The 128,048-nt window shown below is 33.7% G+C and overlaps 10 protein-coding genes and 1 long non-coding RNA gene across 12 annotated transcripts; 5 read left to right on the forward strand and 6 right to left on the reverse strand.

The window, feature by feature from the left end:
• Positions 1-24,687: 24,687 nt before the first annotated feature.
• Positions 24,688-25,671, reverse strand: LOC121216136 (uncharacterized). The gene has a single exon (XM_041091444.1). The coding sequence runs from the start codon at positions 25,669-25,671 to the stop codon at positions 24,688-24,690; it is 984 nt and encodes a 327-aa protein (XP_040947378.1).
• Positions 25,672-36,496: 10,825 nt separating this feature from the next.
• On the reverse strand, positions 36,497-37,529 carry LOC107898787 (protein PELPK1). Its single transcript, XM_016824329.2, has one exon. The coding sequence runs from the start codon at positions 37,459-37,461 to the stop codon at positions 36,694-36,696; it is 768 nt and encodes a 255-aa protein (XP_016679818.1). The 5' UTR covers positions 37,462-37,529; the 3' UTR covers positions 36,497-36,693.
• A 9,560-nt stretch (positions 37,530-47,089) lies between these two features.
• LOC107898783 (protein PELPK1) lies at positions 47,090-48,475 on the reverse strand. The gene has a single exon (XM_016824323.2). It carries the CDS (start codon positions 48,409-48,411, stop codon positions 47,344-47,346), a length of 1,068 nt encoding a protein of 355 aa, XP_016679812.1. The 5' UTR covers positions 48,412-48,475; the 3' UTR covers positions 47,090-47,343.
• A 4,488-nt stretch (positions 48,476-52,963) lies between these two features.
• Positions 52,964-54,402, reverse strand: LOC107898060 (protein PELPK1). Its single transcript, XM_041090916.1, has one exon. It carries the CDS (start codon positions 54,337-54,339, stop codon positions 53,221-53,223), a length of 1,119 nt encoding a protein of 372 aa, XP_040946850.1. The 5' UTR covers positions 54,340-54,402; the 3' UTR covers positions 52,964-53,220.
• Positions 54,403-57,658: 3,256 nt separating this feature from the next.
• LOC107898782 (uncharacterized) lies at positions 57,659-60,658 on the reverse strand. Its single transcript, XM_016824322.2, has 2 exons — positions 58,182-60,658; positions 57,659-58,001 (listed from the first exon to the last, which is right to left on the reverse strand). Exon 1 carries the CDS (start codon positions 60,340-60,342, stop codon positions 58,186-58,188), a length of 2,157 nt encoding a protein of 718 aa, XP_016679811.1. The 5' UTR covers positions 60,343-60,658; the 3' UTR covers positions 57,659-58,001; positions 58,182-58,185.
• A 7,767-nt stretch (positions 60,659-68,425) lies between these two features.
• Positions 68,426-72,213, forward strand: LOC107898345 (guanosine nucleotide diphosphate dissociation inhibitor At5g09550). The gene is made up of 13 exons (XM_016823856.2): positions 68,426-68,666; positions 68,974-69,036; positions 69,128-69,211; positions 69,321-69,428; positions 69,521-69,693; positions 69,800-69,911; positions 69,983-70,063; positions 70,147-70,209; positions 70,423-70,524; positions 70,622-70,746; positions 70,901-71,111; positions 71,248-71,322; positions 71,851-72,213. The coding sequence occupies exons 1-13, from the start codon at positions 68,499-68,501 to the stop codon at positions 71,899-71,901; spliced, it is 1,416 nt and encodes a 471-aa protein (XP_016679345.1). The 5' UTR covers positions 68,426-68,498; the 3' UTR covers positions 71,902-72,213.
• Positions 72,214-73,430: 1,217 nt separating this feature from the next.
• LOC107898781 (probable ubiquitin-like-specific protease 2B) lies at positions 73,431-81,675 on the forward strand. Of its 2 annotated transcripts, XM_041090918.1 has the most exons (20): positions 73,431-73,641; positions 73,999-74,049; positions 74,172-74,246; positions 74,919-74,984; positions 75,056-75,225; positions 75,401-75,491; positions 75,597-75,646; positions 76,097-76,294; positions 76,393-76,468; positions 77,155-77,263; positions 77,595-77,660; positions 78,269-78,400; positions 78,894-79,094; positions 79,204-79,259; positions 79,348-79,441; positions 79,678-79,768; positions 79,892-80,011; positions 80,140-80,526; positions 80,792-80,905; positions 80,991-81,281. In XM_041090918.1, the coding sequence occupies exons 1-20, from the start codon at positions 73,473-73,475 to the stop codon at positions 81,003-81,005; spliced, it is 2,331 nt and encodes a 776-aa protein (XP_040946852.1). In that variant the 5' UTR covers positions 73,431-73,472; the 3' UTR covers positions 81,006-81,281. The 2 variants fall into 2 exon arrangements, with proteins under 2 accessions (XP_040946852.1, XP_040946851.1); XM_041090917.1 differs by having other exon boundaries at positions 80,792-81,675.
• Positions 81,676-82,833: 1,158 nt separating this feature from the next.
• LOC107898780 (protein EXECUTER 1, chloroplastic) lies at positions 82,834-87,499 on the forward strand. The gene is made up of 12 exons (XM_016824319.2): positions 82,834-83,393; positions 83,481-83,597; positions 83,704-83,769; positions 83,895-84,001; positions 84,203-84,284; positions 84,513-85,235; positions 85,323-85,446; positions 85,571-85,740; positions 85,873-85,947; positions 86,072-86,164; positions 86,262-86,407; positions 87,056-87,499. Exons 1-11 carry the CDS (start codon positions 82,998-83,000, stop codon positions 86,352-86,354), a joined length of 2,046 nt encoding a protein of 681 aa, XP_016679808.1. The 5' UTR covers positions 82,834-82,997; the 3' UTR covers positions 86,355-86,407; positions 87,056-87,499.
• A 4,452-nt stretch (positions 87,500-91,951) lies between these two features.
• On the forward strand, positions 91,952-94,239 carry LOC107898778 (L-type lectin-domain containing receptor kinase IX.1). Its single transcript, XM_016824318.2, has one exon. It carries the CDS (start codon positions 92,026-92,028, stop codon positions 94,078-94,080), a length of 2,055 nt encoding a protein of 684 aa, XP_016679807.1. The 5' UTR covers positions 91,952-92,025; the 3' UTR covers positions 94,081-94,239.
• A 3,880-nt stretch (positions 94,240-98,119) lies between these two features.
• LOC107898779 (uncharacterized) lies at positions 98,120-103,252 on the reverse strand. The gene is made up of 4 exons (XR_001684488.2): positions 103,002-103,252; positions 100,897-100,972; positions 98,993-99,074; positions 98,120-98,874 (listed from the first exon to the last, which is right to left on the reverse strand). It is a non-coding gene; the product is annotated as an uncharacterized lncRNA (long non-coding RNA).
• A 3,087-nt stretch (positions 103,253-106,339) lies between these two features.
• On the forward strand, positions 106,340-113,319 carry LOC107898058 (L-type lectin-domain containing receptor kinase IX.1). The gene is made up of 3 exons (XM_041091445.1): positions 106,340-108,431; positions 112,818-113,047; positions 113,164-113,319. The coding sequence occupies exons 1-3, from the start codon at positions 106,340-106,342 to the stop codon at positions 113,317-113,319; spliced, it is 2,478 nt and encodes an 825-aa protein (XP_040947379.1).
• The last annotated feature ends 14,729 nt before the right edge of the window (positions 113,320-128,048 follow it).

Below are 128,048 nucleotides of genomic sequence, written 5' to 3' on the forward strand. Positions count from 1 at the left end.
AATAATTTTGTCCCTCTCTTAACAAAAAATACAAAATAATTTTTAAAAATTCTAAAATTTATATATTTTCTAAAAGAATATAATTTTTTTAAAAAAATTCTAAAGAATATATAAAGAAAATTAAAATTTTAAAAATTTTCTAAAACAATAATTTTGGGACCTAAATAAGTTAATTAATTATTCAAATGTATTGTATCTTTTCTTTTTCTTATTTTGCTTTGAAAACTTTATATCTTTTTTAAAAGCATATAAAATTCTTTTAAAAAATTCTAAAGAATATATAAAGAAAATTAAAATTTTAAAAATTTTCTAAAATAATAATTTTGGGACCTTAATAAGTTAATTAATTATTCAAATGTATTGTATCTTTTTTTTTTCTTATTTTGCTTTGAAAAATTTTTCAGATATATATTGTGTAATAGGCCAATTTAGCCCGGGCTCACAAAAAAATAATAAACCCAAAATAATAAAACAAAGTCCAAGTACAGTACAAAATTATATCATTTGGCCCGATCGGAATGACCCATTACTTGAAAAGGTTGAAGGTCTATCTACAAGCTTATGGAAACATAATCTTCAAGGATATGCAATCTTACATATGATATGCAATCTTAGATATGATTTATGCAATCTTAGATATGATATACAATCTTAGAAGATATGATTTTGTAATCTTAGAGATTTAATTTGTAGATACCCTTTAATCTTAGCCGTTGATGTAATTGATCTATACCGTTAGATTTGGGGAGGCTCAACTATAAATAGAGGCCTATCTCTTCATTGTAAAGGACTTGAGTTGAGAGTAATAATAATTCTTAAAAATATTCACTAAAATTTCTCTCTCTCTTGCGTTCTTATTTTCTGTGGCTTGTTCTTATTTTGTTGATTTGTTTATAATTTATTTATTGATTTGTATATTGTTGATTTCAAATCTTTTTTTCCCTTATTATTCATTTTCAAATTCATTATTTTCAAATTTGTTTACATTTTATTTTGCCTTATATATTTTTTTTACTCTTTATTTTAAATCCATTGGTCTTTTATCATTGATGCTATTTAATCCTCTATTTGTTATTTTAGTTTTTTTATTAAATTAATTATTTTAATATTATTAATACTATTATGTGGCATCATTAATCTTGTATCATTATTATTTACTTTTTATGCCTTTAAATTTCAAATTTTGTTATATATATATATGCATGTATACATACATACGTTTTATAATATATACATATACATACACATTTTTTAATTTTTATAAATATATATACACATGCTTTTATATATTTTCTATGTTTCATAATTTTATATACATACTTATATTTTTTTACATATTAAAATATGTATATTTATATATATATGTTTTTTTTTATAATTCACATACATATATATTTTTCTTATATGTACATATATATATTTTTATATTTTATAATTTTTATCTATTTTCTTTGTTATTATTATTGCTTTACTTGATGTTTATTTATTTATTTATTCACATGACCATTATTATCATTATTATATTCTTTAAATGTTTCAGTTTTATTTGTTTATTTACTTGATAGTGTGTATACATGATTGATTTTTTTTATTATTTATCTTTTCATTATTATTATTATTATTATTATTGTTCTTGATCATGCTATTTATATTTACATTATCACAATTGTTACTCCATTATATAAAATTTACCCAAATTCGTATAAAGAGAAAATTTTGAAAAATAAAGGCAATACTAGGTATTTGGAATCTTCGAGAAGGATTGAGCCCTAACGTATTGCGTTCCAACTCTTTCGTTGAATATGAATAATCGAGAATGCTCTTTAATCAAAACATAAATAAAAAGCTCATTATCGAGAATTCAATATGTTGTGTCCTAACGCATTGGATATGACACGTTGTTTTCTCGAGATGAGGATTTTTTTCTTAAAATAATAAAGGTAATATTCAATATTTAGAATTTTGAGAAATTGTGCCCTAACGTATTGGGCTATGATTTCTTCATTTGACTTAAACAATTGAATATCCTTTTAAATTTTATTGCACGAGTTTTTTTGGACAAGCTCGTTTTTGAGGAAGTGAAATATCATGCCCTAACTCATTGGGTGTGACATTTTCTCTTTTCGAAATGAGAAGGTCTTATCGAGTAACTTGTTTTATATAAGTTTTTTTAAAAAAAAAACAAAAGATCGTATTTTAAATCTCTTCAAAGTTTTTAATTTTCGACATTAAGACATTAATTAATTAACTAGATACCAATTTTTAGGCGTTATGAGGGTGCTAATCCTTCCTCGTACGTAACCGACTCCCGAATCCATTTTTCTGAATTTCGTGAACCAAAATCGTTGTTTTAATAAAGTCAAATTGCTTATTAAAAATAACCACTTTTTGAGGTGACCCGATCACACCTAAATAAAAAGGATCGGTGGCGACTCCCATTTTCATTTTTTTTCAAAATCCAAGTCGACCCCGTTTTTTAAAATAAAAATAGTTTTGACAGCTTGGTGATTCCACTGGGGAAAAACACGAGAGTCAAGCCACAAGTTGATTACTTTTTGTCTTTTTGTCGAAAATCAAAAACTTGGTTTAAATATATGATCCTTTCGTTGCATTTTCATTCGTCTTTATTACGATTTTTATCATTGTGATTTATAATCGCTGTGTTAGTTTAAGTTTGGATATATTTCTGCGCATTGCATTGGATGACCACTCGGTCATACCCTTTTAAGTGGGAGTGAGAAATTACGCCTTCATGAGGTCTTCACCTCCACATGGGATAGTGGATCACTTTCGGGATACATCTGTACCTATGTCTTCGTGAAATTTTTATCTCCGCATGGCCACAGGGAAATGTATTCCCCTGAACCGAACTTGGTCCGTATGAACCTATAATGAGTGAGGATCGAGGAATCTGCTGGTTCAAGAACCTTTGCCCTAGAAGCCAAACCACATATAGTGAACTTTAGGAACTTGCCCTAGATAGAACTATGCCAAACCTCTAGAGGTCACCCGAGTAGGTACTCTATTTATTCTCTTGTTTGCTTTTAATTTGTACTAACTTGTTTATGTTTTGTTTTATTATTGCATTGCATTTGCATATTAGAAAAGAGGTGTTGATTCAAGTTTGATTACTAAATTAGAAAGCTTGTCATGGAAAACAAATTTCTTGATAAAGTGGACAATAATACAGTTGCCCGAATATATTCTGAGAAATACAAGAAGGGTGATCGAAGAGTTCATGACTTTACTTCGTGGTCTGAGGATTCAAGATGATTATCTAAGAGCCTTCGACCTTCCAACTTCCTTAAAGAAGCTGATAAGCATTATGAGGATAGACAGACAATGGATCGCGACCAAGATCAAGCAAAAGGGGCTAGTAATGGCATCCATTGGAAATTTGCGAGATTTATCTTTAACATACGGATGAAGAAAAGGATCGATGTTATCTCTTGGAATATGAAGGCGAAGCTGTACATGCATTCGTTTTATGTAAAGAAGTTTGTTTTCTAGTGAAGTTTTCTAAATATAATTAAATCAAAATCAATATCTCTTTAGGCATTCATTTCATGCATTTGCATTACATGACATCATATGCATTAAAGATTATTAAAAAGCCCTAATTGGTTAAAATTATTCTTCAGCTAATTTGGAAAACCAATCAACCAAGCACCCTTACGGTACCCGTACAAAATCAAGAAACATGGATCAAAGATTAGAAAAGCTCGAATAGTACTAGAAGGAAATGCAAGACCGATTTCAACTACAAGTGCAGGAGCGGTTAGACAAAATTCAACAGGATATGTCAAAGAAGATGTTGGAAGCCCAAAAGGATATGATGGCTAAGTTGACCCAACTATTGACTTGGGGAGGTGATAAGGGAAAGGGCCCTATGGCTAATGTTGAAGAAGAAAATGATGATGAACTTCTCTATCCTCCAGGCTTTACTCCTCCACATGTACAGACCTAGGCTGAAATATATCCGCGCAAATCTTCTGTCACAATCGAGCCTCAATAGTTTTAGGCCGGTGCCCCAATGCCAACGAACTTTCAAGCCAGATCAAGCTCTAACCTCGAAAACAACCTTGTTAATCCTGCCATTCCTGACTTCGATGAAGTGGCTGAAAAAGAAAATAAAGGAAGAATTGCCAAAATAGCTAGAGGAAAGGTACAAATGGCTCGAAAAAAATTTTAAGGCAATGAAAGTTACTGAAAACTATCGTGGGATTGATGCTAAACATTTGAGCTTAGTCCTAGATTTGGTACTCCCTCACAAGTTTAAAATGCTAGAATTCGAAAAGTACAATGGGACCAGTTGCCCTGAAGCTCATATCACCATATTTTACAGGCGGATGGCTGGGTATGTTAACAATGACTAGTTACTAATTCATTGCTTCCAAGATAGCCTCGCAGGGGGCAGCATCTAAATGGTACAATCAATTGAGCCGTACCATGATAGGTTTATGGAGGGATTTAGCACAAGCATTCATGAAACAGTACAGTCATGTAACAGACATGGTTCCTAATAGAATCACCCTTCAAAATATGGAAAAGAAGTCGAACGAGAGCTTTAGGCAATATGCACAAAGGTGGAAGGAAGTTGACGTTCAAGTTTAGCCGTCACTATTGGAAAAAGAAACAATAATGCTCTTTATCAACACGTTGAAAGCCCCGTTCATCACACACATGTTGGGAAATGCCACAAAAAGTTTTTCAAATATAATTATGAATGGCGAAATAATTAAGCATGCCATCAGAAGTGGAAGAATAGATAGAGGAGAGAGTAACAAGAAGTCAGCCTCAGGGAGAAAAGAAAATGAGGTGAATAACACAGGTTACTCAAGATCAGTTACTGTAAGTCAACCAGGAAAGGTGGTTTGTAATCAACAAAATTCATCAAGGCAAGATTCCAGCATGAAGACAGAGAAGTTCCAGTTTACACCAATCTCAATAGTGTATGGGGAACTGTATCAAAATTTATTTGATGTACATGTTGTTCCCCTTTTCATGTGAAGCCTCTACAACCTCCGTATCCCAAATGGTATGATGCAAACACACAATGTGACTACCATGTGGGAATTACGGGGCACTCAACAGAGAATTGCACTACATTCAAAAAGCTAGTTGAAAGACTCATCAACATGGGTGTTGTCAAGTTTGATGAATCATCTAGTGCAGAAAGTCCACTACCCAATCATGATTGATAATGGATTGAATGCAATGTATGAAGAAGTGGTGGGAAACGTTCACAGCAATGCCATATATGAAGACACACTTGAAAAGGGACCTTGTTAGATATCCATCCTTATAAACTTGAGAGTGTTCTAAATGATTGGATTGTAGAAGAAATCTCTGTAGCATTTAGAACTTACTTAGAGTAATGTTCAGAACACACTTGTTGCTTTTAGCCTAGAGGCAATAAGAATTCCTTTATGAAATAGGCTCATGTCTGAACATCGTTATTCTTTACATTCATTTTTGAGCCAATATTCTTTCATTCTTTTCGAATAATTATTCTTTCATTCTTTTGGATTTTCTTCCACATTATTCCTTTATTCATTCATAATCACATTGTACAAATAATTATTCATAAATTCATACATTCTTTTATTTCTTTGGTACTTACTTTAGGTCCCTAGATATCAATGACATGAGTGATGCTGCTACAGACTCAGAATTTTATTTTGAGCGAGGCATATGTTTAGAGGGATCTCATGACTTTGAAATTGACATAGATTGTAGCCTATCTCCGGACTTGTTGAGGATGGTAGAGCAGGAAGGAAATTTTACCTCCTGATGAGACAATGGAGATTGTGACCTTAAGGGAACATGCATAATCGAAGAAGCAAAGTAAGACCTTGTTAAGATTGCCTCAAGAATTCAAAGATATTTTCACACGATCATATCAAGGTATGTCTGGCTTACTACAAACTATGGATGTTATTAAGGCTAAAAGGTCCATAAGTGTATCAGAAGGACACATACTAATGGTTTTACGATAGCCAAGTTAATCACGAGGTTTCAGTACTGCTGGTCCACCATAGAAGGGGATTACATCAGTTATATCGTAAATACCAATTTGAGGAAGATAAAATCTATTTTCCTATTCCATTTCTTCAAATTTTCTATATGTGGGGCATGGATGTGATGGAGCTTATCTCGTCAAAAGTTTTTAGTTAAGATCGATTCATCTTTGTGGTCGTCGATTATTTTACTAAGAGGGTGAAAATAGCTTCATATGCCAATGTTACAAGGTCAAAGTCATTAAATTTTAATTTGTTTTTAAAAAAAAGAGAGAGATTCGACGCAGATAAAGAATACAAAAAAGGACAATGTCAGAAGTTTGTAATCTATTCAAAGATCAGACATCATAGGCAACCAAAAAATAAAATAAAACAAGGATTGTGATTGAAACTTACAAGGACTGGCATGAGAAGTTACCATTCGCTCTTCTTGCTTACCGAACATCTATCCGAACTTCTACCGGGGCAACACCTTTTTCTTTGGTTTATGAGATGGAGGCAGTTTTACCCATTGAAGTTGAAATCCCTTCTCTCCGGGTATTAACTGAGTTAAAGTTGGATGAGGCCGACTGGATCCAATCTCGGTATGATCAGTTGAACCTGATAGAAGAGAAAAGACTAAAAGCTTGTTCGTCACGGTCAAATGTACCAGAAATGAATGATGCGAGCTTATAACAAGAAGGTTCGTCCCAGAGAATTTCATGAGGGGGACTTGGTGTTGAAAAAGATCCTCCCTTTACAAAAGGATTTTATAGGGAAATGAATGCCAAATTGGGAAGGACCTTATGTAGTAAAAAAAGCTTTTTTTCTGGAGGAGTTTTTGTTTTGAGTGAGATGAATGGTAAAAATTTACCGAATCCTGTAAATTCGGATTCAGTCAAGAAATATTTCACTTGAAGAAAAAAAAGGGATCAAAGTGAAAACCCGCAAAGGGCGCTTTGAATCATAAAAAAAGGAGAGGCCAAGGTGAAAACCCGCAAAGGGCGCCTTGAGACCAAATGAGATTTGAGTTGAAAACCCGAAAAGGGCGGCTCAAATATTGATCAGAATGGGACATGAAGTGATTAGAGCAGCTCAAATATTGATCTGATTGGGGCATGTGGTGATCTTGTTATACTTGAATTAGCATGAAAAGGTAGGCGACATCTTGGGGCATCGACAGAGTATTGTAGATCTCCTAAACACATGTCAAACTTAGAATGATCTTCAGAAAGTTTGTACAGAGAAGTTCAAGCTGCGATATCTGGGGCACCTAGTCTTCATATTATTTATATTGAATTTGTTGTTCTTGGAATACTTCATTATTTTCCAAGATATGTGTTCTCAAGTAATTTCTTTGTTATCTATCTTTACTATTTTTGATAATTTCGGATCCATGCTCTAAATCAATTCTATTCTTACCCATTGTTATGATCTCTTGCAAGCATGTTGCATTGGAATAATGATTAATAGACTAATAAAACTTTCACAAGGGAAGTTTTACATATTACTCTAGAAGTTTCTAAATAATACAGGAATCTGAAATAAGACTATTGTTTAGAACGCACCAAACTTAAAGGTTGGAAATTTGAGAAGGAAGAGTCTAAATTAAGTCTTTCTCTTTAGATTTTGTTGTCAAAAATATTGATTGAACAAAATGGCAAGATGTCAGGTTTGTGAAAAAGCTTAAATGAACAAGTAAGCAATGATCACCAAGTAATAGGAGGAGGTTTCCTTGGAGAAGAAAACTCTTCATTTGTGCATGAGCATTTGGTATGACACCCTAGGAATGGTGTAAGAGACCAAAGAGTTTCACATTCTGTATCCTTGAATTGTGATAGCAGTGGATTGAGAAAAGGCCAGATCTTTTTACCCTTGGGTTACAACGGGAGAAAGATGGTACAAATTTTGTATCCCAGTAGATCAAACTTGGAGGTTTACAGTGGGGGGCAATCAGATCAAGTGTTTCTTTGAAGATGCCAGCTGAGTAAAAAGGCGTTGTAGCACGTCAGTAACAAAACCTTAATAAACTTTGAGTAATGATAACCTAAGCGATAAAGAATGATCATTCTCGAAAAAATGACATTATACATTCATTCAAATGTCATTCATACATGTCTAGTTTGGAGCGTTTGATTCATTTTGATCATGTCATCCTAATCACTAGGCATAATTAGGTTCATAAAATGGATTATACAAGTCATGTTCCCCAGAGAACAGATCAGTGAAAACAGCAGATCTTGTCTTCCTATATTGGTAGCGAAGTAGATCGAAGATAACAGATCTTATCTTCTTGTATTGGCAGTAAAGTAGATCAAATATAGCAGATCTTGTCTTCTTATATTGGTAGCGAAGTAGATCAAAGATAACAGATCTTATCTTCTTGTATTGGCAGTGAAGTAGATCAAAGTTAACAGATCTTGACTTCCTGTACTGGCAGCGAAGTAGATCAAAGATAGCAGATCTTGTCTTCCTATATTGGTAGCCAAGTAGATCGAAGATAACAGATCTTGTCTTTCTGTATCGGCAGCGAAGTAGATCAAAGATAACATATCTAGGCTTCCTATATTGGTAGTGAAGTAGATCAAAGATCACGGATCTTGCCTTCCTGTATTGGCAGAGAAGTAGATCGAAAACAGTAGATCTTATCTTCCTTTATTGGCAGCGAAGTAGATCGAAGACAGAAGTAACCAATCCTATCTCCCTGAAGTTGCAGTAGAGCGAGTTAAAATCATAGATCTTATCCCTCTGAAGTTGCAGTAAAGCAGACCGCCTCCAGTCTCATCTCTCCGAGGTTGCAGTGGAGCAGATTGAATAAGCCAACCTTATCTCCCTGAGGTTGCAGTAGAACAGATTGAAGAAACTAATCCTATCTCCCTAAAGTAGCAGTGGAGTGGATCAGAATGATGGATCTCATATCTCTAAAGCTGTAGTAGAGCAGATCGCATCAGACTTATTTTTAAAGTTGCAGCGGAACAAGTTGAGGCTACAAGTCTTATCTTCCTGAAGTTGCAGTGGAGCAGACTAAAGATAGCAAATTTTGTTCTTTTGAGAAGCTACAAGGTACAAATCCTATCTCCCTGACGTTGCAGTGGAGTGGATTGAAGCATCAATTCATATACCTCTGAAGAGGCAGTGGACTGGAATAAGCTACTTGAAGAAGACGAGCACTCAAAGAAGTCAGAACCCAGCAAGACCGAGCAAAATTGGCCCTTTTATAGTCTTTGATCTATTCTCGTTACACGACAATTAGCAAAGAGGGGCAGCTGTAATAGGCCAATTTAGCCCGGGCTCACAAAAAAATATTAAACCCAAAATAATAAAACAAAGTCCAAGCCCAGTACAAAATTATATCAATTGGCCCGATCGGAATGACCCATTACTTGAAAAGGTTGAAGGTCCATCTACAAGCTTATGGAAACATAATCTTCAAGGATATGCAATCTTAGATATGATATGCAATCTTAGAAGATATGATTTGTAATATTAGAGATTTAATTTGTAGATACCCTTTAATCTTAGCCGTTGATGTAATTGATCTGTACCGTTGGATTTGGGGAGGTTCAACTATAAATAGAGGCCTATCCCTTCATTGTAAAGGACTTGAGTTGAGAGTAATAATAATTTTTAAAAGTATTCACTCAAATTTGTCTCTCTCTTGCGTTCTTATTTTCTGTGGCTTGTTCTTATTTTGTTGATTTGTGTATAATTTATTTATTGATTTGTATTTTGCTGATTTCAAATCTCTTTTCCCCTTATTATTCATTTTCAAATTCATTATTTTCAAATTTGTTTACATTTTATTTTGCCTTATATATTTTTTTATACTCTTTATTTTAAATTCATTGGTCTTTTATTATTGATGCTATTTAATCCTCTATTTGTTATTTTAGTGTTTTTTATTAAATTAATTATTTTAATATTATTTGTAATACCAATTATTTGCCCGGGCCCACATGTAAAAAATAACAACCCAAAATCCAAATTACCCTAGCCCAACAGACCCAAGCCATTAACCTTGTACAGCCTAAAAACAGGAAACCCTAAGCAGTGGCAGCAAACTGGTGCCGCAACTGCTGCCCCATTGCGCGCCTCCGTCTGCACGCACACCTCCGTGAACATCGCGCACGTCACACCTGCAGCAACGAACAGAAACAAACAGCAAAAAAGAATGTATATACAAATGCAACAATAACAGAAAATAAGGATGCTTTTCGTATTTTGCGGGATTTTTATTTTTTATCTTTCTTTGTTTTCGGGTATAAAACCGATGGAAAAGATCTGTAAAAGGGAGGGTAAAAGACAGGAAAAGAAACAAAGAGAGAAAGAAATTGAAAGAAATTTTGAAAAGGTGTTTTTCTATTCTGTTCGGTGTCAATTTTTTTTAGATTATTTGTTTTTTCTTTTTTACTTTTGCTCAAAATATAAAGGAAAGAAAATGGACAGACCTACCTTTTCGCCAAGATCGTTAAGTTGGTGATCCTCTCCATCGTGATTGGAGATCGGGGCGTCGACAGAGGCCAAAGGTCGGCCTAGCGGCGGCGACAATAGGAAAATTGAAAAACCCTAGCAGAGAAGGCTAGGGTTGTTTGATGTTTTAATATAAACTGTTTTTTTATTTTTTATTTTTGGGTTTTATAACAGACCAAACGACGCCGTTTTGAAAGGGGCCAGACCCGCGCGTCGACCCGACCCGCAACAGGGTCCGCGTGTTCTGGCCCTAAATGGGGAATTTATGCATTTGGTCCCCCATTTTTTTATTTGATTTTAATACAGTTATTTCATGTATTTTCAATTCAGCAACGAAATTTCTTTCCTGCTTCAATTTGGTCCAGAGGCCATGTGCCTGCAACCACTAGAACGGCGCCGTTTGGCCAGCGCAGAGATATTTATTTCTCTGGTCCTTCCCCTTTCAGGCGCAATTTAATTTTGATTTAGTCCCCATTTGTTGTTGTTATTATTATTATTATTACTACTATATATACATACGCATGCATATATACTATATAATATGTACTTTATATATTAAATGTTTTAATGCATATACATATATATATTTTGATATATTTCGTTATTGTTTTATTCTCATAGTTTTATATACATATATATATACATTTATATTTTATAATGTTCATATATTTTCCATATTTTATAATTCGTACGTATATATACATTTAAAAAAAAACATTTTTTACTGTTCTATATATATTCTATTATTTTATACATATTGTACATATGTAAATATTTTAATATACATATACGTATTTTCATAATTTACCAATACATACACTTATACATTTTTTATTTTGTAAATATATACACATATACATTTTTTTATCTTTATTTTATTTTCATGATTTTCATATACATATATACATGCATTTTTTTTACTAGTTTTTTTGGTTAGATGAATTTCATTCTTTCTTTTTGTTTGTAAATTTACTTGTAAATTGTACTTGTATATATATTTGTAAATATTTATTCATATATGTTTGAAATTAAAGTTGTGTTTCATATTATACATTAACTTTTAACATACCTTTCGGGAAATATATTTTGGTTTTATCGAAGCATTAAAATCATCATATGTTTACAAATTTCCAAAATATTTGGCATTCATGATTCTCGGGAAAGATTGTGTCCTAACTTACTGGATTACGATTATTTTTCGATGAATTTAGAAAGTCAAGTATTTGTTTTGCAATAAATTCGCAAATTTTAAATAAAAGCTTGTCGAAACCGTTTTTTTGAAAACAAAAATTTAGTTGTCGACTTTTTTAAAAACAAAACTGGAGTCGCCACCGATCCTTTATTTAGGTGTGACCGGCCCACCCTAAAAATTGTTTTGGTCTGCGAATTTTGAAAACAGGTTCGGGAGTCAGTTACGCACGAGGAAGGGTTAGCACCCTCGTAACGCCAAAAAATCGGTACCAAATTGACTATTTAATGTCTTAGTGTCGAAAGTTAAAAAAGATTTTAAAATAAGCTTGAATGATGAAATTTGCAAAAGGATAATCAATTGTTCAAGTCATGTAAATAAATCGAGTCCCAATACGTTAGGGTACAATTCCTTATAATCCCCAAACTTGAATATCACTTTTATTTTATACGAAAAATCTTCATTTCGAGAAAGTAACATGCCACACCCAATACGTTAGGGCACAACAAGTTAAGTTCCCAAAAATGATTTTTATGCATCTTGAATAAAAAATATTCTCGGTCATTTAAGATTGACAAAGAAAATCGGAACCCAATACGTTAGGGCTCAATTTCCCTCGAAAATCCCAAACTTCCAATAATGCTTTTATTCAAAAAAAACCTTTAAGTCAAGAAGATAACTTTGATGAATGCTAAAAACCAAAATATATTTTCAAAAAGGGTATGTTAAAAAAAATGATGTACAATATGATACAAAAACTTTAATGTAAAACACATATGAGTACATATTTACAAAATGTATATACAAGTACAATATACAAGCAAATTCGAAAATACGAGTGGGTACATACTTAGCATACAAATATAAGTGTACATATAAAAAGGGTAAGTGAAGAAATACATACAACAAATTTATAATAATTTCTAAAAATATGCATGTATATATGTAATGACAATAAAATAAGAGTATAAGAACATGCAGATGTGTATACATTTTCAAAAAATAAGAAAAATGTATTAGCATATACATATAAAATATAGAGTATATAAAAGTAGAAAATAAAAAAAATGAAAACGTATGCATATGCGTATATATTTACAAGAAAAGAACAAAATATATATATAAATATAATATATAAATAAACTATGGGAAAATATATATATGTAAAAATCTGTATGTATATAATATAAAGAAAATGTATGAATTATAAAATGGAAAAAAAATGTATATGTATTATAAAACGTATGTATGTTATAAAAAAATAATAATAAGATCATGATAAAATAGTATAACATAATTTAGAAAAAAACAATAAAACGGTTTAAAAAAAAAGGGTTAAACTGAACTAAAAAGGAAAAAATGGGTAAATTCAGAGTAAAAAAAGACCACGTTGAATGCGCGCGCAAGAGTGGAGGACCAAAAGGGAAATTATCCCCTCCTTCCAAAACGCTGCGCAACAAGGGACTAAATTGAAACAGACATCAAATATGCGGCCCAATTTAAAACAAAATAAAACTGGTTTAATTGAAACACGTTGCAAAAAGGGGGACCAAATGCGCAATTTCCCCATTAGCCAGAACACGCGGATCCTCCCCTCCGGGTCAGGTCACCGCGCGGGTCGCACCTGGCTAAAACGGCGCCGTTTTGAATGTTATTTAAAACAATTTTTTCTTTCAAAACCATTTACAACCGACTAAAAATATATATATATAAAAATATATAAAAAAAACAATACTTCTCTGGTGCTCTGCTAGGGTTTAATCGCTAGCGTCCTAGCGTCACCCCTCGCCCCGCGCCACGCCCGATCGCCGTCTCGGCCTCCGACCACGAGGGAGGGGGAGCCGATTCGATGGTTCGGCGAAGCAGGTAAGTCGTCTCTTCCTTTACCTCTTTTTATTATTTCTTTTTTCCTTTAAAAAATGAAAATAAACAGAGTAGAAAAACGCGAGAAGAAAAAAAAGGAATCCAATTTCACCTTTAAAAAAAAATCCTTGTATTTCTCAGTATTTTTTCTCAATTTTCTTTTGTGTATTTTCCCCTCCCCTATTTACATGTTTTGATAGGCCTTTTATAGGCTGAAAAAAAATGAAAATACAATTATTCTGCTTGTTTTTTCCTTTCGGACTCTTTGAGTCCGTATTCGCAGGTGAAAGAGGAGCAAACGACGCTCGTGGGGTGGTCGATTCCGAGACGTGCGGCGCTTGGGAACTACTGGAGGTGGAGTTGGGCAGACATGCGGCTGGTATTAGGTTTTTCGTTTTGGCTAAAAATTTGTTAGGCTTTGGGCTGCTTATTGGGCTAGGGTTTAGGTCATGTATTTTGGGCTTGCTTATTTGGTTTTAGTGGCCCGAGCAATTTGGGCTTGTACAGTTGCCCCTTTTTGCTCATTGACGTGTAACGGGAATAGAGCAAAGACTAAGAAAGACCAATCTAGCCCGGTCATGCTGGACTTCGACTTCTTCACTGCTTCTCTCCTTTAAGTAGCTTCATTCCTTCCTACTGCATCTTCAGAGGTATAGGAACTAGCACTTCAATCCGCTCCCCTGCAATATCAGGGAGATAGGATTAACTTTGTACCTTCTCAAAAGAACAAAATTTGCCATCTTTGATCTACTCCACTGCAACTTCAGGGAGATAAGTCTTATAGCTTCAACTTATTCTGCTACAATTTAAGGGTAAATCTGATGTGATCTGCTCTACTGCAACTTCAGAGAGATGAGATATGCAGTTTTAATCCACTTCGTTGCAACTTCAAGGAGATAGGATTGGTTACTTTTGTCTGCTACACTGCAACTTCAGGGAGATAAGACTTGTATCTTCGATCTACTTCACCACCAATATGGGAAGATAAGATCTGCTTTTTTCGATTTACTTCACACAAATACATGAAGACAAGATCTGCTTTCTTCGATCGATTCCACTGCTGCCCAGGGAGATAGAATTACTGGCTTCAATGTACTGCACTATAACTCAGGGAGGTAAAATCCGCCATCTTCGATCTGCTCCACTACTGCTTAGGGTGATAAGATCTGAAATTTTCAATTTGTTTAACTGCAATGTCGGGGAAACCAGATCCACCGTCGTAGCTTCAATCTGTTCTACCGCACCGTCAAGGAAGTAAGATCTGTCGTTGTGGCTTCAATCTTTTTAATTGTAATATCAGGGAAACCAGATTCACCGTCGTAGCTTCAATCTGTTCTACTGCACTTCTAAGGAAGTAAGATCCGCCGTTGTGGCTTCAATTTTTTTAATTGCAATATCCGGGAAACCAGATCCGCCGTCGTAGCTTCAATCTGTTCCATTGCACTGCTAAGGAAGTAAGATCCGCCGTTGTGGCTTCAATCTTTTTAATTGCAATATCAGGGAAACCAGATCCGCCATCGTAGCTTCAATCTGTTCCATTGCACTGCCAAGGAAGTAAGATCCGCCGTTGTGGCTTTAATTTTTTTAACTGCAATATCAGGGAAACCAGATCCGCTGTCGTAGCTTCAATCTATTCCGCTGCACTGCTAAGGAAGTAAGATCCGCTGTTGTGGCTTCAATCTTTTTAATTGCAATATCAGGGAAACCAGATCTGCTGTCGTAGCTTAAATCTATTCCGCTGCACTACTAAGGAAGTAAGATCCGCCGTTGTGGCTTCAATCTTTTTAATTGCAATATCAGGGAAACCAGATCCGCCGTCGTAGCTTCAATCTATTCCGCTGCACTGCTAAGGAAGTAAGATCTGCCGTTGTGGCTTCAATCTTTTTAATTGCAATATCAGAGAAACCAGATCCGCTATCGTAGCTTCAATCTTTTTACTTTTCAACCCGCTCCATTGTTACTCAGGGAGACAAGGCTTTATGATTTCACCGATCTGCTCTCTGTGGAACATGACCTGTATGACTCACTTTATGAGCCTAATTATGCCTAATGATCAGGATGTTATGATCAAAATGAATCAAATGCTCCTAACTAGGCGTGTATGAATGACATTTGGATGTTAAAAAAATGAATATTGAATGTTTAAAGTCATTATTGCTCATTAAGGCTTCCTTCGTGACAACAACGCTTCGTCAAAACTTGAAAATTTTAATCTTGACTCTTGACTCTTAGATATCTCTGACCTTTTAACCCGGTGAAAGTCTAAACAATAGTCCTGTTTCAGGTTCCTGAGCTGTTTAAATATTTCTAGAGTAATATGAAAAACTTCCCTTGTGAAAGTTTTACTAGTCCATTAATCGTCATTCTAATGCAACATGCTTGCGAAAAGATTATAACGATGGATAAAACAAAATTAGTTTGGGAGGATAGCTTGCAATGGATTGTCAATGATAGAGGAATTGTCTAGGGACATTTATATTGACAAAGAATGAAATATTTTAACAACGAATTCAATACAAATACTATGAATAGGTGCCCCTGATATCTCTGCTTGAATTTCTCTATACAGCTTTTCGAGGACCCTTCTGAATTCAACATGTGTTTAGGAGATTCACAGTATTTGTTGATGCCCCAAGATGTCGTTTATTCCTTTCTGCCGAATTAGGTACAACAAGACTACCACGTGACAATCAAAATTTGAGCCACCCTTTTCAGGTTTTCAACTCAAATCCCCTTTGGTCTTAAGGTGCCCTTTGTGGGTTTTCACCTTAGCCTCTCCCTTTTTTTTTGGAATCAAAGCGCCATTTGTGGGTTTTCACCTTGGTTCCTTCCCTTCTTCAAGTAAAGTATCTCTTGACCAAATCTGAATTCACTAGATTAGGCAAGTTTCTTCCATCCATTTCAGCCAGGATCAGGGCTCCTTCCGAAAATGCCTTTTTTACAACATAAGGACCCTCCCAATTCGGCATCCATTTCCCCCTAAAATCCTTTTGTAGAGGAAGAATTTTTCTCAACACCAGGTCCCCATCGTGAAATTCTCTGGGTCGGACTTTCTTGTTGTAGGCTCGCATCATTCTTTTCTAGTACATCTGACCATGCTGAATAGCCTTTAGCCTCTTTCCCTCTATCAAGTTCAACTGATCGTATCGAGATTGAACCCATTCTACTTCATCCAATTATAGCTCAGTCAAAACCCGAAGAGAAGGGATTTCAACTTCGATGGGCAAGACTACCTCCATGCCATAAACTAAGGAGAAATGAGTTACCCCGATGGAGGTCCTGATTGACGTTCGATAAGCAAGGAGGGCAAACGATAATTTCTCGTGCCAGTCTCTGTAAGTTTCAGTCATCTTCCCCACAATCTTCTTTATATTTTTATTAGCCGCTTCCACTGCACCATTTATTTTTGAGCGATACGACAATGAATTATGATGTCTGATCTTGAATTGACTGCAGACTTCTGCTATTGAGCTGTTGTTCAGGTTCAGCGCATTGTCGGATATGATTCTTTCAGGCATTCCATATCGACATATGATCTCCCTTTTCAAGAACTTACTGACTGATGACTTTGTAACGTTGGCATACGAAGCAGCTTCTACCCATTTGGTGAAGTAGTCAATAACCACGAATATGAAATGATGCCCGTTTGAAGCCTTCGGCGATATTGGCCCGATGACATCCATACCCCACATGGAGAAAGGCCATGGAGAAGTCATGACATGAAGAGGTGAAGGAGGTGCATGCATTTTATCACCATAGATTTGACATTTATGGCACTTTTTGGAGTAATTGATGCAATCCCCTTCCATGGTGGACCAGTAATACCCGAATCTCATAATCTGCCTAGCCATTGTGAACCCACTGGCATGCGTTCCGCAGATGCCCTCATGGACTTCCTCCAGAATTTCTTTGCTTCCACGGCGTCCACACATCTTAGCAGTACCTGATCTTTTCCCCTCATGTACAAGATCTCCCCATCTAAGACGTAATCAATGGCTAGTCTTCTCAGAGTTCTCTTTTCATTCTCCGTTGCCTGGCCAGGATACTCACGATTTTTTACATACCGTAGTATATCTTGGTACCAAGGACTATCATCGATTTCCCCTTCTTCAATATTGTAACAATGAGCCGGGTCTTCGTAGATACTCATTTGGATTGGCTTCATATCCCCATGTCCGTTCACCTTGATCATAGAGGCTAAAGTAGCTAGTGCATCAGCCATCTGGTTCTCATCTCGTGGGAGATAGCAAAAAGTGATGTCCTCAAACTCCTTAATCAATTCGAGGACCAATTTTCGATAACTGATTAATTTGGGATCTCTCGTTTCCCATTCACCCCTAAGCTGATATATCACCAATGCTGAATCTCCGTAGACCTCTAGCACTTTGATTCATCGCTCTATAGCTGCACGAATACCCATGATGCATGCTTCATAATCTGCCATGTTATTTGTACAATCAAAATCCAATTTGCAAGTGAAAGGATAACGATCACCATTCGGGGACACTAGGACTGCCCCAATTCCATTGCCCATAGCGTTCGAGGCTCCATCAAAGTTTAGCTTCCAACCGTGACCTTCTTGGAGACTTTCTTCAGTAGCGGCTACATACAACAAGTCTTCATTCGGAAAATCAAAACTTAACGGTTCGTAGTCCTCCAAAGCTCTACTAGCTAGAAAATCAGCAATTGCACTCCCTTTCACAGCCTTTTGGCTCACATAGATAATGTCAAATTTAGATAGTAAAATCTGCCATCGGGCCATCCTCCCATTCAAAGCAGTTGACTCCATCATATACTTTAACGGGTCTAACTTTGAGATTAGCCAGGTCGTGTGGTATAACATGTACTGCCTTAATCTTCGGGTTGCCCAAACCAAGGCACAACATAACTTCTCAATCGGCGAATATCTCATTTCACAGTCAATGAATTTCTTGCTGAGATAATATATCGCCCTTTCTTTTCTCCCTGTTTCATCATGTTGGCCTAGCACACACCCCATGGAATTATCAAATACTGTCAGATACAATATCAGCGGCCTATCCGGGCCAGGTGGTGACAGCACTAGAGTGTTAGACAAATACTGCTTCACCTTGTTAAAAGCTTCTTCGCATTCTTCGTCCCAAGTACCAGGATTATGTTTCTTAAGAAGACGAAATATAGGGTCACATTTCTCAGTTAATTGTGAAATGAACCTAGCGATGTAATTCAGTCTTCCGAGGAAACCTCAAACTTCTTTCTGAGTGCGAGGTAGAGGTAAATCTAGTATTGCCTTGACTTTGTCTGGGTCAATCTCGATTCCCTTTTTACTGACTATGAAGCCTAGCAACTTTCCTGACCTGGCCCTAAAAGTGCACTTCGCTGGATTAAGCTTGAGCTGGAACTTTCTCAATCTTAAGAATAACTTTCTCAAGACCCGCACATGTTCGCTCTCCGTTCTAGATTTCGCGATCATATCATCAACGTAAACCTCGATTTTCCTGTGCATCATGTCATGGAACAAGGTTACCATGGCTCTTTGGTATGTCGCTCATGCATTCTTCAATCCAAACGGCATCACTTTATAACAAAACGTCCCCCATAACGTAATGAACGTAGTCTTTCTCATGTCTTCAGGATGCATCTTTATCTGATTATACCCAGAAAAACCATCCATGAAGGAAAATAGTAAAAAGCCCGCAGTATTGTCTACCAATGTGTCGATGTGGGGCAATGGGAAATTATCATTTGGACTAGCCTTATTCAAATCCCGATAATCCACACACATTTGTACTTTTCCATCTTTCTTTGGAACTGGTACGATGTTAGCCACCCACTCAGAATACTTGACTTCTTGCAGAAATCCGGCATCAAACTGCTTTTGGACCTCCTCCTTTATCTTCAACACGATATCAGGCCTCATCCTTCTGAGCTTTTGCTGCACTGGCTTGCAATCTTCTCTTATAGGGAGTCGATGGACTACAATGTTGGTACTCAACCCCGGCATATCTTGGTATGACCATGCAAACACGTCCTTGAACTCTCGGAGTAATTCGATGAGGTTCTGTCTTGTCCTTGTAGAGATATCCGATCCGATCTTCACCTCTTTACCCTCCTCTAAGCTCACAATTTCTATTGATTCCCTATTAGGTAGGATTTGCTTCTCAGCCCTTTCTACCATCTTCAACAAGTCAGGAGACAAACCACAGTCTTCGTCATCCTCGAAATCATGCGATCCCTCTAAACACATATTTCGTTCAAAAGGAGACTCTAAATTTGTAAGAGTGACATTCGTATCATTGATATCGTATGACCTGTTATAAAAACAATATGGATTCAGGAATTTGTTTGGTGCAATATGGTCATGAATGAAATGCAAGTGTAGTTTGGGAAAAATTCAAAATAACTGCTCTTATGCAAAGAAAGATTTGCTCCAAAAATGACGGCAAACATGAACTTTATTAAAATAACAATTTTTAGACATGAGCCTATTTCACAAAGGAATCCTTATCACTTCTAGGATAAAAGAAATAAGGGTGTTCTGGACATTACTCTGAGGAAATCCTAAAAACTACAGGTATTTCTTCTGCAGTCCAGTTGTTTAGCGTCCTTCCCAGCTCGTAAGACAAATATCCGGCAAAGTTCTTCTTCCCGTCACTTCTTCGTACACGGCATGAATACTCTCTAACTCCATGTTAATACTTTTGACTCCTAGCATTCCTTGATAGACGAATCCTCCCGATACAAAAGTCTTAGATAGGTGTGGAAAGGTCATGGGTTCCCATTTGACTTCATCACCTGTCAAACGAGCCTTTCTTCTCTCTTGCTTCTTTTCCTGCTCTATCATCTTCTGCCTAGCATCTGGCTTGTATCCTAAGCCGAAACGGTCCTGCTTGTCTTTCAACACTGGAGTCTCAACTCGGCCCTGAAGATACTTCCCCAATCCTCTTCTCGGCAAAGCTCCCTTTCCAACAGTCAACTGCAGACCCATTTCTGTGGTCCTTGATATTCTCGGCATCAGGATCTTATTTCCCTCACGGATGAATGTTGTATTTACGAACTCCAAGGAACGGAAAGAGCATTCAATTGCATCATCGCTCGTTTCTAGATAAGGCGCATCGTTGGTCACAGATGCAATGATATCTTCTTCAGCATCTATCGTCACAACCCTACCTTCTGACACCAACTTTAGTTTTTGATGTAACGATGATGGTACCGCACCTACTGAATGAATCTATGGCCTTCCTAATAGGCAACTGTAAGAAGGCTTGATGTCTATAACTAAGAAGTCCACCTCATAAATAGTTGGACCAATTAACAAGGGAATGTCAATTCTTCCCATGACCCTCCTCTCAGTACCATCAAATGCTCGAACCACGTTCTGACGCGATTTCATATGCGAACTATCCATAGGTAGCCTGTTGAGCGTGGATAAGGGTAATACATTTAATGCTGATCCATTGTCTACCAGAACCCCCGGTAATATGCACCCTTTACACCTTGCAGTGATGTGTAAAGCTCTAGTAGATCCCATACCCCCAAGTGGTATTTCGTCATCGCTGAAAGAAATGAAGTTATCAGCGCTTATATTGCCGATCAGTCGATCCAACTTGTTAATAGAGATATCGTCGACCACATAAGTTTCATTTAGCACCTTCAGTAGTGCATTCCGATGTCCCTCCGAGTTCAGGAGTAAAGCTAGCACAGATATGCGAGCTGGTTGTTTGTGCAGCTGTTCCACAACGCTATACTCCCTATGCTTTATGAACTTCAAGAACTTTCTAGCTTCCTCCTCTTTGATTGGTTCATTGACCAACAATTCGGGTTCAACCACATTCTTCTTCTTTTCAATAGAAGTTTCTTCTCTTATTGGCTCTACTTGTGCTTTCATCTATTCGTGGTGCCTTCCTTCATCCTGTTCCTCTTTATTGACTACATCCTCCTTCCCCGGGATTATCACATTACAATCGTAATTCTAAGAAACCCTCCTGTTATCCTTATATGCAAACACAGCCGGTTTTTGAATGATTACTTTTGGTGTTATTCGTGCCCCAATCTCACTATTCTGAGGTCGCGAGATGATGACCACAGGACGGTTAGCCTTCAGGACTCCCAATGCCAACTCTGATGCGCATACATAACTCTCCTCTTGAACTCCTTCACAGAATTCCACCTCCCTATTATCCATCATACCTTATATCAGGGCTCTGAACCCCATACACTCCTGGATTTCATGCCCCACTTCATGGTGGAACTTACAGTAGTTCTCCCTCTTTTCACAACTTTCTTCTGAGACGATTAGTCCCCTTTTCACCATCTCTATCCAGACCCATCTCAAAGGAGTTTTTACATCTGCAATGTCTGCCTTGATTCTTCTGTCTTCACCCACCATATTTACCCCACCATCAGTGTGATTCGGTAATGGGTTTTCTACTTTGGTCGAGTCATCAAACTTAACGATACCCATACCAATGAGCTTTTCAACCAACTTTTTAAAGGCCGTACAGTTTTCTATAGAATGCCCTGTTATTCCCGTATGATAGTCGCACTGTGCATTTGCATCGTACCATTTGGGATACGGGGGTTGCAAGGGCTTCAGATAGAAAGGGGAAACTACGTGTGCGTCGAATAAATTTCGGTATAGTTCCCTGTACGACATAGAAATTGGTGTGAATTGGGGCCTCTCAGTATTTCACCTTGTACCGACCTCCTGTCTCGACGAGCTTTGCTGATTAGCAGCCACCTTTCCTCGCTGACTCACTGTTACTGACTTCGAGTAACCCTTGTTGTACATGCCCGCGTTGTTCACCTCGTTTTCCTTCCTCTTCGAGGTTGGTCTTCTGTTACTCTCTCCCGTATCAATCTTCCCACTCCTGATGGCGTTCTCAATCATCTCACCATTCATGACTATGTCAGGAAAGCTTTTTGTGGCACTTCCTAACATATATGTAATGAACGGTGCCTTCAGGGTGTTAATGAACAACATGGTCATTTCTTTTTCCAAGAGCGGCGGCTGAACCTAGACCGCAACCTCCCTCCATCTCTGTGCGTACTGCCTGAAGCTTTCACTTGGCTTCTTCTCTATGTTTTGAAGGGTGATTCTATCAGGAGCCATGTCTGTCACATGACTATATTGTTTCATGAACGATTGTGCCAGGTCCCTCCATGAACCAATCGTGGCACGACTCAACTGAGTGTACAATTTGGATGCTGCCCCTACAAGGCTGTCTTGGAAATAGTGTATCAGGAGTTGGTCGTTGTTAACATATCCCGCCATTCGTCTACAGAACATGGTGATGTGAGCATCTGGGCAGCTTGTCCCATTGTACTTTTCGAATTCAGGCATCTTAAACTTATGAGGGAGTACTAAATCTGGCACTAAACTCAGCTCTTTTGCGTCAATGCCTCGACAACTCTCAGTGACCTCCATCGCCTTGAACTTCTCCTCAAGCCACTTGCATCTTTCCTCTAACTGTCTCGGTAACTCCTCCTTCACTCTTTCCTTCTCAACCACTTCATCGAAGTCAGGAATGGCAGAGTTAATAGAATTATTTTCGGGATTAGAACCCGGCCCAGTTTGGAGGTTCGAAATACCAGCCCGAAGCTGCTGAGGCATGATAGTGACAGTAGATTTGCGCGGGTACTCAGCTTGGGCTCGCATATGTGGAGGAGTGAAACCTGGAGGGTAAAAAATTTCATCATCAGTTCCCTCATCGACATTTGCCATGGGGCCTTTTCCTTTATCACCTCCCTTAGTTATCAGTTGGGTTAACTTTGCCACTATATCTTCTTGGGATTCTCGCATCTTCTCAGACATCTCTTGTTTCATCTTGTCTAACCGCTCCTGCATTTGTAGCTAAAGTCGGTCTTGCATCTCCTTCTGGTACTGTTCGAGCTTTTCTAATCTCTGATCCATATCTTTTGTCTTTGCTCGAGTTCCGTATCGGTGTCGGGTTGGTTGGTTGGTTTCCAGGTTAACTGAGCAATGATTTTAACTTATTAGGATTTAATAAAGGTCTTTAATGCATATGATGCGATGCTAATGCATATGATGCGATGCATGAGGTGAATGCAAAAAAGGCGTTAATTATAATTCAATTCCACTCAGAAAACTTTACTAGAGAAAAAATTTCTTTACATAAAATGGCTATAAATAAGGCCTTGCCCTAATACTTAGAACTTTAATCTCCCTAAGTAATGATGCCAACTTCTGCCCCTGATCTGATTCCGATTCGTACTTCACACTTAGTATATCAGCCTGTATTGCCAAAGTCTGCCGGTGCTCAGCTACCCCTTGAATCTAAACCACAACTTCTCCCATAATGTGATCCCTTCTTGCAACTTGACCCTGGAGATAGTGACGCTGTTCACTTTGATGATCTTCGTTTGCTTCCAGATGCTCAATCCTGGCTTCATAATTCTGCGATGCTGTCTCTAATTCCTCTATAGTTTTCTTCATTTGCTCGATCCTACTTAAACATGCTTGCAGTTCTGCCACTGAATTTTGATTTCGGTATTGATAAACAATCTTCTCGAGTTTGGCCACTCTAGCCCTTAGTTTATCTCTTTCATTCTGGCTTTCTGACAAACTCCTCTCAAATGACTTATTTTGCTTTTGAGCCTCCTGAAATCTCTTTTCCCACCTATCAGCCTTGGCCTTTTCTTCTTGAACCTCTTGACGCCACTGCTCTGAGGTTTTTCCCAACCTAGCAGTTCTCATTGACAAACATAATCTCTTATAATCCGTCTTCAAGCTGTTCAGGTCTTCCTCGACTTTGCGCTTCCCTTTTCTCAGGCCTTCGGTTTCCAGTTTCTGAACATCTATGTCCAGCCTTAAATTCATCTTCTCCTCTTCCATTTACTCTATCTTCTTCTCAAGCTCAGAATTTCTTCTTTCAAAATCTTGCTTTATAATTTCTAGCTCAGAAGGGACCATATGTACATGCTTTTCCACAAATTGTCCGTCTCCTTGACCTGGTACAGGTATGTTATCATTAATCCTTCTATTAAGCCACTCGATATATTCAGGCGTCATTGATGGACCTACTGCCAACCTCTTCAATCGGTGAGTCTGCCTCCAAGCATTAGTCATTTCTCATATCTTCTTCTTGTAACCATCACGCTTATACGAGAATTCACACTGAGCTAATCCATGGGTTGTTGGTACGAACTGCCTTAACCTATACTATCTCAGTACCAATAACGGTGCATAGCCAATAGCCCCCCAAATCCCAAGTAAAGGGACCCAGTCAAAATCTCCACACCTATATAAGATCTCATCTGACAGCATCCAAAGTGCTCTCCATTCAATATCCCCTCTTGAAGATTCTGAAAAGTTGCCATCCATTTTTCCTCCGAGATATCATCCTGCCTCGGTAATGCCACTATTTCCTTCAAGGGCGAATAATTTTCAAAAAAAACTCGATAGGAAACCTTATCCACCTTCCAAAAGTGACTGCGAAACCATGCTAAAAGGAGGTGCGTGCATCCAATGAATCTACCCTCACCTACTCTTCGACATTCATTCAGAGATCTGAAGGTTTCTGCCAGAATTGCTGGGACCGGTGTAACCCCATTGTCAAGACGGTCAAAAAGGTCAGTGACTGTTTCATCAATATGTCCCAAAGCTTTAGGAAAGATAATTAAACCGTAAATACCCAAGGAAAAGACATCAACCCTCTTCCTCATATCTGGGTGTGCCAAAATTAAATCTTTCAGGTTCCTCCAAGGAATGCACTTACTATCTCCCTTTTGTTTGATTCGTGCTGCGACCCATTGCTCACTCATCCCTGTAATATTCATCAGTTTCTTCAAAAAGGTTGGAACATTAGCAGCTCTTGAATAAGCTTTGTCCACTTGAATTTTTGAACAATGAAGCAATGTCGTGTATTCCTCCACTATAGACACTAAATCAACACTTCCAAAGGTGAAACAGCTATAAGAAGGGTTCCAAAATTGGGCTAAGGCACGGAACAGGTGCTTATCCACCTTTACTTCGAGCAAGTAAGGTAGGTCTCCATAGCTAGAGTAGAAAAGCTGCTTAATCTCATCATTCCACCGGTCCCAAATTTCTTTTAATTCCTGTAAGTTATTCTGAGTCACGCTAACACGAGTGAAGTCCCATAACTCTGACACATATCCCTCGGCCAAACTATCGCCTTTCTCTTGCTGCATTGTCTCAGACCAAGTTTGGACAGCCGCATTATCTTCCACCTTATCAAGAAACCCTTTTTCCATGATAAGCTTTCTATTTAGCAACCGAATATGAACTAACGCCCTTTTAGGATGAAATGCTATGCAATAATGATGTCATGCAATCAAAATAAAAGAAACCCAAGTCAGTATCACATATAGAAATATAATCACATACAAACATGAAATAGCAAGAAACACTTAATCAGGAATCCACTAGGGTTTTGGGATAGTTCTACCTAGGTCAAGTTCCTAAAGCTCACTATATGAGGCTTGGTTTCTAGAGTAAGGGTACCCGAACCAGCAGATTCCTCGATCCTCACCCATTATAGGCTCATGTGGATCGAGTTTGGTTCAGGAGGACACATTTCTCTATGGCTGCACGGAGATGAAAATCTCACGAAGACATAGGTACGGATGTATCCCGGAAGCAGTCCACTACCCTGCACAGAGGTGAAAACCTCACGAAGGACTAGTTTCTCGCTCCCACTTAAAGGGTAAAATGCAAAATGCAAATGCAAAGTTGACAACATCAAAATGAAAAAAAACGATGAATGCGAAGGGAACTTGTGAATTTTTAAAACTTTTGATTTTCGACACAAAGACAAACATAATCAGTTTATGGCTCGACTCTCAAAGTCCCCAGCGGAGTCGCCAAGCTGTCGAAACTTTGAAAAAAAAATTTAGTTGTCGACTTTTTTAAAAACAAAACTGGAGTCGCCACCGATCCTTTATTTAGGTGTGACCGGCCCACCCTAAAAATTGTTTTGGTCTGCGAATTTTGAAACAAGTTCAGGAGTCAGTTACGCACGATGAAGGGTTAGCACCCTCGTAACGCCCAAAAGTCGGTACTGAATTGACTATTTAATGTCTTAGTGTCAAAAGTTAAAAAAGATTTTAAAATAAGCTTGAATGATGAAATTTGCAAAAGGATAATCAATTGTTCAAGTCATTTAAAGAAATCGAGTCCCAATACGTTAGGGTACAATTCCTCATAATCCCCAAACTTGAATATCACTTTTATTTTATACGAAAAATCTTCATTTCGAGAAAGTAACATGCCACACCCAATACGTTAGGGCACAACAAGTTAAGTTCCCAAAAATGATTTTTATGCATCTTGAATAAAAATATTCTCGGTCATTTAAGATTGACAAAGAAAATCGGAACCCAATACGTTAGGGCTCAATTTCCCTCGAAAATCCCAAACTTCCAATAATGCTTTTATTCAAAAAAAACCTTTAAGTCAAGAAGATAACTTTGATGAATGGTAAAAACCAAAATATATTTTCAAAAATGGTATGTTAAAAAAAATGATGTACAATATGATACAAAAACTTTAATGTAAAACACATATGAGTACATATTTACAAAATGTATATACAAGTACAATCTACAAGCAAATTCAAAAATACGAGTGGATACATACTTAGCATACAAATATAAGTGTACATATAAAAAGGGTAAGTGAAGAAATACATACAACAAATTTATAATAAGTTCTAAAAATATGCATGTATATATGTAATGACAATAAAATAAGAGTATAAGAACATGCAGATGTGTATACATTTTCAAAAAATAAGAAAAATGTATTAGCATATACATATAAAATATAGAGTATATAAAAGTAGAAAATAAAAAAATGAAAACGTATGCATATGCGTATATATTTACAAGAAAAGAACAAAATATATATAAATATAATATATAAATAAACTATGGGAAAATATATATATGTGAAAATCTGTATGTATATAATATAAAGAAAATGTATGAATTATAAAATGGAAAAAAATGTATATGTATAATAAAACGTATGTATGTTATAAAAAAATAATAATAAGATCATGATAAAATAGTATAACATAATTTAGAAAGAAAACAATAAAACAGTTTTAAAAAAAGGGTTAAACTGAACTAAAAGGGAAAAAATGGGTAAATTCAGAGTAAAAAAAGACCACATTGAATGCGCGTGCAAGAGTGGAGGACCAAAAGGGAAATTATCCCCTCCTTCCAAAACGCTGCGCAGCAAGGGACTAAATTGAAACAGACATCAAATATGCGGCCCAATTTAAAACAAAATAAAACTGGTTTAATTGAAGCACGTTGCAAAAAGGGGGACCAAATGCGCAATTTCCCCATTAGCCAGAACGCGCGGATCCTCCCCTCCGGGTCGGGTCACCGCGCGGGTCGCACCTGGCTAAAACAGCGCCGTTTTGAATGTTATTTAAAACAATTTTTTCTTTCAAAACCATTTACAACCGAATAAAATATATATATATAAATATATATAAAAACAATGCTTCTCTGGTGCTCTGCTAGGGTTTAATCCCTAGCGTCCTAGTGTCACCCCTCGCCCCGCGCCACGGCCCGATTGTCGTCCCGGCCTCCGACCACGAGGGAGGGGGAGCCGATTCGATGGTTCGGCGAAGCAGGTAAGTCGTCTCTTCCTTTACCTCTTTTTATTATTTCTTTTTTCCTTTAAAAATGAAAATAAACAGAGTAGAAAAACGCGAGAAGAAAAAAAAGGAATCCGATTTCACCTTTGAAAAAAAATCCTTGTATTTCTCAGTATTTTTTCTCAATTTTATTTTGTGTATTTTCCCCTCCCCTATTTACATGTTTTGATAGGCCTTTTATAGGTTGAAAAAAAAAACGAAAATACAATTATTCTGCTTGTTTTTTTCCTTTCGGACTCTTTGAGTCCGTATTCGCAGGTGAAAGAGGAGCAAACGACGCTCGTGGGGTGGTCGATTCCGAGACGTACGGCGCTTGGGAACTACTGGAGGCGGAGTTGGGCAGACATACGGCTGGTATTAGGTTTTTCGTTTTGGCTAAAAATTTGTTAGGCTTTGGGCTGCTTATTGGGCTAGGGTTTAGGTCATGTATTTTGGGCTTGCTTATTTGGTTTTAGTGGCCCGGACAATTTGGGCTTGTACAAAGCTTATTCTCGGGAATTCAAAATGTTGGGTCCTAACTTACTGGTCATGACATTTTCTTCTCGAAATAAGAATTTTCAAAAGCAAAAGGCAATATTCGGGTATTTTGAAGATTTAAAAACATTATGCCCTAACTCACTGGGTGTGGTGTTTTATTTCTTTGAAATAAGAATGTCTTATTGTTTTAATTCGTTCATGAAATAAAAAGTTTCATTTTAAAATATTTTCAAATTTTTGACACCAAGGCATTAAAAAATCAATTTGGTACCAATTTTGGGCGTTACGAGGTGCTAATCCTTCCTCGTGCGTAACTGACTCCCGAACCTGTTTTCTCAAATTTCGCAGACCAAAATTATTTTTAAGGTGGGCCGATCACACCTTAATAAAGGATCGGTAGCGACTCCAGTTTTGTTTTTAAAGTCGACAACTGAAATTTTTGTTTTCAAAAAAACGATTTCGACATTATTAATACTATTATGTGGCATCATTAATCTTGTATCATTATTATTTACTTTTTTATGCCTTTAAATTTCAAATTTTGTTATATATATGCATGTATACATACATACATACATACATACATACGTTTATATGTACACATTTTTTAATTTTTATAAATATATATATACACATACTTTTATATATTTTCTATGTTTCATAATTTTATATACATACTTATATTTTTTTTACATATTAAAATATGTATATTTATATATATATGTTTTTTTTGTTTTTTTTATTTTTTATAATTCACATACATATATATTTTTCTTATATGTACATATATATATTTTTATATTTTATAATTTTTATCTATTTTCTTTGTTATTATTATTTCTTTACTTGATGTTTATTTATTTATTTATTCACATGACCAATATTATCATTATTATATTCCTTAAATGTTTCGGTTTTATTTGTTTATTTACTTGATATTGTGTATACATGATTGATTTGTTTTTTATTTATCTTATTATTATTATTATTATTATTATTATTATTGTTGTTGTTGTTGTTGTTGTTGTTGTTGTTGTTGTTGTTGTTCTTGATCATGCTATTTATATTTACATTATCACAATTGTTACTCCATTATATAAAATTTACCCAAATTCGTATAAAGAGAAAATTTTGAAAAATAAAGGCAATACTAGGTATTTGGAATCTTCAAGAAGGATTGAGCCCTAACGTATTGCGTTCCAACTCTTTCATTGAATCTGAATAATCGAGAATGCTCTTTAATCAAAACATAAATAAAAAGCTCATTATCGAGAATTCAATACGTTGTGTCCTAACGCATTGGATATGACACGTTGTTTTCTTGAGATGAGGATTTTTTTCTAAAAATAATAAAGGTAATATTCAATATTTAGAATTTTGAGAAATTGTGCCTTAACGTATTGGGCTACGATTTCTTCATCTGACTTAAATAATTGAATATCCTTTTAAATTTTATTGCACGAGTTTTTTTTGGACAAGCTCGTTTTTGAGGAAGTGAAATATCATGCCCTAACTCATTGGGTGTGACATTTTCTCTTTTCGAAATGAGAGGTTCTTATCGAGTAACTTGTTTTATATAAGTTTTTTTTTAAAAAACAAAGATCGTATTTTAAATCTCTTCAGAGTTTTCAATTTTCGACATTAAGACATTAATTAATTAACTAGGTACCAATTTTTGGGCGTTACGAGGGTGTTAATCCTTCCTCGTACATAACCGACTCCCGAATCTATTTTTCTGAATTTCGTGGGCCAAAATCGTTGTTTTAATAAAGTCAAATTGCTTATTAAAAATAACTACTTTTTGAGGTGACCCGATCACACCTAAATAAAAAGGATCGGTGCCGACTCCCATTTTCATTTTTTTTTCAAAATCCAAGTTGACCCCGTTTTTCAAAATAAAAATGGTTTCGACATATTGTTTCAAATTTATGAGCTCTAATATGGAATTGGTTATACTATAATAAGATTTTAATTTGACATGTTTAATTTTTTTAATGTAATTCGAATAATTTCACTCAATTTGACTCGACTTGAATTTCATTTCACTCAACTCAATTCGAAAAAAAATTCAAATTGAGTTAGGATTATAAAATATGACTTGTCAAGTCGATTGATTTGAATGACTTGTCAACTCGATTAACTTGAAATTTTTCACTCAATTTGATTTAACTCAATTCAATCGAATGTTCACTCTTATTTTTTGTTATTTCGTTTTTAAAAAAAAATTCTAATGAGAGTTCTTTTAAAATCCTAATTAAGCCTAAAAACCCAACGAGTCGCACACTAAGCATAGCAATTATGTTAAATGACTATAGCACTAATAATCATTATATCAAATGACTATGGCACAGATAAACTTTTGTTTGATTTTCTTTGAATGTTACATGAATTAAAAAAATTAAATTTCACTATTAGTATTTATATTATGTATAAGTTGCAGATTTAGGCTATATATTTTAATTTGGTTAATATTAGTATTGTACTTTTCAAATTTTCAAATTCCAGTTCTTATTTAAATCATAAAAATTAAATTTATTAGGTCGAGTTTTGCTATTAGTCTTTTACTATGAGTAAGTTGTGGATTTAGTATTTATTTTTCAATTTGATTGTTTTAAATTAATATAATTTTAAAATTTCAATAATGCCTCAAATGGTAGTCATTAAATCTATTAACAAAAATAAAGTGGTTTTTTTGTAAGTATTATGTGAAAATAGGAAACGGACATAGCATTACACATGTAAGTATTATGTGAAAATAGGAAACGGACGTAGCATTACACATGTGATGCGATTAAAATGTTACAACATGTTAACATAAATTACTAAAACGTAACATTTCAAACATAAGTGACTAAAATGTAACATGAGTAAAACAAAAGTGACTATTTTAATAGTTTATCTTATAAATTAATAAATAACATAACAATTTCCAAAATTCCCGCTAGTGAACTAGAAAAATATCATTTTCATTTTGTGGATAAAAACCATAAACAAGGTTGAAGTCATCTTAGAGGACAAAACTGCAAATCTATATGTGCTAGCCAATACTGAAACGAGTTCTTCATTTTAGAAAATTCTTTTATGATATATATTCGATTAATTATAATGTAGAATCAAATTAATATAACGGATGAAGAATCATAAAAGCTTGGACGAAAACTAAAAAGAACTAGACAAAACCCACAGCCATGGCGTACACACATGTTGAGACTTAAGATCCACACATCGCAATTACGAATAATGAAATTCAAATTAGATACTCAAAGACCCAAGATCTCCATCTTGATCAACAATACCAAGGTCTAATTTGTTGAATATCAATACCAACTTGTTGGAAAATATGTTTTGTTAGTGTTTATTGTTGTATGAAGTTTAGCTTTTGTCTTTAGTTTTTGGGTACTATGTTTAGTTTAAGAATTTTGTTAGTAGGTGAATAAATCCCACATTATTTAGGAACAAAAGGCAAAGGGTTATGAGTTTATATAAAATCTCATATCTTACTTTGCTTCGAAAAACAATGATAGTGGGACCTTGGGTCTATATAATGATGACCTATTTTGTAAGTATTATTCACACCATTTGTTTTTTTCTAATTCCTCATTGTTTCTTATTTTGGAGTGTTGGAGAGGTGTAGCTAAATATTAGTTTAGCGGCATTGTAGTCGTCAGTGTTCTATAATTGGCATTAGAGCTTGGTTGGAAGAGTGAAATTTTTCTTAGTATGCTTTGTGGTTGCAACATTTGTCTAATCTTCCACATCAAAAAAGGAATTTTTATAGCTACTTGAAGATTGTCCTTGGCTACTTAGTTTTTGGTACATAAGAGTGTCCGTTGTAACCCACATTTCTTTCATGGGAACTACTTGACACATTGTAAAAATCATCTGTTGATATGATGACGGGGTTGCAAGTTGTCAGCGGAATGAAGAAGCTTAATAACAACTATAATACATGGTCAACTTGCATAATGTCTTATATGCAAGGACAAGACCTTTGGGAGGTTGCCAACAGTAATGAAGTGACGCAACCAGAAACCGAGGATGCAAGTGGCACGCTAAGAAAATGGAAAATAAAGTCCAATAAGGTAATGTTTGCCTTAAAGACAATGGTTGAGGAGGATGTTTGAACGGAGCATTCATAAAGAGGGAGGTTTGAAAAACCACGACAATAATAAAAAAGTCATACCCCAAATTGCTTTAAAAAACAAGAGTAGTGAGACCTCATGTCTATATAAAGACCTATATTGTAAGTATTATTTGTATCAAACTAAATATTGAATTTTCTATTTGGTTTCTTGCAATGCCCCAAAGCTTGTATATTTGTTTACGTGTATTTATGACACAACTATGTATCCGTTTCAGTGGTTAAGTACTCTGGGTGTGTGTGTGTGATATTAAGTTCAAACCTTGTCTTCGGAAAATTTTTGTATTTTTTTGAACAAAGCCCTATCACTAGTTAGTAGGCTTATAATTATATGTTGGTAAAATATGTCAGAATGGGCCTGTTGGTTTGGTGGTTAAGTGGAGAGCAAAGGAGTAGGAGGTCTGAAGTTTGAACCCTTGTTTGTGCAAATGAAATTTATTTTGCTACTTGTGCCGTGTTTTGGTTTAGCCAAAATGTTGAAGTGTTTGAGTGGAATTTAAATTTGGTAGTTGAGAGGAAGTGGTGGACGGTTTTGGAAGGTGTTGGAGTGATTTCAGGAGAAAAATAAGGGATAGAGGAGTTTTAAATTATCCCAATTAGGTAATGGAAGTTTGATGGAGGGAATTAAGGGATTTTGGGGTTATCAGGATTCTTATCGAATAATTCTGTTCATATATTTTTTCCCTTTTCTTTGCCTCAAAAATCAAATTTTTGGTTTTCTCTTCTCCTTTTCTCCCTTTTGCTGCCGTTTTCCTTGTTCATTATTTTTTCTTGCTGCCGAAATTCCTTTGCTCTCCCATTCTTTTTCTCCTCAACTTCTTTCCATTCGGTCTTGTGTTGTCCCTCGATTAACTGCCATCATTCGGTAAGTACTCATCTTTTTTACGTTGTTTCTCTTCAAAAACTCTGCCGATTCTCCTTTGGGATTTTTTCTCTCTTTTGCCGAAACCTACCATTCTCTTCCTATTTTTCTTTCGATTCTGCTTTCATTTCGATTGCTATTGCACTTTTGTTCCTTATTTTGGCGTTTCGTGAACAACTTTGGTAAGTGATTTTATGTGGTTAATAGTTGAGAATGTTAAGTTTCTGACTAGGGGTTATTCTGTTGTTTGGGTAGCATCTTTTCGCTTGGATCAAGACTCTTCTGGTACTACCTCGTAAGCAAACCGATTTGAAACGTTGGGGGTAAGTTTCAATCGCTCAATAGTTGAGTAACCTATTTGGGTTGGTTTTAATTCATTGGTTAAGTGATTAACTAAGTAGTATTTTAGTTAGTTATAGGTTCGGGATTGCTTGGAGTTGCTTTTGCGTCAAAAATGTTACAGGTGTGTAACCGCAACATTATAAACGAAAATCAACAAAAAGCCAAAAAGTGAGGCTGAGACGCCACACAGGCGTGCGATCGACGAGGCTGGCTGTGTGCGATACACGAGCCGGACTGAATTGGGCCGTGTGGACCACACGAGTAAATTATACGGGCGTGTGAGATTTTTGGGCCAGGCCGTGTGAGCTACACGACCAGGGCCAATTTGGGCCATGTGGGCCACACGGGCGAACATCATGAGCTTGTAGGCTCATTTTCACTGTTTGATTGCTAAGGTTGCACGGGTCGTCCGAGTCGACTGTGGACCTACTATAGGGTCGGTAAGCTTACCTAGACCCTTAATTGACTGAAATAACTGTATGACTAATATGATTAAGCATGATAATATCCCAATAATTTGATACTGTATGCCGATTTACATGCATGATATTATGTATAGCATGTCATATTTGTATATTGCATTGCATTGGGTTAGGGGTTGGTATTGTTTGGAGGAAGTGTACTGAAAGGCCTCAGGCTTAATTGACTGACAGCTCAGCTACAAACCACTGTTTAATGCCACATTCGGTACTTTTTGGAGTGTAGGGATGGGTGGGTTGATTATATCCCCACATGGAGTGTAGGGTTGGACGGAGATGGTGTGAAGAGGCTAGCTGGGTAGGATTTTGCGACAGTATTTCTGTTACTGTACTGATTACTGTTACTGTAATGGGCCAAGGCCCTAATGCATGACTACTTCTGTATTGAATTGGGCTAAGGCCCTAACTGAAACGGAATCTGGTACTGAAAGGGCTTAAGCCTAGACTGTGATTGCATTTTGTCTGCTTGCTCTATATGGGGATTACACACTGAGTTTTCGTAAACTCACCCTTTTGATTTATCTGTACAGATAATCCCTAGGCTTGGGCGGATCGGTGCGGCAGAGGACTCAGCGGTGGCCACACAACCTTATTTGTCTCTGTTTCGTACCTAATTATGAATTTAAACTTTATTTGGGAATTTTATTGTAAATATGGCCTCTAAGGTTTTTTCTTAAATTTGGGATTTTCAATTTATAGCTACTAGTTTTAGGAAAACTCGAGTTTTCAAAAGAACCAAACATTTTAACAAGGTACGCACGATTACGCAATCTGTTTTAAAAGCTTCCGCATAGATTAAACGTTTTGGAAGCTTTGGAATGATTAATTAACACGATATTAGAATTAATAAATAATAATGAAAGAACTCTAAACGGAAAATGTATTTAGCAAAGTTATGGTTTTCCAATACAAGCTACGATTTTCAAACACACTACCATGTGACATCGCCAGATTCGGCTATAACGTCCAGGCCGGGTTTGGGGTGTTACAATTCTTCTAATTCTTTTTGTATCTTATTTTGGTGTATTGGGAAGTGTTCTACATAATTGGCATATTAATTTATGTTAAGAGTTAATTTGTGTATGTCATTTTGCTTTTATATGTGTTTAAATATTTTTTTTATTTCAAGTGAAATATTAATTTATGTTAAGAGTTTATTGAAGTGTAATTTAGAAGTCAGACTTATTTAGATAAAAATTAAAAGCTAAAAAAATTTTTCTTTCTTTATATATATTGTTCATATTTATTTTACAATTCATATTTGTTTTATGTTCTATATGTTTGGAGGAGTTAAAAATGATAAATTCACGCTTTCCAAACAATCATAGCAATTGAATTCCCAAAAAGCTGCACTTGGGTGGGTAGGGGAATGTTGGATATTTATGAAGTTGACATCAAGGGCTTTTATCTCTTAATATTATCATAGTATATTAACAAATTGGACCCCCTACAACCCTAACATTCGTTTAACAAATTTGCTTTTTTCTATCTACCAAATGATGGAACTTAGAAGACAATTAAACTATTAAAGTTTGTTTACTCACAATGGACATAAGAAATGAATTAGTATTCCAAAATTAAATTATTTAAAATAATCATTTTAATGTCTTATTTAATTTTGGAAAGATTTTTTTTGTTTAATGTATCATAATTTAAAATTAAATTAAATTAATTATTAAACGCAAGTAAAAAAATAATTTTAATGTATTTTTTTGTATAAATAACAATTTTTTATATTATACGATAAAAAGCACCCTAAACGTTTTTTTGAAAGCCACGTGGAAATTATATGACTAATACATTATATATGATAAACATTGATTTAACGATTGCATCATTCGTCCGTTAATGATTTAATAATTCGATGACTTAAATCATAAAAAATGTCAGCTACCGGATGTTGCAATAAAAGATGATGCTTGTAATAAGACAAGGAACATCAATTCAATTCCCAATAGATGAAATGGGATGGGTAGGGGAATGCTAGATATTTTCTTTAATGGATTCTTCGCATTTAAAAAAAATGCATACCAAATCCTAAATAAATAAATAAGGCAAACTTTGTATAGAACTATAAATTTATTTTGAAAGTTTACATGTATAATATATAGATGATAACAATAAAATCACACAAAGCAACTTTTATAAATAATATGGTCTACAAGTGATTCATGAAATGAATTTAAATATGCTAATCAACACATGATTCAAGATTTTGGCATGGTAGGCAACTCAGGCAACTTAGGGCAGTTCTTGTTTAGGTGTTTCCGGCTTTGGTAGGTTGGGTAATTTAGGTATTTCTGGTTTGGGTAACTCAGGAACTTTGGGCAATTCTGGTTTCGGCACTTCAGGAATTTTAGGCAATTCTGGTTTTGTTAATTCGGGAATTTTCGGTAATTCAGGAGCTTTTGGCAATTCTGGCTTAGGCACCTCAGGAACTTTTGGCAACTCGGGAGCCTTGGGCAACTCTGGCTTGGGCACCTCGGGAACTTTAGGCAACTCTGGCTTTGGTAACCCGGGAACTTTTGGTGCTTCAGATTTTGACAATTTAGGAGCTTTGGGCATCTCAGGAACTTTAGGTAATTCTGGAACTTTGACTTCTTCAGGTTTTTTCAACTCGGGAACCTTAGGAAATTCAGGCTTTGGCAACTCTGGCACTTTTGGAAACTCAGGAACCTTAGGTAGTTCAGGTTTTGGCAATTCTGGCACTTTCGGAAACTCGGGAACCTTAGGCAATTCAGGTTTTGGCAACTCCGGAACTTTAGGCAATTCGGGCTTTGGCAACTCAGGCATTTTAGGTATTTCGGGTTTTGGGATTTCCGGTAATTCAGGCTTTGGAAGTTCAACCTTTGGGAAGGACGGTATCTTAGGCAACTCCGGTTTAGGAATCTCCGGCACAGATGTCTCCAAAAGACGCCAAGCACCAACCAAGACTGTGTTGCTGCTCATCAATGACAAAGTGACGAATAAAAAAGGTAGCACAAAGAAAGGCAAACGATGGGAAGCCATGATTAAGAAAAATCAGAGGGGAGATGACAACAAGTGCTTCAAAATGAATACTTGAAGTGTGCTTGTTTATGCAATTGAAAGAGATGATGAGCCTTTTATAGGTATTGGGAAGTAGAGATTATGTGGGTGTTTGGTGAGAAATTCTACATTTTGTTAGTTCAACTTCTCACCTATTCATTTCTAAAGATTATATCAAATATATTATGACACATACATTTGACTCCCATCCTATATAATTAGTTGTAAAGTAAATTTATTAAGTTGTCATCACTTTAATCAATGGCTTTCATTTGAATAAGCAATTAATATACTCATGTTATCATATAATTCATGTTTATTTTCTTCAAATATTGCTGGGGATTTTATCTTAAAACATGCACTACACAATAATTTTTGTTAATGTTGATTACGATACGATTATTTAAAATAATTACATATAATATTAAGAAAATAATATAAATATAATAAATATATGAACGTAATAAAATTTATATAATATTTTAAATACAATCATAGTATAAAAATAATATAAATATAATAAATATATGCCACCCAGGAGGTTTCTTTGCTACTTTTGGTTTGTTCAACCATCTACCACCAACTTGCTTTTGCAACTATGATTATGTCTTTATCTTTATTATTTATTTTTAAAAAAATTAATAGACGTAGAAGAAAAATTAAAATATTAAAGTTTGGTTACTACGGTGGACATGATAAATGACTTTTTCTGGAAATTTTGAACAGTGTCGATAGTATCAATAGGAATGATGACAAAGTAATAAGAAATAAAAAATAAGAACATGTAGATTTTACATGAAAATTCTTTATAGGGAAAAATCACAGATAAAGGATGAAAAGTTTACTAATGTTGAAAAATAACAATGCAAGAGGTTTGCAACTATGCGCAGTTTTTAAGGGTTAAACAACTTGTCTAATAGAAAAGTATAATTCTATACGGATTCCCCAATTTTGCCTCTCTATTTTGTTTTTTTAATAAGTGAGTTGCATCTCGAACCTTTTAGACCGAATCAAATGGGATTCGGGTCACACAACTCTAACAGTTTTTAACAAGTGAGTTGCACTTCGAACTTTTCAGACCGAATCAAACGAGATTCGAGTCACACAACTCTAACAATTTATAAGAAAATATTTTAGTGGGGTTAAAGGGCAAAATAAATAATTGAAATTTCTACCAATATTTTCAAAATGAAACAATTGAATTCATAGTTTTCAAATTAGGGTTAGAGGAAAACCATTGGGTGGAATAAAATAGGGTTATAAGGGGGAAATTACAATAAAAAAAGTTAAAAGGGAAAATTGTAATTTCATTTACACCTAAATAAATACTTTTTATTTGTACCTCCCTTGTTTTGAAGTGAAATTTTTAAGGGTTTATTTAAGAATAACTTAAAATGCTAGAACATATTTATGTATAAATTAAAAATTAATTTCTTATTAAGTATAAATTAAAAGGTAAAAACATATTTTATGTCCTTTTCAATTTCGATATTAAGTAAATTGGTCTCAGTCAGAAAAATTGAAACAATTTAATCCCTGTTAATTTTGAAAGGGAGCAACAAATGACAAGTAATCACAGTGTTAATATTTTTAATCAATTGTACATAATTTGATTGGTATAACAACAAACTTAGCCCTCAATGCTTATACATTTACATGAATATTGACAGAATATGCAAATATCGTGGGCTAAATTTGCTAAATCAAAACCAAATTGATAGAATGTGTAAAGTTTGAGGATTAAATTTGTTATTACACCAATAAAAATATTGAGTTGAGTTTCAAAAAATATGATAAAACATATGACAAATGCACTCCTTTGTTGCTTGCAAGGGTCCAATAAATAATAATGCAGAAACATTAATAAATCCTCATAATTTTAGTATTTTTAAATTTTTTTATATATTTATAATTTTCCATACTTCTTCATATCTTTTTATATATCCTAATATTTTTTTTATTTTTTTCAAAATTTTGGGTATAATTTAGAAATGAAAATTTCATACTAGCTAATATAATTTTGGAGTAAAATAATATTATTTATAAATATTAAAAAATTTTAATGGGTTGTATAATGGAAAAGAAAAAATTGTAATTTTAAATTATTATATTTTAAACAAAATTTGGTAAGGAAAAAATTATATTACATATATGTTTTTAAAAATATGAATAATTAAATAAATTAAACAAGTTTACTAAGATGAACCAAAATTGGTATCCCATCATAATTTTTTTGTCTTATCTCATTTTTTTTTGTGGTATTTCGTATTTCTTCATAATTTTTTTGTATTCTCTCGAAATTTTTAGTACTCTCTCATAATTTATGGTGTTTCCTGGCATTTGTTTTGAAAAATAATTTGGTACGAAATATAATTTTGGAGTTAAATATTAAGAACTTTCAATTAGAATTTTTAACCAAAAATTTGTAATTGTTAAATTATAACTTTTAATGCTAAAAATTGGTACTGAAAAAAAAATCATGATAATTTAAAAAAAAAAATTAAGACGAACCAAAAATTGGCCGTATCCCCCATTGCCTTGGTTTTCTCTCATAATTTTTACACTTCCTATCTTTTTAATATTCTCTCATAAACTTTTGTATATCTTCATATTTTTTGGTACTTCCTCGGAATTTTTGGTACTTCCTCAAAATTTTTTGTATTCGTTTATAATTTGGTACTTCCTCGTATTTTTTTAGTTTTCTCTCATAATTTTTGGAATTTTTTTAAAAAGATGATTTGATTTTGGAGTAAATAAAAAATAATAATTTTAAATATTAAGAAATTCTAAGTGGGTGGTAGTTAAAAAAATTATATTTCATGATAATTTTTTAAAAATATGAAAAATTAAATAAATGAAAATTTTTACTAAGATAAACCAAAAATTAGTATCCCTTATAATTTTTGGATCCCCTCATATTTTTTTGGCACTCCCTCTTTTTTTTTTCTATATTTCCTCAAAATTTTTTGTATTTCCTCATAATTTTTAGTACTTATTCATAATTTTTATTATTCTCTTATAATTTTTGGTTTTTCTTAGTTTTTTTTGTATTCCCTCATATTTTTTTGTACTTCCTTGTATTTTCCGGTAGTCCTTTATAACTGTAAATTTGGAGTAAAAAAATTATGACAGAATGCTAAAAATGATAAAGGAATACCAAAAAAAATATAAGTGGGTGACAACAGAGGCATGTGCCAAAAAAATAAGTACCAAAAATTATGAGAAAGAAACAAAAATTTTAAGTGATTACCAAAAATTATGATAGGCTACCAATATTAGTTCGTCTTATAAAATTTATTTAATTTATCTAGTGTCTTTTTATTTAAAAACGAAAATGGAGTTGACACTAATCACTTTTAGGAGGTGTGATTGGGTCACCTCGTAATTTAATCGTTTTAATAAGATGTTTAATTTATTAAAACAATGTTTTTCGGTCTACAAAAATCCAGAAAATGGGTTCGGGAGTCGGTTACACACGAGGAAGGACTAACACCCTCGTTACGCCCAAAATTGGTACCTAATTGATTACTTGATGTCTTTAGTGTCGAAAATTGAAAATTTGAAGAGATTTTAGAATGCGACCCCACTTTGCATAACGTTATTCTTTGATTAAAACCGATTGAATAAATCAAAACGAATATAAAAGGTTCTCTTATCTCGAGGTAAAAAAGGTCACATCCGTAAGTTAGGACACGACTACCCGAATCTTCAAAAATAAGCTTACTCTTTATTTTAATTACTATTTAAATCTCATGTGTTTAAATTTTAAAAGGAATGTTCGGTTATCTTGGTTCAAAGAGAAAGTCAAACCCCGTAAGTTAGGGCACGACCTTTCGAATCTCCAAATACGGAACATTATCTTAATTTTAAAAAATTTCCTTTTATGCATCGAGTAAAAATTGACGTAATACTTAAAATAGTATATATTTAGTTTATTCGGGTATGGTACAAAAACAGACCAATATGTTTAAATGTAACACTTGGCACAAATATTAACACAATATATAATAACGGGTAAAAAACAGATAACATAACAAGTGGATAAATCAATAAAACGAAAATACTACGCTAGTGAATGATGATAATACACTATAATGATGATATAAAAAAATAACAATTTAATAATAATAGCAATAGTTATACTAGTAACCATCATAATATTAAAAGAAATAATAATAATAATAATAATAATAATAATAATAATAATAATAAAAGAAGAATAATGTGAAACACGATGAAAATATAAACATCATGAAAATAAAATAAGGGAAAAGAAATAATAATTAAAGAAATAAAATAATAAAATTGAAAATTTGAAATGAAATAAATAAAGGATTAAATTAGAAATAAAATGAAATTAAGGGCATAAATTGTAAAATATAAGTAAATAGATAAATACGAAAATAAATAATATAGAAATTATAAAAGATTGAAATTAAATGGACTGAGGACTAAATCAGGATTAGAGTGAACTTAAAAGCATAAATTTAAATAAGATAATTAAGTAAATAAAATACTAAAATAAAAATGCAAAAGTATTAAAAAAAGGGACTAAATGGGCGATTATTCCAAGTTTTATTATGTGCTCCATTTCCAAGAGACTAAATGGTCAAAGGACCAAAAAAAAACTTAGATGGATAAATTAAAAAAGAAAAAGGCTGGAATTAGGACCAAAATAAAACACACGTAAAGGAGGAGGGACTAACTGGGAAATTATTCCCTGTCTCAAAACGTGTCGTTCCTTAAGGGACCAAATTGAAACAAAATCAAAATCATAGGGTAGAAATTAAAGAACAAAAAAGGACTGAATTAAAAATAATAAAAAAGCAGAAGGACTAAAGGTGCAATTAGACCCTCTTAAAAAACACGCTGATCCTAGGCCGGGTGGTTCGGGTTGGATCGGGTCAACCAAAATGACGCCGTTTTGGGCGTCTGAGGCCAATTCCAAAACGGCACCGTTTTAGGGGCCTATAAAAGTAAACAATTTCAAAAAAAAAAGTCATTCCAACTCTGTTTTAAAAAAATTCCTTTTCTTCATTTTTTCTCTGAAACACGCCCCAAGTCCTGCCATGGAGCCGTCATGAGCCCGTCGTGGGCCACCGGTCTTCAGTGACATCGGTCATCACCACCGGTGGCAGGAGAGAGAAAAAAAGCCTTTTCAACCTTCGCCTTTTTAAATCTCTTTTTTAAAACCCTTTAACCCCCTTTTTTAAAAACCGAGTTGAAACAAAATGCCGAAACCCTAGAAAATTTAAGAAACCTTTCGATTTCCAGTCACCCCGACGAGGTTTTCGGCAAACCACCAAGGGTCCGGCCACCTTCTAAGCCAGAGAAGTCTCCGGTGACGGCGATAAAGGTAAAAAAAATTTTATTATATATATACACGATATGTTTAAGAAAATATAAATATGTAAAAGCAAAAATACCCTTCCTAAAAACTATTGTGAGATTTTTTATATTTCTTCCCCTCCTCTGTAAAACACATTGGATTTGGCTTTTATAGCCGTTCATACATATTTTATCTACTATTTTTGACTATTATTCCTTGTTGTTTTTGTTTCTATCGTTTTTCATCTTTTTTGCAGGTTTGGCGCCCGGTCAACGGAGGAGAGAAAGTCCCTTTGTTGTTTTGGTGAAATGGCGGTAAGAAGGGTGCGTCAGGCTTCGGGAAGAGGTACCTCGGGTGACATGCGTGCGAAAGGGGAGAGGTGCGGCATTAGAAGCTAGGGTTTTCTTTTTTTCTGACAATAGTTTAGGTCATTGAGCCTTAGGGTTTGTGTCATTTGGGCTTGTATTGGGCCACATTTGTTTAAAATGGACTTTGTACTGTTAATTTTATATTTTATTTTTGATTCGTGTTTTGGTTAGGCCCGGATAGAAATGGTCTGTTACATTTAGTTTTTCAAAAAAATTAAATTTATTAGTATATATAACAAATCTTTTAAGTATGCAAAAAAATTTATATCAAACTTTGATTTTTCATGTCAAAATTTAATTTTGAAAGTATATAAAAAATTATGAGAGATTACCAATAATTATGGAGTACTAAATATTATAAGAAAGTATAAAAAAATTACGAGAAAATGTAAAGAAAAAAAATGGGAGCTTATAAGAAGCTCACCTAGAATTCCCCATCAACATGAGACAACCTTAACCCCTCAAACACTTCTAACCCTAGAATCAAGAAGCATGTCATATGACCTTGCTTGTCATGTCATGTCTTCTTAGACTAAAAGTGAGTTGCGAATACCAGTATGCAGTATGCTCAACTTTGGTTAAAGCTTTTTCCTTGTATTCAGAGGGTAATATCTTCATACCATTGTCCCGACATGCACCGAGGGACAAAAGTCGAAACAACATACATTGGAACATTTAAAATGTGCAACTGACCTAGATTTAATGATTAGAATAACTTGTTGGGCTGTTCAACATTTAATCAAAAAGTTAGATTCTCTCTCCACGAATGTTGCAATAAAAATATGATGCATGTAATAAGTGAAGGAAATTAAACACACAACAATTCAATCCCCAAAAAAGAAATAGCTGCACATGGGTGAACAGGGGAATGTTGATTCCTTCAAACACCTTTTAAATATATTTTTATATCCGACATTCACACTCGAATCTAATAGGGTAATACTAATTACCAATTATTAATATAGCGAGTCCTTAAATGAGGGCATAGAGTTTATCATACAACATTGCCATGGGTTTTTCACAATTGGCATGGTAAGCTAATGGCTAAGATTATTAACATACTAGCAAGTCTGCATTTCGCTACAACTAGAAGATAAAACTGCATACTTAAATAGAGTCGTACAATTTCGATTGTAATTCATTTGTTTCAAGTTAAGTACTTATAATCTTATGTGAGCTTGTTTTAATTGATTCAAGTGCTATATTTACCAACATCACTACATGCATTGAAACATTCAAGGGCATTATGCTTGATAATATTCCCACGGCTAAGGAATTTAGGATCGACATTGAAAAGAGATTTGTCAAGAACAAAAAGGTAGAAATTGATACATTCTTAGCAAATCTAACTTCAATGAGGTATATAAGAAAATAAGGAAGTTGCATATACTACATTACAAAAGAAACAACAAAAGGAGTTAACTAAAGATGGTTGTTTGTCTTGTGGTGTGACAATGCTCTTCTTCATTTTCTTTGTTTGAGGTTAATTTGATTTCGGTACCTAGACGCATTTAGTGGATAAATTCTAGTGCAACAACTCACATTAGTGTGTTTATGCAAGACTGTCAGAATTATTGAAAGTCTAATAATGGTGGAAGATACATCTATGCAGGCTACAATAATTCGGTAAAAGTTGAAGCAATAAGGACTTTTAGATTATTATTAATAATTAGATTTTATTTGGATTCAAAACTTTGTCAATAAGATGCAAAATAGTATTATATATTATTTTATATATAATAATATATATTATATGAAAGAGAAACACTTATATTATAAAAATGTATCAAGTTCTTTAACTATTCACATAATTCTTAAGATTTTGGAAGAAATTAATGGGAGAACTTATAGTTTAAAGTTATTTATGTATAATAATATTATATTGTTATTTAATATTTATATTATAATATATATAATTTATATATTAGTATATTATATCATATATATTATATATTACAAGGTTCTGGTTAATTAAGGAAATAAATACAATGTTCACAATATATATTTTTTAAGATATATGTTAGGTCCAAAAATATCAAGAAGGGAATAAATTGGTATTTTAAAATTTTTTTCAAACTTTTCTAAATGATAAGAAAATGGAAGAAAAGTTTGGATAATTCGATTTATAGTGATTCGGCCCCGATTGCCTACTTCCACTACCTTGATATACCTTAACAAAGGATTTTCCAATTCACTATACTTGAATACTTTTCTCTTGATCTTGATGCTGAATAACGCTCTCTTGAGTCTTGAAGTGTTCTTGAAGCATATTTATACTAAGAAACAAAATTTTCAATGTTTATGGCCATAGGGGATGAAATCTAGTCGTTTAAAGTGTTAATTTTGGGCTTAAAAACTATCCCTGCACATCATGTCTCTAGACCTAGCAAGATGTCTTGAAACAAGGTTGAAAAATAGTCGTTATATAACTGTTGGCAGGCCATGTCTCGAGACAATCTGCTAATTGTCTCTAGACATACTACACAATGTTTCAAGACAGGCAACTCCTGAAGCAGATTTTTACTTCGAAGTTTTCATGTCTTTAGACGTATAATCGTATGTCTCGGGACTTGCATGATAAAACCCCTTAAAAATATTTTAAACACCTTAGAACACTTTGGTATTAATCCAAAAACATTTAGATAAATTAAAACACATTTAAAATATGTTTTTGAGTATTTTGCAAGTCTTTAAAAATACGTTGAAAATGTTTGATACAATTTTCAATCATATTTTCACTAGATGATTTAGGACATAATATATATATAAAATTTATCTTAAATGTTATTATATTAAAAGCTTGGGACATCAAAGCTAATAATATAGTAGTCTCCATCTCAAGCACTTATATTATCAATCTCACATTGACTATAAAACACTTTCATATCTTGTCCTTACACTATAAGTTTCTTCACAATTTACATAATTTATTTAAAAAATTTTCATTTGAAGAAATTCATAAATTAAGCTTATAATTTGAATTTATTCATATATTTTTATTTAGTATTTATATTATATTATAAAAACATTAGTTCAAGCCCACTTAACTGACTCATGTATGGTTTTCTTGGTCTTTCCGGAGACATTCATGTCGATAAGTCACAACAGATATTTCCATGATTTCACCTTACTTTCAGCTTTTCGACCTCATTGGTGCTCCTCTTTAGTTTTTCGACGTCCCTCTAATGACGGTGACTAATGTAAGTAGCTAGGGTTTGGTTATTTTTTATATTTGTTTCTAGGGTTTGTGTTTGCTGAGGTTGAGCTAAGTGTGAGTATTTGATTCGAATCCTATTTTAGCAACCGAACTCAATTTAAAATTTTTTCGAATCGAGTTGAATCGAGTTGAGTGACTGAATCCTATTATTGACACTCAATGTTGCATTTATATGGACCGATTATTTAACTAGTGGAGGAAGTACAAGATTATTTAACTACATCAACAATATAATAGTTTCACTTTTTAACTTAATGGGTAAACATTTATCAAAACGGCGTAGTTTTGTCTTTTAATTGAATGGTTTTAACTTTTAACTTTAGGAAAGGTAAACATTTATCAAAACGACATGGTTTTGCCTTTTCTTATTCGAATTTTCTACAAAATTCAATTATGTAATTCATATTCGAGTTAAATTGAAAATTTTGATTTTTTATTCGAGTTGATCCGAATAACTCGAATAACTCGAACAACTCAAACTATTTAATTTAAATTTTTAATTTTTTTCTCAAATTTTTAAAATCGAATTAAATTTTAGTCTCCCATAAGTTGAGCTATTGTCCATTTCAAGCCTTTCAACTTCTTATTTTGTTTTTTGAGGGCTTTTTGTAGGCCTTTTTTATGTCTGTATATGTTCTTTTCTTTAATGAAATCTTTGTATTGAACAAGAAAAAGAGCATGCCAAATCCCAAGAAAAAAAAATAAAACTTTGTGTATAACTATAAATTTATTTAGAAAGTATACAAGTATAATATATAGATGATAACAATAAAATCACTCAAAACAAACATATATAAATAATCTGGTCTACAAGTGATACATGAAATGAATTTAAATATGCTAATCAACACACTCTTATAAGAAGAATATCCAAAAATCATATGTTTATTGTCGAGGGAAAACATATTACCATGATTCAAGGTTTTAGCACGGTAGGCAAATCAGGCAACTTAAGGCAATTCTTGTTTAGGTGTTTCCGGCTTTGGTAGATTGGGTAACTTAGGTAGTTCTGGTTTGGGTAGCTCTGGAACTTTGGGTTCTTCGGGTTTCGGCATGTTAGGCAATTCAGGAACTTTAGGTAATTCAGGTTTTGGCAGCTCAGGAGTTTTGGGCAATTCTGGTTTCGGTACCTCTGGAACTTTAGGCAATTCTGGTTTTGTTAACTCGGGAATTTTAGGTAATTGAGGTTTTGGTAATTCAGGAGCTTTTGGCAATTCTGGCTTAGGCACCTCAGGAACTTTTGGTAATTCAGGTTTTGGCAACTCAGTCGCTTTGGGCAATTCTGGTTTTGGTACCTCAGGAATTTTTGGCAATTCAGGAGCTTTGGGCAATTCCGGCTTAGGCACCTCATGAACTTTAGGCAATTCTGATTTTGGTAACTCAGGAACTTTTGGTGATTCAAGTTTTGGCAACTCGGGAGCTTTGGGTAATTCAGGCTTGGGCAATTCTGGCTTAGGTAACTCAGGAACTTTAGGCAATTCTGGCTTTGGTAACTCAGGAACTTTTGGTGATTCAGGTTTTGGCAACTCGGGAGCTTTGAGTAATTCAGGCTTAGGCACTTCAGGAACTTTAGGAAATTCTGGCTTTGGTAACTCCAGAACTTTTGGTGCTTCAGATTTTGACAATTTAGAAGCATTGGGCATCTCTGGAACTTTGACTTCTTCGGGTTTTTTCAACTCGGGAATCTTAGGAAATTCAGGCTTTGGCAACTCTGGAACTTTCGGAAAGTCGGGGACCTCAGGCAATTCGGGCTTTGGCAACTCCGGAACTTTAGGCAATTCAGGTTTTGGCAACTCGGGCATTTTAGGTATTTCAGGTTTCGGGATTTCTGGCAATTCAGGCATTGGAAGTTCAACCTTTGGGAAGGACGGCATGGCAGGCAACTCGGGTTTAGGAATCTCCGGCACAGATGTCTCCAAAAGACGCCGAGCACCAACCAAGACTATGTTGCTACTCATCGATGACAAAGTGATTAATAAAAAGGGTAACACAAAAAAAGGCAAACGATGATAAGCCATGATTAAGAAAATCAGATGAGAGATGACAACAAGTGCTTCAAAATGAATACTTGAAGGGTGCTTGTTTATGCAATTGCATGAAATGACGAGGCTTTTATAGGTAACAGGAAGTGGAGAACAAGAAGGTTTTGTGGATGTTTGGTGAGAAATTCTAGATTTTGTTAGCTCAACTTCTCACCTGTTCTTTACTGAAAAACTATATCAAACTATGACACATACATTTGACCACCATTATGAAGTTGTCATCACCCTAATCAAGCCTTTGGTCTTTATATTGGATTGAATAAGCAATTAATGTACTCATACTATCATACTAAACTAACATTTGTTTAACCCCTTAATTCTGCTTTATTTTCTTCAAACATAAGCTGGGATTTTTTTTAAATTTTGATTACGACACGATTATATAAAATAACTAGATATAACATTAAGAAAATAATAATATATGAACTAAATAAAATTTATATAAAAAATAATGTAAAATTTTATTTGCTACGTTTGGTTTGTTCAACTATATAATACCAACTTGCTTTTGCAACCATAATTATGTTTTTTGTTTCTTTGTTATTTAAAAATAAATTAATGAAAGACGCAGAAGAAAATTAAATTATTAAAGTTTGATTACATATAGTTAGAGGTGATCATGTGTCGGATCGGCTCAAACTTCAATAGAAGTTTAGGCCCATTTTTTAGGCCCGAGTACGGCTCAATCTGAAAAATGGGCCTAAATTTTTACCCCAAGTCTAGCCCGAATAAAAATGCTAAAACTGAAGCCCGCCCGTATTAAATTTCTTTATATGATTATTTTAATATAAAAATAAATTTAAAAATATAATACATTAAATACACTTAAAACATTAAAATGAATGTTTCCCAACAAATTGAAAATAAATTAAAAAAATTATTTATACTTAAATAACACTAAGGTAGGTTTAACTTAGCAACCAAATACCTCTAAAATAGTAACAAAATTAATAATAAAATAAAAGTTATACAATATCCAAACAAAATCAACAATATAATAACAATATAATAGCGAAACGACACCAAAACAATGACAAAACAACAACAAAAACAATGGAAACAGCAGCAAAAAACAGCAGATTTTTTTTTTTACAAATTCGGATTGAGCTGAAGTCAAAAAAAAGCTTACCCAAATGTCTGCCCGTTTATTGATAAATTTATAAAATTACAGTACTGAAAAAATGAAAAAAGAAAAGAAAAGCAATATATATGGTTTGTGGAATGATTATATTACGCATGAATTGGATGATATTGAATCCATAAAAAAAATTATGTTTTGTGTGTTTTTATGCTAAGATTATTGAAAAATTTTAATGGATTGAATTATGATTTTTTGTTAAATTGGTTTGATAGACATTTATTGAAGGTATTCTTATATGAATATATATTTAATTTTTGGGTATTTTGAATACGTGTTTAAAAATTTTGATTTTAAGTTTGGTTTTATAAAATTTGATTTTGAATTTTAATTGTAAAAATCATGATGGTTGTTTGTTTAAGTATTTAAAAAATAATCAAAGATTAAGGTTTGGTTTCTTATTACATCATTTAGATAACCTTATTTTGGGTTATTTTGAAAACTATAGTGTGATCAGAAATTTCAATTTTGACATTTGATTGTTATAGAAATTTTTAAATTTGAATATTAGTATGTTTATATATATTAAAATAAGTTAATTGAAGGAATAAGTCGCCAAAGTGACCTTTGTTGCAGAAATTATTTGTTTTGGAATGTAAAAAGGTTATGCACATATAACTTATGTTAATATTGATCACTCCAAAAGAAAGTTAATATTTAACAAAATTACATGTGCAACTAGGATAATAAACATGTGACAATCATTTGATTTTACATGTGAGTGATAAATCGACCCAAAGAAAGATTTATTGTTCGACATGTTCTTATTGACAATGTTTAATTACTACACCAAGATATCACTTACAAGTTAATATTTTGTCCAAAGATGAAATATTAATAGAGTGACTGGTATCTTGATATGAGGCTTACCTTTATTCAAATTATTTTTGTTTAAATTTGAAATCTTATGTGAACTTGTTTTGATTGATTCAACTACTATACAGGCCAACATCACTACATGCATTAAAACATTCAGGGGCATTATGTCTGATAATATTACCACAACTAAGGAATTTAGGATCGACATTGAAAAGAGATTTGTCAAGAACAAAAATATAGAAATTGATACATTCTTAACAAATCTAACTTCAATGAGGTATATAAGAAAATAAGAAAGTTGCATATACTACATTACAAAAGAAACAACAAGAGGAGTTAACTAAATATGGTTGTTTCTCTTTTGGTGCGACAATGCACTTCTTAATTTTCTTTTTTGAGGTTAATTTGATTTCGGTACCTAAACGCACTTGGTGAATAAATTCTGGTGCAACAACTCGCATCAGTGTGTTTATGCAAAGCTGTCAAAACTATTGAAAGCCTAATGATGGTGAAAGATACATCTATGTAGGCTACAATAATTCGGTAGAAGTTGAAACAATAAGGACTTTTAGATTATTATTAATAATTGGGTTTTATTTGGATTTGAACAAGACTTTTGTTATGCCGTCCTTTAGGCGGAACTTGATTTCCATTTCAACATTGGATAAATTTAGTTATTCTTGTTCATTTAGAAATTGAAATTTTAGTCTCTTTCATAATTTAAATTTGGTTGGTTCCAGTTCTTTATCAGGTTATGAAAATTTATATTTAATTGATACTATTACTTAATTTAAAGGAATCCTTGCAGAGAAACACAAATTAACCGCTAAGAAATTGATTTCGTTGTAACACAAGAGATTAGGTTATATCTCAAAAATGAGAATTGAGAGACTTCTGTCCAACAATATTTTTTATCTCTTTGATTTTTTTCGGATACTCTAAAAGATATAAGGGTTACAAATTTTATGATCTCACTACTAATGTTATTTTTAAGACAGATAATGCTTGTTCTTTAAGGATGTTGAGTTTGTGGGGGAAGAGAGAATTAAAGACAATGTATTTAAAGAAGAATATGTTGGTATTCCTCAACGCATTCTTTTAATTGTTATTGATAAATATCATGAACACTTTGTTATACCTGAAATTGTTCAAGCAGCAACTTTGGATCAAGACAACGTCGTTGAACCTCCCGCTCAAGTAACAAACTCTACAACCTCAAGAATGAATGTCATTAAGAAGGCCTACTAGAGAAAAGGTTATAACAGCTTTAGTGATATATTTTGACTTTGAGCTATATCAGATGGATGTCTAGACTAGGTTTTTCAGTGGCGACATTGATGAGACAATTTATATAATGCAACCAAAAAGCTTTTCACCAAATAATTTAGGACAAATAATATATATATAATTTATCTTAAATGAGACAATAATATATATGATAGTCTCCATCTCAAGCACTTATATTATCAATCTCACATTGACTATAAAACACTTCCATATCTCGTACTTACACTATAAGTTTCTTCACAATTTACATAATTTATTTAAAAATTTTTCATTTGAAGAAATTCATAAATTAAGCTTATAATTTGAATTTATTCATATATTTTTATTTAGTATTTATATTATATTATAAAAACATTAGTTCAAGCCCACTTAACTGACTCATGTATGGTTTTCTTGGTCTTTCCGGAGACATTCATGTCGATAAGTCACAACAGATATTTCCATGATTTCACCTTACTTTCAGCTTTTCGACCTCATTGGTGCTCCTCTTTAGTTTTTCGACGTCCCTCTAATGACGTGACTAATGTAAGTAGCTAGGGTTTGGTTATTTTTTATATTTGTTTCTAGGGTTTGTGTTTGCTGAGGTTGAGCTAAGTGTGAGTATTTGATCGAGTCGAGTCAAATCAAATTAAAAAAGAATTTAAGTTAGTCGAGTTAATGAATTCTATTTTAGCAACCGAACTCAATTTGAAATTTTTTCGAATCAAGTTGAATCAAGTTGAGTGACTGAATCCTATTATTGACACTCAATGTTGCATTTATATGGACCGGTTATTTAACTAGTAGAGGAAGTACAAGATTATTTAACTACATCAACAATATAATAGTTTCACTTTTTAACTTAATGGGTAAACATTTATCAAAACGGCGTAGTTTTGTCTTTTAATTGAATGGTTTTAACTTTTAACTTTAGGAAAGGTAAACATTTATCAAAACGACATGGTTTTGCCTTTTCTTATTCGAATTTTCTACAAAATTCAATTATGTAATTCATATTCGAGTTAAATTGAAAATTTTGATTTTTTATTCGAGTTTATCCGAATAACTCGAATAACTCGAACAACTCAAACTATTTAATTTAAATTTTTAATTTTTTTCTCAAATTTTTAAAATCGAATTAAATTTTAGTCTCCCATAAGTTGAGCTATTGTCCATTTCAAGCCTTTCAACTTCTTATTTTGTTTTTTGAGGGCTTTTTGTAGGCCTTTTTTTATGTCTGTATATGTTCTTTTCTTTAATGAAATCTTTGTATTGAACAAGAAAAAGAGCATGCCAAATCCCAAGTAAAAAAAATCAAACTTTGTGTATAACTATAAATTTATTTAGAAAGTATACAAGTATAATATATAGATGATAACAATAAAATCACTCAAAACAAACATATATAAATAATCTGGTCTACAAGTGATACATGAAATGAATTTAAATATGCTAATCAACACACTCTTATAAGAAGAATATCTAAAAATCATATGTTTATTGTCGAGGGAAAACATAGTACCATGATTCAAGGTTTTAGCACGGTAGGCAAATCAGGCAACTTAAGGCAATTCTTGTTTAGGTGTTTCTGGCTTTGGTAGATTGGGTAACTTAGGTAGTTCTGGTTTGGGTAGCTCTGGAACTTTGGGTTCTTCGGGTTTCGGCATGTTAGGCAATTCAGGAACTTTAGGTAATTCAGGTTTTGGCAGCTCAGGAGTTTTGGGCAATTCTGGTTTCGGTACCTCTGGAACTTTAGGCAATTCTGGTTTTGTTAACTCGGGAATTTTAGGTAATTGAGGTTTTGGTAATTCAGGAGCTTTTGGCAATTCTGGCTTAGGCACCTCAGGAACTTTTGGTAATTCAGGTTTTGGCAACTCAGTCGCTTTGGGCAATTCTGGTTTTGGTACCTCAGGAATTTTTGGCAATTCAGGAGCTTTGGGCAATTCCGGCTTAGGCACCTCAGGAACTTTAGGCAATTCTGATTTTGGTAACTCAGGAACTTTTGGTGATTCAAGTTTTGGAAACTCGGGAGCTTTGGGTAATTCAGGCTTGGGCAATTCTGGCTTAGGTAACTCGGGAACTTTAGGCAATTCTGGCTTTGGTAACTCAGGAACTTTTGGTGATTCAGGTTTTGGCAACTCGGGAGCTTTGAGTAATTCAGGCTTGGGCACTTCAGGAACTTTAGGAAATTCTGGCTTTGGTAACTCCGGAACTTTTGGTGCTTCAGATTTTGACAATTTAGAAGCATTGGGCATCTCTGGAACTTTGACTTCTTCGGGTTTTTTCAACTCGGGAATCTTAGGAAATTCAGGCTTTGGCAACTCTGGCACTTTCGGAAACTCAGGAACCTTGGGTAATTCCGGTTTTGGCAACTCTGGAACTTTCGGAAATTCGGGGACCTCAGGCAATTCGGGCTTTGGCAACTCCGGAACTTTAGGCAATTCAGGTTTTGGCAACTCGGGCATTTTAGGTATTTCAGGTTTCGGGATTTCTGGCAATTCAGGCTTTGGAAGTTCAACCTTTGGGAAGGACGGCATGGCAGGCAACTCGGGTTTAGGAATCTCCGGCACAGATGTCTCCAAAAGACGCCGAGCACCAACCAAGACTATGTTGCTACTCAGCGATGACAAAGTGATTAATAAAAAGGGTAACACAAAAAAAGGCAAACGATGATAAGCCATGATTAAGAAAATCAGATGAGAGATGACAACAAGTGCTTCAAAATGAATACTTGAAGGGTGCTTGTTTATGCAATTGCATGAAATGACGAGGCTTTTATAGGTAACAGGAAGTGGAGAACAAGAAGGTTTTGTGGATGTTTGGTGAGAAATTCTAGATTTTGTTAGCTCAACTTCTCACCGGTTCTTTACTGAAAAACTATATCAAACTATGACACATACATTTGACCACCATTATGAAGTTGTCATCACCCTAATCAAGCCTTTGGTCTTTATATTGGATTGAATAAGCAATTAATGTACTCATACTATCATACTAAACTAACATTTGTTTAACCCCTTAATTCTGCTTTATTTTCTTCAAACATAAGCTGGGATTTTTTTTAAATTTTGATTACGACACGATTATATAAAATAACTAGATATAACATTAAGAAAATAATAATATATGAACTAAATAAAATTTATATAAAAAAATAATGTAAAATTTTATTTGCTACGTTTGGTTTGTTCAACTATATAATACCAACTTGCTTTTGCAACCATAATTATGTTTTTTGTTTCTTTGTTATTTAAAAATAAATTAATGAAAGACGCAGAAGAAAATTAAAATATTAAAGTTTGGTTATATACAGTTAGAGGTGATCATGTGTTCGATAGGGTCGAGCCTCAATAGAATTTTAGGCCCATTTTTAGGCTCGAGTATGGCCCTGTCTAAAAAATGGGCTTAAATTTTTACCCAAGTTCAACCCGGATAAAAATGCTAAAACCCGAGCCACCCGTATTAAATTCTTTTATATTATTATTTTTATATAAGAACAAATTTAAAAATATAATACATCAAATACACTAAAAACATTAAAATCAATGTTTCCCAACAAATTGAAAATAAATTTAAAAAATTATTTATACTTAATAACAACAAAATAATAGCAATATAATAACGAAAATGACACCAAAACAGCAACAAAAGGTAGCAGATTTTTTTTTTTTTTTGCAAATTCAGGCTAGCCAAAAAAATTTTACCCAAGGCCCAACCAGTTTAGAAAATGGACCTTGTTTTTTTTGCCCAAACCCTTCCACTTTTCGGGTGGGCTCAAGTCTACATACGGTCAACATAATAAATGTTTGATGAAATTTTCAATTATATTTTCACCAAACGATTTAGGACATATATTACATATAAAATTTGCCTTAAATATTGTTATATCAAAAGCTCGAGACATCAAAGCTAATAATATAGCCGTCTCCATTTCAAGCACTTATACTATTAATTTTATATGGACTATAAAACACTTCCATAGCTCACATTTACACAATAAATTTCTTAAAAATTTACCTAATCTATTTAAAGTTTCATTGGGGAATAAAATAGGAAACTTGTAATTTCTTTTGCACCTAAATAAATACTTTTGTACCTCCTTTGTTTTGAAGTGAAATTTTTATTTATATTAAGGGTGTATTTACGAATAACTAAAAAGCTAGAACATATTTAGGTATAAATTAAAAATTAAAATTTTATTAAGTATAAATTAAAAGTTAAAAACACATTTCCAGTCCTTTTTAATTTTGATATTAAGTAAATTGGTCCCTTTTTAAAAAAAATAAAATAATTTAATCCCTTTCAATTTCGAAAGTGAGCAAGTAAGGATAATTAATCACAGCGTCAATGTTTCTAATCAATTGTACATAATTTTGATTGATATAATAACATATTTAGCACTTGATATTTGTATATTCTGCAGAAATTTTGACAAAATATATAAACGTTGTGAGCTAAATTTGTTGAATTAAGACTAAATTTTAAAAAATATATAAATATTGTGGGTTAAATTTATTAAATCAAGATCAATTTAACAAAATGTTTAAACTTTGAGATTAAATTTGTTATTATACCAATAAAATTTATATACAATTGACAAAAAAAAACATTTATGTTATAATTAAATGTCCTTAGTTATTTACTTTTGATATTGACGTAAATTAAATTCGTTATAATTTTTGAAAGTGATCACTTTGTTCAATATCAAAATTGAAAAGGACAAAAAAATCTTTTTACCAGATTAAAGAAATGAAATACTTAAGCTTTGTATTGAAAAAATTAAATCGATATTCAAGATTTAATTTTTCAATTTATGATATAAAAATATAATTAAAGGCTTTTTTTAATTATTTCAGCCCATATTCCATCACATTGGGCTGAGTTTCAGAAAATGATAAAACAGATTACAAATGCAATCCTTCGTTGCTTGCAAGGGGTCCAATAAATAATAATGCAGAAACTTTAACAAAGCTTACATATATATGTGGGAATCAAAGATGAACGAATGACTAAACAAGATGAACATGAGACAACCTTAACCCCAAACACTTCAGCCCTAAGATCAAGAAGCATGCCATATGACCTTGCTTGTCATGTCATGTTTTCTTAGACCAGAGTGGCGGATACCAGTCTGCTCAAATTTGTTTAAAGCTTTTCCCGTGTTTTCGGAGGAGGGTAATATCTCCGTACTAAGAACAATGGGAACTAAAACAACTCTAAAACCATCAACGCAAACCACAAATACCGGAAGACGTAAACTGAAACAACTCCAAAACTATCAACACCAACCACAAAGGGCAGGGAAGAAAGCAAAAAACCATAACACATATAGAGATAGAAATTTAATGATTAGAATAACTTGTTGGGCTGTTCAACATTTAATCAAAAGTAAGATTCTCTCTCCACTAATGTTGCAATAAAAACATGATGCATGTAATAAATCAAGGAAACTTAAACACACAACAATTCAATTCCCAAAAATAGCAGCTGCACATGGGTGAGTGGGGAATGCCCTTCAAATACATTCCTATATCCGACACTGTACTGTACCATACTAGTTACCAACTATCAATCTAATTAGTCCCTAAAAGAGAACAAAGAGTTTATCATATAATATTGCCATGGGTTTCTCACCATTGGCATGGCAAGCTGATGGCTACGATTACTAGCATACCAGCAAATCGAATGTGATTCATCCTTTCCGAGCTAAGGCCAGCCGATAAATCATTGCATACAGAGCATCTATACAAAGAACAGTAGTAACAATATAACTCTTTCAGACCGAAATCTCAATACTCCTAGGTCGAAAAGATTATACAACTAATATTACCATAAGATTCGGATGCTTCAGTACTTAAGAACAGAACGAAAGTCTGTTCTTGGTTTCGGGCAACAGATACTTAAGGAACCAAGACTAACAAGGTATCGATTATTGTCAATAAGTCATGATAGAGCAAGCACACACAAAGTAGAGGCAAGGATACAATTAAAAAAAGAATATATTAAAGCTAATATATTGCATTGAATGGAAAGAGTTAAACGATAGTGAAAATAACCTTTGGTGTGTCATGCTTAGAGCACAAAGGCATTGATAATTAGATCCATAGAGAATCCCTAACAATTGAAGCTTCTTCTGCTATGAATCCCCTATTTATTGAAATCTTCTAAAAAAAAAAGCAATACTAACAACCTAAATAGATCGATTCAACTTTTCTCGGACCATATTTCCACCATCAGGCACTTTTTATCTTTCCCTTTTTCTAAAAGAGGGGGAACTTACAAGGTGGGTGGATATTCGATCTTCAACCCGAAATGTCTGATGGTTATGTACCAAGCTTTTAACCTGTCCTCCCAAACAGGAAAATTCACTAGGAATAAACAGGCAGCTCGGAACTATAAAAATAATAACATAGGATGCTACAAAGTATCCAGTCAAATTCAACCGAGTACCTCCACATAGTTAAATACTACAAGCATACGATTAGAACTACAACTGCTGCAAAAAAGGAAACAAGGATCTTACTTCACTAAGTAGCCTTAACTTTATCATCCCCAACAGCTGAGAGTATAGGCAAGCTACTTAAAAACTCATCAAGACCCTCAAAAAATCCGTTCCCTTCCATGTTATCCTCTTCACCGTATCCAGCATGGTTCCCCTCACTCCTCCTTGGTACCGGCTCTTCCACTTCGTTACTGAACTCCACATTCAAATCCAACTTCCCCAGATTCTTTGCTCCTCTCACCATTTGTTTCCTCCCACTATTTGCGACCCCCCTTCTGCTTGATTCAGCAGTTGGCTTTCCCTCGGGTGCTATTGGAGCACCGTTTAAATTCCCACTGTGATTATCACTAACTTGCTCGTTGCTCCCTTTATTCACTCTCTCACTCTGTGGTTTCTTAGGTTTTCTCCCAGCAGATCCTTTCCCTTTGGCACTCTTTGCCTTCTTCTTCTTCCTCTCATCTTTCTGCCATTCGTCGTCGTCGTCGTCATCGTCGTCTGAAGGTCCACTTGAATCAAGAATCTCTACGTATGCATCATTGTCATCGTAATACACTCTTGCAGCAGGTTTTGTGGCAGTCTTTTGTTTTCCAGCAATCTTGTCGATGGGACAAGCAAACATGTTGGAAATAGGGGACCAACCGGGGAAATTACCGCCCTTATTCTTACCATTCCTCGAAATCCCTATTGGGAAAAAACCCCAACAGTAGAAATGAGTGTCCTTTCCGTTCACCGGCGGCGACTGTATCACAACTGCATGGTAAGCTCGCCGGCAACTCTTAGTCTGACACCTCAGCGTACAATCTTCGTACACCCTGGGATACTCGTAGAGAACGTAACAGTACGGACAAGCTGTCCAGAAAGTCGGTCCCTCTGACTCAGTAGCTTGACTAGGCCGAGTGGAATCGGTCTTCCCAATCACACCATTGGGATATGTTCGAGTATTCTCCGCCGGAGGAGGAGGAGGCGGAGCTGTCTGATTAATCTCAACTGTCCGAATCGACTCGGTCCGATTAAATTCCCTCGAGCTAGCAACTCCTATCTGATTAACCTGGCTGGTCCGGGTTGGCTCGGGCTGATTAACCTGGCTCGATTGCGTAGGCTCCGGCCGATTAACCTGGCTTGTCCGTGTAGGCTCTGGCCGACTAATGTGGCTCGAACCAACTGATCCTGACTGATTAATCTGACTCGGCCCAGCTAAACCTATCTGATTCATCTGCCTTGCCCAAGTTGACTCAGCCGGGCGAGTCGGCTCCGGCGGATTATTATTTAAACCCAACTGCCCTCCCCCTTCTAATGCAGCATTTCCATCTTTATTATTATTCGTAGGGCTTCTAATCGCAAATAGCGGTTGTGTAACTTGCGTTTGCGTTTCTTTCGGCGGCGATTGCATAAACAGCGTTTGCGTTTGCGTTTCTTTCGGAGGCGGAGGCGCCGGTGGCTGCATAAACAGCGTTTGCGTTTGCGTTTCTTTCGGAGGCGGAGGTGCCGGTGGTTGCATAAACAGCGTTTGCGTTTCCTTCGGAGGCGAAGGAGCCGGCGGCTGCATAAACAACGTCTGCGTTTCCTTAGGAGGCGGAGCCGGCGGTTGCATAAACAGCGTTTGCGTCTCTTTCGGAGGCGCAGACGGTGGCTGTTGCATAAACAGCGTCTGCGTCTCTTTCGGAGGCGGCGGCGGTTGCATAAAAAACGCCTGTGTTTGCGGCTGCTGAAGTTGCGGTTGTTGCTGATGCTGCTGCTGCTGCTGCTGCTGATGGTGGTGATACTGTTGACCGAACTGACTCACCGGGCCAAACTGAAGAAACCTCAACTCGTTATCATAAATGGCTTTCTTAGAAGGGTTAGACAACACATCCCAAGCTTCAGAAACCAACCGAAAGGCCTGATCTGCAAAAGAAAGACCGTTCTTCCCATAATTCAAAAACATAGCCAGTTTCCTGTACTGACCCGCCACCACTTCCATAGACTGAGTTAACGGCATGAGTTGTAATATCCCGTACCAATCTTGAGGGTTTGATTGCGCAGCCATGAGAGTGTCGGTCACAGCCAGTATCTGGTCAGCCGGCACCGGAGCCAGTTCCCGTGCTCGGATCGCCAACGTCCTAGCCCCGTGCAAGTCACGTGACGCCAATAGCTTCTCAGCTATGGTGAGCCAACGTTCCGCTTCAGTAGTGTTACCGTCCATTTCCTTCTCCCAATGTGGTTTTTTCTCTCTCTCTCTCTTGCTTTTTTGTTGTGCGGAAACTACTTTTGTTTGATGGTGGGAAAAAGGAACCAGACAAAAGCGTCCCCTCGGTGTCTGGTTTTGGACAATTCAAGACACCTGTTTTGAAACAAACTCCGCTTGGTTTCACTTGGCTTGTACGGAATAATGGGAAATGTGGATGGGTATTATTGTCTTTTCAAAATCCAGTGTCCGAGTGCAAAAGTTTTTATTTTTAGTAGGGAAGTGTGGGTTGAACTTTGAACTTTTGAAATGGCTAAAAAAATATGGAAAGCTTTGCTGGAAAAGGGTGTTTTGGTAATTTCAAAAGGAATTTATGGATTGTGGTACAGTTTTGCATAGTGACAGTCGTCTTTATTAAGGTGCGCCGAACCTTAACCTAACCCTTGTGTGTGGCATTTCGTCATTTCCACAAAATAAAATAAATAAATAAAAGATTTTTTATTTTAAACGTTTTTATTATTAATAAAAGAAAAATCATTGACATACGGAATAACGTAATGAGAAGGATTTCGGAGCATGAAATGAAATGAAATAATATTATTTTATTTTATTTTATTAGTATTTATCTTGTTTTCTTAACTATTTTTATGGGAGCATAATATCAACCTTATATCCGTACTTTTCTTACTGTGGATTCTATGAAGGAAGGAGCAAAGGGGTAGAGCTTGTTTTTACACACACATAAAGAGTAAAGCATATTATAAAGTGGTCCTTCTAAGTGTCAGCTATGCATATGTTACATCACTTCTTGATTAAATTCAGTATAATAATTTAAGTGTAGTCTGTTCATCTATTGTTAATGTAAAAATAGTAGTGATATTGAAAGTAAACATCCGTCTGAACAAACCCTAAGTAACATAAATTGAATTAAATTTGTTATATAATATCACCTTGCTTCATCTAACTAAATTTATTCACCTCTGAATATATCCATAACCGTGAAGGGTTGCCTCAATCAAAGAGACTACCTCGTGCGCATATGATCATCACATCTAGTTTTGATATTGGGTCGGTCGCTTATTCAAATTCGAAGACCTGTTAAACAAGTAGGAGGGTTTAAGTAAAAATATAAGTTCAAAAAATGGGTTTGGACAAAAAATAATATTTGTTTTCTAAATGAGCAGGGCTCGACCCAACCCGAATTTGCCTAAAAAGAATTTCCCTTTTGCTGGTTGTTGTTATTTTATTGTTGTTTTGCTACCATTCTACTATTATATTACTACTATTTTGTTGTTATTATTTGGATATTGTAAAACTCTTATTTTATTATTAATTTTGCTATTATTTTAAGGGCATTTGCTTGCAAAATTACAAATATCTTAGAGTTATTTAAGTATAAATATTTTTTTAATGTATTCTCAAATTTTGGGAAAATATTTTAATTTAATGTGTTTAGTGTATTTGATGCATTATATTTTTTAATTTTGCTTCTATATAAAAAATTAATACAAGTAGGTGGGGTTGGACTCAAGTTTACCATTTTTTATTTGGACCAAGCTTGGGCAGAATTTTAAGCTCATTTTTTGGGCCAAACCAGGCCCAGATCTAAAAAAACGAGTCTAAAATTTTGTATCAACCCGGCACGAACTCAACCCGACCCGACCCGACTCATGATCAGGTTTAATCACGTTAATATACTACATGGATGAGCACCAAATCACATTAGGCCCACCTATGCTACTTAGGGTTAATTTATGATTGAGGTTAAAAAGTGTCTTAAAAATTTTTATAATTTTTTTGTGTAAAAAAAAAAGTTAACCAATTATGCTAAGCAATTACAACCAGAAATTTAGCTACTTTATCAATCCCAAACTCATGGAAGAACGCCTCATGGACTTTATCTAAAATTTGTACCTCTCTACTTTTGTCTGAAGTCATTTTAGTAAGTCTATCAACAACTTTATTCTTATTTCTTGAAATATGCTTAAAACATCACTGCTCAACAGCTTGTAAGCTCAAATAAATTATTCTTACCAAGGCCGATGGTGACCTTTCTGAATGGCTAGTTTGTAGCGCTTTAACGACCTCCAAACTATCATTATTATTAAAAAGTATTTTTAAGAAGATAAAATATCAATTTCAAACTTGATGTTATAAAGTAGAATATTTAATGAGAGATAAAAAAATAATTTCATTGAAAAGTACTTTTCCAACAAAAACAAAAAGTAAAAATTTAATTATCAAATTTAACATCAAAAATTGGTTTAAAACTTTTTTTTTATTTAAAATCAAAGTTTGAATTGAAAAACACTTTTCGACTTCAACAATAAACAAAGGTTTAATAATAAAACAGATAAATGCATGTGCTAGAATTCCACCATGTATTGACTAATAAAAAAACACATATACTTGGAGACTCATTGCAAGACATATAAACCCTTAATTGACCTTAAAGAGAAGACAACACTTTGAAATCCCAGAAAAACTAATAAAAAAACACATATAATAAACCATTAATTGACCTTAAAAAGAAGGCAACACTTTGAAATCTAAGAAACTCTCTCAAGATTTCTTTTTTGAACCTTCTATCATTTTCCAAAACTTTTAAATCTAAAATTTTGAAAATTAAAAAAAATAAATTAAAATTTTTAATGTTATAAGACTCACACCGTCACTTGAAATTTTTTAAAAGAAGCGTATATAAAATTTCAAGTGGTGATATGGTAGAATCTAAGAGTGTCATTTTTAATGTTTTAATAGTAGGACAAGTGGTTGAACAGGTCAGATCACTGCTTCGCGGTTCAACTAGTTTGATCGATTTAACCGTTGGACCTACAGTAATTAAATAAATAAATAATTTTTTAAAAAAATCAAACCAATTCGATCTATTCAATTGTCGATTTCGATCTTTACTAGTTTTTGTTCAAACCCTTATATCAATCAATTCTCGATATATCCAATCTAGTCCTATTCAAGTAACACTAATCTCATTATTAAATCTCGATAAAATCCAAATTCAATGATCAGATTAAATCAATTTGACAAATTTAAGTTCAATGACCAAAAATTATATTGTTCTTTTAATAAAAATATACATCATCAAAGGATAAAGGTCATTTAACATAAAAATTTTATTTTTATTTTTTGCTTTTTAAGATTTACAACTATATATATAAAAAAGGAAGGCAAACTTGTTCAATTTTGCTCCTTCTTTTTCACATGGGTAAATTACAATTCCGATCCCTATAATTTTTACGTTATAAGAGTGGTTAGATTTTAATTTGATCTCTGTATTTTACTCAAATTTAAGATTTAATCTATATATTTTAATTTTGACATTATTTGATACCTCAACTTTTATAACGTAATTAGTTAGTCTAAATATTTTATTCTAATTAAAATGATAATGTGAATTAAGAATTATTAGCACCATTAAAATTTTTTATTAATTTCAAGTTCGTTACGATATTTTTTTGTTGCATAGATACCATTTTTTTTTTCAAAATGCACGCCAACACAGAAAAATTATAATAGTGTTAACAAATAAACTTAAATTTTTAAATTCGTAGAGAGATTAAAATCCTAAAAATAAAAGCATGGAGATTAAATTCTAAATATACAAAGAGTTCAAAAACTTTGAGTAAATTGTAACATTTAAACTTTTATACTATAATTTAATCGAGAAATAAATAATTAACCCAACACGAAGCTTGAGTGGAACTCGTATTAATTTAATTAAAAAAACTACCTACCTAATATTCAATTCAATTTTCCCACTTTATTTTGCATTGCCCCACGTATGGGTGTTTAAAAATCTAGCAATAATTATGGTGCAAAATAATCAATTAGAATTTGGTTGGTCTGTCAGAAGATTAAGTGGAACCCACAATTATAAATGTTGTACTTTTACCCCTACGTAACTTTTTAATATGGATCATAAAAAAAATACACTTTTTAATATGAATGATGAGAAAGTGGTGGTGCGTTTATTTGTTGTTAATGTAAAAATAATAGTGGTGATAAAATTAAATGTTGTAGTAATATTGTAACGTAAAATAAAAAGAAATTTAAACGCATTGCACTGAAAATAATCGTTTATCAAAAGAGACCCTAAATTGTAACGTTGTAGGAAAATGAAGTGTAAGTGAAATGAATCTACAAGGATAGGTTTGTTTTTTCATATTTATAATTAGGTGAAAAGAATTTATGTAAAATGCATGAGATTTTAGATAAAATGATAAAATTGAGATTTTAGGGATTTTTTTTATACATAGATTAAGGGATTTCACCTCTTAGATTCAAGTCTCTTTATTTGTAGATTTATAAAATAAATTCATAATAATATTTATTACTTTTAAAATATAAAAGTATTTTAGTTATTTCCTAGCTGAATTTATGTCATATTGATTTGTGATATTAACTTGATTATAAATAGAGAGTATAAAACAATAAGTGAGTTGGCAAATTTGGAGGTTTTAGGTTTTAAGTATCCAAGTTCGAGACCCATTGGCCACCATATGCAACTATTTGTGTGGTCTCTCAGTAACATCATAATTATTGGTTGAGTTGCATAATTAACTCAAGAATCTAATTTATCATACCAAAATAAATCAAATCCGAATTTGGACATAATTTTTCAAAATTCTTAAAATTTTCAAAAAACTATTATTGTATTTCACAAAATTAATCTAGTACTTGGTTTTATAACCTTATTCCTTGTTACTAAGAAGCATGTAAAAAATCACGAGAGGTAGGTAAGATACTAAGAGTCTCTCCTACCTTAATTAGTAGTTGGGATTCAATCCTCCCTTTGAGCATGGAACAATTTTAAAACTCGTGATCAACTTTTACTCCCTTCATGGACCTACAGAATATGAAAAAACAGTCAATAGACTTACTCAAATAAATACCTTGAAAAAATCATATAAAAGTATGAGTTTAAAATATCAAAATTATGAATTCATCGTATTAGATTTGATTATTACAATCCTATGTGATAACTTAATGGTCAAGGGTATTCATGCTCTAAGTGTGACCTGAGTTCAAGTTGCACTAGTCTCGTTAGTTGTTCAGACTTTACCTTATTATTGTAATTTAAAATAATATTTTTGGTTATAAGTCATAGCATTAATCATCATACACGTACTTGATTGATTGAATATTACAATACATGCAATTACCTTTTCTTTTTTTTTTAAGTATCTATTTTACGACTCAAATCCCTACTATTTTATATATTTTTATATAAAATGTTCATACAATAAATATATAAATGTGGGTCCATTTTTACATTTCGAGACAATTGTTTTCAAACTTTGATGAAATTTACTACAAAACTTAAATCATAAAAATTCTAGTATTTTACCCACATTTATTTCAAGTTGTGGTCAGGCAATTAGATGACACAAGCTTCAGGTGAATTCAAAATTCTTTTTGGACCAAGATTAAATTATATATTTTTACGATAGTAAAAATATAATTTTATCGTTTTAATAATTAATATTTTTATAATTTTTAAAGAATTAAATCGAATTTTTATCTTTTTGAAGAGGCTAAAATATAACTTTAACATTACTAATTTAAAATTTTATAAACCATAAAAGAACTTAAATCAAAAAGAGAGGCCGAGCCCTACCGTCCCCTAAATTCACCACTGACAAGCTCATATATTATCATTATTTTTTCCTCCTTCAATGGTGTATTAATAAAAAGAAACTACTATAATATTTTAAGCTATTCTCGTCATCAAAATTAATTAAACATGAATATATACAATGAAAGGTACACTTGCATTACTCAAACTTAAAATAGTTTTATTCACTTACATATTTTTTTTATAGGATAAACTACATTCAATGTTACTAAATTATTAGTAAATTTAAGGCTCGATCATTCAACTTTAAAAAGTTACAAATTGATCATTGAACTTAAAAATTTTCATTTAGGTCACTAAATTATTAGAAAGCTTTTATTTTAAGATGTTTAAGTTTTTTTAAAAAGTACGACTAGCGAGCTCTAAGTAATGATTTGATGATCAATACGGTGGATTAATATCCATCAATGAGTAGAAGAACATGTTAGAACATTTTCAAAATATATATAGTGTTTTAATAGCTGTAAATGAAAAGTTAAAAGTAACGAAAAATTATGTCAATTGGTTATTAACAAATAGTCATAATTATTTAAGTATATATCTATTGAATAATTATATTTATTGTTAAAAAGATATAACTATCTATTTGGACAGTTTTATTGTTATGAAGAGACATGAGACCTCCTATAAATAGGAGTAGAATTTCATTTGTAAGACACACATAAAAAACACATCATAAGTTTCTTTCTGTTCTCCCACCATCTTTTATATTCTTAGATTGTTCTATAAAGAATTAGAAATTGATATCCTTAATATACTCCGCTCAGTGCAAAACATAGACAGTCATTGAACTTCATTGTATTATCGAGATTCATTTGCCAGTAACTCTTTAGCATATCATAATATAGGTGGGGGCAAATAGAACCTTAAAGAAGTGGCATTGATACACACTTTGAAGCATTCGTTAATTTTTCATAAGTTTATTTTTATCCCAACACACCAACAAAACATACCTTAGATCCAAGTCAATTTGACGTTTAGTGGCAAAGATAAGAGAAGAAAGTTGTTTGGATTTTGGCTCATAAATTCATGACATTCAAAGTTGTTTCATAAAAAAAATCGAAGTATAAAAAAAAAGTGGAATGAAAGCTTTCAATTGGTGCAAGCAGTGTGAACAAAGAAGGCCATATAACAAAGATTTTAACAACCCAATGTCTTGAATGAAAATTTTCGAATAGTTCAATAATCATGTTGTAACTTTTTGAAGTTGGATGACTAAAATGTAAACTTACAATAGTTCAATACAAATCATAATAATTCATAATATTATATTTATTAATAAATATTTAAGTATTGAAAGTTTTTACACATAAAAGTTAAATATTTTTAGTTTACTTAAAAAGTATGATGATTTATAAGAATAATTTAATTCAGAATTAACATAATAGTGATAAAAAAAATGAAAATGTATAAATTTATTTTAGTATATTTATATACAGGCGAAGCAAAAATATAAAAAAATAACCATATAATAATCCCCACCCGTCTTCATCACCAAATTAAGATTACGGAATACTACAACAAAATGACAAATACAGAACAAGAACATGCTATTTCAATTCAAAACTTCTTTAAAACAACCAATAGTTATCAATCATTCAGTTAGAACATGTTATTCGTGCAAGAACGACTTAAATCGAACTTACAAAAACTCTAAAAATAAATCAGAACTAAGCAGGGACTAGTTTAAAACTTTACATAAAAGTGAGGTAAAAATGTAAAATAGGATGTCAAACGACCGTGTCCCCTGACAGTGTGAAAGGCTGAGGCCGTGTGGAAATGTAAAACTAAAAACCCACATAATAAACATACAAAAAAATAAAATTACTATAGTGTTTAGATCAATTTTATTTAACTCGATTCACTTGTTATTTATATGAACAAAAATATATTTTTATTTAATTTATAAATAATTTAAATTTTTTATAATATAAAATAAATATTTTATATTTAAATAAATGAAAAACTTTAAAATACTATATAATAATCGATTTAAAAATATTTCAAAAATTGATGAATCGAATTGATCTAAACCGGAGTTTGATTTTGTGCGATTTGATTATTTGAATCAATTGGCCTAAATTTTAAAGTACAGGGACTTAGAATGATTCAATTGGAGAATGTGGATCAAATCTACAATTGTACATATAGTACATGACAAGTAATTGAATTTGGCCAATCGAATTTAATTGATACTGTCTGGGTCAGGGTTGAAATTTCAAAATTCAAAAAGTGGAAGGACTAAAACTGACCAATTCAAAAAGTACAGGATTAAAATTGATCAAAATTAAAATACAGGGACTAAATACACCATGTTTACAAAGGACCGGGACTAATAGCAGAATTTAACCTCAATTAATATGGGGAGCATATTAAGCTCCACGCATACCACGCGCACAAAATAGCGTGAATTAAGTACTTTCCGAAAGGCGTTAATCTCGTTACTTCCCGCTGAAGACCTGTTCCAAAACACTAACAAGAAAAATGAAAAATAATCCAATTCTCTCTTCTTTTAATTTCAATGCACATTCATTGCGAGGGGAAAAAAAAAAGGAATTACTCAAACCTTAGAAGCCCCTGTATTGAGCACATTCATTCAGCCATGGATGAAGAGTATGATGTTATAGTCCTAGGGACAGGTCTTAAGGAATGCATTCTCAGTGGTCTTCTCTCCGTTGATGGACTCAAAGTATGTCATTTTATATCACTATTCTTTGATCTTTCTTTGTTTGATTATCATGTTTTAATGTTCCACAGCCTCTTGCAATCTGGGTTTTCGTTTAACAATCATGGTTACTTTTTCTTTTTGAAGTTGTGGATCATTTTCTACTTGGGCATTTTTACGAACGGAACGTGGGGATTAGTGTTGGTTAATGTGTTGTAGGGAGTAGGATGGATGTTAACGATACCCGAACTTTTCGTGTTTCTTGAAATATGTGTTGGTATGTGTATGATCCTCTAAATATATATGGTTGTATCTGCATTTTCCAAAATAGGTATTGCACATGGACAGAAATGACTATTATGGTGGCGAATCGACTTCTCTTAATCTTACGCAGGTAATTCTTCTTTTGATCATGTTTATTCGGTCCGTTTCTGACATTTTTCATCATACAATTTCTAATCTTTGTTTTACTGTCGTATGTATAGCTTTGGAAACATTTCAAGGGTGAAGATAAGCCTCCAGAGCAGCTAGGTGCAAGCAGAGACTATAATGTTGACATGGTTCCAAAGGCATGCGAATTTAGCTATTTTATGTTGTAATTTTCAGTACTTAATTTGCCTGTTGGATCCATATGAGTATCCTTGTGCCGGTTATTCATGTTTAATGTGGTTTTTACAGTTCATGATGGCCAATGGCAGTCTGGTTCGTATTCTCATTCACACTGATGTTACCAAGTATCTTAACTTCAAGGCTGTGGATGGTAGTTTCGTGTACAACAAGTCAAAAGTAAGGGATTGTATTTTTTTTTTGGTATCATTTGTTTAGTGCAAACTTTGTTCTATTATCGTCTTCAACAACCTGATTACCATTACTTGTAGATTTACAAAGTTCCGGCGACTGATGTTGAAGCACTGAAATCACCATTGATGGGGCTATTTGAGAAGCGCCGTGCCAGAAAGTTCTTCATTTATGTCCAAGACTATGATGAAAACGATCCAAAATCTCATGAAGGACTTGACTTAACTAAAGTAACAGCAAAGGAACTTATCTCGTATGTATCTCATCCCTATTGCCCTCTAAAAAGCTTGCTCTAGCACTTACAGTGACTGTCTGTCACAGTTTACTGGTCTTGATGCATGGTAATTTTTGCGATGTAGAAAGTATGGGCTAGAAGATGATACAATTGACTTTATTGGTCATGCCTTGGCACTTTACAGCAGTGATAATTACTTAGATCAACCAGCTTTGGATTTTGTTAAGAGAATGAAGGTAAAAGGTTCGTTTTGTATATTGTATCCATTATTTTAAACTGAGTATTGATGCATTCGTTTTTTGTATAGCTCTATGCAGAGTCTTTGGCACGGTTTCAAGGAGGATCCCCTTATATCTATCCACTATATGGACTTGGAGAATTGCCTCAGGTTTTTCATTATATGCAGTTTTCTTCCTACTTTAATAGAAACTTATTTGTTTGTTTGACCTGTTATTATGTTGCTATTGGCAGGCATTTGCACGTTTAAGTGCAGTTTACGGCGGTACTTACATGCTCAACAAGCCTGAATGTAAGGTAAATCTCCCGGAATGCAAAAAACCTGAATGTAATTTGCTTTGTTTTCTCTAAAGTACGCATAGTCGCTAACTAGTCAGTGAATATCATCTTTAAGCTCACCATTGAGTCATTTAGGGGACAGATGCTAACTTGTTAGAGAATGTCATTTTGTTACTTTGCTTTTTGGACATTTTATGATCCCGGTTTCTCTTGTGAAATTTCGGGTTGTAGATAGAATACGGTGATGACGGGAAAGTTATTGGCGTAACTTCTGAGGGTGAAACTGCTAAGTGCAAGAAAGTCGTTTGCGATCCATCTTATTTGCCTGATAAGGTGACCTCCAAAGAAACGATGCCTCATATTTTTTTGTTTCACGCATCCTCAAAACACAAGTATACAACTTCTTCTTCATGTTCATTTGATGCAACAGGTTAAGAAGGTCGGAAAAGTTGCGCGTGCTGTTTGCATAATGAGCCACCCTATTCCAGATACCAATGATTCTCATTCAGCTCAGGTTATTGTGCCTCAGAAGCAACTTGGTCGTAAATCAGACATGTATGCTGCTAACTTCCTCAGCTATTGTAAATTGCTTATGCATAAATATTCGAAAATTTATCAAAAGATTGCATGGCGAAGTAGAGTTCCATCGAATGAACAAGTTTTGTAATTGGTTTTCTGTACCTTCAGGGGTTAATTTTTGTTATTGCAGGTACCTTTTTTGTTGCTCATATGCACATAATGTGGCTCCCAAGGGAAAATTCATTGCTTTTGTTTCAACAGAAGCCGAGACCGACGACCCCAAGGTAGAGTTGGAGCCCGGAATTAAGCTACTTGGACCTGTAGATGAGATATTCTATGACAATTACGACAGATATGAGCCGACTAATGACCATACAGCCGATAACTGCTTCATATCTGCTGTAAGGACACTTCTCTTTCATTACTCTGCATGTTCTTTTATTATTTGAAACATCCTTGAACACTTGGAAGTATATATTTTCTCAGACATGGATTAATGCCTACATTTTTGCATCTTTGTTAAATGAATCATTGCAGAGTTATGACCCAACAACACACTTCGAAACCACTGTGAATGATGTGATCCAGATGTATACTAAGATTACTGGAAAAGTAAGGGTTTTCATCTTATTGCATTTTGATACTAATATATATTATCCAGATTTAAACCCTAAACCCTAACAAGTACGAAAATAATATTGTTATACCTGCACCTGATGAGCTCACCTTGCGCCCCATATTGACCTCACGGACGATACCCCTGATTAAAAGTCTCCTCACAAGCTAAAGACACTTACAAAGCCAAGATCTTGCGAGCCCTCTACCTCGCGAGTCCATGACATCACGAGCACATACCATGGGGTCGACACCCTTCTCAAAACCCTTTTTAAGAATCCTCTCTCCACACTCTCACCCTCTACCGTCTTCCTTCCTGCTCCTGAACTCTGATTATCCATATCCATCTCTCTCCGCTCTTTGAGTAAAACCGTCACTAAACCATAATAATCCCAACCTTGTATCTACAAATATATATAAAGATTTTGAGAATATCCGCATTTAAACTCAATCAGAGACTGAATAACATTAGGTAATATTGCAATGGTTGATTTTGAGTTGATGAAATTTTATCATACTGTGCAGACTCTTGATTTATCAGTGGACCTGAGCGCTGCAAGTGCCACCGAAGAATGAAAAATCTTGGAATTCTTTTTGTGCTGTCTCATGCAAAAGCATTTCCATTGTCTCTTTTATGTTTCATATTTTTTTTAGATTATGCAGAACTCAAAAAGTAAATTTATTTTTTTCTATATAATAATTCTTTTTCTTCTTTGTAGCTTCTATAAATGCTCTAATCCCAAATTCTTGCTTTTCAACTTAGATCAACAATTCCTCATAGCCAAATCTACTTTTTGTTTTATGAACAAAATGTGTTGTTTATTGTACCAAGCCTCTTAAATTGTGCTATTAGTTTTTGTATTATGTTAAGTTATGAATTATATACTTCTTTTAGATTTTTTTTTTTACTTTTGGAATTTTTTTTAGTCCTCGCTAAATAGTAGTTGTCAAATTTATTAAGTTGTATTATTTTCATAAATTTATGCAATAATATATGCAATACCATGTCGACTTGTTCTTTTAACATGCTACCACCAAAAAAAAAACATGTATTTACCTCAATACCAAAATTTTAAAAATTGAAAAATAAGGGAGTAATAATAATCATATTAAAGAAAATGTACTAAATTTACTACTTTACAATTAAGCAGAATTTTTCTAAATGAATTTATCTGGTATAATTGGACTGTAATTTTAAAATTTTAAAAGTAAAAAAACTAAAAATAACCAAACCAATAGTAATTAAATTTGTTTGGTTAAATTTTAAAATTAAAAAGAAAACAAGAATTTAATTTGACCAATTAAAAAATATAATGACCAAAATTGATGAATTAAAAAATATATGAAATATAAAGAATAATTTTCATTAACACTAGTTAAGTAATCAAATCTTGACGAAATTTAAGTTGAGGAATCAAAATGGATTTAGTTGTCAAGTTCAAGGACCAAAGTGGATTAAGAAAAATATAGGTGCCAAAGTGGATTTAGTTGCCAACTTTAGAGGCCAAAAACTATATTACCCCTTTGTAAAATGAAATGATTATAATTTTAAAAATAAATACGATTAATATATCAATTAATACTCCAATTTGACACTTTTTTCTAACATGATACCTCTATTTTTTTGGACTAAGGTACTATAATTTGACACTTTTTTAAATGTGGTTTCTATATTTGGCTAAAAAATTAATGTCGTCACCTTTAAGTATCAAGATATAACTTTTATCAAATACAAATATTAAATTGGATCAAAAAATAACATAAGTACCACATTATAAAAAAGTGTCAAACTCATGTACCAAATTATGTATTAAGCCTAAAATCTATTTTTATGAAGTTAAAAAAAATCTCATTTTAGTCACTTCCATTGAAAACTCTAATAAAAATCTGACATGGCATTATTTTGATAGATGAACAATGATTTTTGGTCACTTCCACATATCAAAATAAAGTCATGTCATATTTTTGTTAGAATTTTTAATGGAAAGGACCAAAATGAATAGATCATATAAGCTGAATCCTTAAATTGTAATTTTCTTATTTTAATTACTTAAAATTGGGTGAGAATGTAGTAATAAAAAAAAAAGCATTTAGTAATGATCATTTTTGTTTTGATTTTATTTGGTGAGTTGAAGAGCGGGGTGAGAATGAGTTGGAGTGCGAGTCAGCAGCGCAAGCGGTTCGACGTGTTTGATTTTGCCGCCGCCGACGAGAGAGTTGAGAGGGAGTCTGCAGAGATACTCGGAAGGTTTAAGAACCCTAAAAGATGCCTCAAGCCACCTTCTCCTCTCGGCAAATACAAGTTTCTTCAACGCTGTAATTTTCTCACTCATTTTCTGCCTATATTCACTTCAATCCCTCGGTGGTTACTATGTTTGGTGCCCGAGAAAGTGCGGGAAAATGCCATCATATTGATTCTTTTATATATATATATATCTAACGTGACTTGAAAGTTTTATAACAAAATGAAAATACTGCCGCCCGTTTGTTTTGTTCTTATTTGATATATTTTTTTCCCTTTTTAATTTCCTGGTTAACAAAAAATCAAAACCACCTTAACTTAATGCATTTGTTTCGTTTTATACGACTTCTTATTCATTCCATTTGCATTGGTTCTTTGCTAACTGATTTGTTAAAATGGCCTTGATGATTACATTTTTCTTTCTTTTGTAGTTGCTGGGAGAAATGAAGTTAGCAACAGTCCAATTGATCTTGAAGTTGAAGGTATGGAGTTGGTTTAGGCATAGTGTCATGTTTAGTCTTTTTTGTACTTGCTTTCTTGTTTAATATTTATAGCTTTCTTGTTTAATATTTATAGCTGTTCAATCTTTTTTTTGTCTCCTCAGATTGCAAGAGGACTAAGCTAAGGGAAAGTAGCAATGAACCGATCGAACTAGATTCTGAAGTTACAGAACCTCAATGTGGGTTGATATTGCTATTTTGTTTCTTTATGAGTGATGAATTTGCATTTCTTTGGATTTTTTATTGAACTAGATTTTGAAGTTACAGAGCGTCCAAAAGTTTTGACCTCTGATTGATTTCTGTGGAGTTGTAATATTTTTTTCTTTCTTTTCTTGCATTTATAATTTATTAATGGCAACTTTCATTGCTTTTGGTGTTTTTCTTGCTTTTTGTGTTGGGCACTATTTCCCTGTTATTCCACCTTTTCCCGGGTGGAAGAAGCAATTGGGGGTTGGAACTGAATTTGTACCTTTAAAGGAGAGGTATTGCTACTAATTAGGCTTGACGCTGTTATTCCATGGCCGTTTCGTGATGGCTGACATGGGAATGTGCATGTGTGTTACAGTGACATTTAGTATAATTAATTTAGCTTTTAGTTAGTTCTTTTCTTGATAGCTTTAATACTTCCAGCTCATATTGGTGCTGTTAAGGAATAGGTGAGGTATAAATAAAAAAGCTAGGTTCTAATATATATTTTGTTTTTGGAATCTTGGTTCTAATATTTGAGTAAGACACATGTATGAAATAATTAGAAAAAAGTGTGCATGAGAAAAGAACAGAGTTTTTAGTTATTATTGAATTACTTGTGCAATAATATTTATGTAACTATGTTTCTTTCATGGTATTTATAGTTTTGGAAAGTCACAAGACTTGGGAAAGGGGAAAGATTGATGGTCCGATTGATGTTGATGTTGAAGGTATTTGGCATCAGGTGTACGACTTCACTATTGATGTTAAAGTTTCTAATGTCCATCATGTAACTTTGTAGAAGTGCAAGTGACCAAGACTGCACCGAAGGCCAGTAGATATAAAGACAAAGACGTTAATGCTAGTGGTACAGGTCCACTATGCACATTTCCTGCACACCGTCCTGTGAACATGGGAGATGAGATTCCTGACTTGGATAACTCTTTGCAGTCTTTTTCTTCTAATGATGAGGTGTTCTGGCACCTTTCCTTTATTATCTTGAGCAAAATAAAATTCCACTCTAGCTTGTTCTCTATGCGATATTTAAAGTTTCTCATAATGAAATGCTTGCAAGAATTCTTCAAAAAGAAATGCTTGCAGGAAACCATTTGGGTAACATCCCACTTATCAATTAAAATGGCTGCAGAATGAGCAAATTGATATAATTTCAAATGACAATGGCTTGATTGAAATGAGTTCTTCATCAGCATTTGCCTCTTCTCATGTAGAGTTTGGAGGTATTTTCCTTGTTCTTTTAGATTTTGCTTCATAAGTTATGGTACCTTCTTTCTCAAGCATCATGTATTGGCTTGTGATCTTATGCAACATTCTGCTTTTCTCAGATTCTCCTGAGGAGCAAGTTTCGGCTAATGGTTCTGATGTACATGAAATTGTATGTATAGTTTTCTCCCTTGTAGTATTGACTAAGGAGTTTAGCTTTTGATGGCTGTTTAGAGGGTTGTTATTTAAATACTAACCACTTGTTGATTAATATATGATGTCCTGCATTGAAAGTCTACAAGTTTTGGTGCTTCAGATTTCCCTTAGAAATTCATTCATATATGGACTTGTGGAGTTAAACCTTCATTGATATAACTCTTATTCTGCTTGTTTGGTGTGGGTTAACCATTAACATTGTATCTTTTACATTTGTTTATAAAAATAAGTTGTTGACTTATTTCCATATTGTCTTGATAAATATTTTTTCTTTTGTATGCTTTACCAGAATGGCAGGATCAGTTTTTTTTTAATTTGTGTTATGCCACATTGTATTTATCTTTTTTGCTAATAAATTGAATTTCATTGTAGGCCTTTTTATTTATTATTTACTTGTAACTTGCAGGAAAAGGAAGATGTGGAAATTATCGTTTCGCCTGATTTTATAATGTATAGGGGCATGTATTGCACAGAGGGTCAGTTAACTTTTTCAAAAACCTTCCTCAAGTTTGAGGACTTTAGCGTAAATGGGACCAAGACAAAAATTAGTTTTATATGGGCTGTGGGTGATATCATTAGTATTGATGCAGAATGGTGTCAAAGGGTGAGTTACCAAAGGTGTTCATTCTATATTTTTCTTCAAAATTTTGCTGAGATACTTCGAGATTATAATCTTTGAGCTTAATATGCCGCTGGACACAGGTTGAAACAGCCATTATGAATTTTGTTCTACAATCAAAGAATTCTAAGAGAGCTGAAAATGCAAATGAAATTTCAGGTTTGCTAATTTTCACAAATAATTCTCATTGAATTTTTTCTGGGTATAACATGATATTTGAGGTTCTGAGAGAAAGTATCTGAACTCCAATTAAAAGTATACGTCCAGAAATCTGACATTTTGGAATATCACCTGTCATAGCTTAATTGTATCCTTGCATCATAACCTTGTATGATTTCATTTAGGGGAGAAAACAGCAGCAATCAATAGAATTGGGGCTGTAAAACTGGTTAGAATGAAGGTGGAATTCTAGAAAACTTAGGGTTATAAAAAAACCTCTAGTTTCTTTATATTAATTCAAAGATAATAATAATGTTGTGACCGTATATCTGTTACATCGTATTTATAATAGAATTCCTTGGAAGCAAAGTTACTACACTTTCTTGCAAATAAAGTTTTATTCTTACCCTAGATTTAAACCCTAAAGAAAACTAATAATTCTAGCCGTCCATGATATACCAAATACTTAAAATAACTTTATAAAATAAAACTAAAATCATAAAATATTAATAATAAAGCTCCTGCGTCATTGTATCTGCACTATTTCCTTTTTAGGTGCCATTTCAAAGAAACTGTCTTCAACCATCTTCTTCCAACAGGAATTGTTTTAGATGCTGTTGTGATCTCATTTATTGGTTTATCTTTTCTCAGCAATAAATTTTGAACTAGATTCTTGATTGCTGCAGTCATTGAGTCATTGAAGTTTTCAGTATATGATACTTGTTGGTCTGAAAGGCAGGACTCAATCAAATCATTGAGTGTGAGATACAGAGATGTATGGAACACTCTTTCTGAGTAAGTTTTCTACTGACTTTGTTTCTTATCGAGTTATCACTTTTTTCAATGTAGATCTAGAGAGTGATGGTTTCTTGTATTAGAATATATGGGCATTTGATTTTGTTTTCCCTGTCCAGAGAAATGGTGATCTTGCATATACCATTTGGTTTGACCTATTTTCTTGTTAATGTCGTTGTATTCTAGCTCTGATCAGCGTCTTCTGGCATTCACTGTGTTTTAGTCCCTTTCTTCTATTGTAACTTCCTATTTATGTGTAAATGAAAATTTCTTTTGTTTGCATACGTGCATGGTTTAATTGCATTGATTTAACCATTCATGATATTTGCAGCAAAAATGAAGAGAATACCTTGATGAGGCAGAATGGCAGGTTTTCTTCAAAGCCATATTTTTATGAGTAAGTTGAAGAAACTTCTATGTTTTTTTTACCAGTTGAGACAGAACATCTGGTGCTAATCGGTTTCTGAATGCATTTTAATGGATCGTTTGATGATTAGTACTTCTCTATATCCTTTTCCTTTCTCGAGGTACAAGCTCTATATTTTTTGGGTTTTATGGATTTAGGGATTTGAACCTGTCCTTTTCCTAACCCAAAAAAAAGAAAAAACTAAAAATAAGCTTTCAGTCAGTATCATAATATCTCTTTAAAGTTTTAATGATTTTACCTTCTTTTTTCCCTTCTGTTTTAGATCGTTTATAACTATGTTATATTTCAGCCCTTGCCCTTTTCTTTGAAGCGGTTTCGAGAATCCTCAGGATATATTCCCATTTGAAAATACTATTTCCTAACTTTTAGCATAAATGAAGTGGGAGTTTACCTTCAAGGACCAATACTGGATATGGTTGTTATGGCAGTCATTCATTTTCCTTCTTCTGTATATGTATGTACATGTGTATTATTTAGTTTTAAAGCTTTAAATCTTTCACCTATGTCTTTTCTATTTATCACTTAAGACTTTTTCATCTTTTTCGAAAATTGATGCATCTAACTAATTTGTTGTGCAGTTTTCATGAACATTTTGAAGAAGTTATCTATCCGAAAGGTGATCCTGATGCTATTTCAATTAGCAAGAGAGATGTTGAACTTCTTTGCCCAGAAACATTCATCAATGATACTATCATTGACTTCTATATTAAGTAAGCTTGAAATGATATATTCTATGTTCTTCGTTTTCTTCTTCATGCTCTCAAGGTTAGCCTATTTTAGATCTTGGATGTGCTAGTCTTCGTTCAACCTTGAGGTTTCATTTATCAAATATACGTGCAATATAGTTATGGCATTGGAAACATCTCGTCTTTATCACCATGTCTTCTTGTTTCAGCATAAGTAGTTATTCTACATTGTTGGATTAGCAGCATTTTTTTTTTCATTTCAAGAAATTTACTACTTTATAATATTCAAATGGTGATCTGCGCTTATACAATAGACAGCTGAAATTATCATCTCAAGATTCGCTGCTAGGTCTCTAATTTAACATCATAATCATGATGAATGTCTAAGTGCCTTGTGAGAGTTAATGAGAAACCTTCCCTATGTTTAATTTATGATCCCAAGCCAAGGTATTATATTATGTGTTGGTTCTATTCCCTGACTTGAAATGATTGATGTTTGTTTCTGATCCATTGGCAGATATTTGAAGAATAAAATTAAACCCGAGGAGCAACATAGGTTCCACTTTTTCAGTAGCTTTTTCTTTCTGAAGCTTGCTGATCTGGATAAAGGTTTATCTGATGAATGTCAAGCCAAATCAGCATTTCAACGTGTTCATAAATGGACGAGGAAGGTGGATATCTTTGAAAAGGATTACATTTTCATTCCTGTAAATTACAGGTGATAAGCTTATCTGTTTTTTCTTTCTTTCTTTTTTTTTTTTAACATGGCATGAGAGAACAATCTTTATGTAGCTTCCTAATGAGTTATTAACACATCTCCATGACAGTCTTCATTGGAGTTTGATTGTCATCTGTCATCCTGGTGAAGTGGCTAAACTCAAAGGCAAGCTCATAATGGACTGTCTGAGCATGGCTTAGCAACTAGGATTATGATTATCTCCACTTTTACCTTAGTTTTGGTTGTCTTGCAGATGATGCAACTGAAAATTTACTTAAAGTCCCTTGCATCTTGCACATGGATTCAATTAGAGGAAGTCATAGGGGCCTTAAAAACCTTTTCCAGAGGTAATTTCTTCATGATTATTTTCTTTAGTTGCGATGCTTTTATTTTGTTTGCAACTTAGAACAGAAAAACCAAAATGAAGAAACTTAGAAATTGTTGGACAAATCATCTGGCCTTGTTATTTTAAGATGGAGCTGTGTATCTCAAAATTTCTTGCTCTGTTTGAAATAGTCATTCTTGCTTTTAAAGATCTTATTATTGATTATTATATCCTCATTTCATTGCCATGAAATGACAGTTACTTAACTGAAGAGTGGAAACAGAGGCATAAAGAGGCAGCAGATGATGTTCCTTCAAAATTTTTAAATTTACAGTTTGTCCCACTAGAGGTATTGCTCCTCTTGTTTCTGCTGTGGTGTCGGTTAGCATGTTATGTATCCTTGTTTTTTTATTAGAAAGCATCACATTCACATTTTGCAAAATTAATTGACTATTTATATTTTATGGTTCAGCTGCCACAACAGGAAAATTCATTTGACTGTGGCCTCTTTTTGCTGCATTATGTGGAACGCTTTCTTCTTCAAGCACCAATCAATTTCTCCCCTTCTAAGACAACAGGATCCTCCAACTTTGTGAGTACTGCCATTACTTTCTTCAAGATTTGAAACTTGCATAATGCTATTATGTGGAACTCTTTGAAACTTGCTTTCTTCAACCTTCTTATATTCACCTTTTCTAATATTATCTTCGACTTTTTCAGCTTAATATGAATTGGTTTCCACCTGCTGAGGCTTCTTTGAAACGTTGTCATATCAAGAGGTTAATCTATGAAATCCTGGAAGAACAATCCTGTAGTTCCCCGTCAGTTGATGGCATCTATAAATACTCATCCTCCCTCTTACCCCTCCATAGTGAGCAAGATTCTGGAGTAAAGTCCATTGACCAGATTGGCAGTTCAGCAGAAACATGTCATGATCATTCCTCAAATTCTAACGATTTGATACTCTCTGCTGCATCCCCTACAACAGTTCTAGAAGGCCAGAAAGACTCGGAATTAGAGATTTTTGATTGTTATGAGGTGGGAATTCTCGGGGGATCGCTTGTAAACTATACACATGGTCAAAGAAATGCTATGTCACCTATAGAGGTAACATTTTATTTCTTTATTACCAATAAGCTTAAGTCTGATATAAGATCAATTTGCCAATGAAAATTGATAAGGTGTGAATCCTCTGTCTGTAACTTTCTGATTTGCATCAATGGAAATTTTAGCATATAGAGAATATAAGCTGATTCACTGGCTATTTTCATTGTTATGTAATCATTTCTCCATGTCTTTTATTAGATGATAAGAAATCTTGCCAATAAGATTTAGCATGCTTGCACTTATCCAACATCCATCAATGAAACAGGAAATAGAAGAGACAAGTGAAGAAATTGCTGCTGATTCTCCCATAGATCTTGATGGTGAAGCTTCTGGATCGGTAACTGAATCTCGCTTATTCATACGGTGTCCTAGCAAAGACGTTAGTGTATTAAGTACATCATGGAACCAACATATACCATTGCATGTTGAGGATTCAGATTTTAACAAGTTGAGTGATTCTCCAGATTCATCAGAGATAAGGCTAGACGACGATGACCAGGTATCCAATCATGGAGGGGAATCTAATAAAACTATATCGTCCGCAACCTCAAATGAAGGTTACTCTGATTGTATTATTGAAGATTCTCAGGAGTCAAGTGGCATGATCATGCACGATGACATTGCAAGTACATGTTCCTCTTTGTACTTTGATAGGGACATTTCAGCTCTATCCCATCAACAAGTAGACCCGACTACGAAATTTGATCTTAAAGACAATTTGATCCCGATGACCAAAGGTGATGAAGAGCCAGTCACTGAGGTTCCCAAGGCATATATAACTTCTTGCCGAAGGAAAGCTCGAAGCTTTTCAAAATAGTTGCATTTCTGATCACATCAACAAGCAAAATCGATCTGAAAAGAGATTTCGATGCCGATGAATGATGGAGATCATGTGTCTGAAAGGCGATGAACAAACCGGCCACAAAGGGTTCCAAAGGTATATACCACTTCTTAGCACTAGTTAACGTTGTATACTTTTGTCTGTCATGTCAGTAATCCATGGTTTCCATTTTGTATATTCCATTTTCCTTTAGAGAAAGTTTAGTAGTTTTCTGGAAATCAAATTGAATATCTAATCAAATCGAATCGAATTACATTTGATTAATTAGTTTTTAAAAAATATTTTTATAAAGTATTTTAATTTTTTTTACTAATTTAAATAAATTTTTTATTTTTATATTTGTAAAAGAAAGTAGTTATAAAATAAATAAAAATAGAATTTAGTTTGGTTCAGATGATTTTAGTTTTCTAACTTACAAACAGTGAATCAATTTATTTGAATAAATTGAAATTAAATTGAAATAACCAATAAAATGGTCAAATTATAGTTTTGTCCCTCTATCATGCTAAAATTTAATATTTAATCCTTATACTTTGATTTGACATAATTTAATTTAATTGTTATTGGTTAGTTCAATCAGTTAGTATTGTTGATTTTATCAAAATGCTGATTTGAATTTTATTATTAGAATATATATATTTTAAAAATATAAATTAGCATTTTAACCATAATAGTTAATATTATTAATTGACTACTGAATTAATCGATTAAATCATATCAAATTAAAATAAAAAAAGTTGCAAATATAAGTATAATAAAGAGATCAAAATCATAATTTGACCCAAATAAATTATTAAATATAGGTATTTTAATGGAAAAAGATCAGTGCTTTTGAAATGCTTTTAAAAAGTATTGTGAAAAATATTTTTAAAAAGTTTAGTTTAAAATTGGAGTGTTTAGCATTGTTGTCAAAAAATATTTTTAAAGAATAAAATATTCATTTTAGACATGTTATTATTAAATAATAAATATGTATTTAAATAATATTTAAATTATTATTATAATTTGTTGTTAATATTTTAATATATGAAATATAAAAAAATATTTTTAAGCAATAAATATTAATTATTTATAAAATTTAATTAGAATATATAAGCTATATTTTAAATATTTAAATATAATCATTAAATATTTGTAACTAATATTTTAAAAAATATTTTTTATTTTTAATTAATAATTTTAATATATTTATAATTACCTATCAAGAAAAAAAAGTATTATATTATTGAAAGAGTGAAAAAATAATTAAACACTAAAAATGTTATTGGAAGAGAAAAATTTATAAATTTTAGCTAGCCAAAAATTTTAACGAAAAACAACTTGTTTTGTGCCGCTTTTCTCTTAATATTATTTTTAAATCTAAAAATGTTTTTTTTAAGCCCTACTAAAGATATCCGTAGTCAAGTGTCAACGTAACTGATGCCTGAAAACTGAAAATTTATATATATATATATAAAATAAAAAAAAGGGCAGAAAAGAAAAAAAAACAATAGTTTATCTGAGAGCTCCAAATTGCCTACCACCCATTCCAAATTACCTACAAAAATGTCTTTTTGATTCGTAATAATAAAGAAACAAGACAAAGGGGAGGTGGCCATCCGCCATTGTTAAACTCCCAAGTTGTTTTTTAATGGCTTCAATTCCATCATCTCCGAAGCCTCCCAATCTCACTTTCCCCAGCCCCCATTTTCCTTCTTTTAAAACACCCTTCTTTTACCCTCTTTCTACCTCCAGGAGGTTCCCTCATTCCACCCTTTGCCGTTGTTCCAACGATTCTTCCGATGGTAATTCCGGTAACTGGCGGTGGGACTCCGCTATTCAAGGCGTTTTCAAGAATGCCGTCAAGAGATTCTATTCCTACATGAACCCTTTTCCGAAAAGCCCCACCGGGGATGGTGATAAGGTGAACGACAACGTTTCGGATAAGCAACGAGTGGAGGATTGTGATTGGGATTGGGATTGGGATCGGTGGAAAAAGCATTTCGAACAAGTCGATGAACAAGAACGCCTCTTATCCCTTTTAAGGGTATTTTATTTACGAATTTTATTATTATTTTTTTTTGGAATTTTATTTGATGGGATTACTTTTTTTATTTATTTTATTTTTTAACAGTCGCAATTAAATGAAGCTGTACTTAGTGAAGATTATGAGGATGCTGCTAGGTTAAAGGTTGCAATTGCAGCTGCTTCTAGAAATGACACTGTTGGCAGAGTTATGTCACATTTAAATGTACAAATTCTATTTCTTTTTCATTATGTTAATCCTCTTTTTTAATTTAAAGAAAAAAATGGGGAGTTTTCATTGTTTTTGCTGACCTGTTTTATTATAATTTCAGAGAGCAGTAATGGAAGAACGTTTCCTGGATGCTGTATTTTTAAGGGATAATGCTGGTGCTGGATTAGTAAGTTAACCCTTTTTTTTGGTTACTTTAGAATGCAAATGGAAAAAAAGAAGAAGAAAAAGACAAGGATGTTTTTTTAGTAGCTAAGTCAATATTGTTTGGTTTTTATGGTCTTTTAATTTCAGGTTGGATGGTGGGCTGGTCTTCCAAATGATACCAAAGATCCATACGGTCTAATTATACGGATAACTGCCGAACACGGTAGATATGTTGCCAGGAGTTTTAGTCCTAGGTAATCACTCCCGTGTTTCATATGTATAATTGATCATTTGTTTGTTGGTCTGTACATGTATTTGTGCTGCTGTTACGAGTGTTTATTGTTTATGCATTTTGAACTGGCTCAAGTTTTTTTATACTTCTTGCTCGTACTTATTGATTTGTAATTTCAATGATTGTTTTCTGACCTTGTTTGATTGATTTTCTTTTATGTCAGGCAGCTCACTACTGCGTCAGTTGGTGTTCCTTTGTTTGAGATCTTTCTTACTGTAAATAAGAAAGGTGAATACAAACAGCAGGTATCTTTTGACTTGTCTAATGTGTATTTACATGTGTATATCTTTGTGGGCTGTTTAGTACTCCGTCCTCTTTAAGTGAGCCATAGGTATTCTTGTTGTAAGCTTAAAAGGAATAAATATGCTTGAACAATACCGTGTTCCAGGCACCCTGCTTAGCTTTCATAGTTTTCAAATTTGTAGTAGCGTTTAATGTTTTTTGCAAATGGAATGTTATTTGGTGTTTGTCAGGCTGTGTACTTGAAAAGGAGGAGTGTTTCCCAAGATACTTCAATGTCACCAAAAACATCTGGAACCACCAGCCACTTGGGTCCATCAGACTCCATTGAAGAGAAAAACGATCTTTTTGTTCTTGGCACTGAAGATGGTGTTGATGAAGAGGATGATGATAAAGATGATGATGCAGATGAGAGTGAGGGACTAACTGGTTTTCAAAATATATTGCAAGATGTGGTTCCTGGTGCAAAGGTCAAGGTCGTGAAGGTCACTTCACCTGGGAAAGTAGACCAAGATTTTATATCCAAGGTGATTGAGCAGATAATAGATGAAGAAGATGAAGAAAAAGATGCTGATATAGAAAGCATAGAAGTGGATGATGAAATTAAGAGTGATAATGACCAAGAGAGAGGTAAAATTGAGATGGATGTGGATAATGGAGTTATTGATAGTGATAGGCGAAGTGAAATTGCAATTAAAGTTGTTGTTGGGGGTCTTGTACAAAAGCTTTCTGGCAATGTTCCTGCAATAGAGTCACTTAGAGTTCCTGCTAAGCTAGTGAAAAAGGGGCACCTAGCATTTTCATTTTCTATAGAAAAGGACGTAAGCCAACAAGATACTAGTCTCAAGGCAAAGGGTTTGATAGATAGAAAAGCAAAGGTTCGAGGTCAACGCACCGCAGATGAAATAATGATTGATCTTGCTAAATTTATCGGCAGAGAGAAGATACCTTTGAAGGTAGGTTTAATATATTAAATAAATATTTGACGAATAAGTATTGTAACTGTAGAATGCTTGGATTGCTCACTAATTTCAACAATGTAGGTACTCAAAGATGTTGGTGAATTGATAAATCTTACACTCAGTCAAGTTAAAAATCGTCAACCACTATCTGGTTCTACAACTTTCCATCGCATTGAGATTGCGGCATCACCGGATCCCCTAAATGGTAATTTGTACACCATCTGTTGATGTTCGTTATTGGTTTTATGGAAACATGATTTATTATTCTTTCTGTCTATCTATTCATGTGTATTATAGAATTATTGTATTTACAAATATTATTTGATCAGGATTATATATTGGTACACATGGGCTTTACACATCAGAAGTCATTCATCTTAAACGCAAATTTGGTCAGTGGCAAGGGGATAGTGGGACTAAGGAGCCTTCAGATCTTGAGTTTTATGAATATGTGGAAGCTGTAAAATTAACTGGAGATCCTTATGTACCTGCAGGCCAGGTACGTATGCATTTGAAATGCAGCTGATTCTCTCATTATTGTCCTTAAATTATTTGTACTTACTGACCTTCCCCTCTCGTACTTGTTTTTTTTTTTTTGATTTGTCATCTAATACCTTGGGAATATCTATAGGTGGCGTTTCGAGCCAGAGTTGGTAAAAGATATCAACTCCCACATAATGGGCTAATTCCTGAAGAATTTGGAGTGGTACATTTTCTTTTAGTATATATTGATAACTTGTAAAGTTTGAATTTGTGATACCCTTTGAATTTCACTCTTTGATATCTGCTTCAAAAGTTAAGGAGGTTCTGTGGTCTTATTTTTGACTCAGGTTGCTCGATATAAAGGACAAGGGAGGCTTGCTGAACCAGGCTTTCGAAATCCTCGATGGGTTGATGGCGAGCTTGTTATTCTTGACGGGAAGGTTTATCTCTTTTGTCCGATCACAAGTTTGGTTCAATGACATTTTTTGGTCAAATGGATACTGATTATTTGATATTCTGATTTGCTAATCTGAACAGTACATCAAAGGAGGGCCGGTTGTTGGATTTGTATATTGGGCCCCTGAATATCACTTCTTGGTGTTCTTCAATCGACTAAGGCTTCAACCATAAGTCTATTGTACATAGTATTTGAGCGTGTTTATTTTCCGTTCAGATAACACGTTGTAAGTACTTCCTCACCGTGAAGTAAACGCATTAAATTAATTTCATTGCCTTCCGACCTTTTTGTTTCCATTTGAAATTTCTGTTTTACAAGTAATCCCATCAATTAAGCATGTGGCATCAATTATAATCTGCTAAAATCAATTAGGTGCCATGTTTTGTGAACTATTTTCCACGTTCAGGTCACATTGGTCGAGTAAATATCAGACTTAGCTACCTTCCTTTCCAGTCCTCCCCTGTCCAGTCATGCTTGCTACAGAGATAATTGAAGTTCCCTAATATTGTTTCCTCTTAACAAGTGGGTTCATAACTTTCAGTATACATGCATTATAAATGCGTCTTTTCATGTATGTGCGTTGTGTGTTAGGGTATGCATGACTCTGTAAATGACATTGTCTGCATTAGCAAGATGATCCATCTCCATAGGAAACACGAATCGTATGCTTCTTTTTAAAATGATTGTTATTCATACGGTTGGTATCTGTTTCTTCAATTAAGAACAATCAGTACGGGATCTTTTCTTTTTCCGTTTCTCTCTTCCAAATACATTGCTGATACATAACATGTAACGGCAGCATTTGTGTTCGGTTTCTTCACCACTAAACCTAAAATATTCACTATCAAAAATTCCCTTTTCTGTGTGTTTGCAGTTCAACTTGATTCTTGTCACTGAATAGTAGAGCAACAAAGAAGGGAAGAGATTCAAGCTTATATCCTGACTGCCTGACTTACTGGGTTTATGTTGCCGAAGTCGCCGTGGAGCTTCTCTAGATTCAGTCTTTAATGAAGTTCCTTTCCTTGGATCACAGCATCTGATAACTTCCGAAAGTAGAGGCCTATTGGAATCATCATAGCCATAGCTGGAGTCAATGAGATACTGTAAGATAAAGAAGATCCAAATGGTTAATAGATGAAGTTAGGAGTTAGGACCAGAGAAATATGGAAGGCCATTTGATGGCCTTTAGCACATGAGCTTCAAAATCTCTGTAAGTTGGCCCCTCAACCAAAATACTTTTGTCAAATAAGGTCCTATACTTTTTTGTCAGTACTTATTATGACTTAATTATTCTATATAAAAAGTTTTATTGCAAGTATAGACTAGAGGGAGTGTTACCCAGCATGCAAAATCCAATATCTGTGTATCAAAATTAATTTAACCAACCAAATATCACTAAAAATGAGAGAAATCCATACATTCATTATAACTTAGATGAACAAATTTCTCCTCTTCCCCACCAAAACCTTCATTCTCCAAAACCCATACTCAATGTAATATTATCTAAGAATACATTTTTTTAATATATGTATAATTTCTCAAATAAATAAATTGAAATTAGGAAGGAAGAATAACCCCTCAGGGTTTCTCTTTTAATCAATGTGAAAAAAGAACAAAAAAAACTTGCTAAGGGGCTAATTTAATTAAAAATAGTAAATTTATTGTTAAAATAATATTTCGGAAAAAATGTAATATATATAGTTTGAAATTTGTAATACGTTTTATAATTTTCAACAATAAATTTATTAAAATTGAATGTTATTTTGCAATTTGTAATACGTTTTATAATTTGTTAAAATAATATTTCGGAAAAAATGTAATATATATAGTTTGAAACTATATATTGAATTGTTTAATCATATTGAATATTTATATTAAAATTGAATTATTAATTATGCCATAAAATATTCGTGTTAAAATTTTATATTGGTATCAATTTCAAATTTTATTTTTAAAATAAATTTTATTAAAAAATCATATTTTTATATTTAATATATTTTTAATTCCAAAATACATAGTGACAAGAATCCGAAGATAATTGAAACAACTAAACAAACAAATAAGCTAACCAGTATATAAAAAATTAATAAATAAATTATGAGGTGATGAAAGTTAAAAAATTTGATTAAGGTGGACAAATTTTATTACGATGGGTGACAATGGTTACAAGGACCCAAAATTATTTTTTAAAATTTAACTCGAACAAATATATTCGATTCGATTCGATTCGATTCGAATTCCATCTCACTCGACTCGATTCGAGAAAACTTCAAATAAAGTTAGGATGATAAAATGAGATTCGAAAACTCGATTAACTCGAAAATTTTCGATTCGATTCGATTCGATTCGATCGAATGCTCACCCCTAGTGACACTTCCTAAAATAGAAAAATTTTGTTTTAGATTTTTTGAACTTTTTAAAATTTTAAATTAGTAAAAGTAAAATTGTACTTCGGCTCCCCTTAAAAATGGTAAAATTTAATTTAATCATTTAAACATTATAAAGATATAGGCTATTAAAATAGTGAAATTGCATTTTTACCATTGTAAAAATTGCAATTCTATTTTGCCCCCTAAATATTTTTTTTTTTGGCTTCGCCCCTGCTTCGCAGCTACAGTAACTAATCTTATCGCCACTATTGTTTTTAACCTTACCGAAAGTAAATGTACAATCTATCCAAACTATGGTTAAGTCTTCACAGTTTTATAATTTCAAACTCAAGTAATCAAATTTACCGACTAAGCTTTGTACACAACCAAAATTGTTGGAATTGGACCAGATCAATTGATCAAATCGGTCAATACATCAATTTGGAGAAAATGGTTGAATCAATTGATTCGTGAATCGATATGAATTGATTGATACATACTAATAACCAGTCAAATCGATTTTTTTTAGTAATTGTATTTATTCTTTTATAATTTTAAATAATTTATTTAATTAAACCAATCAAACAAATTAAAATTCATCAAACAAAAATCTCATAGCTTGAGAAACCCGACCACCTATTGAATTAAAAAACGATACAATGTGAACCAAAAACTTTGAATTCCAAATTGGGATACCAATGACTTGTGACAAATATGGGAAGTTTTGCAATTTTAGGATGAATACGTCCAATGGCAAGGTGACTTAAATCATTGACTTGTAATATTCTACGTCTTGCCAATTTATTATTATTATTATTATTGATGGACCAAATTGAAAAACCAAAAGTTAATTGTGACTCATCCAAGTCCTTACTTCTATATTGCTACTCTCTTTTAATTCAACTATTCCCTGTCGGTAGTAAATCGAAATATTAAATTTTAAGTTTTATTTCAATGTTAGATTTCATTATTAAAATATGTAGTATCAATTGGTATTATTTTTTTTAATTTTTAATTTAATTTTAGATTTATTAAATGATGAATTGGTATGATTTATCGTCTTAGCTTAATTGGTATCGATATTGTTATAGTGGGTAGGGGTGAGCATTCGATCGAATAGAAAATTTTCGAGTTAATCGAGATTTCGAATCTCATTTTATCATCCTAACTTTATTTGAAGTTTTCTCGAATCGAGTCGAGTGAGATGGAATTTGAATCGAATCGAATCGAATATATTTGTTCGAGTTAAATTTAAAAAAAATATGTAGTATCAATTGGTATTATTTTTTTTAATTTTTAATTTAATTTTAGATTTATTAAATGATGAATTGGTATGATTTATCGTCTTAGCTTAATTGGTATCGATATTGTTATTAGTACAAGAGGATGTGGGTTTGAGTGTGCTGAAATACATTATTTTCTTATTTAAGAGTTGAGAAAATGCTATGGGTAATTCTGAATATTATATCATAAAACAAAGACTAAAAATCGTGATGTTATATTCATATAAATAAGTTAAATTTCCTAAGTGGGATAAATGGTTTATTTTATTTTTATATTTGATTAAAAGCTTTTTCTTACGAAGTCTTATAAGAGTCTTTGTTCACACCACAGACATTTTGCGTCCACAGTAGTAAGAATTCCAAACTTTTTTTTATTCATTTATTTATTTTGACGAAGCAATTATTTATGGAGACTATAATTTTATGATATTGTTAGAATTATTTTGAAAATTTTTAAAAATTATGGTAAATTTTTTTAAAAGTATCAAATTGATATTTTAATTGTAGTTCGAGAGTTAAATTAGATAATAAAGTTAATATGCTCTATTATCATTTTATTGAGGAGATAGCAAAGTTAACTAATGAGAGACAAAATGTTATAATCCAATAATGTGGATGGTTATATTTTAATGTTTGATGGTTGGTTGTCAATAATAAAATGTATAATTGTTGATATAGTATACAATAAGGGCGGAGTATAGATGAGAGAAAGGTGGTTACTATGAAGGACAGAAAGTCGGAGGTTTTGAAGAGTGGAGATGAAGAGAATGTAAAAGTTGACGGAGTGTTGATTGAGTGTAGATTTATTGTTCTTGGAAATATTTATAGGCAAGGGTCCCATGTAAGATGATCTTAACGTATTAGACTTGTCACCTAGCCATCTTTATGAGACATGTGGAGATGTTTTCGATGGGACGAGGATGTCTGTGATAAGACAAATTCTATCATTCATTTTGACTCTGATGGAATAAAGCAATTGTGTTAGGAATCCAAATGGCAAACAATATATACTTTTTCTGAAGGTCATCTTGGAAAGGAGAACTCAAGGGTGCGTTTTGGTTTTTTGATGATAGACTTGTTGTTCAAGTGTTTTTCTGGCTTGCTACGTGTCTTGGCATGAGTGGGATATAACAATAGTTTACCCTTTTTAACATTATTAAATAAAAATAATGTAAAACAATAGTGACATACAGCCAATAAGGCTTTGTTATTGTTGAAAAAAAAATAAAGGTTTTAGTTTTTTTGAATACCCAAACTTGAGAATCGTCATGCGTAATTGACATGTGTGTATCTCCAGTATCATCATGTGCTAGCGTGAGCTTTAGTTCGAATTTTTATTATTATTTTTTGACATGTCATACCCTTATCCTAACTAATGGTGTTCATGGTTGAATTGGGCCTAAGCATTATATTAACATATTTTATGTTTGCTCAAGTCTGACTTGACTAGAAATATGGACCTAAAATTTTGTCTAAATTGCTTATATTTATAAATGGATAATCCAAGTTCATTTTAGTTCTGCCTATATTATATTTAAAAAAAATTAAAGTATATTTATATCATTTTTAATTTAATGTTTAATAATTTTATATATTTTTATTTATTAAAAAAAATTATATATAGTCATCTTAACTTTTTCAATGTTTACATTAAAATAGCATTATATACTACTATAAATTTAATTTTTATGTGTTATAAATTATATAATATAAAACATCACCAACTTTAAAAACTGGGTTAGACGAACTTGACCTTGAATGTTCAAGCTTGAACCCAACACATTTTAAGCGTGCCTAACCTTTTTAGTGAAACCTATTTTTCAAATATAATATTTTTACCAATTCCTCCAGACTTTCAAAGAGTCGTAAACAAGTCTAATCCCAACTCACAAGTTGATGACCCTTGACTTATAGTTTATGTAATTTTAGTAGCAGCAGTAAATGTGGCAGAGCCCATACAAGGCGCCAATGACGTCTTGACCAAACAATTGGAAATTAATGTCTCAAAAATGCATAATTTTTTAGTCCTCAAACTATATAAAAAAAATCATTTTAGCCCCTTTTCCCTTTTGTGCTTCATTTGAGTTTTGAGATTTTGGTTTTTCCCTTTTGTCCGTCTAACCTTTTCCATCTTAGAACCAAAATCAATTACCTTGCAATTGCAGCAACTATTCTCAATCCTCACTTTGAAAATGATGAAAGCTGAGGATGCTGAGAATTTGTATCTCAAATCTCAGAACCCTGCATTAAGTTCCATACTATTCATCCTTGTTATGGGGTTACTTGTTGCTGCATCATCAATGGATGATCATAACATCAATTTCAATTTCACTGGTTTCACCCCAAATATGCCTGACATAGTGTATGAAGCTGATGCATACGCATCCAACAACGCAGTCCAACTCACCCTTAACCAAATGAAACAGAATCTACGGGGTGGTATTGGTCGAGCCACTTATTACAAGCCAATGCACCTTTGGGACAAATCATCTGGGAATCCCTTACTTGCAGATTTCGCCACTCAATTTTCTTTCTCCATTGATTCCTTGCATAATAACTCAGGTGATGGGTTTGCGTTTTTCATTGCTCCCAATGGCTCAAAAATCCCACCTAATTCCGGAGGTGGTCACTTGGGACTTCAAAGTTACGGCATCGTCAACTCTCCATTTGTTGCAGTGGAGTTTGATACGTTTGGCAATCCTTGGGATCCTTTCGGGTTGTCAGCTCACTTGGGCATTGGTCTCAACTCTATCGAGACTTCTCGTACCGCTGTCAAATGGTGGTGGAATGAGATTGCAAATGGGGGACTAGTTAATGCTTCCATCACTTATAACTCTAGTACAAACAACTTGAGTGTTCTTTTACTTGATGCTGATGATTTTACTCGTCAAAATTCATCTAGGCTTTCTGCAACTCTGGATCTTAGCATATATTTACCAGAATGGGTCACATTTGGCTTCTCAGGAACCACTGGAAGTTATTTTGAGCTTCACACTATTTATTCCTGGAATTTCAGCTCTACCTTACAAGTTGTCATGCCCACCAATACAACTATCAATCCTCCAGCAACAAGCCCTCCAGCCAACCCCAAGAGGAAGAGTAGGACATGGCTATGGGTAGTTTTAGCCATCATTGGTGCCATTTCTGCTTCACTCTTGGTTCTGGGTTTGGTTTGGTTTTACTGCAGGAGGAGAAATTACAGCAGGAAAGATGGGACCATGTCTGTCAACGTAAACAGAGAAATGGTGACAGCACCTAGGAAGTTTTCCTACAAGGAGCTAAGACTTGCAACCAGTAATTTTGCTGATGAAGGTCTGCTTGGGGAGGGAGGTTTTGGAAAGGTTTATTTAGGCTTCTTGAGGGACATAAGCTGCAATATTGCTGTCAAAAGGGTAACTCCAAATTCCCAACAAGGGTTTAAAGAGTACGAATCAGAAATTACCACTATTACCGGATTGAGGCACAGGAATTTGGTCCAACTCATCGGTTGGTGCCATGACAATAATCAGTTCCTCATTGTGTATGAGTTCCTTCCAAATAAGAATCTCGATTACCATCTACATAGAGAGCCATGCTTATTGATATGGGATAAAAGGTATAAAATTGCTATGGGATTAGCTTCAGCGTTGTTCTATCTGCAGGAAGAATGTAATCAATGCGTGTTGCATCGAGACATCAAGTCAAGTAATGTTCTGTTGGATTTGAGTTTCAATGCCAAGCTTGGTGACTTTGGGTTGGCTAGGCTTGTTGACCATGGACAAGGGTCTCAAACAACACAGGTTATGCTCGGGACGGAAGGTTATATAGCACCCGAGTGTCATGACACATACAAAGCCATCAAAGAATCCGATATATACAGTTTTGGTATTGTTGCCTTAGAAATAGCCACCGGAAAGAAGGCGATTGCTGTAATCGAAAGGAACGGCCAGAGATTCAAAACAAAACTGGTGGAATGGGTTTGGGAGCTATATGGGAAAGAGAGTCTTTTTGATGCTGTAGACCCAAGATTGTCTGGCAATTACGACATGGAACAAATGGAACGGCTGCTCTTAGTCGGGCTGGCCTGTGCTCACCCAAACTATTTTGACCGCCCATCCATAACGCAGGCTGTCGACATCCTTTCTTCCAAAGCTCCACTACCTATTTTACCACCGGAGATACCGATTCCAACATACATTGTATCACTGGAAGACACTATTGTTACATTTTCAACATCCATTTCATCCAATACTAGAGGCTCCAACTGAGGCCAAAACCAAAATGAGGGTCAAAGTCTGTTAAGATTATGCTAAGTCGTTATTTTCTCTATATAAAGGGTAAATTGTACTTGGTCTTTGCATGAGAAAGTATTTTTCCGGTGCTCATTGCTCTTGCTTTACTTGTCTTTTGTTCTTCTTGGTATCCAAGCCAAGTTTGAGAAAAAAGTGGGTCTCTTAATCATTTTATTTTGCTGCTAACAACTAATGATATGGCCTCTGAAACTTTTGTTCATCCTGCTCCATTGGAGCATGTTGATGGAAAATTTCTTTTGGACTGTTGCTGGTAATGGTGTGCGAGAGCCAGCATTTGGTACGTTCGAAGCACAATGAGCAGAGTTTGAAGCAAGGATCTAAGGCAAAGAAACACTTTAGATGAATTTTATTCCATGACTTGATCCTTACAAGCAAGACCAAGTAGAGAGGGAGTTTTACCCAGCATGCCTGTGTATAATAAAATTAATTTAACCAACTAAATATCACTAAAAATGAGAAAAACCCATACATACTCTTAGATGAACAATTTTCTTCTCTTCCCAAGCAAAATCTTCAGTATCTAAAACCCATACATGCTTGGCTTCTCTCACTTGAATTTAATATTTTCATGTTTGATTCAGCAATTGTAAAACTATTTAAAAATACATTTTACTTAATTATCTTCGTTTACTCTTATTATTATTATTATTATTTTTTGTTATATTGAAGTTAGACCTATTCATGGGTTAGGCTATACGTCTAGATCCAAAGGTCCGTCTAAAATTTAGGAGGGTTTGGAAAAAAATATTAGGTCAAAAAATAAACTTGAACAAAAAAATTAGACTCGTTTAAAATATGGGTCGGGCTCAGACTTGAACATTCAAGGTTCGGCTCATTCTAAGTTTATAATACTTTATATTATTTTATTATTTTATATATTATGTAATTTAGAAAACATTAAAAAAATTTATAATAGATATATAATACAACTCTAATGGAAACATTAAAAGAATGTTATGACGAGTATATAAAGATTTTCAATAAATAAAAAATGTATAAAATTATTAAATATTAAATAATATAATATAAATATGTTTTAAAAAAATTAAAAAATAATATGGTGGGTCTAAAATGGGCTTAGGTTAAGTCTTTTACAAATATGGACGAGTTTAAACAAAATTTTAAGTCCAGATTTTGGATCAGATGGGACTTGGACAAGCATAAAATATATTAATATTATGCTTAGGCTTGACTGACCTATGAACAACTTATAGGTTTTTTTTTACTAATAAATCAATGCATTTAACTAGTAAAGTAATTTTTATATTATTTCTCTTCTAGAAATAAATAGCTAGTAAAGTAATTTTTAAGTACATATCTTTTTTAACACTTATTTTTTCAGTATTTAATTTTTTAATTTATCATAGCCTAAGTCTTCACAAATTTATAATTTCAAACTCAAGCAAATCAATTTTACCGACAGGTCTTTGTACACGAACAAGGTTGTTAGAATTGGCCTGGCCAAGCCGATTGGATCGGTTAAACAAAAAATTTATTGGTACATCGCTTCAAAAAAAAAAAGTTGAATCAGATGACTCATGAATCTGTATTAATTGTATTGACTGATTTCGTTTGTATTGATCGGAATATATTGTATTAGTCGACACTTTTTTAATTTTAAATTTAATTTTTTATTTTTTATTTTATATTTGTTGAATTCTTAATTGTCATATACATAGTATGTGAATGTGATGATTTTATTTTTAATTTATGGAATGCTTTTTTTAGCTTGTTTATTTATTTATTTGTTTGTTTAATGATGAATTATATTTGTAAAATTTATTGAAGAATATTTTATTTAATTAATAAATATTTTATATTTAAAATTAATCTAATTTTATTATTTAATATTTGTAAATATTTCTATATACATATATCAAATACTTTTAAAAATAACAAATGGGTATATATAATTCAATCAAATCAATTTAAATTTTCAAATTTTAGACTAATTAAAGTTTTTTATTTGAATAATGTAATTACATATAAATTAAAATATGTATATAGCAAATTTATTTCTCGAAATAGGTTTTTTGGGGATATTCGACACAAATGGGTACCTAATAGTCCTAAATGTTTTACAGCAGTTATTGTAAAATTTATCCTCCAATTATTTGCTGATGTTGGAGCTCTGGTTGCTACTCGTTCGATGACCTGTTAGAACAAGAATAAAATTTTGCTTGGCTTCTTCCTTTTTGGTTTGAGTTGTTTATGAATTACAAGATTGTGATATATTTGAGATAACAACGATGTACTTGGGCTAAGATTTTGAAGCGTTTCAATCAATCTTTATGATGATCTCATGAGTTTATTAGATAAATATTAAATTTTTGTTCTTATCACCTTGTTGAATGAAAAGTTATTAGTTTTTCTCGAGGGTTTTCCCAAGAGATTTATCTGCTGTTTTGGAGGAGATTATCTTGTGATCTCAATCTGACATTTGGCGTCACTTTCCCCTTGGTACCACACGACTTTGAGAGCTGGAAAATCTTCAAATTCACAACTATCTTTCTCCCCATGGACTTTATCTTTTTCTTGTGTTGAGTGTTTGGTTTATTTTGTTGGTGATCAAGAGTTGCTTTTGATGTTGGTTGAGTGATCTATTGTTGTCTATTGGAACCGCATAAACTTGCTTTATAATCGGGTTATGAGCTTTACTCGGTAGAGACGGATTGTTATGATTGTTTGATTTAGCATTTGAGTTAGAATATATCATGAGCGAGGTTCCGTAAACATAGAATTATTGTATCTAAACTACGTAAACAAAACTTAGTTAATCATCATACTTTTAAACTAATTTCGTTTTAGTTGATATAATAGAATGATATTACTATGACCTTGACACCGATGAGTATTAAAATTTCTATGAATAATTTTCAAGATTTTGTAAGTGCACTTTGCCATTACGAATTTACCTTGATGTTTCTATGTAAATCTTGAAATCAATAGAGTGTTGGCATTGTGGTGGAATAGGAATCCCTGCATTATAAGTGTTAAATTTCATTGACATTCTTGTAATTTTGTTAGGATCTGTGTCTTTGGTGTAATAATTTTGTGATAGTCTACGAGATTAGATTGAGCAAATAACTCATGTTAGGACTATTATATTATCGGGTGATACTTACTCGTCACTATATGTAACATTCCATATTCGATCCGGTAATCGAATCCAAATATGTGATATTATATTATGTTGCCAAAGTAACTCAGATGGTCTCATTACATAACCATAAAATTTAAATCACAATTATCATTCAAACCTATTTTAATCATCAATCATACTCGCAATTATTCATTTGCAATATCTAAGTTTCAATTTCATTGTTATACAAAATTACAAAAAAGTGAAATTCAAAGTTAGGACTCAATCCAAACTCAACTATCAACTTTCAATATTACATCTCGAGACAATATTTTATTCATTAGTAATTTTGTTTACATAACAATAAGTAACGATGAAATCAAAATAACAGTAAGGGCACGTTTGGTTCGCTGTAATGGAATAGAGGTGTAATGGAATCGAGGCGTAATGGAATAGATGCGTAATGGAATAGAGGCGTAATAGGTAATTCTTTTGTTTGGTTGAATGGAATGGAATAGAGATATAATGATATTCTTGTGTTTGGTTGAATGTAATAGAGGTGTAATAGCATAAGGAAAAAAACTAAAATGACTAGAATACCCTTAGCAAAATTTTTGTTAGGTAGATGATTATTGTTATTGTTATTATTTTTTAATAAAATTATTAATTAAATAATAAATACCAATTAATCATATTTTAACATAATTATTATTAAATATAATTTAATAAAATTCTTAATAATAAATATTCTTATATAAATTTACTAAAATCATAATATATAATACTATAAAATATAATTTAATTAGTTTTTATTAAATATAATTTAATAAAAATATATAATTTAATAAAATTCTTTAGTAATAAATATTCTTATACGAATTTGTATAATTATAATTTCATAAAATTCTTACTAATAAATTTTCTTATATGAATTTACTAAAATCATAATATAACTTGATAATAACATAAACATAATTAACTTATATTAACAAAATGTTAGATGAAAATGAAATTCTACATCATAATCCATATGTTATATAGTTTTATAACATCAAAAAGTTTGAACATTGATTTTTAATGGTTAGAAAGAAATCTTCTGACCCATTCCAACCGGACCTCAGAAGGTAAACTAAAGAAAACGAGCATTTGAGTTGGATGATCTGGAATTTTACTCAAAGCTCGATACCGCTCATCCACAGATAAACCTTCTACTTCACATAAGGTTGAATATAAATTTGTAGCTTTTTCTTGGATGATTTGGAATTCTTCTGACTTCTGTTGCACTACCACATCGGAGGCAATACTCCTACTGATTTGTTTGCCAATGATCCGCATGTTTTCGGCCAATAAAGTGACTGCGTCATTAAATGAAGAAGAAATATTATCACCTGCAGCAAAATTCTTCTTTTTCTTCCTTGAAGATGAGGAACCCCCTTGGTTTCTATCTGGTCTCGGGTCCGTAGCAGAGGACCTAATCCTTCGTCTATAAGTATGTAGGCTAAGAGCAGAGGACCTAATCCTTCGTCTATAAGTATGTAGGCTAAGGCTGGCACCCATTGTAAATAAGAACCAAATCGCAATTCTACAGATTTCCAACCATATTGTCAATGCAATACCAATTCTTTTACGCCTCACACTTTGTGCAATTAAAGGCAGACGAGCCATTACTGCAAGATATTAATGTGTTCCATATTGTCAAATAGCAGTAAAGGGGTCACATTTCTCCAATCATAATTTCAATAACAGTAAAATAAAATTAAATAATTTAATTGCCAAAGAACTTACAGTGATTGTGTGAAAAGAAGACGGTCAACTGTGGATGGAGGAAGCAATCAAACAAGCCGCTTCAGTAGGAAGCAATATCACACTATCAAAGAAAAATGAACAATACAAATTTAGAATCTTAACGAAGCAAAAAATAGAAATTAAAATTACCTTTGCAATTTATATCTCGTGTATCATTGTATTAAAATAAAATATATATAACAAAAGAGTAGAAGTTGAAACTTGAAAGCACATGATTACAATAAATGGTGTTGGTATTTTTAATCAATAAAAGCCAACATGAACGATGAAAATGAGAATGTGTTAGCTAGAAATGCGATTTAAGAGAATAGTCACTTAAAGCAAACATGGTTGTAGTAAATACTGAACATGACTATGCTGAAATGCCTAAATTTGGGCGCACATGCAATTCATCATATAATATTTCCACTCTCAAATTCTGCTTTTATAAGTAGATCAATTTAGTATACTGTTTTCATTAAAATTTCAAGACTCAGCTTCTGCTTTTATAAATAGAGCATAGACTCATTTCCTTTTATATATTAATATACCACATTACCCGGTTTATATTTATATCAATGGCACAGAAAATTTGGGAGAAGATTTCTGAGGACTGCTTTTGTTTGCAAATAACATCATTCATTCTGTGGGGAAAAAATTATGAATGAGCCTGCTTCTTAATTACCTTTTTTATTTTGTACTGAAGTAGTTGCCACTGGTTCAAAAGTCGATATATATGTAATATTATTAAAATAATATTTTTTATTTTAATTATTTAAAAATATTTTTAATTAATGTGGTGTATATGAATATACACATTTAATTAGTTTTATTTTTAATAAAATATTTCTAATTTATTCCTTCAATTTTAATCACCTTACAATTTATTCATTGTATTATATCTACTGATCCAATTTTAATATATTGAATATTTATTTTTTAATCAAGTTCTTTACTTGATTATATCTAATGATCCAATTTAAAAAAATTCGATTAAAATTTTCGAACTACATCAACTTAAGAAAATCGATCCCAAATTCAAATTTTTCAATACCAATAAAAATCAACTTACTACATCACCAGTTGCAAAATATAACTATAAAAACATTACTATGGAGTAAACCAAAAAATAAAACAGAACATATATAGTTCTCGTAGACATCGAAACTTGAGTTCAATGATGAAGTATCGTAATTGAGCCCATCATGCCTCAAAGAATTCCAGCAAAACCAAAGTAACATGCATACAAACAAGCAAAATAGAAGGAATTCATTCAAACTTGTGCTTTAAAATTAAGTTCAATCAATTGCTAAAATCTGTAGCCCCTGAAATAAGAAGAATATAGAAGGCTTGTATGTGAATACATGGCAATATGACAGCACAGAAAATGAAAAAGGCTTGGCTCTTCAACAAAAGCAACATGTACAACTCAGATGATCCACAACACAGCTTAATCTAACAACATCTTTTACTAATAGCCTAAAAAATGCACATGATGAATTGCTGCATATACCATAAACAAAAAAAATGGCAGTATGTTACTTATTTTGAAATGATCTATGACAAACTCAACAGTCTACAGCTCATCATAATCATACAGTTCAATTAAGCAAATGGAAATTAGCAATTTAGCATAATCATACCACTCAGACGCAAGTTCATTTTTTGGACAACCGATTCATACATGATAATAAGGGTAAAATAATTTGCATGTGAACATTAGCAATCTAACGTATGCATTCATGATAATATGAAGGTCAGGAAGCATGATTTACAACAGACCAAACACATCCACAACCATATGCAAAAAATCAGCATGTATGTGTTTTACTGTATTTCTCTGTATTTGATTTTGAAGTCTTACAATTTTTCTTTAGTTTAGAAGATTGGATAAGATACCAAACCTCTTGAATTGCAACTAGAGCTTCAGCTTGTGAACGATTTATGTCTGGAGCAAATCGGTAGCTAACAATCCAATACCTACAAAATTTCACATAGAACATCAATTTACTGGAACAACAGTGGTCAGATACACCAGGCGCAAGAAATTTAACAAGGGTGCTAATATACAAAATAATTTACACTTCTAAGCATTCAACTAGTATTAAAATCAATCACACATGATTTAGATAGGCCATTCTATATCAAATTTTGCAAGGCCTGAAGCCACAATTGTTATGCCCACAACGCTGAAACCAGGACAAAAAAAAAAAAAGGCATTGGACTACCAGGTCATAGATGACATTTCATTAGAATATCATCAATGACTGTCTATGCCTTGGATTCTCCGTTGCTGCATTCAGTTCATTTTAACATTTTAACATTTCAACCACAAACAAGATCATATATGACATCACATATGCTAATTTTCAATCAAACCCCAGTATTAGGGGACTGCTTCAACGAGACAAGGATGTAGGGAACACAGGGATTGCTAATTTCCCTGGTAAACCTATATCTCCTTTTTATTTACCAAAGAAAACCACATAAATGGACAACAAACTCTCAAACAATTAACTATGCTTCTTCTTTTAACTTATTAACCTTATTTATGTGGTTAAAAGTTCAAAATTTAACATCCAATTAAACAAACGCAGCAGCAGCATCAATCAAAATACACCGTTTACATAATAAAAACAACCAATCGGTCAACCCTTGAGGAAAAAATTGTTTTCAACAACCAGTATTGATACAGGCATAATTGGGTTAGGATGACAGAGTGCCATGTGTTACAGTAACAGTGTGCTTAGGCTAGTTAGTTAATTATCATAGCTGCTCAGGATAAAGTTGTTCTTTTACTATAGTTGTGTACACATTGTTACAAAATGTTTGCTACTATGAATGCAGGAGGTTATGAAGAGGAAAAAAACTTAAAACTTGTCCTCCACTCAATTATTCTTCTCTCACTTAATTTTATCTACTTTTGCTTCTTTTCTCTAATTCTTCTTTCTTGAATTCTATCCAGCTTGATTCATGTCAATTTAAGGGTAATAACTACAACCAAAGAAGTCATAGGAACAATGAAAATCTCAGAGCAACTTATTTCCTGGAGCCTAATATCACTACCTTGAAGAAGATGCTACTTAGTCTGTAGGGAGGAAACAACAACCAGACAAAAAGGGAAACAAGATTTAGCAAATACTCACCATAAACGAAAGGTTTGTGTTACACTAAGCAGGCACTATTATTTACTTTAAAATCTGACTACATTTTAAGGCAAAGATCATATAGTTACATTAGTAATTAACCAAAATGCACAATGTTTAATAGCATAATTCCGTCTTTAAATGAATGTAAAGCATATGTATCTCTACACAGCAAACAAGTAATATAACCATAAACGTACGTGACTGCATGTATGCTCACAATTATTCTGTCATTTATAGGTAATTCAGATTTCTTTAAGTGAGATTCAATTTAGGATCTCTACATCCTACATGATGATCAAATTCCAACACTTGGGGAAACTATAAAAAGAACTATTTTCCACCCAAATCTAAATTGAATGGGGAAAAAATACCCATTAATCATATTTGCTGTAATTAGTTAAGGCATACTCTTGTATAAAAACAACAACACCTGAACATGATGCAGGAAACTATTGTGAATTTACAGAGATGTAGTACAAGTCAACAATTATACTAAACAGTACATCTGAAATGCCAAGAAGCAAGGTCCATTGACTCCACCCCCTCCCCGAAATTTTCCTTCTCTGAGCTTTAATTTCGAAATGAGATACTAGTCAGAAAATGTTATTTCATGCAGACTATTGAACTCATAAAGAAGCAATCATGAGTATTTGAACGTTTCTAAACCAAAAGAACCAAATAGTTTTCATATCCATTTAAAGCAAAAATAGGAGATCACATTCAAGCAAATATAATTAGCACAGAGAAATACCATTCAATTTCCATGAAAATCAATCAAGAAACCAATGCAGTCGGTAATTTCCATGAAAAGCAAACACTGTTTTTTACAAGTTTCAGAGAAATAGGAATCCAAAACGTACCCAGAAAGGAATCGGGAGGCCGGAATTTGGAGATCAATAACCTTGACAGAGCCCTAGTTCCTGCTCGAAAACGATGAGGCCGGAAGAAATCGGGAGGGAGAGGGTGGAGGTGGAGGTGGCTTTCGGCTTGGGAGGGTAAAACAGGGAAGAAGGAATCGGGACAACCTAAAACGCATGAAAACTGACCTTTCGGTCTGGAATAGAAAGCAGCAAAGAGTTGGGAATAGGGGCCCGTAATAGGACATTACACCCAAGCAAACGCCAGAATAACTGGGGCCTACAGAATATGCATGGTATATTTATTACAGCGAATTAAATAATGTAAATCGAATTAAAACTCAATTCACTATTATTCCTATTTTTAAACTAAGCACATGTCTTGATAGCATAATGTGATTGCTTTTTCAGTTCAATTCACTACTTAATTATTTTCTTAATTTCCTTTGCTCCATATCCAACTTTTGTGTAGTTCGATCAACTCAACAACGACATAAATTGTGTTTCAGCTACATATATTATCGCCCAAAATTGAAACGTATATATGGTTAACATACTCAAAAGATTGCTTTTTGGTTTTATTTTTTTCCTTTTTGATGCACTATTGTCCGAACTACGCTCATAATGGATTACAACCAACCTCGTGTGTTACCCTAGTCATCAGCGGTGAATTTATGGGGATTGGTAGGGACTTAACTCCCTCTAAAATGAAAAATGTTGATTTAAACCTCTTAAAATTTTAAATTTGTAATGGTAAAATCATACATTACCTTCTGGAAATGATAAAAAAATTAATTTAATTCTCTAAAAATTATAAAGATATAGGCTATTAAAATGGTAAAATTACGTTTTAACTATCATAAAAACATACAATTTAATTTCAGCCTTCTAAAAGATTCAGGTATTCACCACCCTAGGTGTGGCCTAAGTTTGAGTCGTGCTAGTTGCATTACTATTAGAGCTTTGCCTTCCTCTTGTAATTTACCATGAATTAGAATAACATATGGGATGAACTTATTATATGATGAAATCTTTATAGAGTTATTTTGAATATAATTAGAAAATAAATAGAGGAATGGGATCTTACATACAACTTGCTTCCATTACGAATCTAGAAAACTGTTCTGTAATATAGGCAGGCACATATGAAAACCAGACTTGTAAAATGTTAATTATTTTATAGCAATGAAGCAAAACATAAAGAAAGGGAAAGGCAAAAATTGTATACCATATTGAAAAATTTTTTGCAGAGAGAATTCTATCCAATCTTTTTTATTGACAAAACCCAAAACTCTTACGATTTCATTTTTAACATTAATTTCATAATAAGTTTTAATTATATTTGCTCTTCTTGATATAATAACTAGAATTATTCATTGGTCATAGTCTCTCCTACTTAAATAAGAGGGTAAAAAGTTTCAGCATATCAAACTCATATCCTATCACACTAACAATAATATTAATGCCAATCAACCTACAACTCTTAAAATTTAAATTTAAAGTGAAAAACTTGTAGATATAGTGGGTTGACAAAGTTTGAGATTGTAGTGAAAATATGCAAAAAGTACTGGTGCTTTAATTAAGGGATGGGTTGAATTTTGTTAAAAGAATGTCCGACTAAAAATAATATATATATGCGTGTGGGCCTTAATTCTTTTTGCATTTGAGCAATTTGGTGCAGTAATTAAGGTGTGGGTGCTGTTTATGGTAAAATAATTTTTTATTGAAAAGACTTTTTCATTGGCCACAATTTTTTTATAGATAAATCTTAAAATTATAGATGAAGTTTGATGTGTAATTGTATAAATGAAATTTAATTATGGTTTAAACGTATACTTAAAACTTTGATTTTAACTTAATCATAAACATTTAAAGAAATAAATACATCAATTTATTTTTATTATCGATAAATATAATTATTTATGTATACAATATATAAACATCAAATGATGTTATATCAATAACTGTGTAAATAATTTACAAGAATTGGATCAAAATAAAAATTTCATGTATAAAATTGCAAAAAATCAAAGTTCATGTACAATTGCACATTAAACCCTAATTCATGTATAGTTTTGATATTTGTCCCTTTTTCTTGTAATGGAACTTGGATTTCTTTTGTCCAAGTTAGCTATTATTTCCTTAAAAAAATTGAACCAATAAAAATTTTAGACTAAATGTGAAAATAATTGTCAAATTCATGGACCAATTTGATTAAAAAATAAATTTCAATGTAAATGTAATTGTCTAGTTTAAATCTTAATGCGAAAATAATTCCCAAATTTGGTAATTTAAAAAAAAATCAAATCCTATCCTAAGAACAATGTGGAATTCAACCCAAAAAATTGATTAACCCTTAAAACTTAATCAAATTAATATTTTGGGTAAACTGCATTAGTAGTCACCCAATTATAGTTTTTTCCCTTTTTTTATCACCAACTATGGAAAATTACCAAATGGCCACTCAACTATGGTTATTTTCTTTTTTTGGTTACCAACTATGAAAACTTACAAAATAGTAATCCAACTATCAGATTTTGTCTTTTTTTATCACCCAGTTATCTTGAACTTTTGAGTGTTTTTATTTTTTTGAGGTTAATATGTGCATATAATCCCTTTACTTTTCAAAAACCAAGAATTTAGTCATTGTACTTGTATTTCTAAGAATTTAGTTCCTCTACTTTTCAAAATTCAAAATTCAGGTCCAACTATTAACATTGTAAATTTACTTTTTTGGTAAACTTATTGTTGTGGCACTTTGGAATAAAAAAATTGCTCATTTGACAGCCATGCAATTAAAAAAAATGTAATAATTAACTTAAATTTAACAAAAAAAAATAGTAGGATTAACCGTTATACCCAAATTTTGAAATTTGAAAAATAAAGGGACTAAATTCCTAAAAATATAAGTAAAAAACTAAATTCCTAATATTCAAAAAGTACAATGATTACAGGCATATTTTACCTTTTTTGGTTAATTAGCTTGTGACTAGAAAAGAAATAAAGGTGGTCATATATTTTCCACCAGATGGTTAAATGTAATAATAAAGTATATTACATAAATTCAAATATTAAAAACAATATTATCGAGAGTTACAAGATTCAAACCTCAATAGTAAAATCCACATGCATAATACTAAAGAAAAATAAAAAAATGGAGTCTTCGTTGACGCCGCTAAGCATAGGAAGATTACAATCTAAACGGTGCTTTTTGGTTCCCATACTTTCTTTTTAATTATTATGTTTACGTTATTGACTAAGCAAATTACTTATTCCCGACTTGAACATCAATTACCTTGCATGCATTTGCAGCAACTTTCCTCAAAATCCTTACTCTGAAAATGAAGAAAGCTCAAAATGCTGAGAATTTGTATGTAAAATCTCCAAAACCTACATTTCTCTGCATATTATTATTCATCCTTGTTGTTCGTCTTCCAAAGGCTGCATCAATGGATGAAAACGATAACATCAATTTCACTTTCCCTGATTTCAACTCAAATCCGCATCGCATGGTGTATGAAGCTGATGCATACGCATCAGGCAGCGCAATCCTACTCACTGCTAACAAAACAGACCAGGGTCTAAATGGTAGTGTTGGTCGAGCTACTTACTACAAGCCAATGCGTCTTTGGAACAATTCATCTGGAGATCTCCTACTTGCAGATTTCACCACTCAAATTTCCTTCGCCGTTGATTCCTTCCATAGCAGCTCATACGGTAGTGGGTTTGCGTTTTTCCTTGCTCCCAATGGCTCAAAAATCCCTACTCATTCCGAAGGTGCTTGCTTCGGACTTCAAGCTTGCTATCCGAGTTTGAGTTATGACGGGAACTCTAAGTTTGTTGCAGTGGAGTTTGATACGCATCGGAGTGATTGGGATCCTCCGGGGATGTCAGAGCACGTGGGCATTGATATAAACTCTGTCAAGACTTCTTACCCCGCCGTCGCATGGTGGTGGAGTGATATTGAAAATGGGGGAAAAGTTAATGCTTTCATCACTTTCAACTCTAGTACAAAAAACTTGAGTGTTACTATCGTTGATGCTGATGATTTTACTCGTGTGAACTCATCCAGTCTTTCCGCAACACTGGACCTTAGCCAATATTTACCGGAATGGGTCACTTTTGGCTTCTCAGGAGCTACTGGATTTAACAGATCGACTGAGCTACACACTATTTATTCCTGGAATTTCAGCTCTACCTTACAAGTTTCCATGAATACAGCTATCTATTCTCCAACAGCTGCACCTGTAGCAACAACAAGCACAAGCAATTCTCCGGTCGAACCAAGAAGGAAGAAGAGGACATGGCCATGGATTGTTTTAGCCATGTTTGGTGCCATATCTACTTTGGTCCCAGTTTTGGGTTTAATTTGGTTTTTCTACCGGAGGAGAAAATACAGCAGGAAGGAAGATGGGACCATGGTTGTCAACGTAGAAATGGAAATGGTGACAGCACCTAGGAAGTTTTCCTACAAGGAGCTAAGATTTGCAACCAATAATTTTGCTGACGAAGGTCTGCTTGGAGAGGGAGGTTTTGGGAAGGTTTATTTAGGCTTCTTGAGGGACATTAATTGCAGTATTGCTGTCAAAAGGATAACTCCAAATTCTCAACAAGGGGTGAAAGAGTATTTATCAGAAGTTACAACTATTGCCAGGTTGAGGCATAGAAATCTGGTCAAACTCATTGGTTGGTGCCATGACAATAAGGAGTTTCTGATTGTGTATGATTTTCTTCCAAATAAAAGTCTCGATTTCCATCTGCGTAGAGAGCCATGCTTGTTGACGTGGGATAAAAGGTATAAAATCGCTATGGGATTGGCCTCAGCGTTATTCTATCTGCAGGAAGAATGTGATCAATGCGTGCTGCATCGAGACATGAAGTCAAGTAATGTTCTGCTAGATTTGAGTTTCAATGCCAAGCTTGGTGACTTTGGGCTGGCTAGGCTTGTTGACCATGGACAAGAGTCTCAAACAACTTCGGTTATGCTTGGGACTGATGGTTATATAGCAGCCGAGTGTCTTGTCACATACAAAGCCACTAAGGAATCGGATATATATAGCTTTGGTATTGTTGCCTTAGAAATAGCCTCCGGAAAGAAGGCCATTGCTGTAATAGAAAGGCATGGCAAGAGATTCAAGACAAAACTGGTGGAATGGGTTTGGGAACTGTATGGGAAAGAGAGCCTTTTAGATGCTGCTGACCCACAATTGTATGGCAATTACGAGATAGAACAAATGGAACGGCTGCTCTTAGTTGGGCTGGCCTGTGCTCACCCAAACTATTTTGACCGCCCATCGATACCGCAGGTTATCGACATCCTTTCTTTCAAAGCTCCAGTGCCTATGCTACCACAGGAGATGCCGGTTCCAACATACATTGCAGCTCTGCAAGACAATATTGTTACATCTTCAGCATCCAATTCATTCCACACCGGTGAGTCCAGCAGAAGCCAAACTCAAAGTTTTATTGGACAAATTTTTGGCTTCATGTTTTCCAGTTTTGATGCTTTGTTACATCCATATTTTATTGGACAAATTTTTAGACAGCAATTCCAGAACAACTAATTGCAATATAATGTTGGTATTTTTTACTTGGATATTCTGTGTTACACTAATAACAGATGTTCCTGAGTTCATGTTTTATTCCGTCCTTAATGAAGCTGATCAAATTTAAAGAGGAAGGATCGATTTTCATTATCTCATACATTACTGTTATCGTTTTACTTGGAATTAAGCTGATTGTTTTACTTAGATATTTTGAATGATAAAATCAATTTTAAATTGATGATAAAGTTTATCTAAAAGCTGGCTCGATCAGGGCTTGAAGAAGCCTATATAAACGCTATTGGTCGACTGCATTTGGTGTGCTTGTGGAGGGTTTCTGGCTGTCTTTTTGCTTGTACTATTCTAGTTATTTTGTTAGAGAATTAATTGTGAATTTTTTAGTGAAGTTTTGGCGAGTAATTTGTAATAATTAGAGTCATCCAAGGAGTTACAATTACTTCTCATATCAGAGTAGATTAACATTAATTGATCCAAATAATTGTTAAATAAAATTATTCACTGAGCAAGGTTTTGTAAGGTTATTTATCGGAATTGCTTTAACAAACATCGTGTATTGATTTCTTTCACTTATGTGTGGAACATCACTTAGGATAGAGAGTAAATCGACTTATGCTCTTTCAGTATTATTAAGTAGGGACTTGAATTTAAATTTTGAAAATAACATTGTTTAGTAAAATAACAACCAACCTTGAAAAAATTAATCTATATAAACTATAAAATAGGGTAAACTATTAAAATAGTCACTTTTGCTTGGTTCAAGTTACATTTCAGTTACTTATGTTTGAAATGTTACGTTGTAGTCACTTATGTTATCATGATGTAACATTTTAGTCACTGAGCCGTTAATTTCTGTTAACTGTGTAACAATAACCTGATGTGGCACATTAAATCATCATTTCAAACAAAAATTCTAGGTTAATTTATACAATCGGTCCCCATATTTTTTCGTTTGGAGCAATTTAATTCTTTTCTTTTATGTTTTTTTAACTTTCTTTCTTTTCCATTGTCTTATGCTTCTCCCTTTGTTTTCCTCCTTTCTCCATTTCTTTCAACGTAGTTTTGCTATGTTTTATTTTTTTGAACAATTTAATTTTTTCGAGCGAGGTGAGCTTTAGGACTAGCTACAAATGGAAAACATAGAAAAACTATGTTAAAAGAAATGAAGAAGGGAGGAAAATAGAGTGAGAAGCAAAAGAGAATGGAAAAAAAAAGTTAAAAGAACTTAAAAGAAAATTTTAAAATTGTTTAAAATGAAAAAATATAGAGACCAATTGTAGAATTTAACCTAAAATTTTTGTTTGAAATGATAATTTAACATGCCACATCAGCTTACCGTTACACCATTGTTGGCAATTAACAACTCAGTGACTAAAATGTTACAACACGATAACGTAAGTGACTAAAACATAATATTTCAAACATAAGTGACTAAAATGTAACCTAAGGCAAACAAAAGTGACTATTTTAGTAGTTTACCCTATAAAATAACATGATTTTATTATTAGTGAAATTTTAATTGACTCGTAATAGGAAAGAAATAAAGAAGCATTGCAATTATGAGATTTGTTTCTAAACAATAGGTAGGATCATTTTAAAAGTTAATTAGTATGGTTTCATCTACACTTCATTGGGTTTATTATTTGTTTGTGTCAAATTATACAGTAAAAATATATGTTAAAAATCAATTCAATATGCACACTACAACTTCATTTACCATGGACCAAACCAACCAATTCAAATTATCACAGTTAACCCCAAAACACATCCAACAACTTGTTTAAAATACAAACTAAACTTCTATGCATTCAAGCCATTCAAATCATCAACCAAGCCATTTCTTTATTCAAAACATAACATTTGCACTTTCAAGCACTATACACATGGTCTCATAATATGAACAAAACATACCTTAAAACACACACACACATATATATATATACATTAACATATCTTACTTTACCAGCTAACCAAGTTCAAAATAAGCTAATAGATACAATTTAACACACCTATAACACCTCTATACTTGCCATAAAACCAAGCTGCAAAATAATCAAAAGGCTATTGAATCGATAAAAGGATAATGTGAGCTTCGTGAAGTCCGATTGATGAGTTCCACAATCTGACTATCTATAAAGAAAGAAAAAAACAACTTAGTAAGCATTTCGAATGCTTAGTAAGATCAAAGGTATGAAACAATAAACTTCACAACGAATTGGTGAGCTTAATTGCCAAATTCATTATAACATGTATTATAACATATCATTACTTAATATTCAATATTCAATTGATCATCAAATATATTCCACATCATCTATATTTATCATTTCATATTATTAGTATAACCCAATGAAACTTAGTAAGCAACTTAATTATACAGGTACTAATTAATCGCATCAGAGGCTCGTTTGAGCTAAACATAATCGTGTCAGGTTACCTGTTCGGGCTAAGCTTTTATATCGAAACATAAAATAGCTTGACCAGAGTTACACACACATATATATACACATACACGTAAGGTTACCAGTCTAGGCTAAATCTTTAAAACGACATCAGGTTACAAGTCCAGACTAAACTTGTATCACATGTATCTTCGAGTCTGCAATAAATGTTGGAGCTTGGAATCATAAAAAATCATAAAGTATATTTATATCATTTTTAATTTAATGTTTAATAATTTTATATATTTTTATTTATTAAAAAAATTATATATAATCATCTTAACTTTTTCAATGTTTACATTAAAATAGCATTATATACTACTATAGATTTAATTTTTATGTGTTATAAATTATATAATATAAAACATCACCAACTTTAAAAAATAGGTTAGAGCAACTTGACCTTGAATGTTCAAGCTTGAACCCAACACATTTTAAGCGTGCCTAACCTTTTTAGTGAAACCTATTTTTCAAATATAATATTTTTACCAATTCCTGCAAACTTTCAAAGAGTCGTAAACAAGTCTAATCCCAACTCACAAGTTGATGACCCTTGACTTATAATTTATGTAATTTTAGTAGGAGCAGTAAATGTGGCAGAGCCCATACAAGGCGCCAATGACGTCTTGACCAAACAATTGGAAATTAATGTCTCAAAAATGCATAATTTTTTAGTCCCCAAACTATATAAAAAATCATTTTAGCCCCTTTTGCCTTTTGTGCTTCATTTGAGTTTTGAGATTTTGGTTTTTATTAAATTATCTAAAATTAGATAAAAAATTAATATCTATTAATTTTGTTGATATATATAAAAATTTAACATATATAAATTATTTAAAAAATAAAAATTTATTAAAAATATTTTAATTATTTAAAAAATAAAAAGATAAAATTTTTTATTATATTTTCTTTTCCTTTTCCATTTTCATTAATATACAAACTAATCTAAAATTAAAATTAAAATCTCAAATTTTCTTCATTTTACTTTACAATCTAAGGGATGTTTGATAAATCATTGAAAATTAAAAATTTTAGCATATATGTTTAATAATTAAATATAAATTTTTGACAAAAAAATGTTGAATAAGATAAATAGCTAGGTAATTACTTAATAGAAAATTTTATGTTGATTTTATTTTATTAAAAAAATGAAATAAATTACCTTTTTAAAAAAGTTCAGATATTCAGTACTTATATTTACTAATTATCAAGTAATTTTTTAATATAAATTCAACAATCATAAAATTTAATATTAAAAATTCAGCACTTAATTTAATGTAAGTTCATACATTCAATATCCGTTCTTTAATTTTGATTTTTAATGCTTTTTTTTCGAGAAAGAATGGTACGAAGCAATTATATTATAATATTTACATTCTTTTTCAATAGTTTAATATCACATCAACATTTTAATGATGTGGCATTAAACTATTAAAAATAAATAATATTCGTGTTTCATACAATCTTTTTTCATCGAGGCAATTGGGTGTCTAAATTCAGTTTTAAAATTTTCTAAATTCCAACAATGAGAATGGAGAATTTAATTTGATGGAAAAGAATTCCAAGAGTTGGAAAATAAAAATAAAAATAAAAATAATTTGAGTATTAAAAAGGCAAAAAGAGAAGCATTACTGAATTTTTAATAATCTTTGTACTTTATAACTTGTTAATCTAATGCCCAGAATTTTCTTTTGTGTGTGTTCAAATTACTATTTAAGTTTAGTTCAAAATTATTAAAAAAAATGTCTTTTTTTTTCTGACGAAGTAGCTATTATTTATGTAGGAAGAACTGAAAATCAATTACCTTGCAATTGCAGCAACTATTCTCAATCCTCACTTTGAAATGATGAAAGCTGAGGACGCTGAGAATTTGTATCTCAAATCTCAGAACCCTGCATTTCGTTCCATACTATCCATCCTTGTTATGGGGTTACTTGTTGCTGCATCATCAATGGATGGTCATAACATCAATTTCAATTTCACTGGTTTCACCCCAAATATGCCTGACATAGTGTATGAAGCTGATCCATACGCATCCAACAACGCAGTCCCAACTCACCCTTAACCAAATGAGACAGGATCTACGGGGTGGTATTGGTCGAGCCACTTATTACAAGCCAATGCATCTTTGGGACAAATCTTCTGGGAATCCCTTACTTGCAGATTTCACCACTCAATTTTCTTTCTCCATTGATTCCTTGCATAATAACTGATGAAGTTGGTCAGCATGCAGCAAACACTCGACTGCAAGAAGATCAAGCCATGCAGGAGCTGCTGATGCAAGCTTATTTTGTTCATTTTGTAAACTTTAGTTCATGAAATGAGACTTAGTTCATTTGTAACTAAGCTAAGTATTTGATTGATGTAATTAGCTTATGTATGAGCTGTAAACACAGCTTTGTATAAGTTTACAAGCTAAAATTTCAAGTTTCTATTGTAGCGACCTAAAAATTTGGCAATAGGCGCTATTTGAAATGATTATTGAAAAATTAAAGTTTCAAATTTTATTTACAAAAGAGGAGTCGCCACCGATCTTTTTTAGGTGTGATCGGACACCAAATAAAATCCTTTTTAGAAGAATTTTTTTAAACTTTTCTAAAAAAAGAGAGACAATTTTAGGTCCACGTCAAAATCCAGAGAAAATTAGGGTCCGGGAGTCGGTTACGCGCGAGGAAGGTATTAGCACCCTCGCGACGCCCAAAATTGGTATCTCGTTAAACGCATGTTGTCTTAATTTTCAAAAATACGAGTTCCATTTAATATTTAGTCGTGATCCGATTGAAATACGAGAACCCCTTTTTTTTTTTTAAAAACACGAGAATTTTGAAGCGCGGTATTTCTTTTTTTAAAACGAAAGTTTTTTTTTAAAATACGAGAATTTTTGAAAACACGAGAATTTGTAAACACGAATATTTTAGAAACACGAAAATTTTTGGAAAAAAACGAAATTTTCTTAAAACACGACATTTTTTTTGAAACACGGGAATTTTTAAAACAAGACATTTTTTTGAAACAAATTTTTTTCTTAAAAAAAAAATTTAAATACGAGAATTTTTAAAACACGAAAATTTTTAAAACACGGAAATATTTTTTTTTAAAACACGAAATTTTTTTTTGAAAACAAGAAAATTTTTGAAACACTAGAATTTTGAAAACACGAAGATTTTTGAAACATGAGAATTTTTAAAAGCACGAGGATTATTGAAAGCACGAAGATTTATAAAAACGACAATTTTTGAAATACGAGAAATTTTTTAAACGCGAAAATTTTTTTCAAACACGAAAACTTTTGAAAACGCGAAAATTCGAAAATTTCTAAAATACGAGTAATTTTTAAAGATTCGAAAATTTGAAACAAGAATTTTTTTTAGAAAAACGTACCATATTTAACACGAATCGATGATATTCACCCCAACATGGCAATGAAATCGACGAATTAGTGTCAAACCAATTCAATTTAATATTTAATCGGGTTGTATTAAAACACGAGAAAATTTTTTGAAACACGAGGATTTTTGAACATTTTTTATTTTTAAAACGGGTCCCGAATTTAACATAAGCCATCGATATTCACCCAACATAGCGATGAATTCGGTGACTCGATGCTAAACCGATTCGTTGCCTTATTTATTAAAATTATTTAAAATAAAGTAAAATTAAAATTTAATTAAATTGTAAATATAAATACAAAAATATAAAAATATATAAAATGCATAAAATGCTAATAATATTAAAATGAAATAACATAAAAATACGAGCATTAAATTAAAAGAGAAATAAATAAAATTACCGAAAAATCTAAAACACGAGCTTCGCCGAACGGGTTGCTAAAATTGAACCCCCTTTTTCTTCTTTTTTTCTTTTTTCTTTTTTCCTTTTTTCTTTTTTTCTTTTTTCTTCTTTTTCTTCCTTTTTTTTTCTGCTGGGCTGCCTTGTTGGGCTGGCCTGCGCGGGCCTGCTGGCTGGTGGCCTGTTGGCTGCTTGTTGGGCTGCTGGAATTGGGCCTATTGTTGGCCTGCCCTCTTTTTTTTTTGTGCTGCTTCTTTCCCTTCTTTTTTTGCTTTTTTTTCTTTGATTTTTTTTTTGGGCTTGTTTCTTTTTTTTTTGTTTTTTCTTGGGCTGCTGGGTCGGATCGGGTCGTAGGTGGGTCGGGTCGGGTTGACCCGACTGTTATAATATTTTTTATTATTTCTTTTTTTTTCTTTCTTTCTTCTTCCTCTTTTCTTCTTCCTTCTTCTTCCTTCTTCTTCTTCAAAGTCTAGCCTCCACCACCGCTTGCGCCGCCGCTACCTCCTCCGACGCCGGTACTCTTTCTTTTCTTCTCCTCTTTCTCTTTTCTTCTCTTTTCTTCTTTTTTCCTTCGAAAAATCTCTCTTTTTGCAAGTTTTTTTTTATTTTTTTCGTGGGTGTCCTCATTTTTGGAGTTTAAACTCCTTTTTATAGTTGGTTTTGCTTCTTTTTTGCAGGTAGCAAGTGGGGAAGGAGCAGCCACCCATGTTTATGGCCTGAAAATCTGGAAGTGGGTGCCCCAAATCATGTAACTTGTCTGAAGGACCAAATCGCAAATGCAGCAAAACTTCTGGGGCTAAATGTAATTTTTAGAAAATTTAGGATTAAAATGAAATTTAATGAAAGTTTAGGGGTCTAAGTGAAATTTAAAGAAAGTTTAAGGGTCAAAATGAAATTTAGGAAAAGTTTAGGTGTCAAAATGCAATTTTTATTTTTTAAATTTTTTTTTTTTGAAATTTTGAAAATTAAACACAAACTCTAGTCGGACAAAAATTTAGTGCTTACAACTGCCCCTCTTTGCTTATCATTGTGAAACAAGGATAGTGCAAAGACTTAAAAGCACTAAATTTTGTTCAATTGTCCAATCTTTATTCTTTACTCGGCATGTGATCCTGAGCTCAACTCATTTCTCGCAATATGAATTGACTATTTAAAACTAGACATTAAAAATAGAAATTGAAAATAGCTCAGCACGTGAGCCAAGGCTCAACTCACTTCTCGCAATATGAGTTGATTTTTGAAAACAGAATTTGCAAAAGGCTCAACTCACCTCTCGCAATATGATTGATTTTTGAAAAACAGAAATTAAAAGGCTCAACTCACCTCTTGCAATATGAGTTGATTTTTTTTTTTGAAACACAGAAATTAAAAAACAGAAATTAAAAACAGAATTTGAAAAGACCTCAGCGTGTGGCCTGAGACTCAACTCACCTCTTGCAATATGAGTTGATTTGAAAAAGTAGAATTTGAAAATACCTCAATGTGTCTTGAGGCTCAACTCATTTCTCGCAATATGAGTTGAATTTTGAAAACAGAAATTGAAATTACCTCAACGTGTCTTGAGGCTCAACTCATTTCTCGCAATATGAGTTGAATTTTGAGAAGCAGAAATTGAAAATACCTCAACGTGTCTTGAGGCTCAACTCATTTCTCGCAATATGAGTTGAATTTTGAAAACAGAAATTGAAATTACCTCAACGTGTCTTGAGGCTCAACTCATTTCTTGCAATATGAGTTGAATTTTGAAAACAGAAATTGAAATTACCTCAACGTGTCTTGAGGCTCAACTCATTTCTCGCAATATGAGTTGAATTTTGAGAAGCAGAAATTGAAAATACCTCAACGTGTCTTGAGGCTCAACTCATTTCTCGCAATATGAGTTGAATTTTGAAAACAGAAATTGAAATTACCTCAACGTGTCTTGAGGCTCAACTCATTTCTCGCAATATGAGTTGAATTTTGAAAACAGAAATTGAAATTACCTCAACGTGTCTTGAGGCTCAACTCATTTCTCGCAATATGAGTTGAATTTTGAGAAGCAGAAATTGAAATACCTCAACGTGTCTTGAGGCTCAACTCATTTCTCGCAATATGAGTTGAATTTGAAAACAGAAATTGAAATTACCTCAACGTGTCTTGAGGCTCAACTCATTTCTCGCAATATGAGTTGAATTTTGAAAACAGAAATTGAAATTACCTCAACGTGTCTTGAGGCTCAACTCATTTCTCGCAATATGAGTTGAATTTTGAAAACAGAAATTGAAATTACCTCAACGTGTCTTGAGGCTCAACTCATTTCTCGCAATATGAGTTGAATTTTGAAAAGCAGAAATTGAAAATACCTCAGCGTGTCCTGAGGCTCAACTCATTTCTCGCAATATAAGTTGAATTTTGAAAACAGAAATTGAAATTACCTCAGCGTGTCCTGAGGCTCAACTCATTTCTCGCAATATGAGTTGATTTTTTTAACAACAGAAATTAAATTACCTCAGCGTGTCCTGAGGCTCAACTCACCTCTAGCAATATGAGTTGAATTTGAAAACAGAAATTGAAATTACCTCAACGTGTCTTGAGGCTCAACTCATTTCTCGCAATATGAGTTGAATTTTGAAAAGCAGAAATTGAAAATACCTCAGCGTGTCCTGAGGCTCAACTCATTTCTCGCAATATAAGTTGAATTTTGAAAACAGAAATTGAAATTACCTCAGCGTGTCCTGAGGCTCAACTCATTTCTCGCAATATGAGTTGATTTTTTTTTAACAACAGAAATTAAAATTACCTCAGCGTGTCCTGAGGCTCAACTCACCTCTAGCAATATGAGTTGATTTTGAAAAACATAAATTAAAAGGCTTAACTCACCTCTCGCAATATGAGTCAATTTAAATCATAAACTAAAAATACCTTGGTGTGCCCCGAGGCTCAACTCACTTCTCGCAATATGAGTTGATTTTTTTTTAAAATTTAAAAATACCTCAACGTGTCTTGAGGCTCAACTCATTTCTCGCAATATGAGTTGAATTTTTGAAACAGAAATAAAAGCATCAGAATACTAAAACATGTTATCTGGTGGAACTCAGGTGTCTTTTCCTTTAATGCAATATAACTATCATCATATCTTCTTATTCTACTAGAGTACTTGTATATGTCATGATGTTATCATGATATGTACATGTTTGTCTTAAATGCATTTATGCCTACATGATTATGCAGTGCTCCTTAAGCATTGGTCGTATGTCATTTTCGCCATGATTGTTGAGGATCTGCGTTCATTGCTTTGATTCTCGACCTTCTCTTCAGGCCTCATACCTGTCTTCGAGCTTTACGAGTAATCGACGTTTCTCAGATATCACCCTTTTGCCCTTGGTTAAACTTTGTTCTTGCTTTGAAGATCTTGCACTTATCAAATTCTTATCCGGGTAATGCTTGACATTTCTTTTGTTTAGAGCATGTCATTTCACTATTTATCATTAAATAAACACATAATGAGATACATGAGAATGGTCAGGTAGGGACAAAAAGGATATCTCATATTCCTTTATTTCAAATGTGGCAAACAAAGAAAGTTAACCAATGAGAGTAAAAATGTCAAAAAGAAAGAAAAGGTCGTATACAACGGATACAAATGCTCTAGATATTCAACACATGAACTCTTCCACGTTCCTCAATCAATAATCTTTTCGAGCATGGCTTCTTGCGTAGAAAATTTGAGCTTTCAGAGGTGCTTCAAATACTGTAGTCTCACTACTTGACCTACCGTTCGACCGCCAGGTTTGTTTCATTAGGACGCCCTCTCGGGTTTTCATCCTAATCTTTTGTATTAATCAAGACGCCCTTTTCGGGTTTTCGCCCTGATCCCTTTTTTTTTTTTTTAAGATGCCCTTTTCGGGTTTTCATCTTAAGCATAATATTTCTTCACCACATCTGAATTCACCGGATCGGTAACTCCTTCCCATCCATCTCGGTAAGGATTAAAGCTCCTCCTGAGAATGCCTTTTTACAACGTATGGTCCTTCCCAATTTGGTGCCCATTTTCCTCGTAGGTCTTTTTGTATTGGGAGAATCTTTCTTAGAACGAGTTCTCCTTCATGGAACTCTCTTGGTCGTACCTTCTTGTCATGGGCTGCGATCATTCTCTTTTGGTACATTTGCCCATGACAAATTGCCCTTAGACGTTTTTCTTCAATGAGGTTCAACTGATCATATCGAGCTCGAACCCATTCTGCTTCTTCTAACTTTGATTCCATCAATACTCGCAGAGAGGGGATCTCAACCTCGATAGGTAGCACAGCTTCCATTCCATAGACTAGAGAGAAAGGAGTTGCTCCCGTAGATGTTCGCACAGATGTGCGATATGCAAACAAAGCAAATGGAAGTTTCTCGTGCCAATCTTTATATGTCTCAGTCATTTTCCCAATGATCCTCTTAATGTTCTTGTTAGCTGCTTCAACAGCCCCGTTCATCTTTGGGCAATAGGGCGAGGAATTATGATGCTTTATTTGGAACTGCTCGCACACTTCTTTCATCATCTTATTGTTCAGATTCGTGGCATTATCTGAGATGATTCTTTCAGGCAAACCATAACGGCAAATGATTTCATTTTCAAAAACTTGCACACTGCAGTTTCGTCATATTGGCAAACGAAGCGGCTTCAATCCATTTTGTGAAGTAATCGATAACCACAAAAATGAATCGATGTCCATTTGAAGCTTTTGGAGAAATTGGCCCTATGACATCCATGCCCCACATAGAAAAAGGCCACGGAGAAGTCATGACATGAAGGGGTGAAGGGCTACATGAATTTTATCGCCGTAGATTTGACATTTGTGGCATTTTCTGGCAACATTGATGCAGTCACTTTCCATTGTCAGCCAATAATAACCGAGTCTCATGATCTTTCTGGCCATATTGAAACCATTGGCATGCGTTCCGCAAATTCCCTCATGGACCTCTTCAAGTATTTTTCTGGTTTCCACATCATCCACACATCTCAAAAGCATCTGATCCTTTCCTCTTTTATACAGGATATCCCCATCAAGAACAAATCCCGCTGCCATTCTTCTAATTGTTCTTTTATCGTTCTCATTCGCTTGTTCGGGATACCTTTGATTCTTGATATATTCTAAGATATCATGGAACCAAGGCCGTCCGTCTACTTCTTTCTCAATGCTACAACAGTGTGCAGGGACCTCGTATATGCTCATTTTGAGGGGCATTATTTCTGCTTCTCTACTTGCTTTGAACATTGAAGCCAAAGTGGCTAGGGCATCAGCCAGTTGGTTCTCTTCTCGTGGGAAGTAATGAAAAGTTATTTCTTTGAATTCCTTGGTCAATCCAGCCACTAAATCACTGTACTTAATCAATTTTGAGTCCCTCACTTCCCATTCTCCACGGATTTGGTAAATCACTAGGGCTGAGTCCCCGTACACCTCCAAGATCTCGATGTTTCGTTCGATAGCTGCACGAAGCCCCATGATACAGGCCTCATATTCTGCGATATTATTGGTACAGAAGAAGTTCAGTCTTGCAGTGAACGGATAATGATTCCCGTCTGGTGATACCAGGATTGCTCCAATTCCATGCCCTAAAGCATTTGACGCACCATCAAAGCACATCTTCCATGACTTCTCTTTTGATGACTCGGATTCTATTTCTGTGATGCACATTAAGTCTTCGTCTGGGAAATCGAATCTTAAAGGCTCATATTCCTCTTTCGTTCGAGTTGCTAAGAAGTCAGCTATTGCGCTCCCTTTTATTGACTTCTGACTTACATAGGCAATGTCATATTCCGAAAGGAGGAGCTGCCATCGTGCTATTCTTTCTGATAGTGCCGGCGATTCCATCATGTATTTTATTGGGTCCAACTTTGAAATTAGCCATGTCGTGTGATACAACATATATTGTCTGAGTCTCCGAGCTACCCAAACCAGAGCGCAACAATATTTCTCAACGGACGAATATTTTGCCTCATATTCAGTGAACTTTTTGCTGAGGTAGTAGATCGCCTTTTCTTTCTTTCCTGACTCGTCATGTTGTCCCAGTACGCAACCCATTGAACTTTCGAACACTGTCAGATACAAAATTAATGGTCTTCCCGGAGTTGGCGGTACTAGCACTGGAGGACTGGACAAATATTGTTTTATCTTATCAAAGGTCACTTGGCATTCCTCGTTCCATTCTCCCGGGTTATGTTTCGAAGAAGCCGAAAGATTGGGTCGCATTGGTTGGTAAGTTGAGCGATAAATCGGGCGATGTAATTTAATCTCCCTAAAAATCCTCTAACTTCCTTTTGCGTGCGCGGAGGTGGTAATTCTTGGATGGCTTTTATTTTATCTGGATCAACTTCGATACCTCTTTCACTGACAATGAAGCCTAGCAACTTTCCCGAGGTAGCCCCGAATGTACATTTGGCTGGATTAAGCTTTAGCTGAAACTTTCTCAGCCTTTCGAACAACTTCTTGAGGTTCATTACATGCTCTTCTTCTCCTCGAGATTTAGCAATCATATCGTCGACGTAGACCTCTATTTCTTTATGCATCATGTCATGGAATAACGTCACCATAGCCCTCTGATATGTTGCCCCAGCATTCTTTAACCCGAATGGCATCACCTTGTAGCAGAACGTTCCCCACATTGTTATGAAGGTAGTTTTCTCCATATCCTCAGAAGCCATCTTGATCTGATTATACCCCGAGAATCCATCCATGAAAGAAAACAATGAATGTTTTGCTGTGTTGTCCACCAACGTGTCAATATGTGGCAAGGGAAAATTATCTTTTGGGCTTGCTCGATTTAGGTCACGGTAATCCACGCACATTCGTACTTTTCCATCTTTCTTGGTACCGGGACTATGTTAGCCACCCATTCTGGATATTTGGAGGCTTGTAGGAAGCCAGCGTCAAATTGCTTCTTGACTTCCTCTTTATTTTCAACAGCATTTCGGGCTTCATCCGTCTTAATTTTTGCTGGATGGGCTTGCATTCTGGTTTTAATGGGAGCTTATGGACCACTAAATCTTCATCTAGCCCTGGCATGTCCTGGTATGACCACGCGAAAACATCTTTGTATTCGCGGAGTAAAGTGATCAAACTACGCCTGTACTTTCTGAAATAGAAGTCCCAATCTTCACTTCCTGTTTCCTCTCTTCAGTGCCCAAATTTATTGTTTCTACAGATTCTTCATGAGGTAGAACCTGTTTATCCTCTTGTTCCACCATTCTTAACAATTCAGGAGACGAGACATAATCTTCAGCATTTTCTTCGGCTTCAAATTCTCCTAAGCAAACAGCCTTCTCAAAATCAATTTCAAGATTCGTAACGGGCTTATTCATGTCGTCAATATCTGAGCACCTGAAAGTTGAATGGAAAAGGAAGCTATCGGGGACATCCAAGTATTGGAAACAACAAACAAAATGTTATGTCATGGCAATGAGGCAAATGTAAGGATAGGCTATGAAATGAGAAAATGATTATGAAATTAGTGATAATGCGAAAAATCGTGACAAAATGCATCTTCATTGATATTCATTTAAATGATAAAGAGCGAATGCAAACTCTTACAAAAGAAATCTATTATATCTAAGGACACAATAGAAGGTTGATGTTTAGCATTACTCTGAAGGCTTATAAACTACAAGAAGCTCCTCAGCAATCCAATTGTTCAACATGAAACCAGGAGGGCAAGGGCGTATCCTCGAGACATCTTTACTTGCACCAGCTTCTTTGTCAATGACATTTATACTAACATTCTGAAAATCCTTTTCAATTAATCCCAACATGTTTCGTGGATCCTCTTGTCCAGGGTACATCATTCCCACAGATGTAAATGTTTTTGACAAAGGAGGGTACTCTATTGGTTCCCATTCTGGTTCTCGGCCCAAAGTTCTTGCAATTCTTCTTTCTTGATCCTTCTTCCACTGTCTTCTTCTTTGGCGCATGTCAGGCTGGAACCCCAAACCGTATCGGGCCTTGTGGTGCACTGGCTTTAAAGCCCTCACTATTCCTTGCATATATCTCCCTAAACCTCTTCTCGCACGAGCTCCCCTTCCTACGGTCAACTTGACACCCATTCTGGTATTTCTCGACAGTTTTGGCATCTATTTCCCTCAGCGACAAAGTGGCATTGATGAATTCAAGGGATCGAAAGGAACATTCCACTGCATCCTTGCTTACTTCCAGATATGGCGCATCAGCAGAGATAGATGCGATGATGTCTTCTTCGCCCTCGACTGTGACCAAACAACCATCCATGATGAATTTCACTTTTGATGGAGGGACGACGGGACTGCTCCAGCAGAATGAATCCAAGGTCTTCCCAAAAGGCAGTTATAAGAGGGTGTAATGTCCATGACTTGGAATTCGACCTCATAGATGTAGGGGCCCACTTCCAAAGGGATTTCGATCTTTCCCATGACTTCACGCCTCGTCCCGTCGAATGCCCTTACCGTGGAATGACAGGGCTTTAAGTAGGACAAATCTATCGGTATTCTGGAAAGTGTAGCCAATGGCATAACATTTATTGCTGACCCATTATCAATGAGTACGTTCGGTATTATGTAGCCCTTGCAGCGGGTCGTGATATGCAGCGCTTTCATCGAACCTCTACCATTTAGCGGTATCTCATCATCACTAAAATAGATGAAGTTGTCCGCATTCAGATTGTTTACCCACCTATCAAGCTTTTCGACAGATATGTTGTTGGCCACGCAAGCTTGATTTAACACCTTCAATAAAGCGTTCCGGTGTGGCTCTGAATTTAACAGTAGAGATAGAACTGAGATTCGTGCTGGCTGCTTGCTCAGTTGTTCCACCACACTATATTCGCTGTGCTTAATAAATTTCAAGAATTCTTGAGCTTCTTCCTCATTCACAGGCTTTTTAGTTTCTTGCACGGGTGGAATTTCTTGCTCAACTTCGACCTCGTGCATCACTGCTTTCCCTTTTTGCTTCGAGTCACTACTTTTCTTTACCGGTTCAACTTCTTTAGAATAGCATCGTCCACTTCGAGTAAAATGACCTACCTCCCCAACATCTTCAATTATGGCTTTGGACTTTTCAACTTCCGGTGTAACGATATTAACATCATATCTCCACGGTACTGTTTTGTTGTCCTTATACGGGAAAGGAGATGGTACTTCAATTACCATCTGTGGTTTCAATGGCTCTCTCATCGCGTCGTAATAAATTACCAACGGTCGATCAGCACTATAAGGGGGCCCTGATGATTGGCTATCAGAGATGCATACTTCTCTTTCATTGGCATCTTCACTCTTGTTAAGGACCTTGATCTCCTTATTATTCATCCGGTCTTGAAGTAACCTTTTAAAGTCCTCGCACGACTGAATGTCGTGCCCAACAATCCCATGAAAATTGCAGAAACTTTGACCTTCTTCTCCAAAAACTCTATCAGAGTGACAGAGCAATCCTTTCTTAACTAATACCTCCCAGATTTTCTGCAGAGGCGTCCTTATTTCTGCCACACATCTTCTGACCTTCCATTCATCCTCTTTCCCCACTGTGCTCACATTCCCTTCGGTATGGTTAGGGAACGGGTTCCCCGTGGCGTTACTAGCACTATCGAATCGTAGGATACCCGCGTCAATGAGTCCTTGAACTCCCTTTTGAAAGCGAGACAGTTCTCAGTAGAGTGCCCTTGGTTCCCTGCATGGTATGCACAACTAGCGTTTGGATCGTACCACTTTGGGTATGGAGGTTTAAGGGGTGCATGTAATGGGGAGAAATTAGCTGTTTTTCTAAAAGTTTTGGGTACAATTCCCCATACGACACAGGGATGGGGTAAATTGCGGTATCTCGGGATTATGCCTTGATGGTCTTGGTTCGTTTCTGGGTTGGCTTTGGGCGGTACCGTGTTTGTGGGAAGTAGTGACGGTCTTGGTTGTTCGTGGCGTATACGGGGCAGGACGGATGTGGTGCTTGGTAGTAAGGGGTTGAGGGGATAATGGAAATTCGAGGGTGGATAATTTCGAGGTCGGGGTTGATTAGGATACGAATTGGGAATGTAATGACTCCCAGTTCCCACCATGAGGGCTTCTGGCTCTTTCTTCCTTAAGGGTGCTGCTTTCTTGAGCCTTCTGATCCTTCCATTCTACCGCTCTTGATGGCATTCTCTATGAGTTCACCGGATATTACAATATCCGCGAAATCTTTCGTGGCACTTCCACTAATTTGTCATAAAACGGTGCTTTAAAGTATTGATAAGAGAACAGTTATCTCCGTTTTTGTTAGTGGGGGTTCCACTTGAGCTGAGACGTCTCTCCATCTCTGCGCATACTGTCTAAAGGTCTCTGATGGCTTTTTCTCCATCATTTGCAAGGTCATACGGTCTGGCACCATATCCGATACATGCTGTACTGCTCGCAAAATGCTGACGCCAAGTCTTCCAGATCGAATCTTTTCTCTACTGAGTTGATTGTACCACCGAAGAGTGACCCTGTTAGACATCTGAAGCATGTATGAGTAGTTATCCTCGTTCACATAACCGGTCATCTTTCGACAGAACATAATGAGATGTGCTTTTGGGCACCTTGTCCCATCATACTTCTCAAAGTCAGGCACTTTGAACTTCGGAGGTAAAATTAGATCAGGTACCAAACTGAGTTCCTTGGCACCTAGTGCGGAGAAGACTTCAGTGCCTTCTATTGCTTTGAGTCTTTCCTCTAGACTCCTATATTTGCGTCATGGTTATCCAATTTCAACTTGGCTACCTCTGTTGGGTCATCCAGATCTGGAACTAGTGGATTAGCAGGATTAGCCCCTGGGTTCGATGCTAACATTCCTTGCCCCAAATTAGTGGGTGGAGCAGGTGGCATAAGTCTATGTTCCAAGCCAGTGGGTTCCTCTTGAGTATACCCTCTTTGTATTGTATATGCGGGCGGTGGAGTGAATCCCGGGGATAGAATGGATCCTGATCATGGTGAATTCTTGACCGAGGTTCCATAACATCGGAGTTCTGCATGGGTCCTTTCCTTTGACCAAAGTTGTCATCATCTCCATCATTTTAGCCATCTGATCTCTTTGCTCGAGCGATTCCTCTCGAGATCTCACCATTAGGTCTCTCGTCTCTTGTTGCGATTTGGCCAGTTGCTCTTGTAATTCCTTTTGAGCCCTTTCCATCCTTTCAATTCTCTCATTGAATTCATTCTCCATTACTCTAGCTTGTCGGCGCGTTTTATACGGATGACGTGGTTCCAGTCTTGAGTCTTGCAACTGCGAATTGTATGTTTTAACCTCAGCGAACGAGTGGGATATGCAATGAATGAATTGATGCATGAATGAATGCATGAATGCAAATGAATGTCAGTTATGAATGAAATGCAAGAAATGGTGTTGATTTCAAGATAGCCCATATTAGCATTTCATTATCAATAGTCTATTACACAAAGTTCATTTTCCAGTTACACAATTTCTAGCCACATTGCCTGTTTCTTCACTTGTCTAAAACTCTGATATGCTCGATCTTTGGCTCGGAGGGAATTGGCAACTGAGAACTTCGGCTTCATCTGATAATGAACAACTAGTATAGCCGCTTTACGAATTTCATTGATCAAGAAGTCAAGTTGCATTTCTTTTTCTTTGAGAGTTCCTTCATACGCGTGAATGTCCCTATCGTACTGCTCACTCTTTTTCTAGAGCCTTCAAGAGGTATCTAATTGTTGTTGGCGAGATTGCAGCATATTTTCTAGATCTCGTGTTTTCCTTTTATTCTTGATGTTCAGACTGACTATTCCCAATTTGCAGTCACTATTATATTGGCTTCTTCTTAATCTATCACAGCAGCGAGCTTTTCTTCTTTTTGCTTTCCTTCAAATCATTCCTTGAATTGTAATTTCTTCCTCCTTCTGCTGGACTTGCCCAACCCGATTCTTATAGTGTTCTTAATTTCTTGTTTCCAATGGTCCCTTAAGTCGTTTCTCACAATCTCGGCTTCTTTGTACTTAGTCCTGGACCTTCAACCTGAACTCATCTCAGTTGATAGTTTTCTTTTGAAGGGCACTAAGGTCCGGAATCTGGGCTTTTTCGTCGAATCTTGTCTTGCCATTTCTAGCCAACGGCGTTTCTCGATAAAGGATTCTATGTGTAGTTTGTTGTGAGATTTGCTGTATTCCCGTTTTTCCTCCATATGTCGTATCTTGGTAAGGTATCATACAAGCTAATTCATAATGAATTTCCTTCAATACTTGCATGTCTCGACCTCTCAAACCTTCACCGCGAAAGCGACTCGAACTGCTAATCCTCAGTTGCGGGGAGAAATTGTCGCGAAGATGCTTTGGACAATAGGGAGTTATCAACCTCCCATAACCGAGTAAAGGACCAATTTGCTCCACATTTGTATAGCAGAACTGAAGGACGGATCCAGGGTGCTCTCCATGTTATATTCTCGGCGCGAAGATTCTGAAAAACTGATACCCAATGTTGCTTGGTGACTTCCTTCGGCCATTCTTTATTGAGGTAAGCTTCTAGCGGGAGAATGTTTTAGAAAACATATGGAACGGAGTGCGCTCTACCTTCCAGAAGTGACTCAAAATCCAAACATTGAGCAACTGCGCGCATCCGATAAATCGTCCCTCCCCTTTTCTTCGACAACTACTCAGGGACCTGAAGGTCTCGGCTAGGATGGTCGGGACAGGGTTGATTCCTTGTTTTAACCTTTCGAAGAAATCAACTACTGCAACTTCGAGATGTCCGAGAACTTTTGGGAAAATGACCAAACCGTAAATGGCCAAAGCGAATAGATTTACCCTTTTCAGCATGTTGGGATGGTTCAGAGCCAAATCTCGTAGGGAGGACCATGGAATGCAAATGGTTTCATTCTTCTTCTTTATCTGTTTTTCGGCCCATGCATCAGTCATGTCTGTCAGTCTCACTAACTTTTTCTTGAAGGTCATCGGCTTAGGCTCCTTCACATATATTTTGCCGAATTGTACATTGTCGATGCGGAGTAAAGCAGCATACTCTTCTATGGTTGGAGTCATGTCTTCTTGATTGAAGTGAAACACTGATAAGCTGGGTCCCAGAACCGAACCATGGCTTGAATCAACTGTTCGTCTACACGGATGGTGATCAGGTGAGCTATATCTCCATACCTCTCAGTGAAAATGTCTCTAGTGTCTGAATCCCACTGATTCCAAATTCGAACCAAATCCTCAAAGTTATTTTGGGCGAACATTTACAGTTATATGTTCGGGCAAATTAGCGACACACCCTTCCACTAGACTATCCCCCTTTTCTCTCTGAATTTTTAGA

The sequence above is a fragment of the Gossypium hirsutum genome, chromosome D04, assembly GCF_007990345.1.
Source record: "Gossypium hirsutum isolate 1008001.06 chromosome D04, Gossypium_hirsutum_v2.1, whole genome shotgun sequence".
Classification (NCBI taxonomy): Eukaryota; Viridiplantae; Streptophyta; class Magnoliopsida; order Malvales; family Malvaceae; genus Gossypium; species Gossypium hirsutum.

Coding starts and splice junctions, on each gene's coding strand:
- LOC121216136 (XM_041091444.1), bottom strand. CDS start 25,671: ATGCAGCAAGAGAAAGGCGATAGTTTGGCCGAGGGATATGTGTCAGAG.
- LOC107898787 (XM_016824329.2), bottom strand. CDS start 37,461: ATGGCTTCCCATCGTTTGCCTTTCTTTGTGCTACCTTTTTTATTCGTC.
- LOC107898783 (XM_016824323.2), bottom strand. CDS start 48,411: ATGGCTTATCATCGTTTGCCTTTTTTTGTGTTACCCTTTTTATTAATC.
- LOC107898060 (XM_041090916.1), bottom strand. CDS start 54,339: ATGGCTTATCATCGTTTGCCTTTTTTTGTGTTACCCTTTTTATTAATC.
- LOC107898782 (XM_016824322.2), bottom strand. CDS start 60,342: ATGGACGGTAACACTACTGAAGCGGAACGTTGGCTCACCATAGCTGAG.
- LOC107898345 (XM_016823856.2), top strand. CDS start 68,499: ATGCACATTCATTGCGAGGGGAAAAAAAAAAGGAATTACTCAAACCTT. Junction 69,429..69,520: donor TCGTGTACAACAAGTCAAAA/GTAAGGGATTGT, acceptor CATTACTTGTAG/ATTTACAAAGTTCCGGCGAC. Junction 70,747..70,900: donor CTTGGTCGTAAATCAGACAT/GTATGCTGCTAA, acceptor TTGTTATTGCAG/GTACCTTTTTTGTTGCTCAT.
- LOC107898781 (XM_041090917.1), top strand. CDS start 73,473: ATGAGTTGGAGTGCGAGTCAGCAGCGCAAGCGGTTCGACGTGTTTGAT. Junction 74,247..74,918: donor TGAAGTTACAGAACCTCAAT/GTGGGTTGATAT, acceptor TGGTATTTATAG/TTTTGGAAAGTCACAAGACT. Junction 79,095..79,203: donor TTCATTCCTGTAAATTACAG/GTGATAAGCTTA, acceptor TCTCCATGACAG/TCTTCATTGGAGTTTGATTG.
- LOC107898780 (XM_016824319.2), top strand. CDS start 82,998: ATGGCTTCAATTCCATCATCTCCGAAGCCTCCCAATCTCACTTTCCCC. Junction 85,447..85,570: donor ATCACCGGATCCCCTAAATG/GTAATTTGTACA, acceptor TTATTTGATCAG/GATTATATATTGGTACACAT. Junction 86,165..86,261: donor TTGTTATTCTTGACGGGAAG/GTTTATCTCTTT, acceptor TAATCTGAACAG/TACATCAAAGGAGGGCCGGT.
- LOC107898778 (XM_016824318.2), top strand. CDS start 92,026: ATGATGAAAGCTGAGGATGCTGAGAATTTGTATCTCAAATCTCAGAAC.
- LOC107898058 (XM_041091445.1), top strand. CDS start 106,340: ATGAAGAAAGCTCAAAATGCTGAGAATTTGTATGTAAAATCTCCAAAA. Junction 108,432..112,817: donor ATCCAATTCATTCCACACCG/GTGAGTCCAGCA, acceptor TTGCAATTGCAG/CAACTATTCTCAATCCTCAC. Junction 113,048..113,163: donor CATACGCATCCAACAACGCA/GTCCCAACTCAC, acceptor CCTTACTTGCAG/ATTTCACCACTCAATTTTCT.